Source organism: Spinacia oleracea, chromosome 2 (assembly GCF_020520425.1).
Source record: "Spinacia oleracea cultivar Varoflay chromosome 2, BTI_SOV_V1, whole genome shotgun sequence".
Classification (NCBI taxonomy): domain Eukaryota; kingdom Viridiplantae; phylum Streptophyta; class Magnoliopsida; order Caryophyllales; family Amaranthaceae; genus Spinacia; species Spinacia oleracea.
This window is the reverse complement of record NC_079488.1, coordinates 95,592,855-95,737,033: the sequence shown is the minus strand read 5'-3', so window position 1 is coordinate 95,737,033 and position 144,179 is coordinate 95,592,855. Positions and strand designations below refer to the sequence as shown.

General features: G+C 36.8%; 9 protein-coding genes and 4 long non-coding RNA genes across 18 annotated transcripts; 7 read left to right on the top strand and 6 right to left on the bottom strand.

The window, feature by feature from the left end:
* Positions 1-31,930: 31,930 nt before the first annotated feature.
* Positions 31,931-35,218, bottom strand: LOC130467653 (uncharacterized). The gene is made up of 3 exons (XM_056836226.1): positions 33,431-35,218; positions 32,972-33,320; positions 31,931-32,788 (listed from the first exon to the last, which is right to left on the bottom strand). The coding sequence occupies exons 1-3, from the start codon at positions 35,216-35,218 to the stop codon at positions 32,103-32,105; spliced, it is 2,823 nt and encodes a 940-aa protein (XP_056692204.1). The 3' UTR covers positions 31,931-32,102.
* Positions 35,219-35,237: 19 nt separating this feature from the next.
* On the bottom strand, positions 35,238-37,357 carry LOC130468026 (uncharacterized). Its single transcript, XR_008928315.1, has 2 exons — positions 35,659-37,357; positions 35,238-35,435 (listed from the first exon to the last, which is right to left on the bottom strand). It is a non-coding gene; the product is annotated as an uncharacterized lncRNA (long non-coding RNA).
* Positions 37,358-37,494: 137 nt separating this feature from the next.
* LOC110803846 (uncharacterized) lies at positions 37,495-38,908 on the top strand. Its single transcript, XM_022009383.2, has 2 exons — positions 37,495-37,736; positions 38,018-38,908. Exons 1-2 carry the CDS (start codon positions 37,722-37,724, stop codon positions 38,603-38,605), a joined length of 603 nt encoding a protein of 200 aa, XP_021865075.2. The 5' UTR covers positions 37,495-37,721; the 3' UTR covers positions 38,606-38,908.
* Positions 38,909-39,040: 132 nt separating this feature from the next.
* Positions 39,041-48,943, top strand: LOC110803834 (uncharacterized). 2 transcript variants are annotated; one of them, XM_056837388.1, is made up of 4 exons: positions 39,041-48,084; positions 48,217-48,298; positions 48,389-48,550; positions 48,631-48,943. In XM_056837388.1, exons 1-4 carry the CDS (start codon positions 47,857-47,859, stop codon positions 48,687-48,689), a joined length of 531 nt encoding a protein of 176 aa, XP_056693366.1. In that variant the 5' UTR covers positions 39,041-47,856; the 3' UTR covers positions 48,690-48,943. The 2 variants fall into 2 exon arrangements, with proteins under 2 accessions (XP_056693366.1, XP_056693365.1); XM_056837387.1 differs by having other exon boundaries at positions 48,622-48,943.
* Positions 48,944-49,062: 119 nt separating this feature from the next.
* LOC110803833 (uncharacterized) lies at positions 49,063-56,659 on the bottom strand. 2 transcript variants are annotated; one of them, XM_022009361.2, is made up of 5 exons: positions 56,400-56,659; positions 52,627-52,899; positions 50,725-50,785; positions 50,073-50,174; positions 49,063-49,864 (listed from the first exon to the last, which is right to left on the bottom strand). In XM_022009361.2, exons 2-5 carry the CDS (start codon positions 52,879-52,881, stop codon positions 49,272-49,274), a joined length of 1,011 nt encoding a protein of 336 aa, XP_021865053.1. In that variant the 5' UTR covers positions 52,882-52,899; positions 56,400-56,659; the 3' UTR covers positions 49,063-49,271. The 2 variants fall into 2 exon arrangements, with proteins under 2 accessions (XP_021865053.1, XP_021865055.1); XM_022009363.2 differs by having other exon boundaries at positions 52,627-52,870; positions 56,400-56,658.
* LOC130467652 (uncharacterized) lies at positions 55,068-55,990 on the top strand. The gene is made up of 2 exons (XM_056836225.1): positions 55,068-55,401; positions 55,449-55,990. The coding sequence occupies exons 1-2, from the start codon at positions 55,068-55,070 to the stop codon at positions 55,988-55,990; spliced, it is 876 nt and encodes a 291-aa protein (XP_056692203.1).
* A 1,211-nt stretch (positions 56,660-57,870) lies between the features above and the next one.
* LOC130467106 (uncharacterized) lies at positions 57,871-61,998 on the top strand. The gene is made up of 3 exons (XM_056835563.1): positions 57,871-59,008; positions 59,400-59,463; positions 60,797-61,998. The coding sequence occupies exon 3, from the start codon at positions 60,798-60,800 to the stop codon at positions 61,971-61,973; it is 1,176 nt and encodes a 391-aa protein (XP_056691541.1). The 5' UTR covers positions 57,871-59,008; positions 59,400-59,463; position 60,797; the 3' UTR covers positions 61,974-61,998.
* Positions 61,999-63,792: 1,794 nt separating this feature from the next.
* On the top strand, positions 63,793-66,537 carry LOC130467105 (uncharacterized). Its single transcript, XR_008927271.1, has 3 exons — positions 63,793-64,947; positions 65,339-65,402; positions 66,266-66,537. It is a non-coding gene; the product is annotated as an uncharacterized lncRNA (long non-coding RNA).
* A 3,598-nt stretch (positions 66,538-70,135) lies between these two features.
* Positions 70,136-79,237, bottom strand: LOC110803838 (bifunctional riboflavin kinase/FMN phosphatase-like). Of its 4 annotated transcripts, XM_022009373.2 has the most exons (12): positions 78,872-79,237; positions 77,819-77,936; positions 74,916-75,102; positions 74,051-74,181; positions 73,846-73,915; positions 73,533-73,598; positions 72,516-72,670; positions 72,332-72,427; positions 71,629-71,780; positions 71,444-71,527; positions 71,198-71,351; positions 70,136-70,722 (listed from the first exon to the last, which is right to left on the bottom strand). In XM_022009373.2, the coding sequence occupies exons 2-11, from the start codon at positions 77,904-77,906 to the stop codon at positions 71,232-71,234; spliced, it is 1,149 nt and encodes a 382-aa protein (XP_021865065.1). In that variant the 5' UTR covers positions 77,907-77,936; positions 78,872-79,237; the 3' UTR covers positions 70,136-70,722; positions 71,198-71,231. The 4 variants fall into 4 exon arrangements, with proteins under 4 accessions (XP_021865065.1, XP_021865068.1, XP_056693363.1 ...); XM_022009376.2 differs by lacking the exon at positions 74,916-75,102 and having other exon boundaries at positions 74,051-74,155; XM_056837385.1 differs by lacking the exon at positions 77,819-77,936.
* Positions 79,238-81,080: 1,843 nt separating this feature from the next.
* LOC130467104 (uncharacterized) lies at positions 81,081-83,415 on the bottom strand. The gene is made up of 4 exons (XR_008927270.1): positions 83,240-83,415; positions 82,906-83,147; positions 82,328-82,391; positions 81,081-81,302 (listed from the first exon to the last, which is right to left on the bottom strand). It is a non-coding gene; the product is annotated as an uncharacterized lncRNA (long non-coding RNA).
* A 4,665-nt stretch (positions 83,416-88,080) lies between these two features.
* Positions 88,081-90,394, bottom strand: LOC130467103 (uncharacterized). The gene is made up of 4 exons (XR_008927269.1): positions 90,240-90,394; positions 89,906-90,147; positions 89,328-89,391; positions 88,081-88,302 (listed from the first exon to the last, which is right to left on the bottom strand). It is a non-coding gene; the product is annotated as an uncharacterized lncRNA (long non-coding RNA).
* Positions 90,395-104,706: 14,312 nt separating this feature from the next.
* On the top strand, positions 104,707-135,369 carry LOC110803825 (guanine nucleotide exchange factor SPIKE 1). Its single transcript, XM_022009354.2, has 32 exons — positions 104,707-104,969; positions 105,094-105,175; positions 105,261-105,320; positions 105,771-105,933; positions 106,020-106,108; positions 106,540-106,649; positions 106,758-106,813; positions 107,225-107,322; positions 107,517-107,654; positions 111,124-111,435; positions 111,622-111,903; positions 112,783-112,950; positions 113,032-113,223; positions 113,360-113,403; positions 115,915-115,984; positions 120,181-120,342; positions 121,995-122,102; positions 123,716-123,753; positions 124,883-125,027; positions 125,951-126,077; positions 127,088-127,281; positions 127,720-127,850; positions 129,200-129,275; positions 129,415-129,525; positions 130,113-130,295; positions 130,409-130,546; positions 130,743-130,913; positions 131,077-131,424; positions 131,540-131,872; positions 131,961-132,146; positions 132,679-133,653; positions 134,921-135,369. The coding sequence occupies exons 2-32, from the start codon at positions 105,170-105,172 to the stop codon at positions 135,173-135,175; spliced, it is 5,469 nt and encodes a 1,822-aa protein (XP_021865046.1). The 5' UTR covers positions 104,707-104,969; positions 105,094-105,169; the 3' UTR covers positions 135,176-135,369.
* A 2,247-nt stretch (positions 135,370-137,616) lies between these two features.
* On the top strand, positions 137,617-143,305 carry LOC110803848 (protein PIN-LIKES 1). The gene is made up of 10 exons (XM_056836224.1): positions 137,617-137,794; positions 138,271-138,350; positions 138,458-138,582; positions 139,034-139,155; positions 140,181-140,357; positions 140,452-140,544; positions 140,634-140,680; positions 140,800-140,852; positions 141,351-141,536; positions 142,728-143,305. Exons 1-10 carry the CDS (start codon positions 137,660-137,662, stop codon positions 142,853-142,855), a joined length of 1,146 nt encoding a protein of 381 aa, XP_056692202.1. The 5' UTR covers positions 137,617-137,659; the 3' UTR covers positions 142,856-143,305.
* The last annotated feature ends 874 nt before the right edge of the window (positions 143,306-144,179 follow it).

Here is a 144,179-nt window from a genome sequence, read left to right as displayed (position 1 = left end):
TACCATTTTATTTTATTACTAGTCATGTGTTGTCTTTACAATTTTCGGTAACGTAATCATTATTTGTCATCATAATCTTTTGTTACATTATCAGTCATAATCATTAAATCTTTTGATATCCAGATTTGCTACGTAACATTACGGTGTCATTACAATATCTCTTATGATACGTGATCAAAATGGATCCTAGATGATCATGCAATTTTAAATACGCAACTATGTGTTGTCATTACATTATATGTTCTGATACGTGCATAATCAAAATGGATTCTAGATGATTATACAATCTCGAAATATTTAAAAATTATATAATTACTATGCACTTATCCCTATAAAAACCTCACCTTAGGTCTCAAGTTTTTCATCCAACTCAGTTACCTAACTATTACTTCATTCTCGAAGTGCCTTGGAAGAAAGTGAAGTTGGAGAACGTAGAAAATGTCAAATCCAAAAGAGTGACATGGAATAAAAGAAGAGGGAAAGGCATAACACTTTGATATACATAAGTATCATGTATGATAAAGATACTACTCTCCGCGCCCTCAACTACGAGCTTTTCGTTTTAAGACTCAGTAATGGTCTTCACTTAAGCCAAAACACAAGCAAGATACTCTCTAACTTTAAGAGAAAGCCGGAAATACTTCTCCTATTAAAATACAAAAACTTTGTATTCCACCTTACCATTAACTTCTTACACACAAAAAGCTTTCTTTCATTCTTAAAATGACAAGAAAGAAGGTGGAACTAGTAAATATCCTCAACAAATAATCTTGATAGGAGCATCACAGACGCAAAAAGAGGACAAGGATCAATAAAGATCCGTCATCATCCCTGGGCAAGATGACCAGATCTCGTCGCCAGGCCTTCGTCGGAGAAAGAAGTAAGAAGGATCATATCCAATTATTACAAAAAGTCAAAGATAGAACAATTTTATTGCTTTGATTCTCTCCTTTAGTAGTGGCATAAATTTTGTTTGTAGAATTACGGTTAGAACTTAAATGCAATACAAATTGTTTAATGGTATTATTAGTAGCGTATACAATTTTATTGCTTTTATTCTCTCCTTTAGTAGTGGCATAAATTTTGTTTGTAGAATTACGGTTAGAACTTAAAAGCAATACAAATTGTTTAATGGTTTTAGTAGTAGCGTATAAATCTCTTGTACAATAAACCTCTAGCTATAAAGCATCGTAGTATGTATAAGAGAAAAAAGGAATGAAATATTTAGGTAGTAAAAAATTAGGGAACAAAATAATAATAATAATAATAATAATAATAATAATAATAATAATAATAATAATAATAATAATAATAATAATAATAATAATAATAATAATAAGGAAGCTAGGGAGAGATTTCTGTCTGAGAAAGGGAGAGATCTCCGTCCTGCAGACCTTCTTGTCTACTCTTGGGACAAAGGGAAGAATGTATGCTTAGATGTCACAGGGATCTCTCCATTCACCGGGCCAGCCTATCAAAATAGTTTCAAAGCACAAAAAGAATGCAACTCTCTCAACCATCCCAAGCTACATGATTTCGATCGTATTTTGATCTACCAACCTGCTAAATTAATCTACTCCCCAACAATGCAAGTGCAAATGATGGATCATCATAGGGTCATGATAGGCTGTCGTACACCCGTCAAAAATAAAATCCTAACGAAACCTCCTAACAATGTAGTAGGGTAAGCAGGGTCGAATCCACAGAGAGATGGCTATTTAAATCTAGCTTCCAAGGTATGGCGAAACTAACAATGTCACGAAATTTAGGATTCAATGTTTAAACTAAAATAAATAGAAAAATAAACTAAAAGATCTAGGGCAACGGTTCACCATGTTCATAGTTCAGAATCAATCAAAACATCATCAACAACTCAAATATTCAAATTATCTAGAGCACAAGTTAATCCTACGGTCGGGTCTTAACACTCTCAATTCAACATATGCAGTACGATCGCTAACATAATCAGAATTGCTAGTTGTAGGTAAGCCTCTAAAATTCGATCTTTCGATTCTAAATCCTATTAGCATGATTTAATCAAACAATTGATCAGATTGCAAAGATTAACAATATAAACCTAATCAACTAGAAATATCAATGAATAATCAAACCATCAACAATAATAATAAGGATTCATAATATAAACATGGATTCCCAAACCCTAGCAAAGAAACTACTCAATCATGAAACGAACAATGAAAATCAAATCTAAGAATGAAAACATAATTAAAAGCAATAAATAAAATAAAAACGAAAATCAATAATACCTCAAAGAATTACATTAACGGAGTTTGTAGAAAAACTATGGTTCATGAAAAAGAAAAGAGAGAAAAAAAACGTGAGAGAGGAGTTCCAAGAGAATTCAAACCTAAAGGAAATAAAAGCATGAGCGAAATAAAGCAATCCTTTCAAGTATTTATATGCTTCCTAAATTCTAAACAAAATAGGAAAAGATAACAATTACATAAGCTAAGATTTAATTGGACGATCACCAAGACGAAAGCATGAACCCGCGTGTGGAAGTAGTTGGGCGGAGAAACCAGCGGGCCCGCTGGTGGGTCGCTGGTTTTCGCGCCCAAGGGGAAGATTGGGCCATCGTTTTGGGCTTCGGGCGAATCGGATAGTCGAGCCATCTTGTTTATGTCATAACTCTTGTTCTACAATGCCTATAAGGACGTGTGACCTGTCTTTGGAAAGCTCTTGAAGTCTACTTTCTAGGCCAATAAAAATCGCCTCATTCCGACATGTAGAACTTGAGATATCATCAAAAGAGTGAACGCTTGTCCGTTTTGATGCTTAGAAAAATAGCGTTTAGCTTCGTTATTGACTCAAAATTATCCCTAGAGATATGCAATGATCCTCGAGTCAACATTCCATCCGTTCATCATCCAAATCAACTCATAACACTCCGAAAGCATCCAAATGACCGTAAAATCACCTGAAACATTAAGAAAACACAAACGGGGCGTAATAGAGTACGATAACGATAACTTATGCAAATGTGATCCTAAATGCAACTAAAATGATATAAATGCCTAATAATGCAACCTAAATGCGCCTAAAATACCCTATACAAATATGACTCATCACCTCTCGAACACGAGTTCCCCACAGCAATCCCCTTTGATTACTGTGCTCCTCTTTCTCTCTCTGACTTAACTCTAAGTCGCTCCTTTTCTCTTTGACTTAACTCTAAGTCGCTCTGTTTCTCTTTAACTTAACTCTAAGTCAATTAAGGATCACTCATCCCTTAAACCCAAAATACAATTTGATATAAAACTCTAGTACGTAATAAAGCTCAAAGTAATAAGGAACTCAAGGGACACTCTTTTGAAAACTGATTCTCTTTTAAAACGTTTAAGCTCTTAAGATATATTTTGCAAAGATCAGTTGTGTGTTTTGAAAAGCTAAAACTCTTCTCCTTTTATAGGAGAGTTTTACTTAGGGTTGGGTACCCATGTTCTCCTCAACTACCCACTAACAGTTACTGTTCAGTAACATGGGCATAGTTGGAGAGAAACAGGGGAGACCAAATCAAAACACAAAATGCACGTTTAAACAGAAATACGTGGGAGAGTTTTAAGGAACATGGAAAATCTTTTACTTGAGAAACAAGGAGAATAAATCAGAATCCTATGTTTACATTTATTAATTAAATTCATTTTATTTATTAAAAAGATTTTCCAAGTTAAAACTCTTTTATAATTACAGTTAATATATTTCATTTAAAACGTACCAAAATACTATGTCCCTTTCATTCCAAATTACGTTTAAACTTTATTAAATACTTACATAAATCCTAAAACATAAACTCATATGTTGTAGTCTTCATGTTGCACCTTTAGAAGCTTCACTCGAAGACTTCCCAATTTGTTCCTTCTCTGGAACATCGAGGATCCACATAATATATGAGGATCTCGCCTTAGGAACTCGCCTAAGGATCTCGCCTTGCTTAATGATTATTTCTTCAATGTAGTGTCTGACATGGATCAATTACTTGCTTATATTCCACGTTGCTTAGTTTATCCAACTCAGGATCTCCTTAACTTAGCATTATCCCTCTAAGGATCTCGGAACCTATTATGCAACATAACTTAATCAATTGTCAGGAGTTTGCTTTGTCATCATCAAAACTTTAGGGTCAACAATATTCCCCCTTTTTGGTGATGACAACAAAAGCAAACTTTCACTAAGTGTAACAATAATCAATTAGCCTAAAATATAAAGCAATAAATTAAATAAGGTATTTTTATAAAAAATAATCTAAACTTCCTAAATGAAATTAAGAAAAATTGAAATTAATTTTAATAAACGAAATTAAATTAAAACGGAAAACAAAATTTTAAAAACTTACATCGAGAAGAGAGTAGTGAGACGGAGTCAAGTGATCAATTTAAGTTAAGTTTGCATTCATTTCCCCCTGTTGGCATTAACAAAAAGTAGAAAAATACAGTACTAATATATACCGATTATAGCGCCCTCCGATCAACGGTTGGCAAACTAAGTTAGCCTCAAAGTTAAGTTCCAACGTAAGAAATTCGAATATAAAACATAATAATTAACAAGCCAAGTTTTTAGAGATACGATCTTTTAGGAGTTCCACAGAAATAAAAGAATAAAAAATCGTATGTTTCCCAACAGAGGGTGACATACCAAAAAAAATAAAAAATAAAATAAAGAGTTCCAAAAAAAATCAAAAGCATAATGTGACACAGCTAGGATTAGGGAGGATGGTTTGAGTTGTAGCAAGTTTAGGTTGGTCCTTTCTCGACTTCATATCGATCCATACCCTGTCTCAATTTCTATTGCTGCCTGTAATTCTCCTACTTTCTTATCATTATTCTCATTAGCATAAGATATATCAACAAACAACAGAGAACATTTCACCTTGGAACCACTTTGTTAACCCTGTCATACTCTTTTTTTTTCGGTATAACAACGGCATCCCTTTAAAATAATACATAACCCATAAATCCTCAATATTAATTGTAAACTCCGTCACCAATTTTGCATCAACAACCGAAGGAACACGGAATGATGTAAGTTCCCCCTTAGAATAATCCGTCTTTCTTTTCTAGGTTTTTCTTTTTTTTTTCTTTTTTTTTTCGGATTTTCTCAAGACCCCCACCACCCGACCGCCGCAGCCTCTTCGCGGGTCGGTGGTGGGCTGCCTCAGCCTTTTCGGCCAACTGAACTGAAGGAGAGGGGGATGTGAGGTCGTTCGTCGTGTTTGGGCTTGGCGGGGGGTGAGCAGAGGGGTCGGGTTGGTGCGCGAACTGGGCGGAGCGAGTGTTGGTGTTCACGGTCGGATTGGTGTGTAGGGGAATGAGCGTTGGTTTGTCGGAGTCGGACGGCGGGTTAGGGTGGATGGCGGTTGGCGAGGACGGTGGCCATGGAGTCGGACGGCTGGGAGGTGGGGCCGCCGTCGTTGGTTGTTGTGGAGGGTTAGAGAAGTTCGTGGCTTGGTTTGAAGGTGAGGGAGGCGCAGAGCGGTTCGGTTGTTGTGGTGTCAGTGGTCGGTCGGTCGGCCGGGTTGGGTCCGGTCGCCGAGCCGCTGCCGCCGGCAGTTGCTTGAGGCTGGCCGCCGCTCGTGGTGGCTAGGGTTTCAGATTGGGGATTTTTAATTTCTAGGGTTTTGTGGTGTTTGAATTTTGGGGGGTTTTATTTTTGGGTTCCTTGTGTTTTGAAGTGGTGAAATTTGAAATTGTGGTGGCCTTGAGTATATTCATAGGTGTGATCCATTAGCTTTTAATTTTGGAAAAAATAAAATTTAATGGAATAAATGAAAATTATGGATATATAAAAGAAAATGAAAAAAAAAAATAATTTGTGGAAAAAAAAATAAAAGATAGGAAAAAATTGTAACATAAAAAATATATCTATGATCCTTATATTTTAGTGGAACTGTTTGAATTACGTATCTCATATTACTGACTAATTAAATACACATTTTAATTCTAAATTTTTGGTTGTTCCTTAACGATGGTAAACTTCAGTTATGCTTTACGCACATGTATTTATAATGGTATACAGTAGTAATGCATAAATCTAAAAAAGTCATACCTCATGAGGATCTGTCAGCTTACTTATCTTATTTTGATCATCCCGAGTTCCATTCTCATTTTCTCATGCTTCTCTCTACTTAAAGGTTTAGTCATAATATCTGCAATTTGATTCTCAGTTTGACAAAAGTCCAACTTGATTAAACCTTTTTCAACAGTATCCTTAAGAAAGTGATGCCTAATATGAATATGCTTAACCCGAGAATGATGTACCGGATCCTTAGAAATGCATATTGCACTAGTGTTATCACAATAAATAGGAACACAATCATATATGATCCCAAAATCCCTTAACTGTTGCTTTATCCACAGTATTTGAGAGCAACATGCAACAGCTGCTACATATTCAGCTTCTGCTGTGGATAAGGCAACGGTATTCTGTTTTTTGGAACCCCAAGAAACCATGCAAGATCCTAGGAATTGAACCATACCTGATGTGCTCTTTCGGTTTACTAAATCACCTGCATAATCTGCATCCGCATATCCTTTTAAATCGAAAGTTCCACTTGTTGGATAAAACAGACATAGATCGTATGTTCCTTTGAGGTATCTGAATATCCTCTTCACTGCAGTCATGTGGGACTCCTTTGGGTTTGATTGGAATCTTGCACATAACCCAACACTGAATGATATGTCTGGTCTGCTTGCAGTTAGGTATAGCAGAGATCCAATCATTCCCCTGTACGTCGTTTGATTCACACTTTTTCCTGTGGGATCCTCATCTAGTCTTGTGGCTGTTCCCATGGGAGTGTGATTTGTTTTCACTGAATCTAGTTCGTACTTTTTGAGAAGTTCCTTTACATACTTTTGTTGACGGATCATAATTCCTTCCTTAGTTTGTTTGATTTGCAAACCAAGAAATAAATTGAGTTCCCCCATCATACTCATTTCAAACTCACTGCACATTAAATTAGCAAAATCCTTGCACAAATTTTCGTTAGTAGCACCAAATAATATATCATCGACATAAATTTGTACAACTAATAAGTCAGATCCTTTTGATTTTAAAAATAGAGTTTTATCAATTCTTCCTCGTTTAAAATCATTTTGTAAAAGAAACTTTGATAATCTCTCGTACCACGATCTAGGAGCTTGCTTTAATCCATAAAGAGCTTTGTCAAGCTTATAGATGTGGTTCGGAAATTTGGGATTCTCAAAACCAGGGGGTTGTTCCACATAGACGTCTTCCTCAAGAAAACCATTTAAGAAAGCACATTTGACATCCATCTGATACAACTTGAATCCCATAAAGGCTGCAAAAGCAATTAGAATACGAATAGCCTCTAATCTAGCAACAGGAGCAAAGGTTTCTTCAAAATCAATACCTTCCTGTTGATTGTAGCCCTTGACTACTAACCTTGCCTTGTTCCTGATGATTGTTGTATGTTCATCGAGCTTGTTCCTGAACACCCACTTTAATCCAATGACCTTCTGATTCTTTGGTCTGGGTTCCAGATGCCATACCTTGTTCCTTTGGAACTCATTTAACTCATCTTGCATGGCAGTGATCCAATCAGCATCTTCCAAAGCTTCGGTGTGGTTCCTTGGCTCGATTGTGGAGAGGAACGCATGAAAAGCACAGAAGTTCCTTAGTTGAGACCTTGTTTGAGTTCCTTTCCTAATATCACTGATAATCAGATCCATTGGGTGAGAACTTTGATGTTTCCAGGGCTTAGGTTGAAATTGTGCCACTGGAACATCTAAGGTCTCCTCAGTTCCTTCTGTTTCCTGAGATCCTTGTTCCTCTGCATCAGAGGTTTCTTGATCTTCTTCCGGTTCCTCAGAATCATCATTTTCTGGTTCCTCAGGATTAGCATTTTCTGGTTCCTCATGATCAACATTTTCTGGTTCCTCAGGATCAGGGGCTCTTCTTCCAGGAATTTCTTGGTTAGTAGCAGTTTCTTGTGTTTGTGGATCTGCTATTCCATTTTGCTGTCTTCCAGGAGAGATTTCCTCATCATAATATGTAAAACGAGTTAATCCAATTTCGAAATCTTCCTGTTCCTGAATTTCATCAACATTGTTAGCTTCATCAAATATTATATGTACACTCTCTTCAATACACATCGACCTTTTATTATAAACTCTGTATGCTTTACTGTTTAAGGCGTATCCTAGGAACACGGCCTCATCACTTCTTTCATCGAATTTCCCTAAGTTCCTTTTGCCATTGTTGTGAACAAAACATTTACACCCAAAGGTTCTAAAGTAAGAGATATTGGGTTTGATTCCTTTTAATAGCTCATAGGGAGTCTTGTTTAAAATGGTCCTGATCATTACTCTATTAACAATATAACAAGATGTGTTTACTGCTTCAGCCCAGAAGTTCCTTGGTAAGGAACTGGCAATTAACATGGTTCTAGCCATGTCTTCCAAGGTTCTGTTTTTTCTTTCAACGACTCCATTTTGTTGTGTAGTCCTAGGTGCAGAAAAGTTGTGATCCATACCTTGTTCCTTGCAGTATTCATCAAACTTGTGATTCTCAAATTCAGTTCCATGATCTGACCTTATATGTATTAGCCGACGTCTTGTGGATCTTTGTATTCTCTTAGCAAAAGCAACAAATTCATTAAACGTTTCATCTTTACTTGCTAAGAAAATAACCCAGGTAAAACGAGAATAATCGTCAACAATAACCAAGACATAACGTTTTCCACTTCTACTTTGAATTCTCATAGGTCCACACAAATCCATATGGATGAGTTCCAATGGTTTGGTTGTGCTGACCATTTTCTTAGGCTTGAAAGAGCTCCTGACATGCTTTCCTTTGGCACATGCTTCACAAACTTTGTCTTTAAGGAACTTGATGGAAGGCAGACCTCTCACTAGTTCCTTTGATCTCAGTTTGTCAAGCAATGAAAAGCTAGCATGTCCGAATCTCTTGTGCCATAGAAGTGGATCCTCCTCAATAACACTAAGACAAGTTAAGTTGTACCTTGGAACTTTGTTGAGATCCACAGTATATGTGTTCCATTTGCGAATTCCTTCCAAAATAACTTCCTTACTGTTATTGTTAATAATTCGACAACTTTCTGAAGTAAAGCTTACCGAGTTTCCTTTGTCACAGAATTGTGAAATACTAAGAAGACTGTGCATTAAACCTTCTACCAGGAACACATTATCAATTGAATGGGAACTTGACCTTCCTACTTTTCCAATGGCGATGATTTCACCTTTCTTGTTGTCTCCAAAGGTCACAGTTCCTCCGTTGTAGGCCTCTAGTGAGAGAAATTTGGTTTATCTCCTGTCATGTGCTTGGAACACCCGCTATCAAGATACCACGAGTTGTTCCCCCTCACTAGGACCTGCAATATTTTCAATTGTTAGATACAGGAACTCGGGTTTCCTCGAGTTCCTTTTCTACTAAAGGATCAGCTTTTTTAATCCATATCTTCTTGACAATGTTCTGGTTTTATTAAACAGTTCCTTCTTTTTGGAACACTCAGTCACAACATGATCACCAGTACCACAAAAGGAACAAACTTTGATACTAGGCAGTTCCACATAATTTTTCTTTTTACCATTGTTCCTTTTATAGTAAAAACCTAGGCCTTCAGTTCTCTTAGATTGAGCCTTCTCAATCCACTTAGGAGTGATTCTAGGAGCTTGTTTATGTGCATTAGCTAAGGCTAGTTCCTTGATTAATTTCTCCTTTTTTTCCTTTACTGTGACCAACTCACTGTTTCAATTTTCCAAATCAACATTAAAGACCCCCATGCTAATCTCGGTGGACTTGCTAGGATCTAGGCTTAAATTAAACAGTTTATATTGATTGAGTTCCACTTTGAGAAGAATGTTTTCATTTTTGACTCTCTCAAAGGAGTTTTGAAGAGCAGTGTTTCTATCAAGCAAGTCAAAGAACCTAACCTGTACATCAGATCTAACATTATTAAGGTAGGTCATGTGTCCCTTGGTGAGTTCCAAGGCTTTGTCACTTTGAGCCTTTATTGTTAGGTTATGATACATATGACAATTCATAAATCATGCGGAAAAACCATAAACCCAGGAAAACATATTATTTACACATAATCATTTAGCATAGATTAGATGCATACTCTTTGTTGCGTGCCTTCCCTAGCTGCGCCCGAACCGAACAAGAACAAGTCTTTAGGACTCCAAGTGTCGTCCCTCCGTAGATAGTCCACAGCACGTCCGGATCCGCCTTAAGATTGACCAACTAGAATCGCCCTTAAGGTACTATTATTTTCGGCACTTTATAGGCAAATGTGTGACTGAATTTTTCTCTCAAAAACTCACTTTGAATACTTTGAAACTTGTGTTATAAATTGTGAGCCCTAGCCTCATATTTATAGCGGTATGGAAAGGGAATCGAAATCCTATTCAGATACAAATTAATTAAACCTAGAATCCTACAAGAACTCTAATTTTAATTAATTTATCAAATAGAATTAGGAATTTAATCATTAACCGAACTCTGCATGTTTTAGGAAACGTGCACGAACACAAACACTTGCACACACACGCACGGCAGCCACGATGGGCCCCATGCGTGCGCGCGAGCAGCAGCCCACTCAGCGCCCGCGCGCGCTGTGCGCTGCGCGTGCTGTGCGCGCTGCGCGCTGCGCGCAGCCTGCTGGGCCTGGCCTTGCGCTGGGCCTGGCGTGGCTGTTTGTGCGGCGCGCTTGGCTTGCTGGGCGATGGCCTGGCTTCGTGCTGGGCCTCGTCCGGCAGGCCTCGTCCGATGCTTATTCGTACGATGCGCTTCCGATTAAATTTTCCGATTCCGGAATTCATTTCCGATACGAACAATATTTAAGATTTCCGATTCCGGAATTAATTTCCGTTTCGAACAAATATTTAATATTTCCGTTTCCGGAATTATTTTCCGATTCCGGTAATATTTCCGATTCTGACAATATTTCCGTTTCCGGCAATATTTCCGATTCTGGCAATATTTCCATTTCCGATAATATTTTCCGACACGTACCATGTTTCCGTTTCCGGCAACATCTACGACTTGGATAATATTTATATTTCCGATACGATCCATATTTCCGTTTCCGGCAATATCATCGTTTCCGGAGTATTCATTCCTTGCCTGTGACGATCTTAGCTCCCACTGAAACCAAGATCCGTCGGTTCCGAATATTCATAGATGGAGTATTTAATGCTATTAAATACTTGATCCGTTTACGTACTATTTGTGTGACCCTACGGGTTCAGTCAAGAGTAAGCTGTGGATTAATATCATTAATTCCACTTGAACTGAAGCGGCCTCTAGCTAGGCATTCAGCTCACTTGATCTCACTGAATTATTAACTTGTTAATTAATACTGAACCGCATTTATTAGACTTATCATAGAATGCATACTTGGACCAAGGGCATTATTTCCTTCAGTCTCCCACTTGTCCTTAGGGACAAGTGTGCATTTCCTAATTCCTTTGTCGCTCGATGCTTGCTCTTGAACATAAGGTAAGAGTTGTCATCCTTATTATGTCCAGAGGTGTTCCTCGGTTTCAGAGTTCAACTGATCAAATAAACAGATAATCATAGCCTATGATTCATCCGAGCACGGCCATGCATTTCACAGTTTCTAGCTCTCCGAGTGGCCTTGTACAACTTTTAAGCATCTCATCCCGATTTATGGGAGGACAATCCCAATCTTGCGATCTTGAGATTAGACTTCGTTTGATAGGTGATTACCTGAGCGTTGCCTTTATAGCCTCCTTTTACGGTGCGACGGTTGGTCAACGTCAAAGCAACCAGTTCTCAAACAAGTAATCTTCAAATCACTCAGGTATTGAGGATTTAGTGTCTAATAATTTAATGAAATTTACTTATGACAGACTTTCATCTCTTACAGTAAAGTTTCATAGGTCTCGTCCGATACTAGTCTTCCCAAAGTAAGTATCTATGCAAATGATTATGACATTGCCATGTCCACATAGTTCAAGAAACAGAACTACTAGTCATCTTGCATTCTAATCGTCTAACGTTTTCTATGCGTCCAATTTTATAGAAAACTCCGATTAGGGACCATTTTCAACCTTTGACATTCAAGTTCACTTGATAGACATTTCTTAGTCACAGGACTGGTCCTGACAGTCTATCTTGAATATATCGTCAAATTGAAGGGACTCATCATTTAATAAACCACAAATTAAATGGAAAAATGAATTCTTTTCATTTATTGTGAATGATTAACCAATAATGTTTTACAAAGATTTAAACTCTAAAACTTTAAAACATTAAACAGAGACATCAAAGCCATTCTCCAATATGCTTGATTCCTATAGCTGCAGTGTGCGAGTTGTGCTTCGCCTGCGGCAGAGGTTTAGTTAATGGATCTGATATGTTGTCATCAGTTCCAATTTTGCTTATCTCGACTTCTTTTCTTTCAACGAACTCTCGTAGAAGGTGAAATCTACGAAGTACATGCTTGACTCTCTGGTGGTGTCTAGGCTCTTTTGCCTGTGCAATAGCTCCGTTATTATCACAATACAGGGCTATTGGTCCTTTAATGGAGGGGACTACACCAAGTTCTCCTATGAACTTCCTTAGCCATATAGCTTCCTTTGCTGCTTCATGTGCAGCAATGTACTCCGCTTCAGTTGTAGAATCCGCAATGGTGCTTTGCTTAGCACTTTTCCAGCTTACTGCTCCTCCGTTGAGGCAGAAGACAAACCCAGACTGTGATCTGAAATCATCTTTGTCGGTTTGGAAACTTGCGTCCGTATAGCCTTTAACAATTAATTCATCATCTCCACCATAGACCAGGAAGTCATCTTTGCGCCTTTTCAGGTACTTCAGAATATTCTTGGCAGCAGTCCAATGCGCCTCTCCTGGGTCTGACTGGTATCTGCTCGTAGCACTGAGTGCGTACGCAACATCCGGGCGTGTACATATCATAGCATACATTATTGAACCAATCAATGATGCATATGGAATCCCATTCATTCGTCTACGCTCATCAAGTGTTTTTGGGCACTGAGTCTTGCTTAGAGTCATTCCATGAGACATGGGTAGGTAGCCTCGCTTGGAGTCCGCCATCTTGAACCTATCAAGCACCTTATTGATATAAGTGCTTTGACTAAGTCCAATCATCTTTTTAGATCTATCTCTGTAAATCTTGATGCCCAATATGTACTGTGCTTCTCCTAGATCCTTCATCGAAAAACATTTCCCAAGCCAAATCTTGACAGAGTTCAACATAGGAATGTCATTTCCGATAAGCAATATGTCGTCGACATATAATACTAGGAAAGCAATTTTGCTCCCACTGACCTTCTTGTATACACAAGATTCGTCCGCGTTCTTGATGAAACCAAAGTCACTGACTGCTTCATCAAAACGTATATTCCAGCTCCTGGATGCCTGCTTCAATCCGTAGATTGACTTCTTTAGCTTGCATACCTTTTTAGCATTCCTTGGATCCTCAAAACCTTCAGGCTGTGTCATAAACACAGTTTCTGTTAAAACGCCGTTTAAGAAAGCAGTTTTGACATCCATCTGCCATATTTCGTAATCGTAATATGCAGCGATTGCTAACATTATTCGAATAGACTTTAGCATTGCAACTGGTGAAAAGGTTTCATCGTAATCCACACCGTGGACTTGCCTGTAACCTTTTGCAACCAATCTAGCTTTGAAAACTTCAAGTTTCCCATCCTTGTCCTTTTTCAGTTTGAAAACCCATTTGCTTCCAATGGCTTGGTAGCCATCTGGCAAATCGACCAAATCCCATACTTGGTTTTCAGACATGGAGTCTAATTCAGATTGCATGGCTTCTTGCCATTGCTTGGAGCTAGGGCTCGTCATAGCTTGCTTGTAAGTCGCAGGTTCATCACTTTCAAGTAATAGAACGTCATAGCTCTCGTTCGTCAAAATACCTAAGTACCTTTCCGGTTGAGATCTATATCTTTGCGATCTACGCGGGGTAACATTTCTAGATTGACCATGATTCTCACCAGATTCTTCTAAAGATCTCTGAGTTTCATCCTGAATGTCATCTTGAGCATTCTCTAGAGTTTGTTGTTCGACTCGAATTTCTTCGAGGTCTACTTTTCTCCCACTTGTCATTTTGGAAATGTGATCCTTCTCCAAAAAGACACCATCTCGAGCAACAAACACTTTGTTCTCAGATGTATTGTAGAAGTAATACCCCTTTGTTTCCTTTGGATAGCCCACAAGGATACATTTGTCAGATTTTGGATGAAGTTTGTCTGAAATTAATCGTTTGACGTATACTTCACATCCCCAAATCTTAAGAAAAGACACATTTGGAGGCTTTCCAAACCATAATTCGTATGGAGTCTTTTCGACAGCTTTAGACGGAGCTCTATTTATAGTGAGTGCAGCTGTATTTAGTGCATGTCCCCAAAATTCTAATGGAAGTTCGGCCTGACCCATCATTGACCTGACCATGTCTAGCAAGGTTCTGTTCCTCCGTTCTGACACACCGTTCCATTGTGGTGTTCCAGGAGGAGTCAATTCTGATAGAATTCCACATTCTTTCAGATGGTCATCAAATTCATAGCTCAGATATTCACCGCCTCTATCAGACCGCAGTGCCTTAATCTTCTTGCCTAATTGATTCTCTACTTCACTCTGAAATTCCTTGAATTTGTCAAAGGATTCAGACTTATGCTTCATTAGGTAGACATAACCATACCTACTGAAGTCATCAGTGAAAGTGATAAAGTAGCTGAAACCACCTCTAGCATTTGTACTCATTGGTCCACATACATCTGTATGGATTAAACCCAATAGTTCATTTGCTCTTTCTCCAACTTTAGAGAAAGGTTGCTTTGTTATTTTGCCAAGTAAACATGATTCGCATTTACCATAATCCTCTAAGTCAAATGGTTCTAGAATTCCTTCTCTTTGAAGTCTTTCTAAGCGTTTCAAGTTTATATGGCCTAATCGACAATGCCACAGATAGGTGAGATCTGAATCATCCTTTTTGGCCTTTTTGGTATTTATGTTATATACTTGTTTGTCGTGATCTAATAAATAAAGTCCATTGACTAATCTAGCAGATCCATAAAACATCTCTTTAAAATAAAACGAACAACTATTGTCTTTTATTATAAAGGAAAATCCCTTAGCATCTAAGCAAGAAACTGAAATGATGTTTTTAGTAAGACTTGGAACATGGAAACATTCTTCCAGTTCCAAAACTAGCCCGGAGGGCAACGACAAATAGTAAGTTCCTACAGCTAATGCAGCAATCCGTGCTCCATTTCCCACTCGTAGGTCGACTTCACCCTTGCTTAACTTTCTACTTCTTCTTAGTCCCTGTGGATTGGAACATAAGTGTGAGCCACAACCTGTATCTAATACCCAAGAAGTTGAATTAGCAAGTATACAGTCTATAACGAAAATACCTGAAGATGGAACGACTGTTCCGTTCTTCTGATCTTCCTTTAGCTTCAAGCAATCTCTCTTCCAATGCCCCTTCTTCTTGCAGTAGAAGCATTCGGATTCAGAAGTGGGTTGACTGACCTTTCTCTTTGCAGATTTGGCACCAGTTTGCTTAGTTGGGCTGGCTTTGTTGCCACCTTTCTTAGCATTCCTCTTCTTTCCAGATTTCTTGAACTTGCCCCCACGCACCATAAGCACATCCTGCTTATCACTTTTGAGCGTCTTTTCAGCGGTCTTCAGCATACCGTGAAGCTCAGTGAGCGTTTTGTCCAGACTATTCATACTGTAGTTCAGTTTGAACTGATCATACCCGCTATGAAGAGAATGGAGGATGGTGTCTATAGCCATTTCCTGAGAAAATTGCTGATCCAGCCGACTCATATTCTCAATGAGTCCAATCATTTTGAGAACATGTGGACTTACGGGCTCGCCTTTCTTAAGCTTGGTCTCAAGAATTTGCCTATGAGTCTCGAATCTTTCGACTCGAGCCAGATCTTGGAACATGTTCTTCAACTCACTAATGATTGTGAAAGCATCTGAGTTGATGAACGTTTTCTGCAGATCCGCACTCATGGTGGCGAGCATTAGACATTTCACATCCTTGTTGGCATCAATCCAACGATTGAGGGCTGCCTGAGTGACCCCGTCGCCTGCAGCTTCGGGCATCGCCTCATCTAGGACATACTCCTTTTCTTCCTGCATAAGAACTATTTGCAAGTTCCTTTGCCAGTCAAGGAAGTTTTTCCCGTTCAACTTCTCCTTTTCGAGAATTGATCGAATGTTGAATGAATTGTTGTTTGCCATATTAAAAACTACAATTGAAAAGAATAAACAAATAAATAACCATTCACAGTTTCTTTTAATAAACTTAAATTCTAGCATACATGCATAATTCAATGTTTATTAAGCATTTTATTCAAATTATGTGTTCCGGCAGGTGTGAATAAAATGATTCCAAGATCCTAAAATCATTGAAGAACTAAGCACAGTTTGTCGACTTAATCCTAGAACATCTTAGGTAAGCAAAAGCCTTTTGCTAATAGTCTAGAAACTATTCTTGGTTGATAGGTACGTCTAAGAACTTATTAGGTAAACCTATCGAATTTGCCACGACATAAAAGGACTCCTTACTTATATCGTTGAGTTTCACCAAAACTAACATGTACTCACAATTATTTGTGTACCTTGCCCCTTTAGGACCAATAAGTAACACCTCGCTGAGCGAAAACTATTACTAGATTGATGTAAAGGATATCCAAGCAAGTGTATATTTTGGCATGGCACCTTTTAACTCAATTTTTAAGTTTGGAACTTAAGGCTCTTACTATGTTGGTTAGATTTTAAGTGAACTAAAATCCTTAATCATGCAACATAATCAAGCTTTTGATCTCATGCATTTTAAGACATATTTAAAACAATAAATAACTTAAAACATGCATAAGATATTTGTGATCTAGTATGGCCCGACTTCATCTTGAAGCTTTGACTTCAAAGTCCGTCTTGAAAATCTCCGTGGGAGGCACCATTTTCTTCAAATAGGATAAGCTATAACTAATTACAACTATTTGATGGTTCGCAGACCATATTTGAATTGAAAAATAACTTTGGTACTTTAGACCAATTACATTCAAATTAATGGTACGCAGACCATATTTTCTATCCTATTTGGCCATACTAGTCACTTCATAACCTGCAAAACAGTACATATACAATATATACCATTCACCCATTCATTATCATGAATGGCCCACATAGCTGGTTAGTAAAACACATTATGCATCACGTAAACATTTGCTGCAATTAATCAAGGGCACCAATAATCTACCAATTATTCAGTCCTTATTAATTCTAATCAAGTTGTTTTAACCTTAAGGATTTGTAGACCTAATCAAGAGTTTATGACTAAAAAGCGCTCCCACTTAAACCAATAAATTCATATGCTTTACCAATTTTAAACATAAAAATGTATTTCTAGTCTAACCGGAAACATACAAATTTAATTAAAATTTAAAGCTCATATAAATTTATAATTGAATCCAAAAAGTTTAATTTAATTTCAGTCGTATTTAAATTAATTCATGATTTTAATTTTAGTAAAATAATTAGAATAAATAACATTTATTATAATTATAATATTCAAAATTAAAATCCAAGAAAATAATTTAAATTATTAATTTTAAAATTAATTAAAATTACGTGAACTGAAATTTTCAAATTAAACATTCAAAACGATCTAATCGTAACGCAAACACCCTACGCGTTGCACGCCCATGGGCCGCACGCACACAGCCATTGCTGGCCATGTGCGCGCAGCCCATGCGCTCGTCGCATAGCTGCTGCATCCCTATCGCAAGCCTCCGCACGCATTGGTGCTCGCTGCGCGCGCCAGCGCTTATCTCACGCGGGCTATCGCTCGCAGTGCGCGCGCGACATCGCTCGCTGTGCGCGCGAGCAATGCTAGGCGCAGCGCTCGTGGCACGCGAGCTTGCGCTCGCTGCGCGCGAGGCTGCGCGCTCTTGTGCTAGGCAGCGCGCGTTGTGGCGCAGCTCGCTTGCTGCCCACACGCGACTGCCTTGGCTCGCCCTACGCCCATGCCCATTCGTCCATTGGTCGTGGCACACGACACAAGGCAGGGCTGCTGCCTTGTGCTCGTGCACTACGCCCTTGCTCATTGCATTCGTGCCGCACGGGCGACGAGCTCCCTTGCTCGTCGTCGCATGCCCGCATTATACAACACCCCTTAAGGGTAACACGAAGCGTCCATTGCTTCGTGCGTGCAAGTTATATGATCGAATCGCATAAAAATTTAAAATTTATATTTAAAATTAATGACAAATTAATAAATAATATTAATTTCATAATCTTAGGGCGAAAAATCGAAAATTTATTATCCAATTGATTTCCGATTGTTATGGATTCAAGTCTAGGTCATAAAAATTTAAAATTTATCGTAAATTTACAATTTTTATGGTGGTTTTTAATCATAGGTTTCTAATTAAATTACAATTAATTATGAAAATCAAATTAATTCTAAATTATTCTAATTTTCAACAAATTAATCATAATTAATAATTAGATTGCATAATTAACAAGACTAGGCATTCAAACTTGTTAAACATATGCAGTAGGTCAATCAAAAATTCAAGATTTATCAACAAGAATCGCAAATATTTAATTTAACATCTTAAATTTACGAAATTTTGCATTCGAAAAACTAAAACCTTCGAAAAGTCATAGTTAGGCTTCGAATTTGAGAATTCTGGGTTCGGCAGAAAAATACTATTTTTGTCAAAATTTTAGAATGCCTTTTACATGCGGAATTGACACAAAAATCACTCAATTCGGATGAGTAACGAAGAAACTGCCGAAAAACTGCGTACGTATAATTAAATAAACGCAATTTGCAATTAATTAACAATTACGAAAATTAATCACCCCTTTTAATTCTTGCAAATTTGTAATATTTAACCATGTTCATGCAATTTAGATTATGAAAATAATAAGGGGCTCGTGATACCACTGTTAGGTTATGATACATATGACAATTCATAAATCATGCGGAAAAACCATAAACCCAGGAAAACATATTATTTACACATAATCATTTAGCATAGATTAGATGCATACTCTTTGTTGCGTGCCTTCCCTAGCTGCGCCCGAACCGAACAAGAACAAGTCTTTAGGACTCCAAGTGTCGTCCCTCCGTAGATAGTCCACAGCACGTCCGGATCCGCCTTAAGATTGACCAACTAGAATCGCCCTTAAGGTACTATTATTTTCGGCACTTTATAGGCAAATGTGTGACTGAATTTTTCTCTCAAAAACTCACTTTGAATACTTTGAAACTTGTGTTATAAATTGTGAGCCCTAGCCTCATATTTATAGCGGTATGGAAAGGGAATCGAAATCCTATTCAGATACAAATTAATTAAACCTAGAATCCTACAAGAACTCTAATTTTAATTAATTTATCAAATAGAATTAGGAATTTAATCATTAACCGAACTCTGCATGTTTTAGGAAACGTGCACGAACACAAACACTTGCACACACACGCACGGCAGCCACGATGGGCCCCATGCGTGCGCGCGAGCAGCAGCCCACTCAGCGCCCGCGCGCGCTGCGCGCTGCGCGTGCTGTGCGCGCTGTGCGCTGCGCGTGCTGTGCGCGCTGTGCGCGCTGCGCGCTGCGCGCTGCGCGCAGCCTGCTGGGCCTGGCCTTGCGCTGGGCCTGGCGTGGCTGTTTGTGCGGCGCGCTTGGCTTGCTGGGCGATGGCCTGGCTTCGTGCTGGGCCTCGTCCGGCAGGCCTCGTCCGATGCTTATTCGTACGATGCGCTTCCGATTAAATTTTCCGATTCCGGAATTCATTTCCGATACGAACAATATTTAAGATTTCCGATTCCGGAATTAATTTCCGTTTCGAACAAATATTTAATATTTCCGTTTCCGGAATTATTTTCCGATTCCGGTAATATTTCCGATTCTGACAATATTTCCGTTTCCGGCAATATTTCCGATTCTGGCAATATTTCCATTTCCGATAATATTTTCCGACACGTACCATGTTTCCGTTTCCGGCAACATCTACGACTTGGATAATATTTATATTTCCGATACGATCCATATTTCCGTTTCCGGCAATATCATCGTTTCCGGAGTATTCATTCCTTGCCTGTGACGATCTTAGCTCCCACTGAAACCAAGATCCGTCGGTTCCGAATATTCATAGATGGAGTATTTAATGCTATTAAATACTTGATCCGTTTACGTACTATTTGTGTGACCCTACGGGTTCAGTCAAGAGTAAGCTGTGGATTAATATCATTAATTCCACTTGAACTGAAGCGGCCTCTAGCTAGGCATTCAGCTCACTTGATCTCACTGAATTATTAACTTGTTAATTAATACTGAACCGCATTTATTAGACTTATCATAGAATGCATACTTGGACCAAGGGCATTATTTCCTTCATTTATTACACTAAGCTTTTTACAGTTATCTAGAGTTTCTATCAACAATTCCACTAACTTATTTTTAGACAGAGATTGAAGAGTTGAGGAACTTACTTCTCTTGATGGGTCTTGGGTTGTTCCATCAATCTTTGCCATAAGACAAAGGTTTGCTGTTTCTTCATTTGGTTGATCCTCATCTTCTTCCGAGTCAGTAGCATCTCCCCAAGATGCGATCATAGCCTTCTTGAAGTTGGGTTTGGCAAAGGTTGATTTGTTGAGTCTTTCCTTGGACAGATCCTTTCCCTTGCCTTTCCCTTTTTTATTTTCCCACTGAGGGCAGTCTTTGATTAGATGGTCTGATTCTCCGCACTTGAAACATCCTTGGTCAGGCTTGGAACCGCTTGGTTTTCTCATTGAGTTCCTTCCTCTTAGATTTCCAGGTTTAGAGTTCCTGTAAAATCTTTTCATTCTCCTGACCAACATGGCAGCTTCTTCTTCATCAGGATCTGAGTCCTCCTGTTCCTCAACCTTAAGAGCAAGGCCTCGGTTCTTGGGATTCTCAGGAACAGCTGCTCCTAGATGTAATTCGTGCGTCATCAGGGATCCCGCCAATTGTTCAATGTTGAATTTGGTGAAATCCTTTGTTTCGAACAATGCCGTGACCTTGGTTCTCCATCTATCATCATGTGGCATGCTCCTTAGGATCTTCCTAACCTGTTCATCAGAGGGAATAATTCTTCCAAGAGAAACTAGTTCATTAGTAATGTTAGTGAAACGAGTAAACATTTCCTGTATTGTTTCTCTTGGTTGTATTTCGAAACGTTCATACTTAGACATTAATAAATCAATTTTTGAAAGTTTAACCTCATTAGTTCCTTCATGAGTTATTTGAAGGAGATCCCAAATTTGCTTTGCGCTCTTGCACCCCATAACTCTGTTATGTTCGTGAGGTCCAAGGCCGCAATGCAAGATTTTCACAGCCATTGCGTTGATTTCAAATTTCACAAAATATTCCTTAGTAAATTCAGACATGGGTTTAGGAACTACCTCATTTTGAGCATTGGTCATTGTTACCTCGAAATCACCGACTTCTATGACTCGCCAGACTTGATAGTTCTTTGCCTTGATATAGATCTCCATCCTGTTCTTCCAATAGGTGTAGAATTTCCCGTTGAACATTGGAGGTCTTTGAGTGGAATATCCTTCCTCGAGTTTCTCGTAAGCGTTCATACTTTCTAGGAACTTTTTCTCAATAGGGTTTCCTGTATTTTTGTGAGATCCTGCTCTGATACCAACTGATAGTTCAGTAGGAACACTTGACTCTGAGTTATCGCTTTTGCTTTCTCCACCTTTGGAGAACTAGGGTGTGATGCCCTCGAGTTCATGGCTAGGGTCTCACGGATAGCTCAGAGTAACACGGCTGCTGCTAACATTCGTTCTTTTCTTTTTCATCGTTTGTGTTTTGCTTTGAATAAGGGTGTTGGAGCCCAATTAGTGGCTACGCTCCCATCCAACTTTGTGTAATCGCTTCTTCATAATAATAATAATAATAATAATAATAATAATAATAATAATAATAATAATAATAATAATAATAAGAAGGATGAAATTCTAACCTTAATTAGTTTTGGAGAATATATTTAATTTCTTAATATAATCCTCCAATGATTACTTAACCTATGCACTAGGTGCATAGGTTAAAAAACAGTTTTAATAATAATAATAACCTTCCTCGTAATCCAAAGGTCGATGATGGTGCATGTGATAGTTCAGTAGGAACACTTGACAAGAGGGGGGGGGGGTGAATTGTTTCTTGGGAACTTGGGTAAGTTTCTTGCGGAATTTAAACAATAAAGAGACTGAGAACAATGAGCGAAGAAAGATATAAAACGGATGAACCTTCTTGACCCTAATCAAGAAGAACCTCACTACTCTTTTGTATTAATGCAATAACTCTATTACAAATACACTCTTTAACTCGAGTTCCTCTCGAACACGAGTTCCCCACAGCAATCCCCTTTGATTACTGTGCTCCTCTTTCTCTCTCTGACTTAACTCTAAGTCGCTCCTTTTCTCTTTGACTTAACTCTAAGTCGCTCTGTTTCTCTTTGACTTAACTCTAAGTCAATTAAGGATCACTCAACCCTTAAACCCAAAATACAATTTGATATAAAACTCTAGTACGTAATGAAGCTCAAAGTAATAAGGAACTCAAGGGACACTCTTTTGAAAACTGATTCTCTTTTAAAACGTTTAAGCTCTTAAGATATATTTTGCAAAGATCAGTTGTGTGTTTTGAAAAGCTAAAACTCTTCTCCTTTTATAGGAGAGTTTTACTTAGGGTTGGGTACCCATGTTCTCCTCAACTACCCACTAACAGTTACTGTTCAGTAACATGGGCATAGTTGGAGAGAAACAGGGGAGACCAAATCAAAACACAAAATGCACGTTTAAACAGAAATACGTGGGAGAGTTTTAAGGAACATGGAAAATCTTTTACTTGAGAAACAAGGAGAATAAATCAGAATCCTATATTTACATTTAGTAATTAAATTCATTTTATTTATTAAAAAGATTTTCCAAGTTAAAACTCTTTTATAATTACAGTTAATATATTTCATTTAAAACGTACCAAAATACTATGTCCCTTTCATTCCAAATTACGTTTAAACTTTATTAAATACTTACATAAATCCTAAAACATAAACTCATATGTTGTAGTCTTCATGTTGCACCTTTAGAAGCTTCACTCGAAGACTTCCCAATTTGTTCCTTCTCTGGAACATCGAGGATCCACATAATATATGAGGATCTCGCCTTAGGAACTCGCCTAAGGATCTCGCCTTGCTTAATGATTATTTCTTCAATGTAGTGTCTGACATGGATCAATTACTTGCTTATATTCCACGTTGCTTAGTTTATCCAACTCAGGATCTCCTTAACTTAGCATTATCCCTCTAAGGATCTCGGAACCTATTATGCAACATAACTTAATCAATTGTCAGGAGTTTGCTTTGTCATCATCAAAACTTTAGGATCAACAGCATGGTTATACAAAGATTATAATCAAAATTTGGGGTGAAGAATATTGTTAATTATGGTTAGAATTTGAACCTCCATAATATACGTAGTTTGATCTTGTCCTTTAAATTCATATGATTGAGTCTTTTCCAGACCCACACTTTCTTTCTTTTTTTGGTTTTATTGTTAGATCTGATATAAGCATGGTATTTTATTTATTTAACCTTCAAAATTATGTATTACATTGTAATCTAGTAGGTTTACGGAGAAATTATTTTTAAAATATTTTAAAATGAGAGAAACGAATGTTGTGCCTCATTACTTTAAACACTCTCTTTATTAAGCCGTCTCATATTACTCACAACATTTCTATAAAAATAAAATGATTCACATTATTTTTCATTGTACATTTCACTTATTTTGGACCACTTTATAGTGGCCCGTTTGGTTCAGATAGCACTTTTTCGTTGAGAAAACTTCGTAGCTCCTTTTTTAAGAAACTTACTCTTTAGATTATTTGATTGATATTCTATAAATATATTTTCATGTATAAGGGCCAGTGTGATAAAATCAATTAAGTTGTATACATGTAATAACAAGGGACATCCCCCAGGTACACATACTTGTTAAAACCTATAATACAACTAAATTATATATCCTATATATACTAATATATTAAAAGGCGTTTTGGAAAACGTCTATGTGTCAAGTAGTACTCTTCCATTTGCGTCACATCATTCACTCACCAAGTGGTATGTCATGTCATGGATAACCAAAAATCAATACAACGAGGTTCGAACTCTAGAACTCATGTCTGAATGATAATTCTCATTACCATCTTAGCCAACCACCAATTGTGGTTTATTTCTTCACATTAATTTATAAATAAATGTTAACATGAAGTCTAAACCAACTAAATTTTAATTTGATTTTTTATTTTCTATGGAATATTTTGAAAAAAATAAAAATAAATAATTAGGACAACTATGAAGAAACATAATGTCATGAATCTCATAAACATCAACTATATAAATATCTTGCATGGCTGCTTATATCTAATTTGGTATTATTAATTTGAAGCACTTAGTTCCACTAGAAAACAAATTATACAATTGTAAGATGATCTAATTGAAAAATTACTTGACATGATAAATGACGTAGTGTGTCTGTGTAGTTGACAAACTTAATTGATGTTTTTCACTTTAAGGTATACATGCATTTCGTCAAATATTGAGCTCAAGAAAAATCTAAAATATTACGGAGTAACTATTCAATGTAGCGATCGGGGCATCGCCCGGGCCACACACTAGTTATATATCTAAATGCGGTCCCCCACCCCCACCCACCATTTTTTTTTTATAAAAAAAACTTATATATAATATTAAATACTTAAATATATCACTAAATGTTCATTTCCCCAGTGGTTATTTTTGGTTTATTAACTCATGTGGACTCTTTGGTCAAGGACTTGAATCCTTAATACTACTTCCTCCGTTCCACAATAGATGCATCATTTCTCATTGCACGTATGCCAACGCGCTTATTTGAACATTAATATCTCTAAATGCGTATAAGCATAAATTATAAAAAGTTGATATTTGGAATCCTTGCATTAATACGAATTTAACAAGATCTCACTTGATTATGTTTTTTCTTACACAATAGTGAAAAACAGGTTGTCAAAGTTTATTGATAAATAGTGCGCAAATGAGAAATGATGCATCTATTATGGAACAGAGGAAGTACAATATAACTATGCCCTTTCTCTTTTTTTTCTCTCCCCCCCAAACATTAAATTTCTAGCTCCGCCATTGCATACATATCTTTTGATAACTTTTCTCTATACTTATTCATTTGTCAAGCTGAAAAAACATAAACACCAAATACAAGGAGAAAGCTTTTAGAGTAGAGAGGCAACTAGACCTGTCAAACGGGTCGGTCGGGTCGGGTTGTAAAAAATTATTTTCGGGTTCGGGTTAGATCGGGTTGGTCACTTTCGGGTTCGGGTTTAATGCTTGTTCAAGACCCAGAACTTTCGGGTTCGGGTCGACCCAACGGGTTGAGAGATTTTAAAACGCGCATTATATTTCCATTAATTTAGGTGATAAATATACAAAATATGGGCAAAAATTAACAAAAATCCTACACAAGTTTATATTTAGTCAAATTCAACCATAAAATGGCGTATAATTCAAATTAAAATCATATTACACACAATAACAGTAAAAAACAACATGTTTATTATGCTTAAATTTTCTCATAATCTCATTTATTACTATAAATACAACGATTTTCAATCGGTCGGGTCCAAAACGGGTTCGGTCGGGTTTTGACCCATTAGTTTTCGGGTTGCTCGGGTTCGGATAAAATCGGGTTACGGGTCACAAATCTTGTTCAGGACCCAGCATTTTCGGGTCGGGTCGATTTTTGACAGGTCTAGAGGCAACCCTTCTAGGAAGGCTCCCCTAACTAGAGAGAACAACAAAACAAAACTAAATCAACCAATTAGCTACCTTAAATAGCTTGTTTATATTGATAATTCTAATACAAACCATGTATTGTATTTGTCTAACAAGACCCTAACAGTTTGTATATTCTTCTTGAAAACTTTATTGTTTCTCTCTTTCCACATATGGTTAATAGAAATAACTAGAGCCATTATTTAGAGTTGGTTCGTAGCATTGTTTTGTTGAACTCACTATTAATTCTTTGCATTTCCTGTACCAATTTTCCGGTTTTCATAAACAACCTATCCAGATCAGAATCTTTCCCCATAATGCATCACTAACAAAAAAAATCAAAGATTAAATGATTCAACGTTTCACCAACACTACCATACAAGCCACATAAATATGAACATTGCACTCTAAATTTAGCCAATCTATCACATGCAGACAGTCTTCCTAGAATAGCAAGCCAACAAATAAAGATGCAATTTGGTGGTGCAGGAGTATTACATAGGATTTTCCTCCAAGGAACTCGATTGTTAACGCCTTTTATCTCCTTATAAATCTGTTTTATCACAAAAGTATCATTGTTCAAGTAATTATTGTGAGTGCATACTTCTTCCATTGCATACATATCACTTTCTTTCCTAGCTCTCTCCCTTTTTCCCTTATCGATATTTCCACTCATTTCCTCCCCCAAATGTTATCCTTCTATGTATTTGATACTTTCAAACAATTACTTTATTGAGTTTGATCTCCTAATTTCACTTCAAAAATTTCTATCAACTTAAAATCCATCATCTAAAAAAAATATTTTAAAATTTCCCTCTAATTCCCTCTTCTACGAAATTAGTTCCCTCTTTTACAAAATTAAAACAAAATATATATTTTATTGCTTATACTCCCTCCATCCCGAAATACAAATTATAAACACAATGCTTGTTATTTTTAAAACAATGTCGTCATAATTTTCTTATAAACACTGGTTCTTGTAAAGTTCCTTCTTAACCTAGCATTGACAAGACGTGATTTACTATATATCCCTAATAAAAGATCGAAATTACAAAAATTTAACCATGAAGATTGAGTTAACTCACTGCAAATTACACGAACAAATTTTATTCACCAATCTATTGTGACACGATCGTGCAAGACGAATTGTTTCATTCTACTTTATGGATTCATTAATTCACAATCAAAATTATAAATTGCATGACACGATTCATTCCGCGTAAGTAACACTTTGACATCCAAAAATATACGTTTGAATCTTAAGATTGCCCAAACGAAAAACAATTAACTCAATTATGTTTATCAAATCCATCTTAAATAATGAAAAGAAAACATCACTAGCTATAGTAACTTAAACCAATATATAAACCGTACACACATATCAATCAATTAATGAATGAATGCATGCATGAAGAAATTATGCAAAATGTAGCGGCTGTGAACTGCCTATGACATGGAAACACGTAGGATGATTAATACATTATGACAGTTGGCGAAACGTTATTGGCCACGAAGCACCACAAATTAGGTGTAAATTGTGTTAAGATGCGATTGGTGGGACCTAAACACCGTCCATTGTTGAGGAAGATCATAAAAGAGAAACAACTTTTGGAAGAGGGGTATTTGCCGTTTGCCCAAACAAGGAATAAAGGAGGTGTAAAATGGGATGTGAGTGTGTGACAATAATAATAAAACATTAAACATGGCTTTTAGTACACTTATCAAGACAGTTTTTATCAGCCAATGCACATAACATAAACGTACGAAGTCTTCAGTATGTGTTTAGTATTTTGGGATCTACAAATTTCTTTTTTTCTTTTTTTTAAGGTAAGATAAAATGTCCTATTAAGTCGTAATCTCATACGATTAACATTCTTGAATTAGCATGTTAGACACATTTGAAAGTGAAAGATGGTAAGGGAAATCCTCCCTTAAAGTGTTCTAGTGGGGATTGAACCTCCAACCTTTTAGTTGAAAGGTGAAATCATTTCTACTGGACTAAGACATTACTTGATATTTTCTTTTCTTACTTGCATAAGTTGCATAAGTTGCATAACCATTTTTTTTTTTTTAAATCTTTCGTATTTTATTTATTAAGTGGTGCAATTTAATCGATATGGGTTTTAATGAAGCTGGATTAATTTTATTAAACAAATAAACAAGTTGTTTCTGTGAAACCTCGGGGACATTTAATGAAAACAACCGTTATAAATATTACAAGAGATAATATCTAACTTGTGATCACCCACATTTAAAATTCAATATGCCATTTTATGTTTTCTCTAACCACATTTACGTATTATTAAGCGATCTCATTTCCCAACTTCAGAAACATTTCAAATATAGAGTTATATAAACAAAGGATTTTACTGAAAATATTTTTTTTGGTTCTACTACGAGGAGTTCCCACCGCCTTCGGCGAGGTAATCTCCCGTGGGAGTTTGCATGGGTACCTCGATGGGCAGCATCCCTCCCAGTTGAGATTTTTTCCATTTTCAAGGCTCGAACCCGAGATCTTGGTTAAGGAGCAAGAGACCCTTAACCACTCATGCCAACCTCAATTGGTTGCACTCCTCGATCGACACCGGCACGCATGATTTTACTGAAAATATGATTAAATTGAAACCACTGTCATAGAATTGACTCCATGATAAATTTCGATGGGCCAAATACAAGTCTATCTTCGGCAAAAGTCATACAATATGCGAGTATAAACTAACAAGATTTCATAATAAAACCAGTTAGGTGATAGTGGAGTAGTCCATCAATCTCATAGGTTAGTCATTCACCATCTCGTTCATGTGGGAAAATTAATCTCAACTCACATACTACCTCTGTTTCATAAAGTTCTTTACAGTTACTATTTGCAGGAATTCCAATGCTATATTTAACTACTACTCCAATATATATAATTTCGTATGTGAAAAAAGTTATAAAAAATTGATATTCTGAAAATACATATTGGGGTCAATCTAACAAGATCTTACATATAACGTTTTGATGTATATAATAGTAGAATTTACGGTCAAAGTTTTCATACTTTGAACAATTTTCCAAAGCGTAAAGAACTTTCAGAAACAGAGGCAGTATGAGTTATTCTTATCAACACTCGACTACGGTGATTAAAGTAGCTAGTAGCCAGTCCTAAGTAGGCATGAATGCATGATCACCAACATGCCTCCCATCCATCAAAGGCCAAAGAAATTATGGGAGAAAAGTGGGCCAGAGATCGAAGGGCCTTTCGGTGATTGATTAGTTATATCCCAATGACAGGATACGTCCATCTTCAAGAAAATCAAAATATACACATTTTTCTTTTGAAAATATGGGTTTATAGTACCTTAATATAGTGTCGTTTTATGTTTTTTCTAATCAAATTTCAGCAACTGATTTCAATTCATCATCATTTTTGGACTTTAACATAACATTAATTAATATTGGTTTTTATTGTTCCTTTTTTTATTTTATTTTATGATCTATGTTACTATTGAAACGATCAAAGGCATCTTCCTTGCTTGAATACTTCGTATATTCTAGGAAAATATATATGTACTCTGTATAAAAGCAACATACTTTATTTTCTTTTTATACGAATGTGATGCAAAAATAATACAAATTACGAACACATGATGCGAGGTTTGAACTGTAGTCTATTGCACACAACTACACAAGCCCTAAATAGTATCTTTGCCACCAGTTTAGACCTTATTGGTGATTGGTGACGTGATTCATATATTCTTAGCTCTACGCAATTTAAAGCAATCTCTTGGATCCGCCTTTAGAGAAATAAAATCTTGGGTTACACTACATTATTCTAAGTGTAACAACCATGCATATCTCATTAGTCCCTAAGTTTGACATTTGATATAAAACTGGGAGTCTGGGATTTTAGGAAAGAAAGAACATGAGTGAATCATAGTGAGGTTACCCTTAAGAGAGACTGCACAAAGCACACCATCACACACCTCCAAACATATATAGAATCGATAATTAAGCTTTGTAAAACACAAATAAGCCAAGACTTTTCGTGGTTTTGCATAACCACCTTAGAAGATGATCACTCTCAAATCAACACGTACTATTCGCAAATTACAATATAATAACAGGCCGCTTTTTAGATTTCGACCCTGTCCGGCGCGCAAAAATAGAGGTAGTAGATAACTTTTAACGCTTGAGTAATGGGTAGATGTCAGAGTAGTATGCAGTAGTGAATTTATAGCGGATAACGGTTGACTGTCAAAGTACTCCCTCCGTATTTATTTAAGAGATACACTTGGCCGAGCACGAGTATTAAGAAGAAGAATTGAATGAAATAAAATAATAAAGCAAGTGGGGTTGAGTAGATATTTTAATAATTAAAAAAGTGGGGACCATGTCATTTTGGTGGGTGGGAGGTGGGGTGGATTTATGAAATTAATTGTTTAATAGGATGGTGGGTCATAAGGTAAATTAGATGTATTATTTAATTAGATGGTGGGGTTGATAAGTTACTAAAATGGCAAGTGTATTTCTTAAATAAATACGGCCGGAAAAGACAAGTGTATCCCTTAAATAAATACGGAGGGAGTACGTAGTTGTTGATTATATTACTGTTCAGTAAAAATAGCGGGTGAGATCGTAAAATAAAACATCATATATATATAGCTCAAGCGCTAGTATCATTTGATGAAATGTTTTCCGCTACCTTTGAACACTACTCACTTTGATTTTTTTTTTTTTTTTAAATGCATAACTTGCTTGGGTATATAGGTTTAGCAGGCCCATGCAATTTTATTACGTAGTATTAAAGTGTACACATTGACAAATATATAATTTATTTATTAAAGAAAAACAACAATGTGCAATGGACCATGATAGTGATATTATGTGAGAGATGAGGATTTTTTTAACGGATTTTTCACCAAATGCCCCTGAGGTTTACTTTAATGCACCAAATACCCCTAAACTTTCCAAAATGCACCAAACACCCCTGACGTATGCAATAATATCATTAAATGCCCTTTTGTCTGACGGACGTTAACCCTCCGTTATGCAGTTAGTTCGTTAAAACATAATGCACCGAATACCCCTGAGGTTTGGTAAAAAGCACCAAATACCCCTGAGGTTTGGTAATTTTTTTTCCAAAAACTAGCCGTTGAATTTGAATAATATAGCCGTTGCAGTCACCCATACACTAATTTCCCTTATATATACCATACCCAACAACAACACCACACTGCCCTAAACCCCAATCCCCCCCAACTGCACAAACAGTCCACCCCAAACCCCCACCTGCACAACCAGAACACTGCAACAGGAGCACCAACAACAAGCAGAACCCTGCAACACCAGCAGCAGCAACAGCAAGAACAAACAACAACAGCAGCAGCAGCAACAGCAAGAATAACAAGACAGCAGAGCAACAAGAACAAACACCAATAGCAGCAGCAGCAAGGACTTCAACACAGCACAACACCAGCAGCAAGAACAACACAGCAACAACAAGAATAGACAACACCAGCAGCAAGAACAACACAACACAACAACAACAATAACAAACAACAGAAGCAGCAACAACAGAAGCATCAACAACAGAAGCAGCAACAACAGAGCAGCAAGAACAACAACACAGCATGAGTTCTTGTTCCAATACATCATCATCCAATCTGTTTTCATACATACTTGTTCCAAACAAATGTTGTCCTATTTGTTCCAAAAAATGTGCAATAAAAAGCTCCGAGACATCCAAAAATCCACAGAGGCTATATTACAAGTGTGATCCTTGTAACCATTTTATGTGGTGCAAAGGAAGTGTTCTACACCAAAATCAACAACACCAACAGCAACAGAGCAATATAGAGTATGAGGGAACATCGGAAGACAACGACAATATAAGTGACGAACTGAAGAAACTGAAGAAAAGAGTGAAAGAGCTCAAAAAATTCCAAGCTGCAGCAATTAAAATAGGAATTGTAATGTTTTTGTGTCTAATGTTTGTAGTAAAGAAGTAATCAAGACAAACAATGATGGTTGAAATGGCACGAGCACATGAATTTCATTTATCAATAATATGCAAGTCTTTGAACTCGTAACTGAAATAGTTTGTTTCCAAAATAAACCGAACATCAAGTTGTGGGTAGCTTTACAAAAAAATGCCAAAATGTGCCACAACCTAAGTTGTTTTTCAAAATAAACCTAAGCTTTAAAACAGAAATACTAAACTGAATCCTAAGCTTACTTCTAGTTATGCAGCTTTGGACTTCTTGCTGCTCGATGCATTAGATGTTGGAGCCTTCCTCTTCCTAGCACCAGATGTTGATGCACCAGCAGAACCAGCAGCAGCTGCAGCAGATTCTTTCCTCTGTTTTGCAGTGGAACCTCCTTTACAGGTTCTTGAGTTATGCCCAATTTGCTTGCATTTCCCACACTTGACAGTGGTGTTTCTTTTCCCCCTCTTCTTCTCATGAGCACCTCTTCTTCTCTGCTTGGCTGGTCTGCCAGCTGCCCTTCTCATTAGTGGGGGAAGAATCCTAGGTAGCTCAAATGTAGGCCACTGTGTTGAGTCAGGCATGGGGTGAATATGCTCTGAGTATGTGAGCTTATAGGCTGCCCCTTTGAAGTAAGGAGAAACAAAATCTGTAGGATTGAGTCTTTGATGGTATATTACCCTAATAGCATGCTTGCAAGGTATACCACACCCTTGCCATTTCCCACAACCACAAACTCTAGCAGCAAGCCTAATAGGGAACTTCACATGACCATCTAAAACCTCAAATTCACCCCCCCCAGCATTAGTTGCATAACAGAACCTCGAGTCAGCACTCCTCTCTTCAAGCTCCTTAGTAGCATATGGCGTCAATTGATCGGGTCCAATGTCAACAGCTTTATCAAATCTGGCCCCGATCTTCGTCATGCACCAAGACCTTATTTCTAACATAACAGAATACAATAATTGGCATCACACATTTTAATGCAAAATAAATACCCGACTCGGAAACTTGAACACATACCCGACTCGGACACTTGAACACAAACCCGACTCGGACACTTGAATACAAACCTAAATAAATAAGTTCCAATGACACAAAAATAGGATAAAATGTAAAGGATTACCTTCAAGAAGTGACAAAACAGGAAGATCCCTAAAGGGTTTGGTACACGCGTTGAAGGATTCCACAAAGTTGGTGGTGTTGTGATCACAAGTGACCCCAACATCAAACTTGTGTCTGGACCACTGTTCAGGCACTTTGTCAAGATATCCCACTGCTTCTGGGATGAGTTTGCCAATCTTTTCCATGGCTTTGTTGAAGACATATGGATTGTATGCATCAGCAGCAACCCAGAACAAGTCATGGAAGGCTGTGCCACTGTATCCAGCTTGTCTGCAGTTGGTATACAGATGCTGAGCACAGACCCTCCTGACTGCTTTGGGGAAAACATCATACAAAGCAGATTCTACTCCCTGCATAACACAATTCCAAGTTTCAATAACTAGGGAAGTGAACCAGAAAACTGAAAAAAATATAAACAATACTACAAATAATAAAAACCAAGAAAGGGAGGAGTAATTACCCTCATTCTGTCACTAATAAAAGTCCAGTCATCCCTCTGGCACCCATGTTGAACAAACAAAGCCTTCAAACTTCTGAAAAAATAGGACCATGTGTCCATACTCTCCGTACTCACAATGCTATAGGCTAATGGAAAAATCTCATTATTCCCATCGATAGCAACTGCAGTGAGGAGAATTCCCTTATAGTATCCACTCAAATGTGCACCATCAATGCCTATGATAGGCCTACAACCTCTTAAGAAACCCCTAACTTGTGCAGCAAAGGAGAAAAAGCAAGCCTTGAAACGGGGTGTCACGTTACCAGAATCTGCAGTCCAAGTGACCAAGGCATAACTCCCAGGATTGGTAGATTTGATCATTTCAGCATAGGATGGTAAAAGGGCATATGACTCATCAAAACCTCCATAAATTTGCTGCCTCCCGAGGCTTCTCACCTTGTACATCAACCTCTGTTTCACTTGTACCCTATAAATCCCCAATGCCTTTCTTTGAAGTGTCTTAATTGGGATTTCTGGATTTGCTTCAATGTCATGAAGTAGTTTGGTGCATAGCCACTGAGATGTCACCATGGGATTCTCCTCAAGTCTCCCACAAGACTTGTGCTCACTGACAAGAGTTTTAATGGCCCAACTGACCCCATCCAACAACACACAGGCATGGATCCTCCAATTGCATGACTCAACCAGACACATTGCAGTGAATCTGGTTGTATCAGCCTTTTCAACACTCACAGCAAATCCCTCTTGAATACAGAAGTCTCTGAAGACCTCCATGAAGTGTGTCTTGCTTTGGAATATCATCCATGGTTGCAACTTGATAGTCCCCCATGGCATGCTTCCCACAACTTTCCCATTTGCATACAAATTATCCAGCTTATTACTCCCATCTAAATGATCCTCAAAACTTCTCTCAGAAATTACCTCCTTAAGAACATCTTGTTCTTCATCTTCTTCAATTTCTTCGTCAATGAAATCGTCGGAGTTGAAACCAGTTTCACTATCACTCTCACTCTCCTCAAAATTTTCATCATCACTCTCATCATCCCATTGCTCCTCTTCCTCCACATTGTATGCAGTGGGTTTCCTCACCCTTGAACCAGCAGGCCTTCCCCCCCTCTTCTTAGGAACAAACTCACCCGTCTTCTTAGCATGACTTCTGGAAATTCTGAAACCCCTCCCTTTGTTTAACTCAGCCCTGTTAGGAGGGGGTGTCTGATCTGGCTGGTGTTCTGTTTGATGTTGTTGCTGCTGTTCTGTGGGTTGGTGTTGTTGTTGTTCTGTTTGTTGTTGTTGTTGATGTTCTGTTTGTTGTTGTTGCTGATGTTGTGGTGGTGATGGATTATTTGGTGGTGGTGAGGGACTTCTTGGTGGTGGTGATGGATTATTTGGTGGTGGTGAGGGCTCTCTTGGTGGTGGTGAAGGCTCTTTTTGTGTATTTGGTGGTTGGGAACCTCCCGGGGAAAAGCAGTCAGCATGTTGTGAGCTGTAAACACGTACGTACTCTACGCTTAAATCCTCAACATCATACACAGGCACCTCAACTGCCACTGTGTTTGCCAATTGCTCCTCCAAATCCCTTTGAATCTCAGCCTCCCTTTCTAACCTTCTCCTTTCCTCTTTCCTCTCCCTCTCAAACTCCTCAGCTTTCCTTCTAAGTTCTGCAGCCTTCCTTTCCTTCCTATCCTTCCTTTTCTTAACTGCAGTCCTAAATTGGATTGAAGTTTCCTTCTCATTTGCCTTCTCTATCCATATTTCCACAGTATCTGTGCGCTTAAATAAACCCCACATGCCCATCAAACCAACATCATTCAACAATTCTACTCTTTTATTCGTACTAGGATTAACATAAAACAATCTAAATAAATCGGGAATCAGAACATCTTGCTTAATAGAATCATCAAACAAGTCATCAACCAAATCCATGTAGTTCGTTTCATCAGTATCTTGTACCCTCACATCAAAATTCCGATCATTATAATGACATAACAACCAAATTGCGACCATCCTATACAAACAATAAACACAACACAAAAATTCAAATTAATGAACTAAATCATTAGGCAAAACAACAAAGCACAACCAGACACTATGTTTTACCATTAACACCCCAAAATTCAAGTTAACCCATCTCATGGAAAAATCACGATTTTAGCAAAACCCTAACCCTAATCAAAGCAAAATTCGCAAAAAATAGCACCAAGAACAAGAAACGAATTGAGTGAACTAACCTTGACACAATTTTGATGAAGTTGAAGCCACAAATTCCAGTCCTTTGCTCTCCTTGCACCCACTTTTGTAGGACTCGCGAAAACTGCAGATTTTTGGACCAAATTGTCGATCTTTTCGTGGGGATTTACTTCGACTAACTATTGCGAGTTGTTTTACACAAATCCCAGCAAATTTCGATCTTTCTCTCTCTTTGGTTTGGTACTCAAGTGCTCTCTAATGGTGTAAGAGAACAGAGAGAAATGTCGAGGAAGAAGTTGGGAAGTTAGGTTTTGAATTTGTTTTTTTTTTTTTTTTCTTTTTTGATATGGCGCCAGAAAGGACAAGTAAGGGCAACAAGGTAAAAACATGGTAACGGAGGGTTAACGTCCGTCAGACAAAAGGGCATTTAATGATATTATTGCATACGTCAGGGGTGTTTGGTGCATTTTGGAAAGTTTAGGGGTATTTGGTGCATTAAAGTAAACCTTAGGGGCATTTGGTGAAAAATCCGTTTTTTTAATTATTTAAGTGGGAACCATACGAGAGAAAAAAAATGATAATGTTTTTTTGACAACGACTTAGCTTAACATGCATACATTAAAGAAAAGGTTTACATATTACATTACATGAGCTCTATAAGCTTTTACCCACATTTACAAGGAACTTTAAAAACTACAAAGATAGTAGTCGCCTTGTTTGTCGGCTCTTGATTGTTGGCGCCGTCTTGCACACCCCATTCTATTCTCCACCTGGAATGTGGCTTGAGCATGTGAGCACTAAGTAGAGCCCTTTTAAACCTATACAACTTAAAAGACGAAGAAAAAAAATACAAAAGGACCAAAATATCACGAGACGTTTGAAATGACCTTGTGAGCACAAACTCACAAACCCAATGAGCAACCAAAGGTGTCTCGATATCCTTTTGAATGGATACTCTATGACTCCCCCCATCTAACCAAGAGAGAATCAACCCACTGAACACCCCAAATTTGCATTTGGGGAGTTGTCTTCGTATATAGAATTTTGAATGTAAGGAGATCACAACTCCTCACAAATCTAAACAAGACAACCAATACTCGTGGCCACCCTACGATCCTTACTCCTAAAAGCTTCTTCGCTAAACCAAAACTACGTACAGTCCCTGCGTTAAGCCACCACAGACAACCAATTATTGACCAACCACATAACCACAGGGAAGTAAACGACTTTACTATCCTAACTTACCAACCCATAATCACAAGGAAGTAAATGACTTTACTATCATACCTTACAAAAAAACCAACTACAAAACTAAAACACACATTATTGATGACCTCTTGAAAACTAAAACAACTAAGCATTAGCACACAAAAAATTAACCACCAAGCCAACATCGAAGGGAAGAAACCTTAAGCAAGCCACAAACCAACGGTGACAAAGCCTAAGATTCGCCGAAGCAACTAATTAATACCAAAGCAGACACCCTAATCAAAACTTTTACCTTTACCCTAAGGATCGGCGTAGTCCGGAACTATAAGATGCTAATTTTACTTTTCTCTTAATATTTGTGTAAATAGTAACCGCAAAGATTTTTATGAAACAGAGGTAGTATGAAGAATTAGAGACAAGGTAAATTTCAAAGGTGATTTTGTTAACATGCCACAAAATTCTAATTCTATAACAAAACATAACAAATGATAATTAGAAACTAAAAAATTAATTAATGAGACAAAGTATATTAGGCAGACCATCTAACAAAAAAACCAACTCTTAATACACTCGTACAGTCATACATGCTGCTACGCACCAAGCAAACATGCTAATTTTACCTTAAATTCAGAGCTATCAATTGATTGAAGTCATTCTTCAAATTAAGTTCTCCCACTAGACAACTTTATATAATATAATTTAATTAATTAATTTGGTTGTACCCAAAAACAAAATAGGTCATGACCAACCCTATAAATACCCCTCCCAATTGAACAGCTACCTCATCACCTTTCTTAGCTTACTTGACTTATTTGCTTTCAATTCTTTTAGCATTCTTTTTCTTGTTTTCTTTTCTTACACTCAGCACCTTACCGCTTCTCCTTTGATAGCCATCATGGCCACTGTTGAGGTATCATAATTTAATTTTTTTATTTAATCTAATTAAGGTTCTAGCAATTGTCATATTATAAAATTTCATGAATTGTTCATAATGACGATCTCCTACGACAGATTCATGTTAGGCGACCCCAAAACATTTTGGGACTGAGGCTTTGTTGTTGTTGTTGTAGGATTGCAAACATTTAATCTTGTTAATAGGATTCACGGTGCATGATTACGCTAGCTCCTTTTGTAGATTTTGTTCATAGACACTAACAGACAGCAACTAATTGTTGACTTGGTGTGGTGTAGGTTGCGTCAGCTCAGAGTGCACTGCAAGAGGAGAAGAAAGTGGAGGAAGTTGTAATAACTTCAGCACCTCATCAAGTAGAAGAGAAGGCTGCTGAGAAAGACGACCAACCCAAGGTTGAAGCCGTGGAAGAGAAACAACCAGAGCTACAGGAATCAGTACAAGGAGAAAAGGGTCCAGAGCAAGAAGAGGCGAAAATTGAAGACGAGCAGAAACCAGTACCAGCAGCAGCAGAAGCTGAAAATGGTTCAGTAAAGGAGCAACCTGAAGCGGAAAACACTGCAGTTGAAGGCAAGGATGGTGATGATCAAGCATTCGAAGAGGCAAAAGAAGTACTGGAACAGCTGGAGTTAGAGGACAACAAGTCATCTATTATTCCCGTAGAGGAGTCCTCAAAGGTGGCTCCAGAACCAGTAGGGGAGGAAACTGAAAAGGAAACACAAGTCATTCAGACTCAAGTGGTTAAGGAGGATGACGCTGGAGAAGCCAAGAACCCCGTCCAGGAGCAGGAGCAGGAGCAGGGTCAAGTGAAGGTTGCAGCACCTGATGCAGAGGCTCCTGTTGCTGTCATTCAGACTGTTACTGCATGATTTTGAAAGAAATCTTAAATCCCACAGGGTTTTTGATCAAGTAATGTCGTCCTAAGAATCTACGATTACGCCAATTTCCCTTTATTTGTGTGTTTATGTTACTCTTAAGTTGGTCAGCTAAATTTAGAGTGAATATATGTTATCATTTCGATCTCAGCTACCTCATTTTGGTGCACAAAATAAGGATGTAACCAACTTATATAAGCCTTTTCTAATTCTATCTTCATCCAACATCACCCAAAGCTGGTTGGCTGGCTGTCAGATCAATAAATTAAATATTGTGCTTTCTTTTCTTCTACCAAATCATCTAAGAATCTGGTTATAAAAATTAATATCTATTCTCACGGTAATGCTACTTCACTCTTGTACGGAATACTCCCGTGGCCCAAATTAAATACAAGAATGGCTTATTATAAAGTATGGGCCCAAAGTGCAATAGGAACAAGGCCCAAATCAAATGACCTAACATTCCTCAAACCCCTATAAATACACATTTATGGGGGAAGGTAAAGCTCTAAACACTCTATCTCCTATCTCACTTCTTTATCTCAAAATCAGTATACTAATGTTGGGCGTCGGAGGCCCGGATTCGGGGAGCCTCCCTCGGGTTCGGGTTCACCTTGCAGGCACTCATCTCCAAGCTCAAGATCTGAAAGTTCGACCACACCACCGATTCCGATACCGGAACACCCATCATCAACACTCAAGTACTCACAGCAACACACGACCAGCAAGACCTCTCCAACCGTTCCCAAATCTTACCGGAACAATTGGCGCTAAAAGGAGGGGCATAATAACATACCATTATGTCCTGAATCTCCGAGAAAGTGGAGACATACCACATTACCGAACTCTACGGTAAAAAATCACTATCACTGTGAAAGAAACCATGGACATTTGTCCACCATAAACCCACAAATACATGATAAGCACCCTAAAGTAAAAAACTAAGCATATATCTTCCCAACCGTATTAAATAATCACATATCTCCAGATCCAAAAAGAATAGTGATATAATTAAAGATGAAAACCACTACTTGGCGGAGAAAACAGTGAAAATAGCAGATTAGCAAGAATGAGCCAGATGATAGAATCAATGTTTGTCGAGTGCGATTCCAAGAGTTGAGACATTAATGGAGGTTATTGTCAATATCACTAATATTGCGATTGTCAGGGCCTCTCATCCAATATTTGATTGGAATTTCTTATGGGAATTTTGTCTGGCCATGGAGCATCACTAATGGAACACTGGTATCCTTGTCAATAATGATTGGAAATTGTTAGTTGTTTAATTGCTGATTGGAGTTTGCCAATCGGAATTTGCACCAATAGCATTTAATTGCTGAGTGAATTTGCACCGGTAGGGTGGTACCGATTTGATTTGCATTGTTGGTTAAATGCTGATTGAAATCCACACCGTAATTGATGATTGGAATTTGCACCGTTAGCATCATCATCGGTGCCGGGATCATTTTCCTTACCGGCATCGACATTAACATGTCGAAGTGTGGAGCTCTAACAACAATGTCGGGTTGCCGATTTAGAGCTGCGGAGTTGCTCTGAGAACGGCACCGATAACATCATTTCCGGCGCTATCAGAGCTAAGCTTTTCTCTCTCTTCTTTTATGTGAAATTAAAAGAACCTTTAAATCTCACTCAATGACCATCATACATGTAGCAAGATGCTTGCCCATTTTACTAAAAATGACCATCATACATGTGCATAGTTTCATATCAGCTTCAAAATGTCATACCAGCACTTGAGGCTAAATGTTTGTAGTATTGTTATTTTCCATAGTGTCTGAATGTGGATTTCAGTTTGAATTTTTATAGTATCTGGATGTGGTGGCCTGGTTGATTTTATTGTATTAGTTGATTTGCTGACTCGTGAAATATGCTTCACTGGTAATTCTTTTGATATGCTAGACTGCGATTTAAGTGTCATACCAGCCCGGTCATTCTCTGTCAGTATACACACTTAGTCTGAACATCTCTGTCAGCATGAAATTCTTGCCAGCCTACAGGGCTATCAGTATGCTTACAATCGGTGTTTATTAACTTAGTGTTACCTGCAGTCACTTGATTTCCTACCCGCCTATTAATTTAGTGATTTGAAAAGTCACGCAATCTTAATCCTTCTGTATACCGTTTGAATTGTTGTCCGTATGCATCTTTTAATTTGCTGCCAGTGTATTCCAACATGGGTAATATGTTTTCACTAGTCATTTTGGTTCGCTGGTCGTTTTGGTCTGTTGTTTGAAGTTTCTTATACCAGCTAGCTTATTGATATGAGTACAATTTGTTGTCAGCTAGCCTGTCTTGGTGGAGATACTCTCAGTCAGAATGATTATTTTGTGTCATTAGTGTCATACCAGCCCAGTCACACCTCTTACCAGCTAGTCGTAGTAACTTGCTATCAGTACGCTATCAGCCTATTAATTTAGTGATTTGTTACCAGCCTATTGTGGTAAGTTATGGCATGTTTGATGGTTAAGATTGAACTTTGTTGGTATCACCTCCAACCTGCAACATGTATTACCAGCCAACAATGCTACTAGTATTTCACACTGGTGTTTATTAATTTATTGTTACCAACAGTGTTATGAATTCAGCAGGCAGACCATGTTGGTCCAAAGTTCATACATACCCATGCCATATGATTTACTGTCGGCTCGCTATCTGCATAACATACTAAGTGTTGTTAATTCACAAGTCTACACAAGTATGTATCGTTCACCATGACGGTGTCATTGCTACCAGCAGCCCCCTAAAGTACTCCCAGCCTAGCCACTTCATTTGCTACCAGCCTAGGTTGAAAGCTCATATCAGCCATACCTTTTAATGGTATACTTTCCGTTGACAAGTTTCAATGTGAGTAATTTGTGAAGTCATTTTATGACGGTTTTATTGGAAGGGAATTGGTTGTACCATTTTTTATGTGCTAGAGGCTCATACCATTTTTTATGCGCTAGATGTTTATAACATTTTCCTATATAGCCAATAGTCTGGACAGTTGTGAACCTCCAACCCTGTCATTCGCTACTAGCATGTTCAACTCCCTATGTTTTTAGGTGATGCCAATCAAGACTTAAAAGCTTCAAATAGTCATAATTCTTAAATACAAAATCGAGTTATGGATAATGATTTTCTGTCTATCTATTGTTCTCTCCCTGCTACCTGCATAGTAATGCCTGGACCTAAAGTAATGGTGACCACCTATACAATGTGATTTCTTAAGCTATGAAAGTTTCCTATCAATGCACAATTGTCAGCACCCCGTGGCATGACTCTATAGTCTATACCTTGTCAATAACGGTATAAGCCTAGCTATTCAAATCAATACTATTGTAACTTTGTAAGCCCTATGTCAGTTAAGGCTGATTTCTCAGTTGACTCCGAAAGTGCAGTTAAGCACCTTGTATTGCTAGCTATAAGACGTTGGACAGTCGGAGAAAAATAGAACTATTTCTAAATTACAAAACTGAACTACTGGTGTTGTTTCTCATCTGTTTCGTATGTGAATTTCTTTACCGGGCAAATTTCAAGTGTTTAAGAGCTCCAATTGTTTTGTATTCCCAAATCTTTAAGAGCTCCAACTGTTTTGTATTCCCAGGTGTTTGTTGAGTGTGTATGGTTCACCATTTATTATCCATGTCTAGCGGCCTACTATTCTACCAGCTGCGTAGTCACCTCTCTATGTGAAGAGCATGTCCTGTAAACTCGCGCTTGCTCTTAGTGTACGATGTCATACCAGCCTACCAACCTAGTCGTCCCAACAATTGTCTAATTTATATTTTAAACCGGTTGAGTCGGAAGCAGACTACGGGAGATTTGTTTTGAACGAGCGTTTTGGAAGTTAAGTGTTATTTATACCACTTTATTTGCTTCCGGCTAGTACCAGTAGCATTACGTAAAAGTTAAGGTCTAGCAGAAGTGTCAATCGCAATGTCCTTGTCATACCATAAGTATTGTTGAAGTCAGACTTAGTTTATATTTCAAAGAAGGATTGTTCATGCTTCCCAGGTGCTGGTTGAAAGTCATGAGAGGATTCAGTGTTGGCAGGAGCTTCTCGTAGTATAATCGTAGGTAATAACTCCTACCATCAGGTTTATTGCATGAGTGTTTTGAAAAATAAAATAAAATAAAACAATATTCTTACCATATAATTTGCTAACGGCATACTCCTAGCTGGACTCGCAAATGTGTTGTTTCCTGTTGGTACAGCCATTCTTACTTTAAGCAAACCATGTGTTCGATTAATCATGCACATATCTCCACTCCATAACCCAAAAATTGTCAAATATGCTATGATTGCTACATCCTAGATCGAATGGATCGAATGTTGTCTGCATATTGTATGTGTTATCACGTGGCCCTAGAGAGTGACTTGCGGACTCTAATTGCTAGCATATTTATGTAGAACTTTATGTTTTGCATTCTCTTTATGTTTAACTCAAGGGTCGCAGCCCATAGAAGTTAGAAGTTATTACTGTGATATATTGCGTTGTGTCGTACCATGAGGATACGTTTCTAATATTGTGTCATGTGGTGTTACTAGAGGATAGTAGTAGTATATAGGCTAGTCTGCAACTCGGCGCTAAGGTCAAGAGCTGCCTCCTTATTTCAGTTCTTTGTCAAGACTTTGGTGTTAGTAGACTAGTAGTAAGATTTGGAAAATTGAATCCACTCGGTGAACGTGAGTCCAAGTTTTTTACACAAACGGAAACATAATACATTCATTCACACCTACTTTGTAGCTGAGTATATTTAAAATATCATTGCAAGTCAATTCCATTGAAAGCGAAAAGTTACTAGTTTCAGTCTTTACATAATTTGTTATGACAATATGTGTGCATAAATTGCCACAAGTCTCAACCTGCTGCCAGTCAGCCTTACACCGTTTGAAAGTGCTACCAGCTAGTTTACTGTCGGTCATGTTTGTTTGCTGTCGTACTACTTTTGTCGCCTACTTTGATATGATGTCAGTAACTCAGTCATAGTGTAGTGCAGTCAGCAGTGTGCACCTCTATTCTTACCAGTGTCATTTTCTATCAGCAGGCCCTGTTACCATCTTACTAGCACTTGGCGGCACTCGTTTGTACCTGTGTGCAGTAGTTTCCCTCCATTCCTCCATTACCAGTCTTGCTGCAGGAATAATAGTGACCGTCTTATTTGCTTAAAATTATGGATTTTCTCTTACCATAAGTTGTTGTCAGCCACCATCATGTCATTAGTGTCATGTTTTTTCAAATAGAGCAGAGTTATAAATTAAAGTTGGAGTATTCTCGCGTAGAGGGCATATTATCTGTTTGATTTTGCCAAAGGTGATCTCCAATTCGTAGCATGTGTCGGGTTATTTTAGAAATTATCGTAGGTTTCTAGACCAGGTTGAACTCTTTGCAGTCCAAGTAAACTTAAATTATGGGATTCTCAAACGGCTAAGAGTAGTATGTTACTAGCTTGTTGGTTGGTTCGTCTTAAGGATGGAATGAATTTTTTCTTGAGTTTATAAGATTGTCATTATCTCTTATGGTGTATTATTTTGGACCTAGAATAATAAGTGACCGCCTATGCGTGTTTTAGGTTAACTTTCATATCGGTGCACAATCGTCGGCATTTTGTAGCCACAACCTGACCTTGTCAATGCCGGTAAAAGTATAGTAGTATGGCAACCTTGTACCATTTAAGTTGGACTTTCTTGTTTGAAGTTTCTTATACCCTGTATAAATTCCATGTTTGGTAAAGCTCAAATAAGTCAAGCAATCCTAATCCTAATCCAGCCCACTTTGAAAATATTATGGTCTTATTAATTTTGAGAAGTAACACTACCCGTTAAATTTGCTACCAGTTGCGTAATATTTCGCACTCTGTATGACTTTACGTGGAAGCATGTTAAGAGTAATTGCGTAATAATGTGATGTATTCTCGTTTCCTGTTAGAGTATCATGTGTTCAATTAATCCCAATCGACGTTCCCAGGAGGTATAATTTTATCATTTTGGTCAATATATAGAAGAACTATGGACAAGGGTATGCACCAACTGGTTGTTTAATATCCCTTTTGAATTTTGTTTAATTTTTATGTGAGTGCTATGGCTATATGTGAAAGTCTTAAGTAGCATTTTGGAAAAGTGTACATTTTGTGTTATAAGTGTTAGTTAAAGAAGCATAATGCATTTGCACGTGTATGATGGTCAATCATTATTAAGAATCCCATGGGGAAGTCAATTTGCTTGATAGCAAAAAGTGGACGAGTTCAGTTTATGTGTAATTTGTTTGTTGTGTGGATAGGTGCTTAATCCTACCATTGCTTCACAACTCCGAGGGAGAATATGAATAAAAGTCCTGATATAGGAGCTTCATCACTTATGGGCGTAAGGAGAAAAACAGGGTTATCATCTTCTCGGTGGCAAACGTAAGCTGGCAGAGAAGGTATGTATCATTTCATTGCCTATATCATGGACCAATTAAAGTATCGTTGTCAGTATTTGGTTGAAAGCTAGCCACACCACATCGGCTGAAGATATGATTTAAAACCCTTAAAACAAGTTAGCAAGACAACATCAGCTTGCTGACTTGGGAATATATAATCAAACCCTTAAAGTAGGTCGGTAAGGCTACCATTAGCTTACTAACTCGGGGTAATGTATAAGCAACACCGATTCATACCCTTAAAGTAGGTCGGTAAGGCTACCGTCAGCTTACGACTCGGGGTGATACGAATCAAGCCCTTAAAGTAGGTCGGTAAGGCTACCATTAGCTTACTGACTCGGGGTAATGTATAAGCAAAACCGATTCAAACCCTTAAAGTAGGTCGGTAAGGCTACCATCAGCTTACGACTCGGGGTGATACGAATCAAACCCTTAAAGTAGGTCGGTAAGGCTACCATTAGCTTACTGACTCGGGGTAATGTATAAGCAACATCGATTCAAACCCTTAAAGTAGGTCGGTAAGGCTACCATCAGCTTACGACTCGGGGTGATACGAATCAAACCCTTAAAGTAGGTCGGTAAGGCTACCATTAGCTTACTGACTCGGGGTAATGTATAAGCAACATCGATTCAAACCCTTAAAGTAGGTCGGTAAGGCTACCATCAGCTTACGACTCGGGGTGATACGAATCAAACCCTTAAAGTAGGTCGGTAAGGCTACCATTAGCTTACTGACTCGGGGTAATGTATAAGCAACATCGATTCAAACCCTTAAAGTAGGTCGGTAAGGCTACCATCAGTTTACGGACTCGGGGTGATACGAATCAAGCCCTTAAAGTAGGTCAGGCAAGGCTTTCAGAGCTTGTCGACTCGGGGAAAATAGGCCCTTACTAGTTGAGCAAGGCTTCCATCTAGCTTGCCGATTAGGAGTTGCTGATTGGGCAATGCTTCTCATCAGCTTGCCGATCGGAGGTTTACAATATCATCACTTCAATCGAGTAAGGATCTCATCCAAGCTTGTCGGTTAAAGGTTTATAATAATTTCTTGCTAAATCGTGCAAGGCTTGATTAGCTTACAGACTGAAAATTTGTAAAACCTCACTTAGCAATCGAAAAGTCAGCCTAAAAAATCAAGGGGGCTAGTCATCCTAAAAAATCAAGGGGGCTAGTCATCCTAAAATATCAAGGGGGCTAGTCATCCTAAAAAATCAAGGGGGCTAGTCATCCTAAAATATCAAGGGGGCTAGTCAGCCTAAAAATCAAGTCGGGCTAGTCAGCCTAAAAAATCAATGGGGCTAGTCATCCTAAAAAATCAAGGGGGTTAGTCATCCTAAAAAAAAAGCAAGGGGGCTAGTCAGCCTAAAAATCAAGTCGGGCTAGTTAGCTTAAAAAATCAAAGGGGCTAGTCCTAAAAAAATCAAGGGGCTAGTTAGCCTAAAAAATCAAGGGGGCTAGTCATCCTAAAAAAAAATCAAAGGGGCTAGTCAGCCTAAAAATCAAGTCGGGCTAGTTAGCTTAAAAAATCAAAGGGGCTAGTCCTAAAAAAATCAAGGGGCTAGTTAGCCTAAAAAATCAAGGGGGCTAGTCATCCTAAAAAAAAAAAAATCAAAGGAGCTAGTCAGCCTAAAAATCAAGTCGGGCTAGTTAGCCTAAAAAATCAAGGGGGCTAGTCATCCTAAAAAAAAATCAAAGGGGCTAGTCAGCCTAAAAATCAAGTCGGGCTAGTCAGCCTAAAAAATCGAGGGGGTTAGCCTAAAAATCAAGTTGGCATGAGCAAACAAAGTAAGTTATTGTTTTTATCTGCATATTTTCGCCTAATGAGCAGGTCGCGTCAATTATGAAGGGGCTAGTCAAATACCAATACATAATCGAAGCACCAACCCATTCTTCAAAAACCTACAGATAAAGGGGCTAGTTGTATGGGGTAATTACTTTTTCAGAGCAAGCACATCAGTCTAGACGGATGTACTCACTCTGATGGGGCTAGTTGTACGGGATACTCCCGTGGCCCAAATTAAATACAAGAATGGCTTATTATAAAGTATGGGCCCAAAGTGCAATAGGAACAAGGCCCAAATCAAATGACCTAACATTCCTCAAACCCCTATAAATACACATTTATGGGGGAAGGTAAAGCTCTGAACACTCTATCTCCTATCTCACTTCTTTATCTCAAAATCAGTATACTAATGTTGGGCGTCGGAGGCCCGGATTCGGGGAGCCTCCCTCGGGTTCGGGTTCACCTTGCAGGCACTCATCTCCAAGCTCAAGATCTGAAAGTTCGACCACACCACCGATTCCGATACCGGAACACCCATCATCAACACTCAAGTACTCACAGCAACACACGACCAGCAAGACCTCTCCAACCGTTCCCAAATCTTACCGGAACAACTCTAAATTATATAAGTATTTTTATTACCATTCATTATCATTTGGTATCATTATATTGGATGGGAATACAAATTTATGAAAAAAAACAACAAATTTGATATAAAGTTTCATTACCGTGTTATTTTTCTTGCCAAATAACAAGTAGATTTATTCCCATTCCCACCATTTTATTGGCTAGCAAACAGGTGAAGTATTAACTAACCTATTGTATATTTTGGTGCAAAGAGAGTTAAAAAAAAGTTTATGATGACAAACTAACGAGTAGACAAGATTCAACCTCAAGTCTCTAATTCCATCCCAGAATTTTAATCTACTTGAGACAAAGACAGTTGATATTCGAATTTAGTGACCCGTTGTAGAAGGTAGGTCCTCCACTGTTGACCACTAGTGAGTGGAGTATTTAATAAGAAGCTTACCCCGTATTTTATGAATTCACTAAAAAAAATGGCGACCGGGCTTCCAAGCAATCCGACATTAACGGCCTCAGGCAGGGGTAGAGATGAAATTTATGTGGCAACGACGGCACTGAGAGCGAGCAAGGGACCTGCTCAGATACTTATGTCTGCTGCCTATTCTCTCAACTTATGGCATCTTCAGCATTTCATGCTCATCATCAAACCTTCCATCACTCCTACATCTCCTTCCACCTTCCAGGTTATTTTTGGAATAAATATTTGATGGTAATCTTAGACATGCATGATGAACTTGTCCTTAATCCTTAATCCTTAATCCTTAATCCTTAATCCTTAATCCTTAATCCTGTAGGAATGGGTTTTTGTTGTGCAGGGTATAGTGTTTGATTTTCAGCCTCAGGATCCTGAAAACATATATGTGGCTCTGGCTGCTTTGACTGGTAGACCTATCCCAGGTGAGCCTACATTTCCCTTGCTCAACATCAACATATACAGTCCGCATCAATGTGTCAACATAATTTAGTTTAAGAATACTGAGTGATCAGGTACTATTCTGGTAAGAAAAATTAGCAAACTGCCCAAGAAAAGATGTTGGTACATAGGCCAATCCAAGTTCCCAAATGCTGTAGAAGCCGCTTATACATTCAACAGCACCTGGGAAACCGACTTACGCATTGGCGACCATGATTGTCGTCACTATACCAATGGTAAATCATCTTATCTGAACAAATTAAATGGCTTTACCTTTCTGAAATAACATATTCTGGTCTCTTGTTAGGACTCGCAGAAATGTTGACTGGGGAGAAAAACATACTGGGGCACCTTCAACAAGGAACTAATCGTTAAACAAATCATCAAACATACTTGAACGTGCAAATTGAGCAGTGAGGCCGTGGGCGGTGGGTCTAGTACCCTGAACCCGAAATGTAATGTTCAAGCCTTCATTTTTTGGTAACTTTCGGCAAGTGTAAATGTAGCTTAGTAATCTTTACCTTGTTAATTTCATGCGAATGTATGTAATTCCAGCAACTCTTCTAAAGTGTAACCTACATAACCTTGATTGTATAATTTACAGTCATCTTGTTTGTCATCAGATAAAATTTGGCAGCAGCTAAAAAAGTAGAACGAACCAACGAACCAACCTTCAAGGTTGACACTGCAGAATGGTATTAAACTTCTGCTCAAAATGTTAACTTAGATAGCATGGAGAAATGCAGGATCAACATCAACAACAGCAATAAGCAAACATCTCCAGAATGTTCAAACTAGATACAAGTCCGTACCATAACCTATAAGGCATTGAACCTGTTAGCATTACGCCATTAATCACCAGACACAACTGCATTAAAATCCCACAAAAACTATCAAGTCCCTCAGTCAAGAACCAACAGTAATCTTCGAACCAACAGTGATTCAAATAGTAGTAATCTACAAAGAAAGTAATGCTTCCACCTTTGCAACAGGATCTTCCTCCTTTTTAGGGGTTGGGCTTCTATTAGCCTCGTCATACAAGTCATGCTTCCACTTCTCAACCCGACCGCCACTCGAATGATAACCTTTTCTTCCACCAAAATTCTCCCTTCCAATGAATTTCCCATTATTACTAACACCATTAAACCTGTCCCTGGAAGGAAAACCAGTATTTTCTACTCGTCCTCGGTTCGAAAACGACCTCTCCCTTAAATATGCTCGATCATGCTCATTCCTTTCCAACGGGCGACGATCATGAGCTTTTTGTTCCCACCTTGCAGTCCCCCCAGTAGGATGGGAAACCTTACTACGTTCAGGAACAACAGCATTATCCACATCCTCAGACTTCACTGGAAGTTTCTCTTCTCGAAATGGACGTCTTTTTTTACTAGGTTGTGCATCACCCTCCGCTTCTATGAATGTATCATGTCGCCAGACCTGACTGTCACCACCTTCAGCTCCGGATTTTCCCTCCCTCACCTTTGGATCAGAAGGTCCTGATCTATGTGATGCTCGGTCTTCGCCTCTGGAATCTATCCACCATCCACGTTCTACGTAAAACACAGAATAGAAAAGAAGTTAACAAACAAATTCAAATGTATAACTGTATAACAAAAATGACAGAAGTTGAGAAAAGAATAACTACATATTCAATTTGTAGTGTTTAGTAGGGGGGATATATAGGACTGTTTCCGTTTCACTAAGGATCAGTGATAAGCAGTAGATCCTACTGATATTAAAGAAATTGTCAAAACTTACTATCTTCTGCTCGAGATTTTCCCTCCCTTACTTTTGGATCAGAAGGTGCTGATCTATGTGCTGCTCGGTCTTCGCCTCTTGAATCTTTCCACCATCCACGTTCTACGTAAAACATAGAATAAAGAAAGTTAACCAACAAATTTAAATGCATAACAAAAGTGATAAAATGTTGAGAAAATAATAACTCAATACCGAATTCATAATGATTAGTAGGGGACATGTAGGACTATGTCCGATTAGCTAAGGATCAGCGATAAGCAGTAGATCCTAATGATATTAAAGATATTGCCAAAAGTTACTACCAAAAATTCTACACCAAAACACGAGGCAGTAATGGTGTAAATCTTACAGTCAAAACAGAAGACTGGAGAGAGGACACAAAATACTATACCAATTAATCTCACGTTCCTCATTTTATAATCTAGCCTGGTCGCGCCCATGAATTTCCCTATGGACATATGACAATATCCTTGGTGCTAAGTTAAAGAGTTTATCGTAGCTTAATTACCATGCTATGAGAAACCAAGTAGTACATTGTCAGAGAGACTCATATAACCTCAAAACTAAGAATATTTTGAAATGGAAAGGTATCAAAATTGCAACTACAATCAAAAGATAAATGAGAAAAGCATCCAAAAGTCAAGAAACCCACCAGATGTCGACCTGCGTCCAGAGCGGCTGCCATCTCGGGCGGCAGTACGACGGTCATCATGCTGTTACAAGACATGAAGAGGCAAGCCTAATATAGTTACACTTACACAGGAGCACTGAAAGTCATGGGACGAACAAGTATCCTGCTAGTTCAGCCCAGTAAATGGATTTGCAAACACTGAATAACCACCAAGTGACCAAACTCATAGATATGCCTATTTGAACAAATAGCACATTCAGAATAAGGAAGTCGTTTTCATATCCATGCACATATCTATGGCTGAGAAATATTGATATTTTCACTCATAAAATACAAGAGGGAAAGTAAAGCAATTCCTAGACTTCGTAACTTGTGCAAGCACACATTTAAAACACATGCGCACACACTGACACACATGTACACACACTAGCCAATACAAGCTAAATGAGTTGGAACGTGGAAAGAAATTTAGCGGCAAATTCCAAGATATCCCTTGACTGGACATACAGTGATCAAAACACAAGCAACACCTATCTTCCTGAAAACACTCGATTTACAACAGAGTTCACCACTTCAACCCAATGGAAACTTTAAAAAAAAATGAAGAGTTCAATCCATTGGAAACCTAAAGACTGCAAGCATAGTCTTTCACAAGAATAGAAGATACTTTATAGGAGAGAAAGAATGCCTGTTTCCTGATAATAGTGCAGATCGCATATAGTTTCCTTAATCTGCAGTACTCTACACCATTTTCCAGCATTAAAACAAACAAATAATAACGAATCCAGAAGTATTCAGTTAAAAGAGAATAGCAAGAATTAGGGAACAATTCTGAGAGGGGAAGAATAAGAATTATTCTGTTGATGGTCTAACAAAATGATAAAGGATGCCAGATCCTTTATTAATATCATAACTTGGAAGAATGCGATTTAACCTTCTCATGGTGCACAAACATAAGTTAGGCTCTGTTTGGTTCAACTAAATTTGACTTAACTGAACTTATTTTTGCAGAAAAGAACTTATGTCTGTTAAATTGTATTAAAAAAAATTATTTTTGCTAAATTTATTTTAAATTATTTTCGCTGAGATAAGTCAACCTAAGTAAAAATAAGTTGAAACAAACAAACCCTTAGTGTACAAAACATAAGAAAAGAAAATATTACCACTTTAGTTTTGACAAAAGTCATAAGTTACGGTACAAACAGGTGTATACAGAAATTACACATACAAAGACATATAAATAAAGGAAGGAGTGGAGACTATTTTTGATTACAGAGCTGGCCTGAGCTTGTGTTTTCTTTCCTATGTTGAGGTTTTTTATTCTTTAATTTTTTTTTTAATTTACATGCTATTTTGAAATATACTTATTTTACTTATTCATTTATTTTAAACTTTACTTATTTTTATTATCTCTTACAATATTTCTTCTATAATATATATACATTTTTCTCTTATCTTACTTTCATTAATTCCACTTTCTCTTCCTTGTTTTTTTGACGATCTCCTACGACGATTCATGTTAGCCGACCCCAAATCATGTTGGGACTAAGGCTTTGTTGTTGTTGTTGTTGTTGTTGTTGTTGTTGTTGTTGTTGTATCTACTTATCTGTTAGTTTTTGTGTATAATCTCTGCTACTTTCTTAGTAGCAAAAATATTCTTTTGGTTATAAAATCATTTCATTTAATTGCCCAAAAAAGGACAGAAACGTAACAGAAGCATAATAGCGCACGAATGTTCAAGGATATATGAACACAGGCCTCAGAGAAGTAATGGAAATCCTTTAACCCAAACGCTGGAAATTCAGAGCACAAAAGATGGACTGAAGAGATGAACTATACATATGAAATCATTGCAGAAATAAATGATAGCAATAGAAAATCTGAAAATTGAAGTAATTAAACAGAAATTTATTTCAGAAAAACCTGATGATAAGATCGACGAGGGACTGCTGTTGTATTTGAATGACCGGTTCTTTCACCTTTTCCATTATTCTTGCTATCCAACATGGAGCTTGCACCTTTAACCTCTTGCTTAGAGTCAGAAGCTGGCAAGCTCTCAAGAGCTAAAGCATCTTGAAGTTGATGCATGTGCTTTTTATCTCCATCCTTATCCCCTACTTCTGATTTTAGTCTGCTGGGACTTCTCTCCCTAGGTACTTTACCTTTACTATCGGACATTTTGACTTAAAAACCAATCTGAATAAAACTCAACTAGCTATTAGTTTCACAGCTAGAGAATTAGACAATATCATTCTGATGGTAAACAAGTTAAAGTCAAAATATACAGAAATTGACAAGTTATTTTGATCAGTGGTGAATTCTCAAACCTCACAACAAAAAGAATAGGAGAAAAAAGAAATACGCATATATATACATAAGCTAGAGGCATTCTAGAACATAATACTTGTGCAATAAAGAATCAGCATGAAACTGTCATAAAAACTGCGGAGTTAAGCAACCTTTCCAATGATCATGGAGGGTGTTGCCCAAAATCATCTAATCAGGATACATTAACTTTAGGAACTTTTATGAGAGTAACATATTCATAGTCATCAAGTTACATATTCCCCAAGTAGGAGACAGTACCATATCTAAGTGCCAGTCATGATGTTTCTTACCAAGCACACTGAAATTTATAAGATCAAACAAAAGGAATGACAAAAAACAAATGACAAAAATTTACTTTGTCATAAGTGAAGATCTTTTTTCCAAGTATCTATACATAAAATGGCTAAAATCGACTTTGTTGTATGCAGCTTATAAGATACATTAGAATATAGATATTCGATCTAAACCCTAAACTCCCAAGAAACTAGATTTACAGTCAGTGTTTAAAAAAGCGCGCTTTAGCGCTCAAGTGCGAAGCTCTAGGGAAAAGCGCTTAATTAGGTCCGAGAGAAGCCCTTGTGATTAATCATTTACCTCGACCCTTCAATTCTACCTTGACATCTCAAGTATCTCGATCTACAATTCTACATAATTTTAGAACAATATACAGTATGGAGGGGGAGGGAGAAGCGAGAAGAAATTCGTGTTATACATGATCTACTTAGGCTTTATACAAGAATTTCAACCTAAACTAGCAAAATAGACAATCCAAAATCCAGGCATATGTATGTGTAATGTGAAAAGATAAACGTAGTCTTTTAGAAATGAAAATATGTTTCACGAATGATGTTCGGCACCCGTGTCCAATTCCAGGACAGGTCTCTCTGTCCTTAGTTTGAATATTGTCATGACTAACACTATGATATCTACCCAATGCCGCCCCCCATACCCGTGTCGACAGGATCTCTAACGCCCATACCCATGTCGACAGGATCTCTAACGCCCATACCCATGTCTAAATTGCATACAGGATCTCTAATGTTCAGCGAATAAATAAGACCAGTAAAGAGAAGGTTCCTCGGGCAAAAAAAAAAAACTTTTGAAAAATAAAATATAAGTCAAAGAGCATTCCTTTTTAACCCATAAGGAAACGCTTTTCTTTCAATCAATTGCAAGTTTTCAACCCTTAACTAATCCCACTTTGAGGTTTCATACTGATGCTTTAGCTTTGCACTTTGAGGTTTCTTTGTAGCCTTCAATCAATTGCACTTTGAGGTTTCTTTGTGATAGGATTGATAGTTTGTGTCTTCGTTTCTGGTGGAGGTCTTCTGTTGGGTCGCGGGGTATGACTTTGGTTCCTTCTTCGGCCCTCCATCGTCCTAAGGGTATGGGAGGTTTGGGTATTCGTAGTATTGGTCCTTTTAATCAGGCGTTGCTAGCCAAATCTGCTTGGCGTATTGTTCATCATCCTCAGCTCCTAATTTCCCGCTTGTTCAAGGCTCGCTATCCTACGGTATCTATTCGCAATGCTTCTCCTAGGGTAACTCGGCCTTCTTGGGGTTCGGAGCATCTCTCAGGGTTTCCAAGTGTTTCCAAGTGTTGAATGATGGCATTGCCTGGAAGTCGGGTGCTAACTCGACCATTCGTGGAAGTCGGGTGCTAACTCGACCATTCGTATTACTCAGGATGTCTAGGTCTCCAATAAGCTGATTTCTTTCAAAGATTCTCTTGTTGGGTTGGATTGTCCAACTCATGTTTCCTCTCTTATTGATCTGCGTTCTTACGCGTGGGATGCAGCTGTGGTCCGTCATCTTTTCTCGGAGACCACGGCCAACAACATTATGGCTCTTGAACGGCCACGTCTTCTGAGGAGGACGATGTGCTGGAAAGGTTTATTCTCAGTTAGGTCGGCGTATGCTATGATTCTCCGCTCTGGTCCCAGTGTTGCTTCTACTTTGCCTGATCCTCCCGACTTCTAGTGGAAACATTTCTGGGGCCTCGCTATTCTTCCAAAGTTTAAAATTTTCTTATGGAAAATGTTGCATGGCGGTCTTCTGTTGGGTGGGAAACTTAGGCTTCGTGGCATGGATGTGGACCCGTCTTGCTCTTTGTGTCATATGGAGCAGGAGGTGCCTTCTCATTTATTTAGGGATTGTTCCGTGCTTGCCAATTTTTGGAATAACGGTGTTGTGGCTCCTTTGTGGCCTTCCTCTTCTCCTGGTTCCTTTGCCAATTGGTGTGCTTGTTTTGTGAGGACTCTGTCCAGGTCTTCCTCCTCTAACCGCCTTCTGGACGCTTTTGTTTCCTCTCTCTGGGGAATTTGGATTGTTAGGAATGATATGTGTTTCCGTTACGCGCCTTGGGATCCAGGTGCGCTTCTGGTTATTCGCAGGGGTGGATGGATCGTTGTTCTGCAGTTCGTGACCTCCGTCACCATTGTGAATCTCATGCCCCAGTTCATACATTAGCTTTGGCATCTTCGGCCATTTCTCATCCTCATTCCTTGGGTAGGTTTGATATTCGCCCTGCCATTGATATTTGTATTATTTTGGATGGGGCTTGGATGCCCGTTTCAAATCAGGCTGGGGTGGGTTGGATTCTTCGGGATCCGGTGTCTTTAGCTACCTTAGGAGGAGGTGCTCAGGCTTGCGTGCTTGGTTGTGCGCTTCAGGCTGAGTTGTTAGCTTGTTTATATGTGGTTCGTATGGCTTCTAGGCGGGGTTATATGCGGATTCTTCTCTACTCTGATTCCGCTATTCTTGTTTGCCTTGTCTTTTCTAAATGTATTGCTCCAATGGTTGTGTTGTGGTTGGTGAAAGACCTTCGTTCTCTACTTTCTGGGTTCCGTGGGTTTTCTGTGGGGTTTTCTGTGCTGAAAGTCTCTCATTCTATGATTCGGCCTGCTCATGACCTGGCGGCTTCAGCTCATAGGCGTCAGCTTCTTCGGCATCGGTTTTAGTTTTTGTTTTGTTTGCTTGTTTGTAGTCCTTTTGTCAAAAAAATAAAAAAGACCCTTAACTAATCCCAAAAATTGGTCACAGAAAATATTTTAGGCCCTTGAAACTTTTACCAATTCTAAATTTGTGGTACCAAAATCGAAAGTCTGAACCCTAATACAAAACATAAGAAACCCATAAAAGGGGTTTCCAAAATTCAGGCAATGCAGCTCAGTAACAAGCTAAATTCGAGTAGTTTATATCCAGCTAGTACTAATTTTGAATGTTCATTCTATAACCCTGTCAAAATCACAAGCATAGAACACTTAATATACACATTCAATCGGCATTCAAGTACAAACGAATGTAGTAGATTAAAGCAAATTAATTTTGAAGAATAGAATGAAATAATACAGGGATTACGATGGAAACCTGGATCAAAGAGGACGAGGGAAGATTCTTAAAGAAGAACGATGATCAAGATTGAAATCAGAAACGGAATCGGGATCGGAAACGCAATCGGAATTTGTTGTTGAAATATTTGACGACAAATTAGGGCTTGAGGTGGTCACTGGTTAGGCGTCAGTTTCAGAGTCTGAGCTCGGGCGTCGAGAGAGTGGAGGATGTTGGGAAGAATATGGACGGACATGAGACCTTCGACCTGGTATATGCAGTATATTATATTATTATGGGGGCATGTTCGGCAAAATTAGCGATATCCAATAGCACTTAACGGTTGAATAACGGAGAGAAGTTACTCTAGAGTACTCCCTCCGTATTTATTTAAGAAATACACTTGCCTTTTTCGGCCGTATTTATTTAAGAGATACACTTGCCATTTTTAGTAACTTATCAACCCCACCATCTAATTAAATAATACATCTAATATACTCTATCACCCACCATCCTATTAAACAAATAATTTCATAAACCCACCCCATCCTCCACCCACCAAAATGACATGGTCCCCACATGTTTAATTATTAAAATATCTATCCAACCCCATTTGCTTTATTATTTTATTTCATTCAATTATTCTTCTTAATACTCGTGTCCGGCCAAGTGTATCTTTTAAAAAAATACGGAGGGAGTAGCATATAACAGTGAACATTAGTAACTGGCGGTCAGTTGTCAAAGTATCGGGCAACTAGTACAAGTATTTGGTAAAAGTAGTTGTTGGTATGATAAAATTATAAACTTTTGTGAAACTTTTATATAAGGCGGCCTTACACAAAAGACCCCTCTTGGTGTCGTATAAGTTAAGTAATGGAATCAATTAGGTAAGCACTAGAACCAATTAGTTAAACAATGAAACTAATTAGTTACACACTGAAACTAATTAGTTACACACTGAAAATAATTAGTTAAGCAATGCAATTAATTAGTTAAGCAGTGAAAATTTGTCTTTCCGATAAGACGGTCTTACACAAACGTTGTCGTTATAAAAAACAATAAAAGTTATATACTTCACAAAAGTTAAGTAGTGAAGTATATTGTTTGAAACTTTACCATAAATTTATCAAACAGTACCCGCTATCTTTATACGCTACTAATTTTAACATTTCACAAAAGTTATCCAACAGATATCTCTACAGCTAACCGCTTGTAGGAGTTCATTTTTTACGCCCCTACCCGACTACCCCACTATCCCATGAGGCCTTATCTTCTTAGGACGCCTTTTGAAGGGCGAATTTTCTTAAGGGAATTTAGACTTTTTTGCTAGTGGATCGGCGAATGGGCCAAAGTAGAGAGTCTCCAGTGGATCTTAGATCCATAAATCTTTATATTGAATTCGAAAGGGATATTTAGGGACAAATCGTTTAGGGTATATGTAATACCCCGAATTTTTAAAGCTTGATTAATTATGCTAAATTATTTTTCTTTAGCTTAAAACCGTTTTAAATCTTAATTTCAAACTTTATTTTAATTAACGAAGTTTTATTGCGATTAAGTTTTTAATATCGTTACACGATTTATTTATTTTTCAGATTTTATAATTTAATTATTTACGAGCTTAAACTACCTTTTTAAATCTTGTTTATTTCGAATTTTTGATAATTTCGGAACGTTTTTATTTTATTCGAAAATTAAATGTATTTTATTGTTATCGATATTTTACAAAAATTATTTGAAAATCTGATTTTAATTAAACATTCCTATTTATATCAATTCCTAAATATAGCAAAGAAATTTTCAGAAATTTTTCCTAATTAAGTAAAATTACCAAAATGCCCCTAAGGAACAAATTGGCATCTTTCTTGCTCCTTCCTTGCTATTCACGTACAAACAACAACATACAAACAACAACAAGAATGAAGGAATTCCTTCATTCCTCTCTACCCACAATTCAGTCTACATTCACTTGCTTAATCCCCAAGTATTTTAGCTTCTTCTTCACTCTACTTTCAGCCATATATGTTCCATTCTTTTTCAACCAAAAATCAGTTACCAAAAAAAAAAAACTGAAAATCAACTCCTTTGTTTTCTTTGATTCCAACCACCACCACCGCCGGTGGCTGCCGCCACTGCAACCCACCACCACCACCATTATCCTCCTCGACTCCTCCACCACCCACTGTCCGTCACCACCGCAACCACCTAGAACCACCACCGCACCACCGTCCCTGCTTCCCCTCTCTCTCGCAACTCCCCTGCCTCCCCCTCTTTTCTCTTCGCTGTACCACACCCGCAACCACCAGCGTCGCACCACCACTCCCAGCAATCCTCTCCACTATGTGAACCTACCTCCGTCCCCAATAACCGTCGCGCCGCCGCCCAGAACCAAACATAAATACTCCCCTGTAATTCCCGTGTTTTGCGCAACCTCACCCCCTTCCTCGTTGTTTCTCCGCCGTGAACCACCCACCCCCACCGGCGCGGTTCCGCGCTGATGCGCCGCCCATAAATCCGGCCGCCACCCAACCTCCTTCTTCCTTCCCCTCTCCTCCCTCGTGCCCCTCCCCTGTTTCCCCTGCTTCGTGCCCCTGTTTCCCAAAGGAACGAGTTCCAGTATTGGAACTTTGTTCCTTGTATTACTCAAAGTAAGCCCACATCTCATTTGGCCCAATATCAATTGAATTTATTTGGTTTCTTTACTCACTAATGATGATGTTTTATGAAAATAAATGGTTACTTAAGCATTGAAATTAAATAAAATGGATTTTTAAATTATGATTTTTAAAAAAAATATATATATTTTGACGGAAATGTTGATGTAAATAATATTTTCGTTAATTTATGGAATTTAAATAATGTAAATCGATTTATGATATATATATATTTGATTAAAATGTCGATTAATAATATTTTCATTAAATTATGAAATTATATTTCTATTTAAGAATTCATTATTTATAAACTTATATTTATAAAATATCGATTTTAAATTATTTGTCAATTTAATACTAATTCAATAATTCGATATTTTGAAAGAAATTGGACTCGGTGCTCAGGAAGGACGATCCATCAGACAGGAAGTATAAAAACTACGGTTGAGGTAACGGTTATTGCTAGTACCCGCATTCCCTTCGAAATGTATTTATGAATGATGTTATGAATGATGTTATGAATGATTGATGTTTTATAATGATGTTTTATGAATTGCGGGATTACAAGTATGATTTGATTGAATTGTTTTACGATAATGCAGCTTTATGCAAAGTATTGATTGAATGAATTATTATTATTCCTGAAAGAAATGATTTTATGAAATAACGAGATTTAATGGTTTATTGAACCACCCTGATTGATTGAGATTTTCCTGATTAATGTTCGATTAAAAGAAATGTAAACATGATAAATAAAAGTGTAAGAACTGGTCAAGTTCCCCTGATATGGAGCCCATGCTCCCCCTGATAAGAAGCACTGGCTTCCCCTGATATGGAACCAAGGTTCCCCCTGATAAGAAGCACTGGCTTCCCCTGATATGGAACCAAGGTTCCCCCTGATAAGAAGCACTGGCTTCCCCTGATATGGAACCAAGGTTCCCCCTGAAATGAAGCACTGGCTTCCCCTGTTATGGAGTATTGACTCCCCCTATTATGAAGCACTGGCTTCCCCTGTTCGTAGGAGACGTCCTACCATGTTTTCCTGTAAAGTCCTGACGACCAGAATAATACTGTTAAATTGAAAAAGGTTAATGAAATAATGTTCCTGAAATGATGTTTCTGAAATGACGTTTCTAAAATTATGTTTCTGAAATGATGTCTTCGAAAAGATGCTTCTGAAATGATGATTTATTAAATGTTTTACTATATTCTATTCTCCCTGTGTTATTAATAAAATGAATTGAAATGATGTTACGATGCTAGGGTAACTTGTTACTGAGTCTTCGGCTCACCGTTTTGTTTTCCGTTTTAGGTACTGTTGGGGACCACGGAAACGAGTAGTGGCTAGGATTTCACTATGTTCACCTAAGTTACTGTTAAGTTGTAACAAGTTTAAGTAAAGATTCGAGATTAAGTTATGTACTTTGATTAAGGAATTGAGAAGGATGATTATGTGAATTTTGGAGTTTAATAGCTTATGATTGATAGTTGCCTTGTAATTCCCAAGAGGGAGTTACGGCGGGTAATGTCCCGACCGAATTAGGTTAATTCCGCTGCTAATTATGATTAAATAATTGAATTAGAGGTATGGGCGTTACAGTTTGGTATTCAGAGCCAAGGTTCTGGACCATAAGTGCTAAACCTTACGGGTGAGTGCTAAGTTTTAAAGAATAAAAGAATATGTTAAAATCATGTTAAGTTAAAATGAAATGAGTGTGAGTGTAGGAACGGGCTGAAAAGGGATTATTTTTCTATGTTTTCCTGATTGAGCACGTTATGCAGAATGTCGACTATCGAGGTGACTAACGATATTAACGATGGAGCTCACAACGAGCACAACGTCCATGTCAACGATGACACTATCTACGAGGATGTTGCCCATGATGATCCCTATGACGATCAACCTATCGAAGATCACAAAGAAAGGATGGAACGATTAGAAACCGTTAGCACGATGTTAGCTGAATTAATCAAAGATACTCAGAAACAGAAATCGACGAATGCGAACGAAAATGCGTCAATGTTCAAGAAGTTTTCATCCCTGAACCCACCATCTTATGATGGCAAGCCCGACCCTGTAGAATTCGAGGATTGGATTAACCGCATAGATCAGTTGTTTGAAACCTTGCAATGTCCTAAGGAATGGAGAGTCGATTTCGCCGTGTTTTACTTAACGGGTCAAGCAAGTTTATGGTGGAAAGTTAATAAGGAAAGGAAGAATGAGCCTAGATTTGGTTGGACCGAACTGCAAAAGTTACTGAGAGATAAGTTTTATCCACCATCTTTGAGGAAACAAAAGGAAGACGAGTTTCTACACTTGCAACAAGGAACAATGAGTGTTATGGAATATGCAAACAAGTTCATGGAATTGTCAAGATTTGCACCGGAGCTGGTATCAACAGAGCAATCCAGGATGAACCGTTTTGAGCGAGGTCTTCATTTGAAATACCAAGATAGATTGGCAACTCAAAGGTTTACTTCCTATCAAGATATGGTTGATATTGCAGTTAATGTTGAACGAGTTGTATTACTTCGAGAAGCACAAAATGTTGGTGATAAAAGGAAGAATGATAATCAAAACCATGGAGGAGCTAAAAGGCCAAACCAAGGAAACCATAATCATAGAAGGAACGATAGTAGAGACCAAGGTTATAACGATAGAGCAACTCGTAAGGTATGGTGTGCTAAGTGTGGAAAGAGAAACCATACCGAAAGTGAATGTCGTGCAGGAACAAAGACATGTTATCGATGTGGAGGAAAAGATCATTTTGTCAGAGACTGCCCTAAACCACCTCCCACAGATACTGGAAGAGCAACCTCGACCAATCATGAACGAAACAACAACAATGCGAGGGTTAATCATGATCCACCTCGACCACCAATATCTGGAAAAGCTTACATGATTAGAGCTGATAAGGAAGAAGAAGATGACGCCAACGCTGATACTATTTCAATTTAGTTCTTATGTACGTTTGAACCTAAGTTTCCTGTTTTAGATTTGAATCATGTCATAGATCTTTTATCAAGGACGTGTTATGAAATGTTTAAGAATCACTGATGTCCTCAAGGAAGTTTATGAAAGAATTAATAAAAGCATGATTTTGTGGATATGAATTGTTTTAAGGAACTTTTATGTTTATGAATTATTTAAGGTTGATTGTTAGAGTACCGAAAGAGCATGAGTTTGTATTTAAGGTTGAATGATAGAGTAAACAGGAGTATGAGTTTATATTTCATAAATGGAAAATCATCACCTAACTCAAGGTTATTAAAGGTTCAAAGCATTTAAGTTATGACTTATGGGTTATTTCCCCGCACCCTTCATAATGATTGTTTGTGGTTGTAAGTACCTAAGTGTATTTTCATATATGTTAAGGAAGCCTAGCTAGAATATTAAAAAGTTATGCAAAAATATTATGTGATCGAGACCAAACATGATTTATGGTGATCGAAAAGATGAAACTAAGCTTACATAAAGTTTGGGGATCTTACCAATGTAAGTTATCGAGAATTAGTCTGTCTATGAGGTTGATGATATCAATGAATGTTATGAAGTTCGAAAAGAATTATGATTGAGGAATGCAATGGAGTGAAGAAAAGAAATCGACAAAATGACATGTCTGTAAAACCAGGTAGTCTAAACTAAGTTTCTGGAAGCTAGATTGTTTATGATAAAGGCATGCTTGATGGCTTAGCATTATCCGCCAAATCCGAGGTTTGTAGACTTAAAATACTAAAGGATAAAGCGAAGTCGTATATTTACGATGTATTTCCTGTCACGTGAATGGACTCGAATCCCTGCAACGAACGTAGTCAACAAAGTCGTTTGACGTAGAAGAAAAGATTGGAAATCGAAATCGAAACGAATCGAATCGAATAACGAAAGTCAACGATAAGTTTCCTGCAACAAAGAAGCCCAATGGCAAATGAAAGTGAAATGTCTCTAATTGTTCGCCCATAAACGATATGATGTATGAATGACTATGTTTTCTATGGTCAACCATGCTCGTGTGTTAGATTAAATGATTATGAATGTTATGCTTATGTTGAATATGAAAATTTTCAGTTTATGAATTAAGCCCTTATGATATGGATTATGTTTATGCTGACATGATTGTACTGGTGATCTAATTATTATTCATGGAAGCCGCCTCCGATGGAAGTTCTCCTGAGCTCAGAGTACGAGATTGATATAATAAATGACTTTTACTAATTATTTGATTATTGAAATTGGTAGATAAATATTATCTTCATTACATATACGTATATTTTCAGAATTTTAATTTTGCATTAAAAAGTTACTATTTTCGGTAAAAAAATATTTCAAACAAGATATCACAAAGTAAAATGCATGGGAGCGTAGTTTATGCTAACAAGTTTGCCCCTTTTATGTTCTTTGCTCCTCGATCCTATTTTATGAAGTAAAGTGGAGATACTAAAGATGATGGCGGAATGTAATTGGCCTTAATGACGATTAAGGATTAATATATAATTTTGCCCCTTTTGTACTCTTTACTCTTCGATTCTAGGTCCCGAGTTGAAGCGGAGTCCTAAAAAGATGATGGCGGAATGAAGGCTAGACATTGTCGGGATTTAAATTGTGAGATCTTGGTTTTAAAATAAAACATCATACTTTTATTCGAGCGTTTTCAACTTTCAACAAACATTTTATAAATCTAATTTTCAAGTTTCGAGGACGAAACTTTTTCTAAGGGGGTAAGAATGTAATACCCCGAATTTTTAAAGCTTGATTAATTATGCTAAATTGTTTTTCTTTAGCTTAAAACCGTTTTAAATCTTAATTTCAAACTTTATTTTAATTAACGAAGTTTTATTGCGATTAAGTTTTTAATATCGTTACACGATTTATTTATTTTTCAGATTTTATAATTTAATTATTTACGAGCTTAAACTACCTTTTTAAATCTTGTTTATTTCGAATTTTTGATAATTTCGGAACGTTTTTATTTTATTCGAAAATTAAATGTATTTTATTGTTATCGATATTTTACAAAAATTATTTGAAAATCTGATTTTAATTAAACATTCCTATTTATATCAATTCCTAAATATAGCAAAGAAATTTTCAGAAATTTTTCCTAATTAAGTAAAATTACCAAAATGCCCCTAAGGAACAAATTGGCATCTTTCTTGCTCCTTCCTTGCTATTCACGTACAAACAACAACATACAAACAACAACAAGAATGAAGGAATTCCTTCATTCCTCTCTACCCACAATTCAGTCTACATTCACTTGCTTAATCCCCAAGTATTTTAGCTTCTTCTTCACTCTACTTTCAGCCATATATGTTCCATTCTTTTTCAACCAAAAATCAGTTACCAAAAAAAAAAACTGAAAATCAACTCCTTTGTTTTCTTTGATTCCAACCACCACCACCGCCGGTGGCTGCCGCCACTGCAACCCACCACCACCACCATTATCCTCCTCGACTCCTCCACCACCCACTGTCCGTCACCACCGCAACCACCTAGAACCACCACCGCACCACCGTCCCTGCTTCCCCTCTCTCTCGCAACTCCCCTGCCTCCCCCTCTTTTCTCTTCGCTGTACCACACCCGCAACCACCAGCGTCGCACCACCACTCCCAGCAATCCTCTCCACTATGTGAACCTACCTCCGTCCCCAATAACCGTCGCGCCGCCGCCCAGAACCAAACATAAATACTCCCCTGTAATTCCCGTGTTTTGCGCAACCTCACCCCCTTCCTCGTTGTTTCTCCGCCGTGAACCACCCACCCCCACCGGCGCGGTTCCGCGCTGATGCGCCGCCCATAAATCCGGCCGCCACCCAACCTCCTTCTTCCTTCCCCTCTCCTCCCTCGTGCCCCTCCCCTGTTTCCCCTGCTTCGTGCCCCTGTTTCCCAAAGGAACGAGTTCCAGTATTGGAACTTTGTTCCTTGTATTACTCAAAGTAAGCCCACATCTCATTTGGCCCAATATCAATTGAATTTATTTGGTTTCTTTACTCACTAATGATGATGTTTTATGAAAATAAATGGTTACTTAAGCATTGAAATTAAATAAAATGGATTTTTAAATTATGATTTTTAAAAAAAATATATATATTTTGACGGAAATGTTGATGTAAATAATATTTTCGTTAATTTATGGAATTTAAATAATGTAAATCGATTTATGATATATATATATTTGATTAAAATGTCGATTAATAATATTTTCATTAAATTATGAAATTATATTTCTATTTAAGAATTCATTATTTATAAACTTATATTTATAAAATATCGATTTTAAATTATTTGTCAATTTAATACTAATTCAATAATTCGATATTTTGAAAGAAATTGGACTCGGTGCTCAGGAAGGACGATCCATCAGACAGGAAGTATAAAAACTACGGTTGAGGTAACGGTTATTGCTAGTACCCGCATTCCCTTCGAAATGTATTTATGAATGATGTTATGAATGATGTTATGAATGATTGATGTTTTATAATGATGTTTTATGAATTGCGGGATTACAAGTATGATTTGATTGAATTGTTTTACGATAATGCAGCTTTATGCAAAGTATTGATTGAATGAATTATTATTATTCCTGAAAGAAATGATTTTATGAAATAACGAGATTTAATGGTTTATTGAACCACCCTGATTGATTGAGATTTTCCTGATTAATGTTCGATTAAAAGAAATGTAAACATGATAAATAAAAGTGTAAGAACTGGTCAAGTTCCCCTGATATGGAGCCCATGCTCCCCCTGATAAGAAGCACTGGCTTCCCCTGATATGGAACCAAGGTTCCCCCTGATAAGAAGCACTGGCTTCCCCTGATATGGAACCAAGGTTCCCCCTGATAAGAAGCACTGGCTTCCCCTGATATGGAACCAAGGTTCCCCCTGAAATGAAGCACTGGCTTCCCCTGTTATGGAGTATTGACTCCCCCTGTTATGAAGCACTGGCTTCCCCTGTTCGTAGGAGACGTCCTACCATGTTTTCCTGTAAAGTCCTGACGACCAGAATAATACTGTTAAAAGGAAAAAGGTTAATGAAATAATGTTCCTGAAATGATGTTTCTGAAATGACGTTTCTAAAATTATGTTTCTGAAATGATGTCTTCGAAAAGATGCTTCTGAAATGATGATTTATTAAATGTTTTACTATATTCTATTCTCCCTGTGTGATTAATAAAATGAATTGAAATGATGTTACGATGCTAGGGTAACTTGTTACTGAGTCTTCGGCTCACCGTTTTGTTTTCCGTTTTAGGTACTACTGGGGACCACGGAAACGAGTAGTGGCGAGGATTTCACTATGTTCACCTAAGTTACTGTTAAGTTGTAACAAGTTTAAGTAAAGATTCGAGATTAAGTTATGTACTTTGATTAAGGAATTGAGAAGGATGATTATGTGAATTTTGGAGTTTAATAGCTTATGATTGATAGTTGCCTTGTAATTCCCAAGAGGGAGTTACGGCGGGTAATGTCCCGACCGAATTAGGTTAATTCCGCTGCTAATTATGATTAAATAATTGAATTAGAGGTCTGGGCGTTACAGTATATCCACATAAAAGCTCATGTCAAATTCCAAGAGAACTTCAATCTAATATAATCATGATCAACCAAATATGGATATGAGGACAAGGTATGGGTCGATATTGTATCTACACACCAACTTTCAGTCTCTACTCCGATCCGCGTCATAATTGGGTAATGCAACAACATAACCTACAAACGTAATTAAAGTCTTAATATTAAAGAACTAAGTTGGTTCAATTAACATACAAACCAATTATGGTGATCAATTTAATTTATTATTCAATTAAAAAAACCTAGAAACAAAATTAAAAACTTATCTTATTAATCGTGATACCTTTAACAAGTCTTTAATTAGCAAAACAATGATGATAATGCACATAAAGAATGATGCAACATGATAATATAACAAGATAAAATGAATTATATTGCATCCTCGCAAAATAAAGTTCAGTACATATTATTCACAGTAAAAAAAAGAGTAGTTAAGAAGCATATAAACGATTTGCATAATTTAATTATAGCGCCAAAAAATAAAATGAGTTAGAAATGAACAATTAATATAAACAATGCAAATCGTGCATAATCAATCTATATATCTATATCTATATATGTATCTGTATCTATATTAATTAATTAATATTTTTAAAAAGATTGATATCATGATGCCACGTGTTCCCTCTCCTCTTGCATTTTTTTTAATTTTTTCTTTATACCAGCATACCTTTCCTCTCCCCTTATAAATTCAATTTTATTAAATAATCGTGTATTTAATTACATTCTTATTTTTAGTAGCTCATATTCCAAAGGATAAATTATTTTTTACTACCTAAAATTTGTTTTTACCACCTAAAAAAAATAAAACTTGTATTTTATCACCTAAAAAAAGTGTAAAGGTTGTTTTTTTACCACATAAATCAAACTTTTCTTATGCTTTGCTATCTTCTGTTTTGACAAGGCTTTTACAAACCCAAAAAACGAGTCACAGTATATTAGAATCACATACATTTTCAATGGGCATTGGAATATGACCATGAACTATCAAGGCTTGAATTCACTATCAGATGAAGGATCAGTGCTTAAACTGTAAGATTAGTGCTTAAAACTGTAAGATTAGAAACTGAAGTATCAGAATTCGGAAAAAGTGTTGGGTTTGTAAAAGTCTTGTCAAAGTAGAAGCAAAGCAGAAGAAAAGTAGAAGCAAAGCAAGGGAAAAGTTTGGTTTAGGTGGTAAAAAATAACTTTTACACTTTTTTGAGGTGGCAAAATAGAAGTTTTATTTTTTTAGGTGGTAAAAAAAAATCAATTTTTGTAGGTGGTAAAAAATAATTTGTCCTATTCCAAATCCAATTAAATAAGTTATATTTAACTCCAAAGTCCAAACCTATCATCTACCGTTGTTTCAATGTTTTTATTTCTCATTCTTTATCTTTTTTTACCTGTGCAGAAAATTTTGAACCATTTTTTAAAATTAAGAGTGATCTCGTGCATTGCACGAGTTAAAAACTAATATTATTAAATATCCAAGACAAGTCATACCATCTCTCCATGAGTTTTGGCAAGTGATACGACATCATCGCGCCATGTCATACGCACATAATTGTTTATTGTGTCCTCAAAAAATATTGCTACTCATCCTTGAACCCATGACCTCTCATGTTTGACAGGCTAAATCGCACTCCTATCAAAGATAAACATAACGTTCACCAACTAAAATATAGTAACGGAAGTAGGGATCGTATCACAGGGAAACTGGCGTTCTTTCTACTATTAAAAACAAGGTCTAGACTATTTGAAACAGGAAAATGGTTGAGTTTGAATAATTAAACTACAACAATAAATTAAACAATGGGAAAACCAATAATAAAAAGCCTAGGGTATAGGTTCACCAATGAACAATAATTTGGGATGATAAACGATCACTAATAGTCAACATTGTAATTGATCAGACTAGCATGCTCTCTCGAATCGATACTAGTCATAGACTTGAGATTAACAGGCTCTCGCAATTTATTAAACCCAATCCTACCTATTGAAACAAGCCTAAACATCAAATTTCATCCCTTGAATCTTAACTTGATATTGTTACACTAATACAATTAAACCTACGCAAATCTAATCGCATAGTAAATTAAACCAATCAATAGGAAATCAACCAACAATGTCTAACAATTAACAATAACAATCATCCCTTCATATTAATTCATGGATTTCCAAAACCCTAGATTAAGACTAGTCACACATGCTAAACATAAATAAAACAAGATATTAATAAAAAAAATTAATTCAATTAGAATAATAAGACAAGGAACGAAATAATACCAAAATTATGAGCGAGGAATTAAATAAAAGCTTCGAACTTTGATTGAAATAATAAAATTGTTTGGAACAAGTTTGAGAGAATAAAACTAAGCAAAATAAAACTAAGTGCTGGAAATTAGATAATAAGATGATAAGATCTAAATACAAAAACATTAGATAATAAGATGATAAGATCTAAATACAAAAACTAAGGGCTTATATTTATAGTCTTGCCCAAAAACAAAGTAAAAAAACGGAAATAAACTTAAGAATCCACGCCCAAAGTTGTCGTCGCCCGACCGGGCGAACACCTCGTAACCCGCCTGACGGGCAGCCAATCGCCCAATCGGGCAGCCATTAGCCCGATCGGGCGCGCGTACAAACTGCACAATCCCTTATCTTTAAAATGCCATATCTCCTTCGTTATAAGTCGAAATCAGGCGAGTGACCAGCAGTTGCAAAGCTCTTGAAGTCTAGAATCAAATCCAATTAGAATCACTGTATTTGAATTTGTAGAACTTGAGTTATGATTAAAATAGTGGACTATATTCATTTTTCTACTTCTTTCTTATTCACTTTGCTTCAAAATCTTCCAACTTAATGCTTGTGCTCTCTAAAGTACATCACCTCTTGTAGTGGTTCAATTGAGTAGAAAATGTATTTAAATATGCTAATTTCTACAATGATAAACCTGAAACTACAAACACACTACAAGGAGCACATTAGTACTAAAAATGGCTCTGAGTAGCTCATTTGAGATCAAAAAGTACTAAAGGACGAGAGTAAAAACACTATAAAATATGAACATATCAATGTTAATCAAAGTTTTATCCAGCACTCTAACGATACAACTTATGACTATAAAACAATTAAAAAAGAGAAAATTTGTTCTTTTGAATGTATAAAAATTCAATGTCAAAGTTATGTATTTGAGTAACAATTTATGATAACAACTTTTTCCTTAATTTTTATTCATTTACTAATCAAATCACATATCTTTTCTAGAAATTTATTTAGATCAAATATAAAACCATGAAATTAACAGAGAAATGAATAGCAAAAACAATGATGCGCTTTCTTTTAGCTAATTAATTTATGTTTTTTTTTCCACTCAAATATATTCCAACTTTGTAACTCAATATACAATTGTAACTTAACAAACTTTTTAAGTTATAAGTAAAGTAGTACAAAAAATAAAGTTTTACACAAATTACTCAAAAATTTAGTTCACTAATTGTTGATTAAGTAATTTTATTCTTGGCATCAAAAAAAAAAAAAAGTAATTTTATTCTTAAACTGCATATATAATAAAATTCATAATTCGTATTATTCTCAAACTGCATATATAAATAAATTTATATGTGACCAAATCGAAGATTCTCTACATGTTATTCGTGACTGCCAGGTAGCCAGGGAGGTGTGGGACATTTTTCAGCTTGCTCCTGGTCTAAACTCTAATGCAAGGGAACACTAAGTTGTGGGTTAAAGTCAATATGCAAAGTCAAGAGAAAATAGTAGGTCTAGCATGGAAAATCTTTTTTCCTTTTTTGTGTTTTGGAATCTGAAAACAAAGGATGAAAGGGATGAACTGATCTTTAACAAAGTCTCAAGCCAAGATCCCCATACTCTTATTCTCAAAGCAAAAAACTTGGCCCTAGAATTTGTTGCCTCAATGCCAAACCCAGTAACAAAGTAAGCAACCAATGCCCAGTTGCCAAAACTCCACTGTAAACTGCGAGTTTGTCCATGTATGTTGATGCCTCCTTTGTCAACTCCATGTGAGTAGCCAGTGTTGCAGGTTACAGTCGAAGTCGAAATCATGCAGGGACATGGCTGATGGGCTTTCATAGAGTAACCTTTACCTACTCCCTCACGCCTCTCCAAGCGGAGCTGAAAAGCATACTTGAAGGATTAATGTGTGCAAAGAGAGAAAGCTATGACAATATTGTCATACTAAGTGACTACCAACAAGCTGTGGATCTACTTCAAATGGAAAATATTGAAACTGACATATACTATGATTGGTTAATACAATGCAGGGAGTTACGCCGGTGATTCCAAGAGGTTAGAATCGAATACATACCGAGACAGAGAAACCAAGTGGCTGATTGTTTAGCTAAGACGGCACGACACCAACAACTTAAAGTCATAATTTTTTACAATGTAACAAACAATCTGTAACATATATTGCTAAATGTTCTCCTAGTCATAATTGATAATTCCTGTACCAACAACATTATATACGCTCCTGAAAAGCATGTTCATTTAGAGATAACAAGAATTTTAACATGTTAAGGAAACAACAAGGAAAGGATAGGACAAGCCAAGATAATAGGCAATAAAGCCGAGAGCTCAAGGATCGTACTTATGAGTGGCTACTGCAAGTGGTTTTCAACAAGCTATTTAAAATAAGGGTCATCTTTGTATTTTGAGTAACCGGGAAGATCAAGAGCGCTCTCTGCTATTCTCCCATCCTCGTGAATTTTTGCAATAAGACTTTCCAAAGAAGGAAAATTGGCCTGTAAAAATATTGAAGTCGAAAATGTCTTGAATATAGTATACATTATAGTGTGGAGAGAGGATAGTGGAAGTTTACAAATATAAACAATACCTCAGGTCGTATATAACCAACAACAACGAGACGTAATTCTTCTCCATAAAAGTCATCTTCAAACTCATGAAGCAGCCAAGGTTCCTTCAAAAAAACAAAAAGAACATACAGATTAAATCTTAAATACGTAACAGTAGAAGTTAAGCAAAATGTGTACACCTCCAGAAATTTCATGTTCCACTCACTATTGTCTTTTCTGGATTATTGAAGTAAGGATTCCAGCCAATGCTCATAACCATCTTGTAAATTCCTCGTTTGGAAACTCCCGCCCAACCAAAGTATACACCAGATGGATATTCAGAGAGAAGACTTGAGTAGCTGTCAGTGGACAAATTAGCTACAAAAGATTGAAGAAATTATCAGAACATAGATTCTGAAATTGTCGAGGGAAGATATACAACAGAAATAATATTCAATATACCAAATCCAATTTAGTGTGATGTAACAGTAATGTGTGAGAGAAAGTCATTATTGAAGTCAAATTCAAATAGTTCATTCAGTTGTATCTTGTACTTCGTATGATGTAACAATGATGTAAAATCTTTAGTATGGCTCAACAATCCCGAAACCAGTTTGAATTGAAGTTTAGATTTATTCAAATGTTCAATATCCTCCTATTGGCTCAACAATCCCGAAACCAGTTTGAATTGAAGTTTAGATTTATTCAAATGTTCAATATCCTCCTATTCATACGAAGTATTTTAGGTTTAAACTCAAAAGCAATTATCCAAATCCCTATTTCTCAAGTAGTTAATTAGTTATAAACAAACAGAGAAATAGAGTATCCCTCGATAGTCGACCTAGGATGTTAAATACATTAATCATTATAGTAAAGAATTATATGGATATTGCAGAAATTTCATCTAACAAGCAATTATTAAAACACACCTGTAGGGATGCCAAGAACCTTTGACCCACGGCCAAATCCCTTAATGACAGGACCACCAATGTTCCAAGGTTCTATAGGAAGAGTTCCATCAATCCCTGTACAGATTCAGTGAAAATTCAGTGACGTATACTGCAAAACAGGGAACCATCTCTGATATGAAGTTTTTAATTCAAGGCAACTTACAATCTTCAAATGGAGGCAAGCTCCATTGCTCTGGACGTAAATCAAAAAGAGAATTAATGACTTCATCCGCCATTGTGTAGAGATGCGATTGTTTTGGCAGTGACGGTACAGCAATCACTTTCATTCCAGCAGCCTTGCCCGCAGTAACACCGGGTCTAAATCAGACAGAAAAATCAAACTTGTTACATTTTATTCCAAGTGTCTACGTATGACAAAATGCAACATATGATACAGATCTAACTAAGAAAAATCGCCCAGGAAAAAAAAGGAGGAATCCAATTAAAAATGACTATTTAAGTGTTCCAAATTAAAGTTAGTTTACATAAGTTTAAAAACATGTTGCAATATCAAGAACCTCTTTGTGTCATCCAAATACGGGGTTAATCCAAAAAACATGTTGCAATATCATAAACCTCTTTGTAGAACCAAGCTGGGTGTCAGCTAAACTAAGGCTAATGCCACAGGCTTAGCACAAGAAAGTATGCAGAGAAAAAAGGGGGAACTAGTGATGGTAGTATAATTGTATAAACAAGGTTAAAGAGTGGTCCATGTAAGTACCAAGTCATGGAATTTCAGAGGTATCAAATATCTTCTAAGCATAGTGGATCAAGATAATTAGATAAGGTTAGAAATAATCATGTACTAACTAGGAAAATTTTGCCGAGGCTCCCCATAATAAGAATTACAACCATTTTTAACTTATAAGTTGCTGCTGATTTTTGAGAATTGGACATCCACTTTTATATCTACAGACCTAAATTGTAAAAATAACTTGCAAGCAGGCAATGGATAGCTACCTTTAACCATCACAGACCCCCAGAGTCGCAACAAACTACGGCTTTCTAGAAATAAACACGAATCGGTTAATCATTGTTATTTACGTCCAGAGAAGTTTCCTAATAATTATAACACGACATCAACCCTTTTAATTTCTCATGTCGAAAAGTAATTTCGCAGTCTCGTAGAATTATGTGCAACTTTAAGTTGAGCATCTCTGACAACCTTTACTACACTCACATAGAATCTTCAATCACGAGGCAACTGGAAGGTTGGACGTTCAGCCTTTTGGCTGCTTCAAGGAACCTTGCCACATGAAAATACAAAGCATGCATATTAGAAAAAGTACACTGCTTAACTAGATTAAAAAAAAAAAAAAAAAAAACAAGTTACTGGCCAGCTCCTCAGAAAGCCACAACAGCCGTCATGTAAATGCAAATAATTGAACCCTTCATTGCATGATGCAAGGGGGAAAAAGAGAGATAATAAAAGTTCGCACGTATAGAAATATGATAAAACACTTTGGCAAAACAAAATTGTTCTTGTAACTCACAAATCAGGAGATGGCTTTCCAGCCTTAACCTCATCTCCACCAATTACAACAGAAAATGAATCTTTCCAGCCTACAAAAGGAAAAATGAGTAAGCATATAATGATGAATGAATAAGTAAATACATAAACATTGAAGGAAAAGATTCTGCTCATCTTCGAAAACAATGCCAATAGTAAAAAGGAAAAGCCTTAAAAGTGTTATGTACCCTGATGATAGGATAATTTCTTCTCAATGAAAGGTCTTGGAGAGTTTGAGGCCAAGGCGATTGGTATTCCATGACCATGCAAATGATTAATCAACCGGTTGGCCCCTGGAAGAGGTTTGATGTTGTTCAAGCTACAGTAGAAATTGCAATAACATGTTCAAGCAGCAATGAATACTCAAGAAGGAAAATCTTATTTACAGATCGAAGATATGCTTATTCTACATAAAAAGAAACAGCTAAACTTTCTTAAAGCTATTCAAGCGAGAAGCGCAGACACTTTGCTCCAGTAGAAAATGATCGAAGTAAATAAGTAAACAATTAAGTACACAACAATAGCACAATTTAAATGCCAGACCTCCAAGGAAAGCGAAGGCTGAGACAGAACAAGTTTCAACTTTAAATTGAACAAAATTTTCTACAAATGCCCTCGTCCTAAATAGGAGTTTACTAATATGACCAAATCATAACCAGAATGGTTAGGAAAAAGAAATGAACATTCAGACAGAAGGACAATTATTCAATAAGAACATAAAACATATATTGACAAATGACGAAATGGAACCAACAACTGTCTAGATAGCTTCCGTAATTGATGTGAGATCAGCAATCACTATGTACGGAAGAAAACACAAAAATGATATAGAGAAAAGGGAACTATATATTTCCTTCAAATCTTTAGAAAGCAACATTACTGCTTGATGTGCCATAATAGGCCTAAAAAGATGTTCATGCTTTATATATGAATTTCACTTAATACTTGCTAACACATTAATAACAAGAAAACAAAATGATAGCAACATCAACGTCCCTTGACTAGTGATCCTAATAGATATTGCAGGAAGAAGACAGGTAGAAGTTTCATTACTGATCAGAGAACATTGGGGTGAATTCTTTTACAAATTCCTCTGCCGTGCAAGGCAGTTCATAAGCTTCTACAACAGCAGCAGATGCTTCCAAGGGGGTCTTTCCAACTATCCTAAGAGTCTCTCTCCCATCCCACAGCTTTCCATACTTAACCAAGAAACTCTTCATGACATCAGTTATTACTCCATCTGTAATAAAATTGAAACTTAATCATCATTTAATCACCTAGCAGTGTTTCAAAAGGCATGACACACAATAATACAATGGGGTCCTAGAGCCTAGGCATAAGTTCAGAGGCGGTTCCAAGCACCTCCTCAAAGCAAGGGCCTTAGGCACAACGTTTGTAATTTGGAACCACATACTACAAGAATAAGAACTAAAAACATGAAACTCATTGAAATGCATTATAACATTTTATAATAGTAATAAACATCACCAAGTTTCTCAATTTTAACAATATATAGAACGAACTAAAATAAATAAATTAAACAGGTTTGCTTCTTATCCTCAAGCACCTCTAGGCTCTCAAGAGTCTCAACAGTCAACACACTAGAGGTGAGCATCCACCAAGCCTTGTCCCTCATGTGTATTTACCTTTCTAAACTGCCAGAATAAAGGATCTAGTAGAGAAGCATAAATGTAATTCCAATTTCTGCATCCGCAAATAAAATCTTAACACGTCACAAATTTTATTTTCTTTCTTTTCTTATCAATTTTTAGTTGAATGAAGCCACATTTTATCATTTTAAGTGCCTGATACAGTAGACCTGTCTGTTGTCACTCAGATGCAGTCCAAAATCCAAGATAACTGTTCTTTGGCTTTGGATGATTATAGACCAAGTTAAAATGGTAATTAGTAAATTGCCTACAGTTTTAGTTAGGATCAAGTACTACCTTCTCCCAACTCCCAAATTAGTTGCCACGAACACTTTTCAACAGACTGTAATGAATCAAGTGTAAGGGAAGGGCATAATAGGTAGTGAGTGATATTAGGTAAAAGACAAATTAGATAGGTGTAATAGAATGGTTATAAATAAGGCACATTAGGTTATGGGAGGGATGTGGAGAATATGGTAAAGTTTAGGCTTTGGAGAGTGGTGACCTCAAGTCACTAAATATGGAGATTGGTGACCTCAAGTCACTAAATCCGGAGATTGGTGGCCTCAAGTCACTAAATCCGGAGATTGGTGGCCTCAAGTCAGTACTTTTGTATCCCCTTTTGTGTTCTTCAACCATCAAGCAAATTAATATAATTTATGCCATTAATTTTCTGTCAAAAATAGTGTGTGATGGTCTGTTCGTCACACAGACTCCCAAAGACACACTTTGGACCATAATCTTTAATTGCGTACAAAAGAGATACTTCCTCCGTTTTTTTTACTTGCACCATTTGGGTCGGGCGCAAAGATTAAGAAAAGTTGTACATATCAAAATTGTCCATATGATAACAAACAAAAGAGAGGGGAAATGTTAGGTAACAATGGTAAATATGAAATGTGAGTAAGGATTAAGTGAGTATTTAGTGTGTGAACACACCAAAAAACACGTGAGAACATACCATAAAAGGAAACGGTGCAACTAATATGCAACTTACACAAAAGGAAAATGGTGAAGTAAAAAAAAAGGAGGAAGTATATAAGAAGTTGACGGTTTTAAATACACACTGAGATGAACCTAACAAGTACAATACCCACATGCTTATACATTTTCTTATATATTGGAAAAATATGGTAAAAGTTTGAGAAGTTTGACCTCGAGAAAACATTTGTGGCGAGCTGGAGACTAATTAGGAGGGAGTAGCAAATAGTGTTTTCCTATAAGATTGAGTGTTCATTAAAGAAAGAACTCTCTTCATTACAAAAATATGGCCCCCATACCTTCAAGTATTTCAATCTCCTTACCCGCACCATTGCAGAAACATCGATGTTTATGACTTTGAGTGCTAGGTACAATGAACAACAAAAAACAAAAACCCTCTTATCATGGTCCTAAAAACTACTGCGAGTCTTTAGCACCTTAAACAAAACAAGTACAGATGAAAAACGAACATAACCAACACTACTAAATGATCACAAATTTGGCATCGTAAAAGAAAGGCTTAAACTGATTTTTCAAGGGCCATCGATACTGAAATGAACGTCTCTTATGTAAACTATTTCATTGGCAGACAGCCAAAGGCCACAATCCGTCCATCTCACAGTCTCACCAACAACTTTAATAGGTGGGAGTCCGCAATCAAAACGCTCAAATCTAAGAGCAATGCAAAGTATCTTCAAAAGATCACTTCAATATTTCTCATTCGTTCTCTCTCCTCGTGATACTATCTAAGACAAAAAGTAAATAAATAAATAAAACAATTCAACAATATTTGAAGAGAGTAGCAACATGTAAGACAAAGAAGTTCAGCTGCAACATGCAAATCATTTGGGTTCTTAGGGGAAAGAGTCTTCCATGGGTCTTTCCAAGTTTCCATATGAAACCCGAGGGAGGAGGAGGGGAGCTCTACAAACTCCGTGGAAATGCAGTGTGATCCATATTTACATGAGGAAATCCACAAAGGAGCGCATGATATTCCATAGTTCTATGGAAATGAGCACATAACAAGTTCAGCATCAAGATTTAAAAGCACAACATAAATTGTACCTCTCGAATAAAATGTGAAACTTTATTTCCCTGTTTCAGGGTATGACATTTTGCGGGGAGGGGGATGTATGCTCATAGAATATCAATCTGTTAAGCACCGTTCCATGCTAACCGGTTAACCCCATATTTTAGTTGCATGAGCGCGGTGACAAAAATTGTTGATTTGTGATATCCACACATAAAATGTTCATATCATTCAGAAAAGTATTTAAACCCCCCAAATGACAAACAGGAAAGATAAAACATTTAAGGAAAGCACACCTGTATTAAGAAGTGTGCCATCCAAATCAAGTATCACAGAGGAAACTAATTTCTTAACAGGACTAGCTATTGACATCTTGCTGATCATATGAAGCTGTTACACCTTTGTATTTTATATCTGCAAGAAAAAACATCAGCTCTCACTTACTCGAGTATTACAAGAATTAATCATGTCAGTACAAACTGCATAACTATCAAGTACAACGCAAAATAGAAACACAATATCATATTCATCGTCTAACAAAAAGAGCTAAAGTTTGAAACATCATGTTGCTTTCCAGAAAGTAAAAAAGAGAAAGAAATTGATGATATTTCATATTAATAGTGAAACAATCAAGCTGAAGGTACAATGCGGAGTAGTAGACTATTGGCATGAGCAAGAAATTTAAGCACCAAGTAGAGAGACAAAACCACAAAACATTTGGTGATTTTCTACTCGGGGTATGAACCTTGAGCGAATTTTCAACTACTCCGTATAGAAGACAAAAAATGTTGAATCATCTTTTTGATGATTTGTTTAGATATTATTCATCTTCAAATTACAATAAAATTTTAAACTACTAGGAAACTACCACTTGTTTTGTACGATTATATTCATAAACTTTAACTCAAAAACAATTTAAATTTAAGAGAGAACTTTTAAACAATCTCATGAAATCCTACAACTCAATTCAGCCTCTAATTTTAGTTACCGTTTACCAAACTGGCCAATAGATCTATGTTCGGAGTGCAATTGCCGATCTAGACATCTCATACTTAACTCCAATTGAGAATCAATACCTTAGCAAATTTTCTAGATGGGATTGAACTTTTCAATTTTCATATCACCAAATAGTAGGATTACATTAGTTACAGGAATATGTGACTAGAAACGGATGATTTCAGAAGATTTTCGGGGTAAATAATAATTTCCTAACACAATATGATGATTTCCATTATATATGACAACAATTAGCAATCAATATCCAACAAAATATTCCAATCCAAAGCAAGCGTAATTCTTTCCAAAACAAAATCAATTTCAATAGAAAAGAGAGCAAAATTAACACTTACGATGATGATCAATGCAAATAGAAGACCAAAGAAGTCTTAAAATGGCTCCTTCAATGACTTGCAATCTCCAATTTGAAGCCAATCCTTTGCACTCAAAAACTCCCAATTGGATTTGTCGCATGCATGGGGTTTGAGAAAGTAAGAAAAAGCAGTAAAGAGGGGAAATTATTAGAGGATTGATGGTCGGGTTGTTGAGGTGGAATATCCGGTGTTTGGCGGTGCTGCAGGTGGCCGACGGTAGGGATAGTGGCAGTGGTGACGGGAAGTGAGAAAAAGTGAGAGTGGTAACTTGCGAGGTGGGGATGTGGAACAAAAGCAAAACCAGGTGACGTTTTGTGTAAAATGTGGTATCAGTGTACTTTGATTTTTGACACCATTTGTGAAATTCAATTTCATTATCATTTGTTATTTATACATAAAGAAAATATAGTCATGTGTGATATTGTTTGATCCGTCTCGATATTTACTTTTTGAATATTAATTTTTTATAAATTTTACAAATACAAAATTAGAGATATTAACTAGTATAGTACCCGTGCCGTCGTGCGATGCACGGTTTACCGTCTAAATATTAAATTTGCACAAATTTAAACAATAGTTATAAACAATTACTATAAAAAAAATAGAGCTTAATTATAGATATTCTTCTAATTATATTATGATAGATAGATTTGTTACTCCATTTATTGTGTTATTTACTAAAAATTAAAATGAATTAGGTACGTAGATAAAAATATCTTCATATCCGTTTATTACCTGTGTCAAACAAAAAATGATTCTCATTCATCCTTTACTTCGATAGTCATATCCACTTAACACTCGCCCCACCATCTACCTCATTACTCACTCAATTAACACGTAACCCCATCATATATTATCTCAAGTGGGGAAGATCATTCTCATCAACAGTATCATAGTTGTCATGGCTTCTCATGTTTTAAGTGTTTATTTGCTTCCAACACGTAACCTGAAGAAAATCACCTCTCTTTTTTACTTGGTTCTTTTGGAGCTCCTTATTGGAAAAGAAGCATTTCTACTGGGTTAGGAGGCCGATCCTAGAGAAGCACAAGAATGAAGGAGGTATCAGCCTTTGCAATATTCATCATCTCAATACTGCTCTGGTTTATAAACAAGCTTGGAGATTACAAAGTAATCCACAACTGCTTGTATCCAAAGTTGTAACACCCCGACAATTCTCTCTTTTCTAAAACAACATTTTAATATAAAACATAGAGAATTATCAAGGCATTATCGCCCGTGTGAAAACGTAACGCCTTATTCAGAATTTTGCAGCGGAAAACATAAAACTAACTTTAGGTTTATAAGTAATCGATTACAGGTTTAATCCCAAAAATCATCCAACAAAAATAAGGAAATATAAATAGTACGACAAGTTTAAAGTCCCAATTAACAAACCCAAGTTAACTTAGCAAATCAAAACTAAATACAAGCTCTCTATTCCCGATCCCAATGATGCAACATCTTCAAACCTGCAGATGGACAATGCTTATTGATCCTTAGAGACTGCTCACCAAAGATTGGGTCATCACAGGATCAATAAGGCATAGCCATGATCAACATGCACAAGCAAAAGCACGTAATCAGCAAAGCTGAGTACTACATACTAAATCAATAATAATCCTAACATGATTCTATTAAACGAACAATCCTAACATGGTACTAAATAAAACATAAGCAAGGATAATCAAGATATATTGACTTGAAGACTATATTTGACTGAACTAGACCTTTGTATCATTAACCTTATTTTAATTGAAATAGTCAATGGACTGAGTTGTCTACTAGAAACTTCTTCTTCTTCACTAAGGAAGACGAGGTACGGGCGCGACTCCGTAAACCCCAATGACCTGCGATATCGAGGGACTTTCAAATAAAAATAGAACCGGTGATCAATCCGGCCCCAGAAAAAGCCATAGGCTACCCATGACCCCAACTCCTGATTGTCCGTCACTTTAGACGTGCACAGTCTAAAGCTATTGCTACTCATTTTCACTTTACATGACTTAACTTTTAATACTTGGTTATGACTCATCAAACATAAATATTATATTCAACAAGTAAACTGTAACACCCCGACAATTCTCTCTTTTCTAAAATAACCTTTTAATATAAAACGTAGAGAATTATCAAGGCATTATCGCCCGTGTGAAAACGTAACGGCTTATTCAGAATTTTGCAGCGGAAAACATAAAACTAACTTTAGGTTTATAAATAATCGATTACAGGTTTAGTCCCAAAAATCAACCAACGAAAATAAGGAAATGTAAATAGTACGACAAGTTTAAAGTCCAATTAAACAAACCCAAGTCAACTTAGCAAATCAAAACTAAATACAAGCTCTCTATTCCCGATCCCAATGATGCAACATCTTCAAACCTGCAGATGGACAATGCTTATTGATCCTTAGAGACTGCTCACCAAAGATTGGGTCATCACAGGATCAATAAGGCATAGCCATGATCAACATGCACAAGCAAAAGCACGTAATCAGCAAAGCTGAGTACTACATACTAAATCAATAATAATCCTAACATGATTCTATTAAACGAACAACCCTAACATGATACTAATGAATACAAACAAAGGCAGACAAAACATGATAGTTTGACGACCATACTTGACCAGACTAGACTAGGCTAGACTTTTAGCAATAATATTATTTTAGTTGAAATAGACAATGGACCGAGTTGTCCGTCCAACAGTCTTCACTAAGGAAGACGAGGTGCGGGCGCGACTCCGTAACCTCACTGACCTGCGATATCGAGGAACATTTGAATAAAAATAGGACACGGTGATCAATCCGGTCCCAGAAAAGGCCATGGGCTACCACCATGAACCCCAACTCCTGTTTGTCCGTCACTTTAGACGTGCACAGTCTAAAGCTATTGCTACCCAGTTTCACTTTACATGATTTACAAATTGAGACTCTGTTATGACTCAACAATCACATAAGGCATACAATCCACATTCGTTCACAACTGTTTTTATCTTAGAATTAAGTACGTGATCATAAAGGCATCAATCAAGACTCATTCCAATTTACCCAACCTTTCCTTTAACCATGATCAACCCTGTATATGGGTATAAAGTTTCAACTTACTAAACAAGGTCCTCGGCCCTCATAAAGTAGTGAAAAGCTAAAAAGGGAACAACAATCAACTGATCTGAATCAACATATACAAAGTAATCTAGTGTTCCCAATCAAACATGTTTGCATCAATCATCCATACTAACATGTTATAATTCTCTTAATGCAATATAGGTTCAATACGTCCATCCAACAGTATTAAACATGCAATTTCAACCTGACTAGGTTCGTCGATAATATCAACATCACCAAATTCAACAATAATATCAACATAGCCAAGTTCAACAACAAATTCAACATGGTTTCAACAATTAGCACACATTCCAAGCACACAGGTATGTACGTACCTTGCATAAACAACTAATAGGCCACTTTAACACTTTCAAAAGTCGCCTAAAGAGAATTCTCCGCCTAAAACAACCAACAAGGATTCCCAATCAATTTCTAATCATTCACAACTATAATAAAGCATTCTAAATACATCCTAAACATATTTAGAACCTTCCCCAATATCCAAACTTGAATATTTGATTTCCTAACATCATAATTATTAAATTACTGATTGAAATTCGTTGAAAACTCTTCGCAAACATCATACTTTAAATTTTCAGCAATATGAAATCGTTTAAAGCTTTCCGAAAACCAAATTATCATGCTTAGAACATAAAACTAATAACTTTAATAATTCAAACCATTCTATCATGATTTTAAAACTATTAAAACCTTAAAAATTCATGTTTTAATAATTAAAATCCTTATTTTAATTCAATTATATAATCTGAAATTAAAATTATTAATTGTGAAAAACATAAAATATAAAATTCATCATTAACCCATAAAAACTATAACTTAATTCAAGGAAAACATGAATTATATTAATAAAACGTAATTAAAACATTAATTAGTTTAGGGTTTAAGAATTAACCAAATCAAGAGGGAGAGAGGAGGCTGGCCGGCGGAGCACAGGCGGCGCTGCACAAGGCGCTGGTCGCGGGGGACGGGCGACGCGGCTGGAGCCTGGTGGTGGTGATTACGGTGGTCGCACTCTATCGTGCTTGGCTGCCGTCGTGAGAATAAAGAGACAAGAAAGAGGATGATAGAAAACGTTGGTCGGCGAGCTGGGCGGTGCAACAGCAGTGCACGGTGGCAGTGATGGTGCGGTGGTGACTGCCCGGAGAAGAAAAGAAGAACCAGTAAGTTAGGAGAGGGAACACGAAAAAGAGAAAGAAGAACGGACGAGAGGAGAAGGAAGGAGTTACCGAGTGGAGGAGAGCGGCGGCGTGACAACGACGACGGCCAGGCGGTGCCTGGTGCGGCGGCTGACGAAGGAGGAGGCTTGAGAGTAATTTTTTTTTTTTTTTTTTACAGGTTCACGTGAATGGCAAGAAGAAGGGTTTTGTGTATTTGGTTTTGAGTTTCACGTGAAGTTGGAAGGGAAGGGAGGAGAAATTTTGGGCTTACTTGTTTTGGGCTTTGTCAACTTGGGCTAGGAATAGAATTGAGTTTGTTTGAATCCAAAACGGTTAGGATTGCTTTCTAAATTCAATCGAACGTGTTTCCGTAAAATGAATTCTTTTCATTGAAAAGTTCTAAAACTATTTTGATTTCATAAATCGTTAAAAATATTTAAAATGTAACCAACTAAAATAAACATACGTTAATTATATATTTATTATTAAAATTCGTAAATTCTATTAAAATATAAATAACTATACGTTAAAATATATTAATAAAATCTATAAATTTACGGGGAATTACAATCTACCCCTCTTAAAAGAAGTTTCGTCCCGAAACTTGACACGAAAATTCACCCATTTCTCAAAGGTTTTCAACTTATTCTTACTGGAGAAGTACTATGTGCCACTCTTGTGCACTCTTTTGCCAACTAAAAGTTACTTGTAATATTCAAGAACACATTTTCTTATGCGGAGAATCTATTTACTTGCATCAACATGTATAAGTTGCTAAAAATAAGCATAAAATGCATAAAAATACCATAAAAATAGGTAAAAAGCGCGAATTTCTATCGCATTCTACCCCCTTAAAGAAAACGAGTTACGCCCTCGTAACTCATCTCAGGGAATGACTTTTATTCAACGAATTCTGCCCTAATACTATATTTTCACTCAAATCATTCCAGCAAGTAGAACTTCTTCACTTCTTTCCCATACAATGTCTCAACATGTGACATCTTACTGCTCGCATGGTAACTATTGATGTGCGAAAATTCAATCAAATCTAGATGATCTCTCAATTTCTCTTTAAAGCCAATAGTACACTTCTCGACATATCTCCCATGGTTTGGTTAGCGCTCTCAGGCTGACCATCGGTTGCAGGGTGGAAAGCAGTATCATTTTCAATGTTGTCCCAAGATCCAACTGGACCTTTTTCCCCAATTTCAGACTTTTATGGTCGGTAAGGATCTCAAATGTTTTCCCCTAAAGGTAATGTCTCTAAACCTCAAAGCGAACATAATAGCAGCTAGTTATAGGTCATGAGTAGGTTAATTAGCTTCATAAGGTTTCAACTAACACGACAACGAGTGCGGAAGTCAAACATTCTTTTAAACTCTTGAAAGCTACTTCACATTTCTCACTCCATTTGAATTTCGATTCCTTTTTCAACAAGTTGGTCACTAGTTTTTCTTTCTTCGAAAAGTCTTTCACAACCTCCTATAATAGTCATCTAGGCTTAGAAAAATTCAAATATCGGACACGTTCTTTGGAGTAGGTCACTCACTCACAGCTTGAATCTTAGCAGGATCTACAGAAACTCCTTCTGCTCAACTTTTCCTTTTTACCGAACCTCATTACGCCTTTAATAGATGTATAACTTTTGGCTTAACTCTTAGATCTTACACCAATTCATGTGTTTCCTCCCATCTTTTCAATACAACAATGATTTCTAACGATCCTGGACCACTGGAATCTTCTCTTAAATTTATTTCCTTACGTAACATAGTTCTCAATCAATTTAGTCCTTCACTTTTCCGTCGGTGTCACTTATACACATATGACTTCAAGATTTGTATACTTCATTTAATAAAACTAGATTCTTTCTAAGCGTCTCCAAGTAATTCTCAAGTGTTTGTCATGCTCTTTTTCATTCCTTGAACAAATTGGGATATCATCAATAACATAATAACGAACTTAATTCGGAATTCGTAGAAAATCTCATTCGTCAAATCCATAATTAATGCAGGTGCATTGGTTAACCCAAAAGACGTTACTCTAAACCCTTAATGACAATAACGAATCCTAATGAGGTCTTAAGTATATTCTTATCAGCTACTCTCAATCGGTGTTACTTTAAACCCAAATCAGTCTCCGAGAACACACTCGCCCAATTAAATTGGTCCAATATGTCATCTATTCTAGGCAAGGGATACTTGTTCTTGATGGTGTTTAGCTCCCTAAAATCGATGCATAATTCCATACTCTTATCTTTCTCCTTAACAAACAACACATGAGCTCCCCACGGTGATGTACTAGGCTCTAAAATAACCCTTATCGAACAACTCTTGCAATTGTGTCTTCAATTCGTTCGTTTCAGGAAGTGTCATTTTATATGGTGCTTTGGATATAGGTGTCGTTCCAAGATTTAACTCTATAATGAACTCAAGGGCTCTAGTAGGTGACATACTCGCAATTCCACTCGTAGACACATCAATGAATCCAATCACAATGGGAACATCCTCGATTTTCACTCCAACTTCTTTACTCACCTCTAACACACTACAGAAAAAATAGTTCACACTCTCTATTCATCAATTTCGTCACTTGCATTACAGAAATCACTAAAGGTTCTTGGACTTCTAAAAACATCCACATGAGGTCAACCTTCCCATAGGGTTTCCTTAAACTTACTTTCAGAATTTCACAATCTACCTTAGCCTTGTAAAAAACTTGGCCAATCCATTTCCAGAATTGCATCTAGGTTTCCCATTAAACTCTATCAAGTCAGAAAGAAAACGCAATCTTTTATCTTCAAAGGAAAGTTCTTAAATAACTTGGTACACCTTAAGGTTACACCAGTAGGTATACTAACAGGTAAATCAATCACCTCAAAATCTACCAACTTCAGACTCTTAATACGAGATGACGAAACAAAAGAATAAGCTTTCCCCGAATCAAATAACTTTCTAACTAGCACGGAGTTAATAGAAAAGTAACAGAAACTAAGTCAGCAGGTCGTTGAGCTTCATTTCGACTTATCACATGCAGTTTACCGGGCCTTGTGATGGTTGTTATTGCACATGTTACAGTGATACACTCTCTCAGATTGGTTCCTATTGTTGTGGTTATTTCCCTGGTTGTTCCTTCCTTGAAAATTTCTATTTCTATTTCCATTCCCATTGATATTCTTATTCATATTCCTCTTGAAATTCCCTTGGTTTTCCCCAACATTAAACTCTTTTCTTTTCTCCCCATAAACATTTTTCTTGTCCCTTTTGGACTACAGGCCATAAATATGAGCAGCTCTCCCATACACAATATCTAAAGACATAGAGGTTTCCCCACCTAATCCTAAGGTGGTCATGCTATAAGTCTGCATAGTATTCAGCTATGGTCGTGCTCCCCATACTAAGGTTTATGAATTCTTAAACTTTTTGCTTTCTCATAAAAGGTAGGGTAAAACTTTCCCTTAAGGCAGTAATAATTGAATCCTAATTGAATCTCTCAGCAGCGCTAAGCCTAACTCTATTCTCTCTCCACCATAAATCGGCTTCATCTTTCAAATACATGACAACTTGACCCACTCTCATATTCTCAGGACAGTTCACAACCCCAAACGATTTCTCAAACTCTCCAACCCGGTTTTCTAAAAAGGTAGGGTCGGCTTTTCCGCCAAGAGGCGAATAACAGCAGCTAGGTCATTATTGTTGATCATCCTAGAGCGCAACTTGGAAGTAATATGGAATTCTCAAAACGAAAAGAATACTTTAACTTTTATTACTAACTCTATAGAGGTTTAATACATCCTTGAAAAGAATAAAGAATAACTTAAACTCCTATTGCTTTAACTTTAAATTGTTGTAGCTTTGCTACTTATTCTCCAAAACATTTAAGAACAAACTAACTATCACAACTTCAAATGTTTAAGGCATCTTGTCTATCTGTTCTTTCCTTGGAAATTTGTGAAGTGAAATCTAGATCCTCAGTATTCGTCGATCTTCTCAAAGGATCTTATGTTGGTGTACTTGGAAAGAAGCGTTTTATTCATGAAACAAACAACTTAAGATCTTACTAACGATTTCCCAAGCAAAGCATAATCAGAATTCAATAAAACAATAAGTTTGGTGGAATCAAACAATTTCTATGCACATTTACATGCAACAGTTAAACATTTAACACATGCACATAGCAATTAATTCTTATGCTAGCAATTAACTACTAATGCACATATAATTCTATCCTATATGCCCTTTCCTATATTACCCATCTCTCATAATAAATCATAATAGGTCAAACATTGAAGAATTTAAAGAATAAAACAAGAACGATTAAAAAAAAAAAAAAAATTATTAAACGAATAAATAATAAACGAATATTTTTTTTATTTATTTTTTTAAACGAATAAATAATAAGAAATTTTTATTAAACGAATAAATATTTATTAAACGAATAAATATTAAACGAATAAATATATTTAAGGAATAAGATTTTTATTTTATTTTTTTTGAATATATTTAATTTAATTTCAAAAATAAAGAAAAACGTACTTAATTCACATAAACGAAAAGTTTCGAATAAATAAGTTAATTCCGAACTTAAATAAGAAATGTTAATATACTTTCGAACAAAATAAAATGAAGTTGGTCCCCAAAAAAAAAGTACGCATTTTTTTAATGATATAATAAGTAGAAGCTCAATTCTAGGAAATTCGTTTTAGGAAAAATAGCTAGTTTAGGCGCCTAAAAATTTAAAAAGTAAACACGAAAAATCAATAAAACCTATAGCTCTAAAATACCACTTTGTAACACCCCGACAATTCTCTCTTTTCTAAAATAACCTTTTAATATAAAACGTAGAGAATTATCAAGGCATTATCGCCCGTGTGAAAACGTAACGGCTTATTCAGAATTTTGCAGCGGAAAACATAAAACTAACTTTAGGTTTATAAATAATCGATTACAGGTTTAGTCCCAAAAATCAACCAACGAAAATAAGGAAATGTAAATAGTACGACAAGTTTAAAGTCCAATTAAACAAACCCAAGTCAACTTAGCAAATCAAAACTAAATACAAGCTCTCTATTCCCGATCCCAATGATGCAACATCTTCAAACCTGCAGATGGACAATGCTTATTGATCCTTAGAGACTGCTCACCAAAGATTGGGTCATCACAGGATCAATAAGGCATAGCCATGATCAACATGCACAAGCAAAAGCACGTAATCAGCAAAGCTGAGTACTACATACTAAATCAATAATAATCCTAACATGATTCTATTAAACGAACAACCCTAACATGATACTAATGAATACAAACAAAGGCAGACAAAACATGATAGTTTGACGACCATACTTGACCAGACTAGACTAGGCTAGACTTTTAGCAATAATATTATTTTAGTTGAAATAGACAATGGACCGAGTTGTCCGTCCAACAGTCTTCACTAAGGAAGACGAGGTGCGGGCGCGACTCCGTAACCTCACTGACCTGCGATATCGAGGAACATTTGAATAAAAATAGGACACGGTGATCAATCCGGTCCCAGAAAAGGCCATGGGCTACCACCATGAACCCCAACTCCTGTTTGTCCGTCACTTTAGACGTGCACAGTCTAAAGCTATTGCTACCCAGTTTCACTTTACATGATTTACAAATTGAGACTCTGTTATGACTCAACAATCACATAAGGCATACAATCCACATTCGTTCACAACTGTTTTTATCTTAGAATTAAGTACGTGATCATAAAGGCATCAATCAAGACTCATTCCAATTTACCCAACCTTTCCTTTAACCATGATCAACCCTGTATATGGGTATAAAGTTTCAACTTACTAAACAAGGTCCTCGGCCCTCATAAAGTAGTGAAAAGCTAAAAAGGGAACAACAATCAACTGATCTGAATCAACATATACAAAGTAATCTAGTGTTCCCAATCAAACATGTTTGCATCAATCATCCATACTAACATGTTATAATTCTCTTAATGCAATATAGGTTCAATACGTCCATCCAACAGTATTAAACATGCAATTTCAACCTGACTAGGTTCGTCGATAATATCAACATCACCAAATTCAACAATAATATCAACATAGCCAAGTTCAACAACAAATTCAACATGGTTTCAACAATTAGCACACATTTCAAGCACACAGGTATGTACGTACCTTGCATAAACAACTAATAGGCCACTTTAACACTTTCAAAAGTCGCCTAAAGAGAATTCTCCGCCTAAAACAACCAACAAGGATTCCCAATCAATTTCTAATCATTCACAACTATAATAAAGCATTCTAAATACATCCTAAACATATTTAGAACCTTCCCCAATATCCAAACTTGAATATTTGATTTCCTAACATCATAATTATTAAATTACTGATTGAAATTCGTTGAAAACTCTTCGCAAACATCATACTTTAAATTTTCAGCAATATGAAATCGTTTAAAGCTTTCCGAAAACCAAATTATCATGCTTAGAACATAAAACAAATAACTTTAATAATTCAAACCATTCTATCATGATTTTAAAACTATTAAAACCTTAAAAATTCATGTTTTAATAATTAAAATCCTTATTTTAATTCAATTATATAATCTGAAATTAAAATTATTAATTGTGAAAAACATAAAATATAAAATTCATCATTAACCCATAAAAACTATAACTTAATTCAAGGAAAACATGAATTATATTAATAAAACGTAATTAAAACATTAATTAATTTAGGGTTTAAGAATTAACCAAATCAAGAGGGAGAGAGGAGGCTGGCCGGCGGAGCACAGGCGGCGCTGCACAAGGCGCTGGTCGCGGGGGACGGGCGACGCGGCTGGAGCCTGGTGGTGGTGATTACGGTGGTCGCACTCTATCGTGCTTGGCTGCCGTCGTGAGAATAAAGAGACAAGAAAGAGGATGATAGAAAATGTTGGTCGGCGAGCTGGGCGGTGCAACAGCAGTGCACGGTGGCAGTGATGGTGCGGTGGTGACTGCCCGGAGAAGAAAAGAAGAACCAGTAAGTTAGGAGAGGGAACACGAAAAAGAGAAAGAAGAACGGACGAGAGGAGAAGGAAGGAGTTACCGAGTGGAGGAGAGAGGCGGCGTGACAACGACGACGGCCAGGCGGTGCCTGGTGCGGCGGCTGACGAAGGAGGAGGCTCGAGAGTAATTTTTTTTTTTTTTTTTTTACAGGTTCACGTGAATGGCAAGAAGAAGGGTTTTGTGTATTTGGTTTTGAGTTTCACGTGAAGTTGGAAGGGAAGGGAGGAGAAATTTTAGGCTTACTTGTTTTGGGCTTTGTCAACTTGGGCTAGGAATAGAATTGAGTTTGTTTGAATCCAAAACGGTTAGGATTGCTTTCTAAATTCAATCGAACGTGTTTCCGTAAAACGAATTCTTTTCATTGAAAAGTTCTAAAACTATTTTGATTTCATAAATCGTTAAAAATATTTAAAATGTAACCAACTAAAATAAACATACGTTAATTATATATTTATTATTAAAATTCGTAAATTCTATTAAAATATAAATAACTATACGTTAAAATATATTAATAAAATCTATAAATTTACGGGGAATTACATAAACACAACTTCTTTTATCTTTGAATTAAACCAGTGATCACAACATTCAACCAAGAGCCTATTCCAACTATTTTAATCCTTCCTTTATCCATATTTAAAAACCTTTATTAGGTATAAGGTTCAACTACCAAACAAGGTCCTCGGCCCTTATAAAGTAGTGAAAATCTAAAGAGGAACAACGATCAATAAAGATCTAAACCCATATTAAATACTATAAAGTTCCCCAAAACCAACATGCTTGCATCAATATTCCATGCTAACATGATTCAATTCTTATAAATAAAGTTCTATGCTAAACGCATTAATTCAACGACATTGAACATGAAACTCCAACATAAACAAGTTCATAAATATATTCATCATATTCTCAATACAACACACATCCAAGCACACAGGTATGTACGTACCTTGTGTAAACAAACTGATAGGCCACTTTAACGAATTCAAAAGTCGCCAACAAAGAATTCTCCGCCTAAAATAATCAAGAAACGTAACCAAATCAATTCCTAATAATTTACAGCAACACTAACGTACTCTAAACACATCCTAAACACATTTAGAACATTCCCCAATACCGAAACTTAATTAATTAACTTCCTAGAATAGTGATTAATTCCCTAACGATCCCTAATTATCATAAACTCCAATAAACGTTCCTTTTTAAATTTCCAGCAATATAAAATAATTCAAAACTTGCTCAAAATATATTCAACATCCTTAAAATCATAAAAATAATAACTTTAATAGGTACAATCATTCTATTATGATTTTAAACATAATAAAACCTTAAAATTCATGCTTTAATAGTTTAAAATACTTATTTAACCAATTTAATAAATCTGGAAATTAAATTTGTTACTTAAACATAATATAAAATCTGAAAATATACTTTAATCGTAATAACTTGTAATTTATATTCAATAAACACGAATTAAATCACTAAACTAATTTAAAACCCTAACTTACATATTAATCAACCAAAGCTGAAATTAATTAATTTACAATATCAATATCAAATCTGAAAATTATAATTTAACTATAAAGATTAATAATTTAATTTCAATAACATAAATTCAAATCAATAAACTTAATTAAAAGGTTTAAATAACTTAGGGTTTAAGAAATAACCAATGAAGAGGGGAAGGAGTTCTGGCCGGCGGCAGGGCGCGACAGCGACGGTACTGGGCGGTGGCGTCGGTCGGGTCAGGTGATGCGCACGGTGGTTGGGGCTGGCTTGCGCAAGGAGTACCGACGAGCAGAAACGAAAGGAGAGGGGAGGAAGGTCTAGGCTGGCCGGCGGGACAGCAAGGCAACGCGGCGGTTAGAACGGCGGCGCGTCGATGAAAGCTGGGCGGCAACGCTGCGGTGGCTGCCGGTTCAGACACAACAGCAAAAGTGAGAACGAATCTAAGGATTAAAGAAAAACGAGGAAAGAAGGAGGAGGAAAGGACGAAGAAGAAGGAGGAGAGGCCTTACCGGCGGCAACGGTGATGGTGGTCCGGCGGCTGGAGCAACGAACGTGAAGGAGGAGGAGGATTGGGGTTTCACGTGAGTGCAAGGGGAGAGGATGAGGGTTTTTTTATTTTTACGTGAACTTGTTTGGGTGAGGGTTTGAATGTTGGATTTTGTTTAATTCCACGAATTAAAGGTGGAGAGGGAGTATGGGTTTCTTGTTTGGGCTTGCAACAATGGGCTAGAAATAGGATTTGGCTTTTCTAATTCGAATCCAAAACTGAATAGGATCGTTTTCTAAATTCAACGAGTTTTCCTAATTCAAATTCTTTTCAACATAAAATTCTAAAATTATTTTTGATTGCACAAACCGTTAAAATCTTTAGAATATATTTAAATGAAATTAAATACACATTAAATATATAAATATAATAAAGTTTAAAAATCGTTAAATATTTAGAACGTACTTAAAATAAAATAAATATACATTAATTATATATTTATTACTTAAAATTCATAAATTCTATTTAAATATAAATAATATACGTTAAAATATATTAATAAAATTTATAAATTTACAGGGGATTACAAAAGTGCTAGTGGGGAAATACTCCTCCACTCCCATTGATAGAGTAAGGGGAAATAGTCCAATCAACCAAGCCTCGTGGGGGTTCCGTAGCCTTATGCGTGCGGCGACACGAATGAAAGAAGATACTCGTATGCATGTTGGTAATGGGAACAACACCAACATACTTGGAGACGTGTGGGCTTCTTCAATAAGGATCACGAAAAAATCGGGTATAGTGACCAATCATTCTATGATTTCCGACCTCATAACCAATGAAGGGAGATGGAACACAAGCCTAATTTGGTCATTGTTTGACAATACTACAGCCCGACATATTCTAGCGGTCCACCTGGGCAAATGCATGGATGAAGATGTCCCATGTGGAATAACTCGCGGACTCGGTCTTTCTCAACAAAGTTAGGCTTTAAAATCCCCCAACAGGAAGAAAACGGGGTTGGTAATAATAGCACTTGCTGGAAAATATTTTGGAAGCAAAAGATAATACCGTCCTGGTTGTTGTTGTTTGGATGGAAGCCAATCAATAAGGCTTTGCCTTCGTGTACCGACCTCAAACGACGAGGCATGTAAATTGATGATAAGTGTAAACTTTGTGTCAATGGAGTTGAAGGAAATAATGCCCTTGGTCCAAGTATGCATTCTATGTTAAGTCTAATAAATGCGGTTCAGTATTAATTAACAAGTTAATAATTCAGTGAGATCAAGTGAGCTGAATGCCTAGCTAGAGGCCGCTTCAGTTCAAGTGGAATTAATGATATTAATCCACAGCTTACTCTTGACTGAACCCGTAGGGTCACACAAATAGTACGTAAACGGATCAAGTATTTAATGGCATTAAATACTCCATCTATGAATATTCGGAACCGACGGATCTTGGTTTCAGTGGGAGCTAAGATCGTCACAGGCAAGAAATGAATACTCCGGAAACGATGATATTGCCGGAAACGGAAATATGGATCGTATCGGAAATATGAATATTATCCAAGTCGTAGATGTTGCCGGAAACGGAAACATGGTACGTATCGGAAAATATTATTGGAAATGGAAATATTACCAGAATCGGAAATATTGCCGGAAACGGAAATATTGTCAGAATCGGAAATATTGCCGGAATCGGAAAATAATTCCGGAAACGGAAATATTAAATATTTGTTCGAAACGGAAATTAATTCCGGAATCGGAAATATTAAATATTGTTCGTATCGGAAATAGATTCCGGAAATGGAAATTTAATCGGAAGCGTATCGTACGAATTAGCATCGGACGAGGCCTGCCGGACGAAGGCCCAGCACGAAGCCAGGCCGTCGCCCAGCAAGCACGCACGCCACAAGCCCAGCGCGCGCCAAGGCCACGGATGCGTGGGCCTTGCTGCGTGGGCTGCAGCTCGCACGCATGGGCAGTCCTTGTGGCTGCCGTGTGTGTGTGAGTTTGTGCTCATGCGTGATTCCTGAATCTGCAAGAGTCAGTGTATGATTAAATGTCTATTCCTAATTGGATAAATTAATTAAATAGAATTCATGTAGGATTCTAATTTCAATTAATTCGTATCCTACTAGGATTACGATTCCTTTTCCATAACTCTATAAATAAAGGCCTAGGGGTCATAATTCATACACAAGTTTCAAAGTATTCAAAAGTGAGTTTTTTGAGAGAAAATCAAACACACATCTTGCTCAAAAGTGCCGAAATTTTCTAGTACCTTAAGGGCGATTCTAGTTGGTCAATCTTAAGGCGGATCCGGACGTGCTGTGGACTATCTACGGAGGGACGACACTTGGAGTCCTAAAAGACTTGTTCTTGTTCGGTTCGGGCGCAGCTAGGGAGGGCACGCAACAAAGAGTATGCATCTAATTATGCTATATGATTATGTGTAAATAATATGTTTCCTGGGTTAATGGTTGTTTCCGCATGATCTATGTAAATGTCATATGTATCATAACCTAACAGTGGTATCACGAGCCCCTTATTATTTTCATAATCTAAATTGCATGAACATGGTTAAATATTACAAATTTGCAAGAATTAAAAGGGGTGATTAATTTTCGTAATTGTTAATTAATTGCAAATTGCGTTTATTTAATTATATGTACGCAGTTTTTCGGCAGTTTCTTCATTACTCATCCGAATTGAGTGATTTTTGTGTCAATTCCGCATGTAAAAGGCATTCTAAAATTTTGACAAAAATAGTATTTTTCTGCCGAACCCAGAATTCTCAAATTCGAAGCCTAACTATGACTTTTCGAAGGTTTTAGTTTTTCGGATGCAAAATTTCGTAAATTTAAGATGTTAAATTAAATATTTGCGATTCCTGTTGATAAATCTTGAATTTTTGATTGACCTACTGCATATGTTTAACAAGTTTGAATGCCTAGTCTTGATAATTATGCAATCTAATTTGTAATTATGATTAATTTGTTGAAAATTAGAATAATTTAGAATTAATTTGATTTTCATAATTAATTGTAATTTAATTAGAAACCTATGATTAAAAACCACCATAAAAATTGTAAATTTACGATAAATTTTAAATTTTTATGACCTAGACTTGAATCCATAACAATCGGAAATCAATTGGATAATAAATTTTCGATTTTTCGCCCTAAAATTATGAAATTAATAATATTTATTAATTTGTCATTAATTTTAAATATAAATTTTAAATTTTTATGCGATTCGTTCAAATAACTTGCACGCACGAAGCAATGGACGCTTCGTGTTACCCTTAAGGGGTGTTGTATAATGCGGGCATGCGACGACGAGCAAGGGAGCTCGTCGCCCGTGCGGCACGAATGCAATGAGCAAGGGCGTAGTGCACGAGCGCAAGGCAGCAGCCCTGCCTTGTGTCGTGTGCCACGAGCAATGAACGTATGGGCATGGGCGAGGGGCAAGCCAAGGAAGTCGCGTGTGGGCAGCAAGCGAGCTGCGCCACAACGCGCGCTGCCTCGCACAAGTGCGCGCAGCCTCGCGCGCAGCGAGCGCAAGCTCGCGTGCCACGAGCGCTGCGCACAGCATCACTCGCGCGCACAGCGCGCGATGTCGCCCGCCCAGCGAGCGATGTCGCGCACCAGCGAGCGATGGCTCGCGCGCGCGCAGCGAGCGATCTCGCGCGCCAGCGAGCGATCTCGCGCCCCAGCGAGCGATGGCTCGCGCGCGCAGCGAGCGAGCTTGCGCGCCCAGCGAGCGATCTCGCGCGCCAGCGAGCGATGTCGCGCGCGCGCGCTGCGAGCGATAGCTCGCGTGCGATGGGCGCTATGCGGAGGCTTGCGTTGGGACAGCGGCAGCTATGCTACGAGCGCATGGGCTGCGCGCACATGGCCAGCAATGGCTGTGTGCGTACGGCCCATGGGCGTGCAACGCGTAGGGTGTTTGCGTTTCGATTAGATCGTTTTGAATGTTTAATTTGAAAATTTCAGTTCACGTAATTTTAATTAATTTTAAAATTAATAATTTGAATTAATTTCTTGGATTTTAATTTTGAATATTATAATTATAATAAATGGAATTTATTCTAATTATTTTACTAAAATTAAAATCATGAATTAATTTAAATGCGACTGAAATTAAATTAAATTTTGGATTCAATTATAAATTTATATGAGCTTTAAATTTTAATTAAATTTGTATGTTTCCGGTTAGACTAGAAATACAATTTTATGTTTAAAATTAGTAAAGCATATGAATTTATTGGTTTGAGTGGGAGCGTTTTTAGTCATAAACTCTTGATTAGGTCTACAAATCCTTAAGGTTAAAACAACTCGATTAGAATTAATAAGGACTGAATAATTGGTAGATTATTGGTGCCCTTGATTAATTGCTGCAAATGTTTACGTGATGCATAATGTGTTTTACTAACCAGCTATGTGGGCCATTCATGATAATGAATGGGTGAATGGTATATATTGTATATGTACTGTTTTGCAGGTTATGAAGTGACTAGTATGGCCCAAATAGGATAGAAAATATGGTCTGCGTACCATTAATTTGAATGTAATTGGTCTAAAGTACCAAAGTTATTTTTCAATTCAAATATGGTCTGCGAACCATCAAATAGTTGTAATTAGTTATAGCTTATCCTATTTGAAGAAAATGGTGCCTCCCACGGAGATTTTCAAGACGGACTTTGAAGTCAAAGCTTCAAGATGAAGTCGGGCCATACTAGATCACAAATATCTTATGCATGTTTTAAGTTATTTATTGCTTTAAATATGTCTTAAAATGCATGAGATCAAAAGCTTGATTATGTTGCATGATTAAGGATTTTAGTTCACTTAAAATCTAACCAACATAGTAAGAGCCTTAAGTTCCAAACTTAAAAATTGAGTTAAAAGGTGCCATGCCAAAATATACACTTGCTTGGATATCCTTTACATCAATCTAGTAATAGTTTTCGCTCAGCGAGGTGTTACTTATTGGTCCTAAAGGGGCAAGGTACACAAATAATTGTGAGTACATGTTAGTTTTGGTGAAACTCAACGATATAAGTAAGGAGTCCTTTTATGTCGTGGCAAATTCGATAGGTTTACCTAATAAGTTCTTAGACGTACCTATCAACCAAGAATAGTTTCTAGACTATTAGCAAAAGGCTTTTGCTTACCTAAGATGTTCTAGGATTAAGTCGACAAACTGTGCTTAGTTCTTCAATGATTTTAGGATCTTGGAATCATTTTATTCACACCTGCCGGAACACATAACTTGAATAAAATGCTTAATAAACATTGAATTATGCATGTATGCTAGAATTTAAGTTTATTAAGAGAAACTGTGAATGGTTATTTATTTGTTTATTCTTTTCAATTGTAGTTTTAATATGGCAAACAACAATTCATTCAACATTCGATCAATTCTCGAAAAGGAGAAGTTGAACGGGAAAAACTTCCTTGACTGGCAAAGGAACTTGCAAATAGTTCTTATGCAGGAAGAAAAGGAGTATGTCCTAGATGAGGCGATGCCCGAAGCTCCTGGCGACGGGGTCACTCAGGCTGCCCTCAATCGTTGGATTGATGCCAACAAGGATGTGAAATGTCTAATGCTCGCCACCATGAGTGCGGATCTGCAGAAAACGTTCATCAACTCAGATGCTTTCACAATCATCAGTGAGTTGAAGAACATGTTCCAAGATCTGGCTCGAGTCGAAAGATTCGAGACTCATAGGCAAATTCTTGAGACCAAGCTTAAGAAAGGCGAGCCCGTAAGTCCACATGTTCTCAAAATGATTGGACTCATTGAGAATATGAGTCGGCTGGATCAGCAATTTTCTCAGGAAATGGCTATAGACACCATCCTCCATTCTCTTCATAGCGGGTATGATCAGTTCAAACTGAACTACAGTATGAATAGTCTGGACAAAACGCTCACTGAGCTTCACGGTATGCTGAAGACCGCTGAAAAGACGCTCAAAAGTGATAAGCAGGATGTGCTTATGGTGCGTGGGGGCAAGTTCAAGAAATCTGGAAAGAAGAGGAATGCTAAGAAAGGTGGCAACAAGGCCAGCCCAACTAAGCAAACTGGCGCCAAATCTGCAAAGAGGAAGGTCAGTCAACCCACTTCTGAATCCGAATGCTTCTACTGCAAGAAGAAGGGGCATTGGAAGAGAGATTGCTTGAAGCTAAAGGAAGATCAGAAGAACGGAACAGTCGTTCCATCTTCAGGTATTTTCGTTATAGACTGTATACTTGCTAATTCAACTTCTTGGGTATTAGATACAGGTTGTGGCTCACACTTATGTTCCAATCCACAGGGACTAAGAAGAAGTAGAAAGTTAAGCAAGGGTGAAGTCGACCTACGAGTGGGAAATGGAGCACGGATTGCTGCATTAGCCGTAGGAACTTACTATTTGTCGTTGCCCTCCGGGCTAGTTTTGGAACTGGAAGAATGTTTCCATGTTCCAAGTCTTACCAAAAACATCGTTTCAGTTTCTTGCTTAGATGCTAAGGGATTTTCCTTTATAATAAAAGACAATAGTTGTTCGTTTTATTTTAAAGAGATGTTTTATGGATCTGCTAGATTAGTCAATGGACTTTATTTATTAGATCACGACAAACAAGTATATAACATAAATACCAAAAAGGCCAAAAAGGATGATTCAGATCTCACCTATCTGTGGCATTGTCGATTAGGCCATATAAACTTGAAACGCTTAGAAAGACTTCAAAGGGAAGGAATTCTAGAACCATTTGACTTAGAGGATTATGGTAAATGCGAATCATGTTTACTTGGCAAAATGACAAAGCAACCTTTTTCTAAAGTTGGAGAAAGAGCAAATGAACTATTGGGTTTAATCCATACAGATGTATGTGGACCAATGAGTACAAATGCTAGAGGTGGTTTCAGCTACTTTATCACTTTCACTGATGACTTCAGTAGGTATGGTTATGTCTACCTAATGAAGCATAAGTCTGAATCCTTTGACAAATTCAAGGAATTTCAGAGTGAAGTAGAGAATCAATTAGGCAAGAAGATCAAGGCACTGCGGTCTGATAGAGGCGGTGAATATCTGAGCTATGAATTTGATGACCATCTGAAAGAATGTGGAATTCTATCAGAATTGACTCCTCCTGGAACACCACAATGGAACGGTGTGTCAGAACGGAGGAACAGAACCTTGCTAGACATGGTCAGGTCAATGATGGGTCAGGCCGAACTTCCATTAGAATTTTGGGGACATGCACTAAATACAGCTGCACTCACTATAAACAGAGCTCCGTCTAAAGCTGTCGAAAAGACTCCATACGAATTATGGTTTGGAAAACCTCCAAATGTGTCTTTTCTTAAGATTTGGGGATGTGAAGTATACGTCAAACGATTAATTTCAGACAAACTTCATCCAAAATCTGACAAATGTATCCTTGTGGGCTATCCAAAGGAAACAAAGGGGTATTACTTCTACAATACATCTGAGAACAAAGTGTTTGTTGCTCGAGATGGTGTCTTTTTGGAGAAGGATCACATTTCCAAAATGACAAGTGGGAGAAAAGTAGACCTCGAAGAAATTCGAGTCGAACAACAAACTCTAGAGAATGCTCAAGATGACATTCAGGATGAAACTCAGAGATCTTTAGAAGAATCTGGTGAGAATCATGGTCAATCTAGAAATGTTACCCCGCGTAGATCGCAAAGATATAGATCTCAACCGGAAAGGTACTTAGGTATTTTGACGAACGAGAGCTATGACGTTCTATTACTTGAAAGTGATGAACCTGCGACTTACAAGCAAGCTATGACGAGCCCTAGCTCCAAGCAGTGGCAAGAAGCCATGCAATCTGAATTAGACTCCATGTCTGAAAACCAAGTATGGGATTTGGTCGATTTGCCAGATGGCTACCAAGCCATTGGAAGCAAATGGGTTTTCAAACTGAAAAAGGACAAGGATGGGAAACTTGAAGTTTTCAAAGCTAGATTGGTTGCAAAAGGTTACAGGCAAGTCCACGGTGTGGATTACGATGAAACCTTTTCACCAGTTGCAATGCTAAAGTCTATTCGAATAATGTTAGCAATCGCTGCATATTACGATTACGAAATATGGCAGATGGATGTCAAAACTGCTTTCTTAAACGGCGTTTTAACAGAAACTGTGTTTATGACACAGCCTGAAGGTTTTGAGGATCCAAAGAATGCTAAAAAGGTATGCAAGCTAAAGAAGTCAATCTACGAATTGAAGCAGGCATCCAGGAGCTGGAATATACGTTTTGATGAAGCAGTCAGTGACTTTGGTTTCATCAAGAACGCGGACGAATCTTGTGTATACAAGAAGGTCAGTGGGAGCAAAATTGCTTTCCTAGTATTATATGTCGACGACATATTGCTTATCGGAAATGACGTTCCTATGTTGAACTCTGTCAAGATTTGGCTTGGGAAATGTTTTTCGATGAAGGATCTAGGAGAAGCACAGTACATATTGGGCATCAAGATTTACAGAGATAGATCTAAAAAGATGATTGGACTTAGTCAAAGCACTTATATCAATAAGGTGCTTGATAGGTTCAAGATGGCAGACTCCAAGCGAGGCTACCTACCCATGTCTCATGGAATGACTCTAAGCAAGACTCAGTGCCCAAAAACACTTGATGAGCGTAGACGAATGAGTGGGATTCCATATGCATCGTTGATTGGTTCAATAATGTATGCTATGATATGTACACGCCCGGATGTTGCGTACGCACTCAGTGCTACGAGCAGATACCAGTCAGACCCAGGAGAGGCGCATTGGACTGCTGCCAAGAACATTCTGAAGTACCTGAAAAGGCACAAGGATGACTTCCTGGTCTATGGTGGAGATGATGAATTAATTGTTAAAGGCTATACGGACGCAAGTTTCCAAACCGACAAAGATGATTTCAGATCACAGTCTGGGTTTGTCTTCTGCCTCAACGGAGGAGCAGTAAGCTGGAAAAGTGCTAAGCAAAGCACCATTGCGGATTCTACAACTGAAGCGGAGTACATTGCTGCACATGAAGCAGCAAAGGAAGCTATATGGCTAAGGAAGTTCATAGGAGAACTTGGTGTAGTCCCCTCCATTAAAGGACCAATAGCCCTGTATTGTGATAATAACGGAGCTATTGCACAGGCAAAAGAGCCTAGACACCACCAGAGAGTCAAGCATGTACTTCGTAGATTTCACCTTCTACGAGAGTTCGTTGAAAGAAAAGAAGTCGAGATAAGCAAAATTGGAACTGATGACAACATATCAGATCCATTAACTAAACCTCTGCCGCAAGCGAAGCACAACTCGCACACTGCAGCTATGGGAATCAAGCATATTGGAGAATGGCTTTGATGTCTCAGTTTAATGTTTTAAAGTTTTAGAGTTTAAATCTTTGTAAAACATTATTGGTTAATCATTCACAATAAATGAAAGGAATTCATTTTTCCATTTAATTCGTGGTTTATTAAATGATGAGTCCCTTCAACTTGACGATATATTCAAGATAGACTGTCAGGACCAGTCCTGTGACTAAGAAATGTCTATCAAGTGAACTTGAATGTCAAAGGTTGAAAATGGTCCCTAATCGGAGTTTTCTATAAAATTGGACGCATAGAAAACGTTAGACGATTAGAATGCAAGATGACTAGTAGTTCTGTTTCTTGAACTATGTGGACATGGCAATGTCATAATCATTTGCATAGATACTTACTTTGGGAAGACTAGTATCGGACAAGACCTATGAAACTTTACTGTAAGAGATGAAAGTCTGTCATAAGTAAATTTCATTAAATTATTAGACACTAAATCCTCAATACCTGAGTGATTTGAGATTACTTGTTTGAGAACTGGTTGCTTTGACGTTGACCAACCGTCGCACCGTAAAAGGAGGCTATAAAGGCAACGCTCAGGTAATCACCTATCAAACGAAGTCTAATCTCAAGATCGCAAGATTGGGATTGTCCTCCCATAAATCGGGATGAGATGCTTAAAAGTTGTACAAGGCCACTCGGAGAGCTAGAAACTGTGAAATGCATGGCCGTGCTCGGATGAATCATAGGCTATGATTATCTGTTTATTTGATCAGTTGAACTCTGAAACCGAGGAACACCTCTGGACATAATAAGGATGACAACTCTTACCTTATGTTCAAGAGCAAGCATCGAGCGACAAAGGAATTAGGAAATGCACACTTGTCCCTAAGGACAAGTGGGAGACTGAAGGAAATAATGCCCTTGGTCCAAGTATGCATTCTATGTTAAGTCTAATAAATGCGGTTCAGTATTAATTAACAAGTTAATAATTCAGTGAGATCAAGTGAGCTGAATGCCTAGCTAGAGGCCGCTTCAGTTCAAGTGGAATTAATGATATTAATCCACAGCTTACTCTTGACTGAACCCGTAGGGTCACACAAATAGTACGTAAACGGATCAAGTATTTAATGGCATTAAATACTCCATCTATGAATATTCGGAACCGACGGATCTTGGTTTCAGTGGGAGCTAAGATCGTCACAGGCAAGAAATGAATACTCCGGAAACGATGATATTGCCGGAAACGGAAATATGGATCGTATCGGAAATATGAATATTATCCAAGTCGTAGATGTTGCCGGAAACGGAAACATGGTACGTATCGGAAAATATTATTGGAAATGGAAATATTACCAGAATCGGAAATATTGCCGGAAACGGAAATATTGTCAGAATCGGAAATATTGCCGGAATCGGAAAATAATTCCGGAAACGGAAATATTAAATATTTGTTCGAAACGGAAATTAATTCCGGAATCGGAAATATTAAATATTGTTCGTATCGGAAATAGATTCCGGAAATGGAAATTTAATCGGAAGCGTATCGTACGAATTAGCATCGGACGAGGCCTGCCGGACGAAGGCCCAGCACGAAGCCAGGCCGTCGCCCAGCAAGCACGCACGCCACAAGCCCAGCGCGCGCCAAGGCCACGGATGCGTGGGCCTTGCTGCGTGGGCTGCAGCTCGCACGCATGGGCAGTCCTTGTGGCTGCCGTGTGTGTGTGAGTTTGTGCTCATGCGTGATTCCTGAATCTGCAAGAGTCAGTGTATGATTAAATGTCTATTCCTAATTGGATAAATTAATTAAATAGAATTCATGTAGGATTCTAATTTCAATTAATTCGTATCCTACTAGGATTACGATTCCTTTTCCATAACTCTATAAATAAAGGCCTAGGGGTCATAATTCATACACAAGTTTCAAAGTATTCAAAAGTGAGTTTTTTGAGAGAAAATCAAACACACATCTTGCTCAAAAGTGCCGAAATTTTCTAGTACCTTAAGGGCGATTCTAGTTGGTCAATCTTAAGGCGGATACGGACGTGCTGTGGACTATCTACGGAGGGACGACACTTGGAGTCCTAAAAGACTTGTTCTTGTTCGGTTCGGGCGCAGCTAGGGAGGGCACGCAACAAAGAGTATGCATCTAATTATGCTATATGATTATGTGTAAATAATATGTTTCCTGGGTTAATGGTTGTTTCCGCATGATCTATGTAAATGTCATATGTATCATAACCTAACAGGAGTAGCGTTCCTTCTGTTCAGGGATTGTGAAGTTGTACAAAGAATTTGGGCTCTGGCCACTTGGGGTTGAGGGAAAGTCAAGCTAGATGCCCGATCGAGAAATGGGTAAAGGACTACTTAAGACTATTTTGGAAGAGTGATGATGACATTCAAAGAAAAGTTCAACTATTCTTCTCTCAGTTTATGGAGTATTTGGGTTCACATGAACGAGGTAGTTATTAGAAATATGAGCCCCAACCCGTCCTCTATCCTAACCATTATGGAAGAAAGTATGAGGAGATGTGAGACGATAGTGGCTCATCGTCAAAGTGGGATCACAAGCCTGACAAGCGCAAACATAACTCCTATTTTTTGGTCAACATGCGTACATCAAGGCCCAACAACAATCTCTCTCTTAACTGATGGGGCTTTGAAATTGGGTCGTGCATGTATGAAGGCTAGGTGGCGTGCGGGAGTGAGATGGCGTGGTATCGAAAATGGAGTGGTACTACTTGAAGGGAGCAACCCAATTATGGCTACAACCCCACTTCAAATAAAAGCCTTAGCAATCCTTATGGCCTTAAAGGAAGTATCACACTCTTACTCAAGAATTGAAGTCCTCACTCATAATGAGAATATTGTTCGCGCAATTTGTGATCCAAGCATGACAAGTAGGAGATTCAAAGCATCGTGAAGGATATCCTTGGTGTAGTTTGTTTGCTTAATTAATTTTGTATTTCTAAAGTTCCTAGGTGTATTGTGACTAAAGCTCATGATCTAGCCCTAAAAGCTAGAAGAGGAGCTTAGTTGTTTCTCTTTGTTATAGTTTTGCCAAAAAAAAAAGAGAGATAAAAATACGATGTGACATAGTCTTGTCCAAGATTTTAAGTATTTTTATTATTGCACTAACCGTATTCTAATGAACCGATTGTAGAGTAAAATTTTTCCTACTCTTAATCTAGACTAGATAGTCTAATGAGTGAAATCCAAAAATGAGTTGTTTATTAATGAGTGAAATCCAAGTTTTACACTACTTCGAAGTGAAGTAGAAAGGAAAAATTAAAGAAATGAGTGAAATCCCAGTGGCAGCTGTATCTCCTTCCTCCAACAAAAGCAGAATGTTGTAGTTGTATCACCACCACTCTAGTCGGCGGCGCCTCTGCCAACCACCTCCCTCTAGTCGGCGGCGCCTTTGCCAACCACCTCTCCTTCTCTGCTGCTGCTATTCTCGGTATTTATCTACAAGTATTTTGTTACATTGTATCGATCTTTCTGTTGATTTTATTTGTATTTGTATTGATTCAAAAATGTGCTCCACTGATGTAACAATGGCTTTTCTCGGTAATTATCTACAGGATAATACGAATTTCACAACACCAAAACAAAGCTAACAGAAGCTATTGATAGAGTTTGAATCAAGCAAACACGATAATGAAGGTAATTCAACACGAATAGAAAACCTAAAGCTGCTTTTACTGTACAAAGAATTCATTTTACTTAATTTTGAACGAATTGGAAGCAGATGAAGCTGGTGTTTCCTCCTCATAGGATCTTCTCTTCGCGAGCTAGTGGTGTTGCTGAGGTTAGATTTCCTTGATTAGATCTAATTTATATCTCTCAGTTTAGTTCAATTTTGATTAGCTCTTGTTGTGGGCATAAATGCCTAAGAATTTTCTCATTTTCATTGTCGTTAGTAGTCACTGGAAGTGGGTTTCTTCTAGCTGAAGTATTTTGAGTTTGTTGATGCATTAATCTCTACTATTCTATATTGTTGAAACTGCTTAGTTTGTTAATGCATTAATTTGTCACCAATGTGAATTTTATCCTTCTGTTCATTTGGTATTTCTTAGAGTTGTATGTTTATCAAATTACAAATGGGGAGGGTGGATTTGAACATGTGACCTTGTACATAACCACTAAGCCAAGACCTCATTGGTCATTTTACTTTTTATTTTGTGATTTGTGAATTGGTTTTGCTATTTAGGACTGCAGCCCATGAACTTGTCTGTTTTTGATCTTTATTCTTTTTCAGCTTGACGAGGACGTGGAACAGTGGCCTCATCTGCATGAACTTGTCCAATGCTACAGAGCTGATTGGGTTAAAGATGAAAATAAGTATGGACATTATGAGAGCATTGGTCCAACTACATTTCAAAATCAGATATATGAAGGGCCTGACACCGACATTGAAACAGGTGAATATATTAAAGGTATTGCTACTTTAGCCATCATGCAACATATATTTTGTTATCTAATCTTTTGTCATGTGGTATTTGTTCAGAGATGCATCTTGCTGAGGCCAGACAAATTGAAAATGAAGATGTTACTGATGAAGAATTACCAAGCACATCCGGAAGGCCGTTTGGAGAGGTTTCTTCTCTGACTTAAATGTCTAAATCTTCCAGGCTTCAACTGGTCAAAGTTGCTTGTATATATCTTGTGCTAATCGATATACTACTTCTGTTTCTAAATAGTTGCACCATTTTTACTTTTAGCACTATTCACTTATTTTACGTTGACCATAATTTTCTACTAACAAATGAAAGCAAATATCATTATGTAAAAGGTTATTGGGTTTGTCTAAATGTATAATTTAAATATATCAACTTTTTTAATTTTACTAATGCATAATTATAACTTATAAGTGTGGATTGTCAAAGTTATGCGTTGGCAAATGTGAAAGTCAAAGTGGTGCAACTATTTTGAAACGAATGTTATTTTTTTTAATTCGTATTGGTTTCTTGAAAATTTCATAGAAATGTATTCTGACCTGCCGTTTCCCATGTCTGGTGTTTGTTTAGCATCTTGGTTTCTCCCCGTTGCCTGCTTATGAACCAGCATTTGACTGGGAGAGTGAGAGGTCTATGGTATTTGGTCAAAGACTTCCAGAAACTCAAGTACAATATGGAAGGTTGACAAATTTTACCTTCCTTTTTTTTCGCCCCTCATATGTATTTTTTAGCTGTTTCAGTATTACCTGTGTCCAATGTTGATTGATTTGTTATATTGTGTTCCTCAGTGGATTGAAGATCTCTGTCAAAGTTCTGTCCCTTTTGTTTCAAGCTGGATTAGCTGGTTAGTGTCTACTCTTTATTCAGGTTTTATGGACTTTGGTAACCATTGCGGTAGACACTTTGTTTTGTCTATGAAACAAAAGTTACAATTTCTTAATCCCACAAACAAATATTGCCATTGATCCCCCACTTAACCTAAAAGTAATTGGTTGTGTGTCTGATTCCCTTGTTAAAAGAATTTCATGGTAAGAAAGGAAAAGTAATTTTTATAAGAAAGAATTTGGAAGTTCTAATTGCACAATCCAAAAGATTTTTTTTTGTTGAAACCAACTTTATTTTCATACATCTTTTATTCAAAAATATCTAGCAAACATCTTGTATAATTGTCTTGTATGAAGTATATTATTATCCCATCTTTTTAACTTTTGGACTTCATGATTTTAGATTGACATAGAATATGTTACCTCTGCAGAACCATTCTATGGTACTATTTGCTTATACAACAAAGAGAAAAAAGAAAAGTTATCAGAAGACTTCATTTTTCAGGTGCTCCCTACAGAAATGGAAAATGTAAGTTGTGGAAGAGTAATCTTGTATTACCACTTCAGCCATGTCTAGCTCCTAGAATTAATGTCATTTCAAATTCTGAAAGTGGAACGAAAAGGGACTTTTGTTGTCTATTGACTCTATACCCTTCTAGAAGTCCCTTTTTATTAAGTATTGTTGGATACTTACAACCTTCTTTTTTATCCACCTGTTTGCAGTCTGGGATTTCAAATGAATCTCGAGCAATATTCTACTTAGATGCTCCTTCAGCATCAGTTTGCTTGTTGATCCAGCTAGAGAAGCCTGCCACTGAAGAAGGAGGCATCACTTCCTCTGTCTACTCCCGAAAAGAACCAGTATGTATTCCGTTTATTTCAAGCTTTGTATTTCTAATTTGACTCGGTCAATAAGTATTTCTTTGTGATGCCTGCGTCTTGTGGACATTGTATGTCTGAGACTTTGAGTAGTAGGAGTTGGCAAAAGAAAGACAAGGAAAGGAGAATATGGCTGCTTGTTCATTATATTGTTCCTCCACACTTTGCGTATTCTTTAAGTTGAATCTGTAGACTTTTCCTTGATAAAGCTTCAATAAAGATAGAGAAGAATATTCAATATTCCCTTGATGAGAATAAATGATGGCATTTGTCTGTAACCACCTGTTCTTGTCTTTTCCATTAAGGATAGTTGCCTCATCTTATCATTCCCTAAACAATGCTTATTTTGGCCTTTTTTATGTGGTGCAAATAGTTTAGTTTGGAGAATTGCAAAACAAGTCTGATTTTTGCTGAAACGGTCACCATGAAACAAGTTGTGGTGCTATTGGATCTATTAAAGTGTTTATAAACTTTTTGAAATTTATATTCTCCCTCCGTCTAAGCTCAATGATAGCATTAGTGTGTGGCACGAAGGTTAACAAGGGAGAAAAATCCGAGAGTGGTTTATAAAATTATAAACTTAGGATTGAGATCAAATTCCTTTTTAAGTTGGATGGTGGTTAGAGAGAGCCTTTGAGGAGCAGGAGGGGAGGTAAGACCAGCCGTTTTCTTTGGCATTTTATCAAGATTGTTGAGATGTAATTAAGTTCGACAGTTGCACAAGTCCTAGCTTTTTTGGAGAAGTTTCATGAGACAGGTGTTATTGGGAGTGTATGAACTCCAATTTAACTCCTCTGGTTCCTGAGAAGGATTGTTCTATTAAGGTGAAGGATTTCCATCTGGTTGATTACGATGCTTATAAAAATTGTCACAAAAGGGTTTGCCTATCGGCTATGGGATATGCTTTTTTATACCATTTCTCAATCACAAAATGCTTTTAAATTTAAGATGCGACTCGTGTGGCTAATGAGGTGGTAGATGGAGCTCGTGAAAGAGGAGTACAAGGGTTGGTTTTCAAGGTAAGACTTTGAGAAGGCTTATGGGTTATGGGTGTATAGGGGTTTCTTAGATTTCGTGTTGGAGAAGAAGGCTTTTGGAGATCGGTGGAGAGATTGGATCAATGGTGATTTTCTCACACAAATTTGTTGATTTTTGGTAAATTATTCTCCTAAGGAGTGGTTTACTTCATGTTAGGGTTCGCGACAAGGGGATCCCATGTCTCCATTCCTTTTAGTCATTGTTGTTGTTGTGCTGGGTAGGACGTTTGAAAGAGGTTGATTAAGGGTTTTAAGGTGGAATGAGAGCCGGTGCAGGTTGCCCACTTACATTAGGTGGACGAAACTATTCTGTTTTTAGCAGTAGATCGTTAAAGTTTAAGAAGGTGCTTATATCTTGCATATCATTGGGTTAATTTCAGGGTTGGAGATTAACCTTTCTAATTGTGGTGTAGTTGGTATTAATCTTGATTGGGATATTCTTGGGGAGTATGCAGTCTTGGTGGGGGTGTGAGGTCCAGAATTAGTCGTTTTTGGGCTTGCCCCTTGGTGGTAAGCTAAGCCGGAGACATTCTGGGAACCTGTTATCTCGAATTTCTAGTAGATTAGGTGGTTGGAAGAGGGTATATTTTTCTGTTGGAGGGAGAATCATGTTGTTACATTCATGTTTATCTAGCATTCCTCTTTTCTACCTCTCATTTTTCAAGATCCCAGTTGGGGTTGCCGATAAGATGGAGAGTTCTTTTAGGTGTCTTTTGTGGTGCTGAGCTGGTGGTGAGAGAAACAACCATCTTGTGAAGTGGGATTTATTGTGTTGATCGAAAGTAGGAGGGTTATTGGAAGGCTGGTGATAAGAAATCTCCCTCTCTCTTGCCAATGCCCAAGCCAAACTTGGAACCATTTTCAATGCATTTTCTTTTTCCAATTCCATCCTTGATTAAAGAATACGAAACTTAATGGAAGGTGACTTAAAGGAGAAAGAGAAAGCATGGGAATTGTGGATACATTGAAATCGATGATACTTATATGGTGGATGAATTAAAGGAGATGATGAGAATGGAAAATAATGAAGGAGGAGGGAGGGGGGAGAAAAGTAAAGAGTAAGTTTCGAATGTAGTGTTTCATACTTGAACTTCATACCGTTTGTGGTGATTAGAAACAGAAGGATATTAGTGATTAATGAAAAGAAGGTGGTTATAAGTTATAACATGCTTCAACACATACCTAACTCTCTTTATGCTTTTTGTTCTTTTCAGAATCGGTTTTAATTTTTAACGTGGACCCACTTTTTGAACGAAGTCTAGTTCCGTTCTTTCGTTTTCCTCTTCCCTAGCTTTAAGGCTTATACTATTCTACCAGCGGGATGGTCGTCAGTGAATGATAGATTGACTTGGCTGAAAGCAAGGGCTTATACTTTGGATGTGGTACTGAAGACTAGCAGGTCTTGTTAGAACTCAGGCCAACGAGATAGGTTATAGATAGAGGTCGGAAAATAAAAAGAAACTCCATTAGAAATTCACCTTGAAAAAAATGGGAATTCTCCTTCTCAATCCTACAGTCTCTCCATATTTGCTGCTAATACAGGTCTATAAGAATTCGAGGATATTATACCACATTCAAACAAGATTATAAAACAGGGGGGCCAAAATACTATTAGCCCTGGACAAAAAGGGAAAAAGTTAGGAAAGCACTTATTATTTTTTAATTTTTTTGAGGGAGGAAGCACTTATGATAATATTACTAATCAAAGTTGTGTTATTTGCGGAACACGATGGACAGAGGGTAAATTTGAACATGATTAAATGTGTGCATGTATAAGAAATTATCAAATTGTTCAAGTCTTGGAGAGTTATTCTGCGCTCATTTAGTTGTGTGATTTCCCAGTTGGAGGACAATATTCATTTGCTCATCTAGTTGACATTTGGGTGATTTGTCACAATATTGACCCGTTTAAACTTTCGTAACTTCATCATCGTAATGCATATCAACTACGACTCATACTCATAAAAGTCCATTCCGAACAGCTCCATAACTACCCTGCTCGTCTTTTTTGTGTGCGTATAACTTCTCCTGGAACTTAAGTCTTTTAATTAAGGCTCTCATGTATCAAGGCATCTAGTTTGTTAATGGAATGACTACACTTTTGCAGCTAACATCTCTCTTTGTACAAATTTGCTCCTAAATTTTTTCTGTCTTGTCTTTAACTGCTTCATTAAAAATATGAACCTCTCCCTTTGGTTTTTGCATGTATGTTCTTAATTTATTTATTTGTGATGGTTAATCTGTAGTATCGTGGTCAGTTTTCTGATCCACGTCTTCAACTTGATTTGCGAGCTTTATTTAATTGATTTTCTTGTTAGGTGTTTGGTTGTCTTATAAATACCTTTTTCGTAATATAATATTAGAGTAAAATCTTCTTAGAATTTGAAAACTATAAATTCCTTTCAACTTTGCAGATACAGCTGAGTGAGAGAGAGAGGCAGAAATTGCAGGTCTGGTCTCGAATCATGCCTTTCAGAGAGTCATTTGCTTGGGCTATGGTACCATTATTTGACCACAGCATCGCTGGAACCTCTGGTGGAACTGCTTCTCCCAGTAGCCCTCTGGCACCAAGTGTTTCTGGTTCCAGTTTCCACGAGGGCGTATCAGAGTCTACTGCGAAGATCACTTTAGATGGGAAGATGGGTTATTTGAGTGGGAGCTCAATCGTTGTTGAAATATCAAACTTGAACAAAGTCAAAGAGAGCTACACAGAGGATTCTCTGCAGGTCTGTAGAGTTTAATTTCATTTTTGTCGTCTGATGTTCCCAATAGTTATCCTGTTGCTTTCTTAAATAGTGGCCTTTTTGTGAATTCAGCGATTTGTTTCCTGTTCAGCTTATAGTATAAGCTCTCTCCGCCTGGATACTTTTTTTGACTTGTGTTTATTCAAAATTACATCTTTTTTCTTTTAGGACCCCAAAAGAAAGATCCACAAGCCTGTTAGAGGCATGTTGAGACTGGAGATTGAGAAGCTTCACGCTGGGCATCTTGACTTTGAAAACATCTCAGAGAGTGGCAGTATGGCTAATGAATCCTTTGATATGGGGGAGGGTATTCATGGTTTATCACAGGTTCCAGGTAATGATGTGGATAGGTGTCAGAGCACCAGATCAAAACAATGTTTTGCCGATGGAAACGAATCTGCTCGAAATGGGTTAAAAGCCCATGAGAACCAGGATTTCCAGACAGATGAAGTAAGTATGCCATTATCATCATCTGAAGTGAGTTGTAATTGTATTACTCTGTTGATGCCACTGCTGTTATAAACTTTCTGTGCCATTACAATGTACTAGACAGGGTTTTGTGGGACTTCGTCTTTGTCATATAGGGTAGGTTTGACCAAAACCCATTTTCTTCACTTGAAGCAGGGACTTCTCTCAAAATCTGGTTCGACTAAACCTCTTCTTGAGTCTGGTCAAACCCTTGAAAACCTCTAACGAGCCAAAGCTTCAAGGCCACTTCTTCATTCCAATGCTCCTTTGGACCGTCGTTGACTCCCGTTGACTTCACCTGTTCGTTCTTGGTCTCCGACGCATCATTCGATCCAATTCACATGCTTTCCTTACACATGAACATACTCGTTAAAAGCAAAAGCTTGCAAAAAGGGCGAAAGTAAGAAGGAAAGGGATAAAAACGAGCAAAGATCAACTAGGCATGGAATAGGCAAAGGAGGCTAAAACAAGTTAAAAGGTAGACGACTAAGTAAAATAAAAGAGAAAATGACTAAAATACTACCTCGTTGTGTCACTCATGACTCATCATTATCCGAACAATCCCTTTGTGCTTATTCTGCGGATCAACCTAATGAGAATAATAATGAGAATAATATTTAGTACTAGCAACTGATTTGTTTTCGAAGTCGTCTATTCAGTTTGTTGGACTAATTTTTCATAAAGGAATGAGCCTTAATATGCTGAATGGATCTATGCTATTATTTTTTGTTGTTTGTTTGTTTTTTTGATTATGTTCCATTTTATTATTACCTTAATATATGAATTCTGGAATAGAAATCGTAGATGTTGGGAGTGTAAAGATAAGCTAACCCTCAATTGCGCATTTAATGCAAATTGCAGTTCCATGCCTTTGACTTCCGTGCAACTACGAGGAATGAGCCTTTCTTGCAGCTTTTCCACTGTCTCTATGTGTATCCTTTGACTGTTAGTCTGAGTCGAAAAAGGAATCTATTCATACGAATAGAACTTCGGAAGGATGATACTGATATTCGCCGACAGCCTTTGGAGGTAACTAGCTACAGTAAGATCATACTGTTAATTGTCTCTCGGTATTTTTCTTCATTAAGCTTACTTGTCATTGGTTTCTAGGCAACATACCCTAGGGAGCCTGGCGCATCACTGGAGAAGTGGGCTCATACACAAGTTGCTGTTGGTGCAAGGGTGGGTTGCTATCATGACGAAATTAAAGTCTCTTTACCACCTATGTGGACTCCACTGCATCATCTTCTGTTCACCTTCTTCCATGTCGACCTTCAAACCAAATTGGAAGCTCCGAAACCGGTAACCTCTTAGTTTCCTCTATATTTTTCGGCATGTTTTCCACTCCAAAGTTGGTTGTGTCTGTTTTTTTTTCCATGTCTTTTCTTCTTCCGGTGTTTTTGTGCCTGAATTGGAACCGTCCAATTTTTTTTTGTAGGTTGTGATTGGCTATGCTGCACTTCCACTGTCTACATATGCTCAGTAAGAACTTGGTCTTTCGTAATAGATCCTTGTCTATTGAAATTTGCAAAACTTTGACAGCGTCGTAAGGCTCTTTATGCCGTTTTGTTTCGTAGTTTTTCTATTTCAATCTATGTTACTGACTCGTGTCGGACATGAGTACGTGTCCAAGCTCCAAGTGTTCTACTTGGCGGTTTTGTCAAAAATTTCCATGATCTTAGCCCAAAATGAAGTGTCCAAGTTTCCTACCCATGTCAGACAGTCACACAGGTACCAAAGGTAAAATGAAGAGTCCGAGTAACATAGTTTTCAAGCAGTCAAGGGAAGATCTCTCCTGCTTTCATGGACACAAACTTGCTATTAGTATCATAGGCCATGTTATGTGGAAATATATGTGGCAAGCAAAAATAAACGTTCTCTTAGACAACAAATTTCACTGTGACGATAAGAAAGTAGAAAGAGGGAGGACCAGCAATCTGCCAGAAATTAATTAAGAATAAAACAATACTTATTGTTTTTTACTACTACTGAAAGGTGAAAGTTTGGGAAAGCATGGGTGCATTAGTTGCTACTTGATAGTTGGGTGATGAACATTCTCTATAAATCAATCTTTGTAATCACTACTGAGCCATCCCTAGCTTGTTGCTTATGAAAATTACATGTAAAAGTAAATGCATGTATGTCATATTTAGAGAACTTCTTGACACAAATTGTTCTTGAAAACTACGGATCTTTTAACCTGTACATTATTCTCTGTATTTGTCTGATATTTTCTTACCTAAACTAGCTGGACTGATGCGTGCTATGTACACATTATCCAACTAACAAATGAATTTATTATTGATACTTATACTAATAAATATAAATATGATTCACCCTAATTTTCAAATGCTTATGAATAGGCTGGGTGTTTTTCATTCTCTCCTTCTCGAACATTCTCCTACGATTTTTTTCTTGGGCAGTGACTGGAATTGGCGTGGTTTCTAGGTTTGGAGGAGGGAAATGGGGATCGCTGATGGTGTGAAGGGTTTGGTGGTTTAAGGTGGGACTGAGAGTATGGAATGGTTTGGTGTGGGTGGATGGTTTGTGTGAGGACAAGCTGAAATCGCCATTTAAGGTGGGCGATGGGGTGTACTTGTGGTGTTGGGAGGGTTGTGTGTGTGTTGATGTGTTTATGTTGGTTGTTGGACTGGACGTCCTAGTTGATTTTTTGGGGGGAAAGAGCTGGGTGGCTGTGGTGACTGAGGCTTATTGGTATATGGTTTATGTGGAAAAAAACGAAGGGAAGTTTTCTTGGCGGCATTAGCCTATGTGTGGTGTTGGTTGCGCTGCTAGTTTTGGTCGGTGGTGATGTGTTGGTAGAACTGCGGAGTAGAGAGAAGGAAGCGGCTTGGGTGGGGATTGGGTATGATAAAGGGGTCAAGGGAAGGCTTAAGGTAAATTGGGTTTCAGGGTGGCTTTGTGAATGTAAAAAGAGATAAGGGTTTCTTATAGTATTCTAAGTTGTGGTGGTTCTGTGAACACCCTTCACATTGTGTTTAGTGCACAGAACCTACTTCCTCTGGTTTTTATTTAGATGCAACACTGTCGTTTTCATGCTTGTCGCTGCATAACTTCAACCTTTAAATCTTTAATTGTCAATAAGTAAAAGTTTCAAAGTTTGGTATTATGAAAATATACTTTAGATAGATCTAACACGATCTCCATGACTCATAGAAAGTACATATCACCAAAAATATTGAAAGTAGAGCGTGTGAATAGTGTAAACATGAAAATGATGCATCTAAAAAGATGGGGGAAGTAATGTTTATGCCCCGAATGATCAAAGGAATATAAACTCCAACAAAATTACAAGCATTGTAAGCTATTTTAATTAATCAAGTACACCGAGTGTAAATTAACAGAGGAGCTTTAAACAATAAATTTATGCAAAGACAATATGACAGTAGAAGGATTTCTAATATGGGTCTTAGGTGAATTAGGCAGATAACTGTATATCTATGTTCATTACTTATTCTCCCTTTATTCCTTATTGTTCAACTCATTTATGGTGGACTCTTGTTTTTAGGAAAATTTGAAAAAGGTGAGTTATGTAAGAATAAGGTGAATATAGTACGAGATACAATTAAAAGGTGGGTGAGTGTAAGAAAAGGTGGATAAAGTAAGAGAGAGTAAGTGGAAGATGTGAATACTGTGGGGAATGAGCGTAGCATGGTAAAAGGTGTTTGCCAAAATAGAATATAGTAGAAGTGAGTAGAACATTATCTATCACCCCTGAACGGAAAGCGAGTAGAACATTAAGCAATGCAAGGAGTCAAGGACTAGGGAGTACATTCTTTTTTCTAGGGGGTGGGGGGGGGGGGGGGGGGGGGGAGGATGCAGTGAAACTGAGCTGGCTATAATTGAACGAGAACAGTATTACTTTTTTTTTTGCAAACAATGCGTCTATTTTACCTATTCTCCAATTTCCAGAAATCCCGTATCAGTCTTTTTTCAGAAAATCTAAAATTATTGTTTAACTTGTTAACTCAGGTCAAGATCTGAAATTTCACTGCCGATCATGAGAGAACTTATTCCACATTATCTTCAAGATGCGGGGAAGGTATATATTCAGCATGTTAAATTTTTTCTTCCTGTAAGCAACTTGCATCGCTAAAGTTGATGGTAATTTGTATATTGTATAAGATTTCATAAGCTAAATTTACAGGTGGTTTAATTCAAAAATGAACAATGAATGAGCCGAGTATTTAAAATATAAGTTAATTTCCACCTGACCCTATTCATTCCTTACTTGGCTGCATAAGCCCTGTACAGTTCATTTGACTTTGATTAGTGTAGCATCCCTTGAAGGATCAAGTTTTCAAGTTGAAACATTTGAACTTTGTATGTTTAATTTGTTGTGGACTTGTTTCTTGATGCAAGGGGTTGGGGATTAAATTTGCTTTATGATACTTTGTTCCATGTGGCATCTTTCTGGTTATTCAATATGAGACGTGATTGAGATACTTGTCTAGCTGTTTTTCATTTTCATTTTTATTGGTTTGTTGGGAAATGTATTCTAGTTGTGATCAATTAGCAAGAAAAACAAGTCAACCTCATTGATCGGGCACACGACATCTGCATTCATCAATTTCTTTCTTTAGTCTGCATTCTGAAAATTGTGTTGATCGTAAAAATTAACATTTCACATTCTCATTGTTTCGGAGAGATAATCTGTGACGAGCCGCAGGACATGCCCTATATTTAGGTAAATGTTCGGTGGTTGTCAATGTTCTATTTGAGATACCCCTAATGTCACGGTCCGAATGTTTTGACACCGGATCCGTGCGGCGCCCTCTTGCCTATTGGCGGCAAGGAGGCAAGCCTTGTGCGGAATGAGTGTCTTGTGACTCGTAGGGGCACGAGTAAGCGTCTGATTCTGAAGGGCACTCTTGCCTATTGGCGACAAGAGCGAGGGTCGAGGGTCGAACGGGGCGCTTGTGTGCGCACAACAGGCACAAACGGGACCGTCTACGAGAGTGTATCTGTTTTGAGGGAGACTTTGTTGGGTCTTAAAAGCTTAAAAGCATGCGACAACACAATATCTATAAAGGCTAGCAACAACACATGAATTAAGCAAAGGCAACTTCTGATGAGAGGTATTGGTTCATACCCCTCATAGAGGTTTATTTTGAATTAGCTAAAACTTGTCAGTGAACACTGGAATTACAGTAACATAATAATTCTCCCTAAAGCCTAGAAAACTATTAGAAAGATCCTAGAAAGCAATAGAAAGGAGAAATACAAGTAAAGGAAGGTTGGATTCTAACACCTAAGCACCCCCACTAAGTTAGTCATGGGGTGTTTGTTAGATGGGAATATGGGATTGGGGATTACTAAGGAGTTTAAATCCCAGGTTTGTATTATGGGAAGGGGAATAAAAGGGATCATGGTTGGAAATAACGGGGGTCGATTCCATGATTTAGTTTCCTAGGGAGCTTAGTTTTAAAAAGTGCGACTTGGGTGCGCCTAGGCTCAAGGCAGGTGCCTAGCCATCGCTCAAGGCACAGGCGCCTAGCCATCGCTCAAGGCACATGCGCCCTACAAAAAGGTGCCCATGATAAAGCTCAGGCAACCATGCAATTTCTACTTTTCACGTTTGCTAATACATATTTTATACTCCCTTCGTCCCTAAAAAAGTGCCCCATATCCAAAATTCACTTTATTAAGAATTAGGTATACTCGAAAGCAAATGGGTAGGTAAGTTTGTCTTTTAGTTAGATTAAATATAATGTGTGAGGAGAGACATGTGGGGACCACAAACCAAATAAGGTATGGGGCAAACAAATAGGGATATCCATTTATAGTATATAGGGCAATCTTTTAGGGACGAAGGGGGTATAATTTTTATCTAGTTACATAATATTATTACAAAGTTTTAATATTCTTAAATTACTCATTGGAATCATACAAGAGCCCACACGAATATGTTTTAGTTTCAATTGTAAATAGTGTCAAAATTATGAAGTGGAACATATTATGGAACTGAGGGAGTATTATTTAGGGTTTTTTCTTATCGACCTGTAAATTTTTATTATTTAGTTTTATATTAGGAATGGAGTTTTTTGTTTCCTTTATGAAATGTATCGTGTTTCATAAGTGATGCACTGACCTTGATCTTATTCAGGATTGATTAAGAATTTAAGATTATTTATTGAATACCTTATTGATTGAGTGTATTGTGTATCGCTTACTTTTGTTATAGGGTCAAGTAACCAAGTTTCATATCTTAGGTTTAAAATCCACATCACGACTTGAGTTAAGCAAGGGGAATTCTAATTCTTAAGGTCCAGCCAAAATAGGATTTTCAGTTTAAACTTTACATTCAGAATAATTTAGAGGCTATTTACATGGTAACTTATAATATTGAACAAAAATCAAAGAACAATGAGTTGAATATCAGACTGTAAGAGGTCTTTCAAAAAAGTTAGATTGGGAGTGACCGAAAAAGTGTTTTAAGAGGGAACTTCGGAAAACTCAAATCGTATTTTATACATTTCCATTTCCAACTGTTTTCCCCGAAGGTCCTAGCACTCCTTTGTTTTTCGGTCTTGACTTGGGATGTTAATCAGCGCTAAGTCGCAACCTGATTGAAGTCTTCGAACTCAACTTGATCGAAACTCATTCAAAGCTTTACTCGATTTGAGACCATAACGAGTGCTAAATTAGCACTCGTGGAAAGAGTGTTAGGCCCTGTTCTTTTTGGTTGAATTTCAGAAAAATTTAATTCAATTCAGTTCGATTAAGTTCAATTCAATTCAGCTTGTTATTGTTATTGTTAGGAAAAATTAATATTAATAATCCCAACTTTAATGATCTTCTCATTTTAACCTGAACTATACTTTAATCTAGAATAATCCTATCTATAACATTACCCTTCTCATAACAGTTCAGCCTTACCAGTTACCTTTAAAATCGGTAATTTACAATTTTTAGTCGTTTTAGCATTCTTGTTTTAATTTCTTCCCTCACTCGCCATAACTAAAGCCCCCTGCAATTTCTGCAAACATCACCATGGCCATTGAACCAACCTGCCCTCTATACCCTCCTATTTCACATGCTCTGGAATCCAATTCCTATGTCAAACATTTTTTTTTCCCAACTCGTTAGCTTTAACATTTTCCACTTCCCACCAATTACTTTTAATGAAATTCGTGAAATTTGATTGTTTCTACAACTGGTTAGCGACTGTTGGAGCTAATGGGAAACCTTGCTATTCACATTCTCTTCCCTAAATCTTTTTCTATTGTTGTGAAATTTGCGTTTTTTTTTCTTTTCAAAATAGGTATTTATTGGATGATTATTGGAAATTAGTCAATAATGAACATGTACTGGTATAATTATTGCAGGAGCAAGTTGTTAGAAGTTGCAATTTGATTAGGAATCAAGATGGTTAATTGGATCTACATATTACGGAGTACAATTTACACACTAAAGTTTAAAGTTGAATAATTCACGTCATGCTGCCGTGTGCAAAATCTAACAATTCAAAGTCGGATAATTACTACAGACTAATTATTTATAGGAAAAACCGAAAAAGAATGCGGAATGAAGGAGAAACAATACATCCATGGAAGAAGGACGGATCAAATAAGAAAGAAATAAGAAGGAAGAAGAAGAAAGGGGAGAGCCGGAAAGGTCAACATTAAATGAAATGACCGGATGTTGTAGGTTGCTAAATGTGGAAGACTGTTTTAAGAAGACTTCCTATAAAATTAGGATTATTCAGGTTAAAGTGTAGTTCGGATTAAGATGAGAAGACCAATAATAGTTCGGATTATTTTTGTTAATTTTTCCTTAAACATCATTCATAATATTTTTGAATGATGAGTTTTTCCTATCTTGCATTGCAATATATAGATCTCCCGTCTTTTAACGCCCTAATATTCAGCCACGTAGCAGAAATATAAATAAATGAAAATACAACACTTTTGATGGTTTGATGAAACGTAATGAAACATTTTTTTGATGGTTTGATGAAACCTGTTGATGTGTGATATATATGGTACCGATAGATGTCTTGTTGAATTCAGAAAATCCAGTTTATCAGCTTGATTACTGTGCCCATTTTGCATCTTTGATGTTCTATGAGGCTATGATTGCCTGATTTTCTGTCCGCGGATCACTAAGTGGTTAATATTTCTTCTATGCTTGAGTAGTCTTAATCTGTGGATAATTTTCTATTCTGTTGTTTCTGTAATCATTGCTGATCTAGTCTCTTGTATGATCTGATATATCTATATTTACATTGCCATTTAGGAGAGGCTTGACTATCTGGAGGATGGGAAGAATGCCTTCAGATTGCGATTGAGATTATGTTCTTCCTTGTATCCTGCAAATGAACGCATTAGGGATTTCTTTCTCGAGTATGATAGGCACATCCTTCGAACAAGCCCTCCTTGGGGATCTGAGCTTCTTGAGGTAATTGCCTGCATTCATTATTACCCCTCGGCCTCCTTTAAAAGTAAGACCTAGGACTATTGTACAAGCATGCAATCTCTCTTAAAATAAGACCCAGGACTATGGTACAAACATGCAATCGGTTAGAATCCAACCTTCCTTTACTTGTATTTTGTTTATCTATTGCTTTCTAGGATCTTTCTAATAGTTTTTTAGGCTTTAGATAGAATTATGATGTTACTGTCAATCCAATGTTCACCGGTAGTTTGTAGCTAATTCAAAATAAACCTCTATGAGGGGTATGAATGAATGAATTCCTACTTCTCACCAATCTTTTCATCGCTTTATTACTTGTGTTTTGTTGAAGGCCTTTATAGATATTGTGCCGCCACTCGCTCTAAAGCATCCCAAATCCCACAAAGTCCCGCAATCAGATAAATTCTAGTTGTTGGTCCCGCTTGTGCCTGCTGTACGCACACAAGCGCCCCGATCGACCCTCGTCTCTCGGTCTTGTCGCCAATAGGCAAGAGCGCCCATTTTGAATAAGACGCTTGCTCGTGTCCCTACGAGACACTCATTCTGCACAAGGCTTGCATCCTTGCCGCCAAAAGGCAAGAGTGCGCCGCATGGATCCGATGTCAAAACATTCGGACCGTGACACAGTCACTCCCTTGTGATTACTTGCATTTTTCGTCGAGCTAGTTTCTAGGAACTTTACCCTAATTTGTTTGGACCTTTATTATGCTCTCTGCATCTCATATTATTTTATTTAGTAGGTTAGGCAAAATATTTTAAGAAAAATTAAGGAAAGTGTGGCATGGAAAGAGAAAAGAAAGAGAATGTGTGGGGTTAGAAATAAAAAGTATGGAACAATTTATTTGAAAAGGGATGTGCAAAAAATTCTAGACATCCATCTCAAGGAAGTATGCAATATAGTTTGGGATAGAGGGAGTAATAAACTTCCCTTTGTATAAGAAGAACTTAGAGTCAATTGAATAAAGCACATTGGTCTGTTCTCTTCACCTTAAAATAATAATAATAATAATAATAATAAAACGAAGTATTCTGCAAAATTAGTTCTGATTAGTTTTATTCAGTAAAAAATCTAAAATCTGTTGTTTTGAAGAGAAAAAAATCAAGTAGAACAAATGTAAAAGTCCATCAGAAAAGTAAGAGTCAATCAGTAAAAATAGGTTTCAGTCAGTAAGGCTCAGTTACATTAAGTAAATACCAGTTCTAACTTTTTGATTAATAAAAATAATTTAAGTTCTGAAAAAGTTGAAGAGATAAGAATGTAGAGGAAATGGACTTTGAGTGGGATGAACAATATTTTCTCAACTGCTAGAGTATGGTTTCAAAATCTTATTTTCTTTATCCTGTTGAGGGGTCCTAAATCTTTATTCCTTAGGCTGTGAGGAAGTGTCATCTTTAGTTAGATATGGTGGCATAGTCCTTATTCACCTTTTTTTACATTCACCTTTTTCTTAAGTGGTGCTTACATTCACCTTTTTTTTAACCTCAATTTTGTTCTTGTGGCACATAGGAACTTTTGTTACTCTTTTTTATCTCCCAGTTTCATGCTTTTTTGGGTGATTTTCACCTCTAATATTTCTACTACTACCATATTTTAACACCATTAATTGAGCAATTCTTACTACTCTTCTTCCGTGCAGGCTATTAACAGTTTCAAGAATGTGGATTCCACTGCCTTGCTTCAGTTTCTTCATCCAATACTAAATATGCTTCTCCATTTGATTGGGAATGGTGGAGAAACTCTTCAGGTGCTCCTGCAAATTCGCTTCTATTTTAATTTTGTTTTTAATTTTCTGTCCTCGTGTTTTATCAAGTTTGTTGACTGCATCTGTGGAATTGACAATGGGTTTTTTTTAATTCCAGTCTTAGAAACTTCCTGTTTGTTGATATCTTTATCAAAATTATTTTGTGTATATTATGGGTATTGAAGTGCTTTCAAACACATAATCGAGCATTGTACAGATATTTATCATCATTTGTTTCATGTTTAGGATTCAAGGGAAAACTGCACTATGTCCTGTTACTTTGTTTCTCTCTCTTCAGTTCTGTTGCAGTGATATATAAGCTGGCACCTTCATTTTTTCTGCCAAAATATATTTAATCATGTAGTTAAGAAGCCCTTATGCCAAAATGGTTGCTGTTTCCAATTCTGTTGTTTTCTCATATCTCTCAGACATCGACTTCCTGACGACTCCTTGTCTTCTTGATGATACATGGATGTTTGATGAAGAGGGCATAACATCACGTTGATATAAGAACATCACCAAACTCTGACCTCCAGCCTCTCATGAACCTGCATTGTGCATTTATTTTCTGTTTGATACCTTGACATCCGGCTTTTCCATATTGAATATGAAAATCTTCTATCAAGTTCCTCGTATTTTGTGAGATGGGTATGTTTTCTTAGGTTTTCTTCAGAGTGGGCGTGCTAGGTCATTATGTATGTTTTGGGATTAGACAAGGAAAACATTTGGGATATCTACTAAATACTTCGTATTATAATAAAGGAGGGATAAAAACAGAAATAGGTTTTGCATAGTACATAAAGAGGCTAGGTTGAAAAGGAGGAATAGTATGATTTTGGATTGGTTTTGTTCAGTCAATAATCACAGCATTAGCTATCAGATTTCAATAGTAGTGTACCATGCAAAATCTCTGGTCTATCAGATGATCTACTTCGTCTAAATAAAATTTTAGAGTCAGTTCCAAGCTGTGAGTGGCTATGATACTAGTGAAGTTATACAAGAATTTGATGTCAATGATCTCCTAGATTCTACCTCTTTTGTTCTTAAATAAAAGTTTCAAGAAGTAGAGGATCCTTCTGAAGTGTCAAACAGAAATGCCAAAATTTTGACTAGAATATAACTTTAGAAAAAGCTTTGTTGTCCTGTGCTTCAATCAAGGATTTGTTTAAAGGTCTCTGATTTCATATACTCCCTCAGTTCACAATAAGTGCAACAATGTCTTTTGCACTTAGTTTAATGTATTTGTTTGTTTTGATTTGTTTAATTCAACAAGTGGGTACTTTATTCATGTATAGAGAGTGGAGAAATTAAAACAAAAGGTAGTGGGGTGAGTGGGAGGAATGAGAAATAATAAAAGAATAGAAGTGTAAGTGGAAGGAGAGAGAGAATAAAATATTAGTTAAAGTTGTAAAAAAGGAAAGTGTTACACTTATTCCGAAAAGAAAGAGGATAGTGTTGCACTTATTCTGAAACGAAGGAGTATTGACTATGGGGGTTAAGTTTAGAACTAGCGGTGTTGTTCAATGTTTCAATCAAGGATTTGTTTTAGAAGTTCTCTGATGTCTTATATTATCCATCATTTTTTAATTTTGTTATGTTTTAACCTTTTCGTGCAGGTTGCTGCCTTTAGAGCTATGGTTAATATCTTGACTCGGTATAATCCTCTATCATGCCTGAGAAGTTCTAGAAGTATGATCCATGATGTGCACATTGTTCTATCTGTTTCTTGATGGGCCATCAGAACTTTTGCAATATTGTAGTGAGCTAATGGTAAATGGACTCGTTTACGATAAATGGGTTCATTACCTACAGAGTTTTTTATTTGAATTTATCAATAAAATTCAGAACAAGAACAAAAGGGATAACTGTAGAGATAACATTCACGTTCGTGATGTTACTAGATGTTCCTCATGACTCATCACTTAAAGGGAATAGGGAAGTCATAGACCTTTGCTGTTTGATGGGGGGAAGGGAAAGATTGAGCATTATCCAGTTAAACAAGGTTATCTTGGAGATATACTTCCTCTGTTTTCTTTTACTTGCTACACACTTCTTTAGTACACTTTTGAAGGAAGAGATTAGAGAATAAAGATGGTAAGTGGACAAATTGATCAATAAAAACTATTATTATCGTAAAGAGGAAAGTGTTATGTTTTTATGGTTTAACTTTATTTAATTAAATTGGCCGATTACCTTCTCCAATCACTCCCTTAAAAAGTGTCCCAAAGAGGTGTTTTGCAAGTATTAATAAACAGAGGAAATACATGCCCTATTATTTAGGTTAGAAATTAATAAAGGACATGTATATCTGTTGGGATAATCATTTATTTGTTATATCAACTGATTTTGGGTCTTTACGTCAGTTCCTTGGATTAGTCATGTTGTTTCTAAGGGGTTAAATACAGACATTTTTGCAGTTTCATTGCTTGATTTGACACTTTTTCCTTCTTAATGGCATTTGCTGCTTCCAGTGGCTTTTTTTCCCCCTTTTTCTAAAAGGATTTCTTGTCTTCTTCCCTTTGCTCGTCTCCTATGAAATTGTGTGGAAAAATGAATCACGAAATAACCAGGAAAAAACAATAACACATTTGCTTCTGTCACAAATAGCAATTATGGGGAATAATCAATTTGCATAGAGGCATTAACGTTATTTCCTTTTTTTATTTCTAAGGCTCATTTAATTTGAGTTTCACATCACTTTTAGTTGACTTTGGTTTTGTTGGATACGGATTGGACTCCTCATCACTTTACTGAGTAGAGAAAGCATTCTATTGTTCACCCAGAGTCCAGCAAGAATCGGCAGATGATGCAGAGAGAAATCGTTTTCTAATTAGCTATGTTGATTATGCTTTTGATGACTTTGGTGGTCGTCAATTGCCAGTTTATTCTGGTCTTTCTACTGTGTGGGGAAGCTTAGCACGTAGTAAGGTACAGTTTCCTTTCAATTATTTTCATGTATGAAACCGGTGAGAATAGGAAGGTGAACAAATGTGTAGTGCAACTTTTTTTATCCAACTATTCCTTGAATTATACTATTGTTGGTGGTCAATCTAGTCATATAATTTTCCCATCCACAGGAATATTTCAAATGAGGAATGGTTAAGATCTTATCAATCAATTTGAATGACACTAAGAAAATGTTGATGGCTAATAAGTTGAAATAGTTTGCTAAAGTCCAAATCTTAACCACACATTCTCTCAGAGATGTGTGTTGTTTGTTGTTGATGGTGTCAAGAGTATGTTCAAGCAATTAGTAAAAATTAGATGAAGATGATTCTAGATGTTTAATGTTAGCATGAGTTAGGCATAGCTTTTATGTTTGCCATGTGGGTTTTAAAGTGTTTTTGGGACTTTATACTTGCGGAACGGGGTTGGTTAGAAACTAAGATTTACATGGTTCCGTGAGAAGTGATGACGTTGAGAAAAGAATAAATGTTATAACGAAACCTTTTATACTACTCCCTCCGTTCTTGAATGTTAGTCCCCTTTCCTTATTGAGTTGTTCTTTTTTATTAGCCCCTTTTGGAATATTTCCTTATTTGTTCAACATTTATCCCCTTTATATACCCTTATAAGTATCCAAATGGCCCCCTTGTTTACTCTCAAGTAAACCTTTATCCGCATTAAACCCCTTAATTATTTCCCTCTCCTACTCACATGGGTTATATTCTATTGAAATTCATGTGACAATTGTACTTTTGTTGGATTGTCTTAGATTCCAAAAGGGATTAACATTTAAGAACGTAGGGAGTATAATTGTCTATTTTTCTTGCAATTGAATACCTTTCATCACTTACATTAATTGTAGTAAGACATTCCTGCTAATATGACTATACCTTTTATGTCTATAGGCAAAAGGCTACCGCGTGGGACCGGTATATGATGATGTCTTGGCAATGTCTTGGTTTTTCCTTGAGCTTATTGTGAAGTCAATGGCTTTGGAACAAATACGACTTCTAAATCATACCCTTCCCTCAGGTAGTTTATCTGTAGCTATTCATACGTTTGTCTTACACTCTTACATTTGCATAGCTATTTCATGCGTTTGTCTTACACTCTTACATTTGCATTGACTGTTTTATTTGCATGGAAATATTTTGGTAGAATTCTTTATCATTTTTTTTTTTTTGGTTACAAGAGAAAGGATCAATTTGTTATTTTCGCCTTAGTTTTCGCAAGTGCGCACAAGTTGCGCCAGACAATATCAGGCGTGAGCAAAATCCATGTAGGAAGTCAAGGCAGAGCGAATTTCAAGAGGCAGGCTGAGGCGTGCGCTTTCATGTGCTTTTTCCTAGGCGCTAAACGAGAAACGCGCAAGCGTTTCGGTGTGAGGTGTGCTGGTTTCTTTTCATAGGAAGAAAGAATGAATGTTTTAAAAGAAAGGCCATGCGCTTAATGATTCTTTGGTATCCCCTTATTTTGGTAATCAAATAGGTTCATTATACGGAGTATTTCCTTACAAATTTACGAGGGCATTCAAGTCCAAGAAAATACTGTAGGACTAGAGCAACTTAATAGCTGTATGATGCTAGATATACTTATGATTTCTTCCCTTAATATCGAAGGTGAAGGGAAAACGGATAGTTGTATGGAGGCATTAGAGTACCATCTTGTAAAATTTGGTTGACTAATATGGTTGGTTTCCTGTCTTGCTTCCTCAATGGGTAGTTTGAAACAAAAACGTAGATTAAGGAAGCTCTGGTAGTAGAAGTGGGCCGAAAAGCAGTATTAATGTATTGTGGAATTCATTAATTCACCTAGGTAATTCTATCACAAACTCATTAGTCACTATGGTTCATCTAATTTATGATCTTTGAACAAAATGAGTCATATAATAAGTACAGGAGAACTATAAGTTAGGATTGTTCAGAAATTTCTTGAATTATTTTTAATTTTAAACATGCTTTTCCCGTGTAAAATCCTATATGTGTGCTGGATCAGAAAGTCGTACCAATAAACTAAGGTAAGCATTTTGTTTGATGGTACAGGTGAAGATGTTCCACCAATGCAATTGAAAGAAGGTGTTTTCAGGTGCATTATGCAGCTCTATGATTGTCTAATCACTGAAGTACATGAGCGATGCAAAAAAGGGTTGAGCTTAGCAAAGCGTTTGAATAGTTGCTTGGCCTTCTTTTGCTATGACCTATTGTCTATTATTGAGCCTCGGCAAGTTTTCGAGTTGGTATGCTTCTTTCCTCATGTATTTTACTTAGCCTTGTTCCATGCTCTTGAATAGAATATGATTAATAAAAGGAATAAAAGTTGTCATCAATAGAGGAAAAACATTTCAGAACGAAGAAGTGCAGTAGTTCCCCCCAAAGTGTAAGAAAGAAAATACTAAATTACCAATCATGTAGAATTTCCTTTCACGGCGATCTTGCAAGAGCCACGGCCCACGGGGGCATAAAATGTATGTGAGGCCAATGACACAGGTGTTAGTGCAAGCACACAGTTGTACAAAACACACACACACAACCACACATACACGGACTTGTAAATATTATTTCACATGTCATGGAGTTCTGATGACTTGTGCCATGGTCAAGTTGTGGCATGATCTCAATTTTGGAAGGTGGATTGCTGTTACTACTTATCTGACTTGTTGTCCTTCTTTTTACAGGCATCCTTGTATCTTGATAAGTTTTCAGGGTTGTGTCAATCTGTTCTTCATGACTGTAAGCTTACCTATTTACAGATCATATGCGATCATGATCTTTTTGTCGAAATGCCAGGACGGGACCCGTCAGATAGGTAATCATGATCACCTCCCTTGCACAATTCTGGTTTCCTATTATTCGTCATTACTCCAGTCTTCAAGCTTCACCTTCTCAAAGCTTATTTGTTGGACATGATAGTCAATGTTCTATTTATTCATCTAATTATTTCTGAAAGTTTTCAATTTTGTAATTCCTTTATTCTACAAGATATCATATTTTTAGAAACTTTCTGCACATGGATGTACAGTTCATGACCTGGTATTGGCCATAATTTACAAGAACATTCTGTAGTCTTAGTAAGAGGGGGAAGGGTTAAGGATTTACCCGGTGTGAGATATCACATTGTTCGAGGAACCCTAGATGTTGTCGGAGTAAAGGATCGTCAACAAGGGCGTTCTAGTGCGTTGTAGATTCTTATCCAAGACTTGTATCATTTGATGATGCCATGTGAATCGCTAGAATCATGTAAAGTGTATGGCTAACCCAGTAACGAAAGTTTCGTAAGGGGACTGGAGCAGGTTACCATGAGACAAAAGATCTTCAAAATCTAGAATTTTTGTTTTTCTCCGAATTTTTTTCATTATATATATATATATATATATATATATATATATATATATAATATTTTTTCTTTAGCATTTCAAACCATAATATCCTGTAGTTTTTTATTATTCATATCAGTATCAAACATGGAAGATAAGAAGACAAAGAAAAAGTCGCTGTAGGGGCTGACTGACCTTTGAACGAAAAGAGAGTAGTTCAAATTTATTGATCGTGTTGCCTTGCAACATAAACGATCATTAACTTTTTCTTTTCCCCTTCCCTAAAATATTTATATTCATTTCTTACTCTGTTTTCATTTATTGAACTGTTTAGAATCATTTCTTTCGAAATTGTTACCATGTGCTGATTTCCATAAACTAAAATTCAGACACGAATAAATTTTTTCCATTCCCTCAAATAAAAAATCACGTGTGTAGTCCACTACTTGAGCAAAGTAGTTCTAACATTTTTTAACATGTGAATGGAAGCACTTGTCTTACAGTAGATGAGTAGAAATCTATGATTTAAGATCTTTACGTCCAAAGAGTTGAAATGGAGAATTATTTTGGCCTTTGTGAGCCTTAGGAAAAGGGGGGGTCTCGGTTTAGGCAATTTGGAGTCCAAGAACATCTCCTTAGTCTGCTGCAATTTCAAGGATGCAAAAAATGGAATATAAAGCAAGATAAAATGTCTGCTGCCTCAGCCTATAAATTTGTTTATTGATTTTAACTACAATTGGTGACTGATTGAACTTCGTGTCTATTCATTGTTGAAGTTGTATTTGTAGTAATAGTTTCGGTGGTAATTTGATCTGGGTTTGGTCACTTGATTTATATGCAGGAACTATCTTGCATCTGTGCTGATACAGGAGCTTTTCCTCACCTTAGATCACGATGATCTGTCACTGAAGGCTAAAGTAAGTTCACCTATAGTGTTCTGTTGTCGTTGCCTCTTTTCAGCTTACTTTGCGTTGAACAACTCGCTTACTCTTAACTTGTTCTGGTTAGACTGTACTTATTTCAAGTAAATCATGTTACTCATAATTTTAACTGTAGGGAGCTAGAATCTTAGTGGTTCTCATGTGCAAACATGAATTTGATTCTCGCTACCAGAAGCCCGAAGATAAACTATATATAGCACAACTCTACTTTCCGCTGATCAGCCAGGTACGCAACTTTAGTTCTTTTGAGTTTTGACACAACTCTGAGTTGCATGCACAACTGTTTAGTATTAACATTGAGGAAAAACTTCCGTTTCCTTGTCTTTTTTGTCAGCATTGACTTGGATGGTCCCTCAAGTGTGTGAAATGTCTTAATTTTCTTTATTCACCCGCAGTTAACTGCACTTAATAGCCCTGAATCTGAACTTATAGGTCTTGAACTTAACTTATGATTTATTTTTGTAGTGAACTGACCTTGGACAGTCCTTATCCCCACTAAAATTACGAAATTTATATATTTTTTCCCTGAAATAAGTGAAAATAAAAGGAGGCCAACATAGCCGTCTAGAAACATTTTGTGATAACTTGATTGGATTCCCTAAAAGCCTTGGAGCAAATTGGCGGACTCTGTTTTATTTTTGACATGAAAAATGATACATCAGTCTGTTACTCTTCTTGTAAAAAGTTATATATTTGATACACATAATTTTCTTTGTGAATTGCCTGGAATTTATACCAAAGTTTAAGATGTGTAGTGCTTGTTTTTTTTTTACTTGATATCCAGCAATGCTAATTATCAGATAATTTGTGCAGATACTTGATGAAATGCCTGTATTTTACAATCTCGGTGCTGCTGAAAAGCGTGAAATATTGATTGTTGTTTTACAAATTGTACGGAATCTGGATGATGCATCTCTGGTAAAAGCCTGGCAGCAGAGCATTGCAAGAACCAGATTATTTTTCAAAGTTATAGAGGAAAGCTTAATCCTTTTTGAGGTTTCCTTCAACTCTTTAAGACTTACATTGTCATTGTAACATCTATTGTGTGGTGTACTTTTTATATCGCTCGAAGTTGCTTTTACTTTTTATCCTCATGATTATTTTTGCAGCATAAAAAACCAGCAGATGGTATGATCATTGGAAATAGTTCTCGAAGTATCGTGGCGGATGGAACTGCGTCCCCTAAGTACTCAGACAGGCTGTCTCCAGCCATCAACAACTATCTCTCTGAGGCATCACGACAAGAGGTAAGGCTTAAAACTTTTTGAATGTTGTAAATCTGAAGATGTTAAAGCTTTTCTCTTGTTACTGTGAGGCTATTTTAAACTTGGACCCAGCAAAGACTTTTTAGTTTAATATTCTAATGTTTCTTAAACAACTTTATGATCTCTCTTTCCTTTCCTTTTTTTTTTCTCCTTTTGGGTATTGGTGAAAACACTGCAGCCTCATAGAACGCCAGAGAATTATTTGTGGCAGAGAGTAAACTCTCAATTAAGTTCTCCAAGCCAACCCTATTCCTTGAGAGAAGCTCTTGCTCAAGCACAGTCCTCCAGGATAGGAACTTCTGCCCAAGCACTGAGGGAATCATTGCATCCAATGCTGAGACAGAAGCTGGTGTGTGCTCTGACATTGATACAGTTTTTTCATGACAACATTTCATATTTGATAAAGCTTACCAAATTCAGCAATCAGATATTTACCTGGAGATCTGGCCTGCAATTTGTTCTCTCTTGTCTGGTAATGGTTTTGTATGGGTAATATTGTTGTTTCTCTTCAGGAACTTTGGGAGGAGAATTTGTGTGCTTCTGTTAGTCTTCAAGTTCTTGAAATTATTGAGAAGTTCTCTAAAACCGCTGCAGCACATGGAATTGCAACAGATTACGGGAAACTTGATTGCATCACTTCCATATTCACAAGTTTCTTCTCAAGGAATCAGCCACTTGATTTCTGGAAAGCTCTTCTGCTGGTGTTTAACAGTATATTGAGCTCCCATGGATCAACACTAATGTCACGTGAAAATGACCGTTTTCTTAAACAAATTGCATTCCATCTTCTTCGTCTTGCTGTCTATAGAAATGAAAACATCCGAAAAAGGGCAGTAGTGGGGCTTCAGATTCTCGTAAGGGTATGATTCAATCCCCATTACATATGATCCCTTGCTGCTTCTATCTCTGTTCTCTTTATACTAAAATTGTTTACTCTGCAGTAACAACTAACAAGTAATATTTTCCTTTTCGCAGAGCTCTTTCTGTCACTTCATGCAGACTACGAGGCTTAGAGTCATGTTAACCATTACATTGTCAGAGTTAATGTCGGATGTACAAACTACTCTGATGAAGCCTGATGGAAGTCTTGAAGAGAGTGGTGAAGAACAGAGACTCCGTCAATCCTTGGAGGAAATGGCAGATGAAGTGAAAAGCCCTAGTTTGCTGAGGGATTGTGGTCTTCCCGAGTCTGCATTGACAGCTATTCCAGAAAGGTCTACTGAGAACAGGTGGTCCTGGTCAGAAGTTAAACATCTCTCTGACAATCTAACTCTGGCTCTCGATGCAAGCCTGGAACACGCACTTCTGGTAAGATTTACCCTCTGTTACAGCTGCTTTTACTGAGGAAACAATTTGACACCTGAAATTGTTGTACTTTTTGCCGTTTCCTTGCCAGGGCCCTGTAATGAATATTGATAGATATGCTGCTGCAGAAAGCTTTTACAAACTTGCAGTAGCATTCGCTCCAGTTCCAGATCTTCACATAATGTGGCTACTGCATCTATGTGATGCACATCAGGAAATGCAATCCTGGGCTGAAGCAGCAGAGTGTGCAGTTGCTGTTGCAGGTGTTGTTATGCAGGTATTCATCTGAATTGATTTGAAAGCCTAATTCAAATGTATACTAAAGTGCATTCTTCATTTCTTCGTTTACGAACACGTTTGTAGTGTTAAATTGTGAACTTCCTCCTATTCATATCCTTGAATGATCTGGCAACTTGAGTGCTCTTGTATGCATATTTATCTTTTTCTACTTGTTAATGGAACCATGCTTGTTTAAGTATCTTTTATGTGCAATATGTATGATGTATCACATTTGCTTATTATTTCAAGTCCTTTATAAATCCAATCTATGCATGTTGTAGGTTGTTGCAAGTTTAATATAGGTTGCACACTACATTTATGGCCCTCCATTGGACACTATACTTTTTGCAAATGTGAAGCCTGTCAGACACTTTGATGAGTTTAGGTCCTTTATGCAACTAAGTGGCTGGGTTTTATTTGTAAAAGCAATGTGCTCCAAGAAGAAACCAAACTGTGGCCTTTTTAATGTGTTGTGAAACATTGATATGGGTTTACATTGTTTGCATAAGTGAATGACACATTTTTTGCAGGCCCTAGTTAGTAGAAATGATGGTGTATGGAGCAAAGAGCATGTTGCTGCTCTGCGTAAAATATGTCCTATGGTCAACATTGAGATCAGTTCTGAGACAGCTGCTGCTGAGGTGGAGGGATATGGTGCTTCAAAGCTTACTGTTGATTCTGCTGTGAAATACCTGCAGCTTGCAAACAAGCTGTTTTCTCAAGCAGAGCTATATCACTTCTGTGCTAGCATTCTAGAATTGGTGATTCCAGTATATAAAAGCAGAAGGGCATATGGACAGCTTGCCAAATGCCACACAATGCTGACTAGTATTTATGAATCTATCCTTGAACAAGAAGCAAGCCCAATTCCCTTTGCTGATGCTACATATTATAGGGTAGGCTTTTATGGTGAGAAATTTGGAAAGCTGGATAAAAAAGAGTATGTATATAGAGAGCCCCGTGATGTAAGGCTTGGTGACATCATGGAAAAGCTTAGCCATACATATGAAGCCAGGATGGATGGTAATCACAGGCTTCATATTATTCAAGATTCTAGACAAGTAAAGGCGGATGAATTGCAGCCCGGTGTCTGTTACTTGCAGATTACTGCTGTTGATCCTGTTATGGAAGATGAAGACCTAGGAAGTAGGAGGGAGAGGATATTCTCCCTTTCCACTGGAAGCGTGCGTGCTCGTGTTTTTGATCGGTTTTTGTTTGATACACCCTTTACTAAAAACGGGAAGACACAAGGTGGATTAGAGGACCAGTGGAAACGGCGAACTGTTCTTCAAACCGAAGGCTCATTTCCTGCTCTTGTTAACAGGCTTTTGGTTATAAAATCTGAATCTATGGAGTTCTCACCTGTCGAAAATGCGATTGGAATGATTGAAACACGGACAGCTGCACTTCGAAATGAGCTTGAAGAACCTCGAAGCTCTGAAGGGGACCAGTTGCCACGTCTACAGAGCCTACAAAGAATACTGCAAGGCAGTGTGGCCGTTCAAGTGAGTAGCATGATTTCTTTGCCCTTTTTTAAAATTCATATGATCACTTGTGTAGTTGTGTGTGATGCTTTACAATTATGCCCTTGATCTAGTTGCGACAGGTATGTGATTTAAAGTGTTTCAGTTCGTTATAATGCTTTAATGCGTCAACGAAATAAATACGCTAATTCGTAAATGTTTCATTTTCGTTCAATGACAGTATGGCAAGGTTGAATACTGGCACGTGGTTGCCTCCAACATTTGAAATGGAGTTTGTATTATTGAGATTCTTCATGCTGCATATTCGTGATTTCTCCACTTGTACAGTCTTTTATAGTCTTTGAAGACCTAACGTAGTTCTTGTTCTATGGAGGGAATAAAGGCATTAATGATATTGGATATGGATTAGAGTTCGGATTCAGGAAGAACTCTATAACTAGAAATGAGAGGGACCCAATCTAGAGTTAAATTAGATGGATAGGTGAAACTTCGAGTCTCAAATTAATGAGAACCAAAACTCAAAACTCTGAATTTACTCATGAATCGGAAACTCTAGTTGGATTTAGCACACAAGCTTAATACAGTGTTTTTTTTTATCATTCATGTCTCCCCTGTAAGTACAACCCTCAGTCTATATTCATAATCATACGTAAAGTCCCCTTGCTCCATACTGTAACTACCCTTGAGAATTAATGAATAAACTAAATCAGCCCAATAGTTAACCCCACAATTTGGAACCCATTAGGACCAACACAATTAAACTAAACAACATATGTTTAAATAAAATCATGAATATATAAAATGAATAGCATCAGAGGGAGTGTCCTGATCCGTATCAGAATGGGGGTTCTATGCCTATATATGTGGGTTCCAATTCTATACATAGAACTTGGGATGAAATGAGTGGAACCCATTAGGACCAACACAATTAAACTAAACAACATATGTTTAAATAAAATCATGAATATATAAAATGAATAGCATCAGAGGGAGTGTCCTGATCCGTATCAGAATGGGGGTTCTATGCCTATATATGTGGGTTCCAATTCTATACATAGAACTTGGGATGAAATGAGTGGAAGGTTTCACCTATTAATGATAGTTGAGGTGTTAAACCTTCCATCCACATACACTAAAGAAAAGAAGGAAATATAGAGAATGAATGTAAAACAGAAGGAAGTGAAAGAACCTAACAGCACTTTTCAGTTTTCACTGACCCAGATGTATGAATATTTGTAATGTGTATGGTACTCTGATGAATCCTAATAATGGAAATTATTTGTTGCAGGTGAACAGTGGAGTGTTGAGTGTGTGTACTGCTTTTCTCTCAGGTGAACCTGCAACTAGGCTTCGTTCACAGGAGCTACAGCAACTCATTGCCGCACTCCTTGAATTTATGGCTGTTTGTAAGAGGGCAATTAGAGTACACTTCAGGTTGATTGGAGAGGAAGACCAGGAATTCCACACACAGCTTGTAAATGGATTTCAATCTCTTACAGCTGAGTTATCTCACTACATTCCCGCCATTCTATCAGAGCTCTAACAGTCTTGTTCATCGTTTGTTGTGTTCATATATGAATATGTAATCCTCCTTTTTGTTTCTTGCCATATGTAGATGTTTTCATTTTCCAATTTGTTTAACATCATCTGTAAAATAATTCTCTCTCGATAGCACCAGTACAGTGCAATAGTTTCCCCAACACTAACGTCAATAGTCAAAAGCTTTTTCCGGTGTCATGAATCTTGTTTTCTCTACCATATTATACTTGTTTTTGATGGTATATTGAAATTTCTAGAGATTTTTCTTGTTCTAGATACGGTTTAAATGAAGTTGGATTTTAAGTATATTTCTTGTTAGTTGTTACAAGTTTGTTCTCTTGCCTCTTGGGTTGTGTTGGGCTGGCAAGCTCGCCTTAACTCAGACGTTACCCATTAGCATGATAGTGTCCGCTTTAGGGTTAGCCACCCCTAAAAGTTCTCATACTAATAGATATGGGTGGATATTTTTATTCAAGGCTTCTTCCTTTTTTTAAATAATGTGGGACTTACGTATGTGAATATGTGTTGCTTGTGGACTGAAAATGACGAAAGGTTAAAGAAGTCAAGACTTAAACGTATCTTTGATTTACCATTTTGTCAATAAGTTTCATTTAGCCCTATTAGCCAACGAAATTGCTGTGCAGTTTCGCATAAAAGATTTTCCTATTAGGCGACATATATACTTGTTGTCTACATGCTGCTACCTATAACAATCTTAACTAATTTAATTTGTTCCTCTTTGATATGTCTCTTACAGATATATAACGTTCTTAAGTTTACAGGTCGTTTTATTTACATGATTTTTACTTGGTTTATATTTATTACTCCGTAAAATTTAGGGCTCCGTTCTATTGAACTTATTTTGTCTGAACTTATATTATCTGAACTTATTTTATTTGAAAAAATTTAATTTGTGTGTGAAAGTGTCTGAATTTTTTATATTTTATTGTACTTAATTGAACTTATTTTGTCTGAAATAAGTCAAAGTAGAACGGAACAAAGCCTATACTTATCTTATCTAAAACTTATGTAGTAGTAGAACTTTTAAAATTTACTTTAGCTAAAAATAGTAGTTGGATAATTTGTATAATAATATTACTTATTTTTCTTAAACTTATCTTATCTTATCTGAACTTATCATTAAAAGAATGTAAATAAATGATGTCGATCGTAATAATCCAATGGGAAAAGTAGATGACTGAACACCTCTTGTATTTATGCGTTCACAATTTGTAGCTTAGTGCTATACCCCGGTTGTAAATGCGTGGTAACGTACTTCGTATATATCAAACGTACTCGTTACAGGATACTTTTGTATTCTTATAAGATATTCTTTCTAAACTATGGTAACGACGACAGATGTTTCTTAATTAGAAAGCATACAATGGATTATTTATAGCAGTATATGACCAGCTTGATGATACCCAATTTGGGCGTAAGTTCCGCACACATATTTTTTTTAAAGGTAAGATGAAAGACCCTATTGATCTTCACGTTCATTGGTTTTGATCCCATAACCTTAAAGTTATGATGCAAAACTTTTACCACTAGGTCAACTCTTGCTTGATAATTACGCACACAAGTACATGATGATTATAGCGCCCAAATAAAGTATACGTAAAAAAATAAAATACATGAAGAAAATATAACATAGCGGCAGACATCATGTTTTTGTTACATTATGTAGGATATTTTTTTGTTACATTACGTAGTAGCTATGTTCTTTTGTTGCACATTGAGCATGGTTTATTGTACGCATATATCAAGCTATCGTGCACATGTCTTCCAACCATTGCGATTGGAGAGGGTGATGCTGCGACGATGAGTTTCCCGAGGAAGTAATTGGAGAAATCCTCTTTCCTACTAATGATAGACCAAAGATCGACACCTTAGTATACACATAATACATTTGGACATTTTTTAGGTACAACCAGTTGTACCGTGTGTATGGTACAACTAAATATATACTTCCTCCGTTCTTTTTTAAATGACACAATTATTTAGGCACGTTTGCCAACGCACGATTTCAAATACTAATATCTTTAGTTATGGATAAAAAATTTTATAAAAATTTGATATTAAAATAATATTTATTGATACGAATCTAATAAGACCCCACAAGACTATATTTTTTCTTAAGTATAAATCACAAAATGAAGTCAAAAGAGCTTGTACAAATAGTGTTCATAATCCAATTGTGTCATTTAAATAAGAACAGAGAAAGTATGTATGTATCTATATCAGCACATCGTCAAAAAAGTAATTGATCGAGTATCCCTAGTTGTTTCTTTTGTCAATTACTTATATGTCAATTGTACAAATATAAGGAACACAACAAAAGATATTAAAAAAAGAAATCTCAAATATTGTTTTTTTCTCTCTCTATATATATATATATATATACCTAAGTACGTAGTACAATGTCTAGGCAAGTTAGTAATTAAATTTGAGCAAGTAAATTAAGTTTCGAAAAGTAGCAGAAATAAAAATGAGTGCAATAAATCTATTTATAATGGCTTCAATGCCAATAGTGAAGGTACTTTTGCTCGCTGCCACTGGTACCTTTCTTGCTTTAGACAGTGTTGATATCTTGGGTGAGAATGCTCGCCACCATTTAAACAAAGTGAGTATATATTTTTCATTAGAAAATATTCCCTCTGTCTCGAAATTATAGTCATATTTTCTAAATTGGGCGTCTTCTAATTTTAGCTATTAAGGTTCCCACTTTCTAATTTTAGCTATTAAGGTTCCCACTTTCTCATGTACTATATTAATTAAAAATGTATTGAAAACTCCACCCATGTACTATATTCCATTTTCCTATATACTATATTCTCTTTCACATGTATTTTATTTCACTTTTCCATACAACTCAATTATCATTTGTACTTTATTTCACTTTTTCATGTATTATATTCCATTTTTCTTAAAACCCGTGTTTTTTGTCTAACGGGACTATAATTATGGGACGGAGGGAGTAGCAAATAGCAATGCGCACTTTTTGTTCAAATATTTGGTCTAACGAATAAGAACACGTCATGTTGTCTTTAATTTGCATGAATTTAATTACCTATAATTGTTTTTGGTGTTTGTGTTTAGGTTGTGTTTTACGTATTCAGTCCAGCGCTTGTTGCTAGCAACTTGGCTAAGGCACTTACCTTTGAAACATTTCTTACATTGTGAGTAATTCGATCTTAATTATAATTTGTTGTACGTTGGCCTAATTCAATTGGATTGTTTAATTAGTTTGCAAAATTAACAATTTGGTCTTGGTTTTAATTTAAAGATGGTTTATGCCAATAAACATCTTCACTACGTTTCTAATTGGGTCAATACTTGGGTGGATACTTGTCAAAGTTACAAAACCTCCAAGGCATCTCAAGGGTCTTATAATAGGAGCATGTTCATCAGGTAATCTTAATTTCTCCCATTAATATATAAATTTAATTCCATTAATATATACTCCCTCCGTCTCTTTTTGTTTTTTACGTTTGGCATTTTTCACGCGTTTTAACGAATAATAAATTTGGATTGAAATCCCTCAATTTTTTTATTTAAACGAGATAAATTACGTTTATTTATAATGTTTTCACTTTCATCAAAATTCTGATATTGGGAAATGAGATAATTTTAATTTTTCCAATGGAAAAGTGTGAGAGATTAAATGACTCAATGAATTTGATTGGTTAAAATAATGGTTGGACACAAATTTTGATAGAATACTAAGTTATTTATGTGATAATATAAAAGGAAATGTAAAGAACATTTTGAAATACCAAAAAGGAAAACGTAAAAAACAAAAAGAGACGGAGGGAGTACTTGATTATTTCCCTAATTTTCAATGTTTGTTTAATATATATAGGTAACTTGGGGAAACTACCCATTATCATCGTCCCAGCAATGTGTATAGAAAAAGGCAGCCCCTTTGGAGATGTTGATACTTGCCACTCATATGCTTTGGCTTACGCTTCACTTTCCATGGCGGTAATTATTACGTACTCCCATCCTATATACTACGGAGTACATCCGTTTTTAAATTATCTTTACGCTTACTATTTAAACCCTAATCAAGAAACTTTGGTGAGCATGACATGGCCGGTGGAGGTAACAATTGTGGAGGAAATGAATGACTATTAGTTGACCAACAATATAAGTGGATGGAAAATAATACGGAGTACTTCGTAGTAAAGTATTATAAGTGAGTAACTTATGTAGGACTCTCATAATAAAATATTGCAAGTTATATGTGGTGGTGTGTCAAATGAGGGTGTAAATGTAAATTTTATATGTAAAAAATGGTATAAAGTAGAGTGTAAAGAAGTTCTGAGAATAACGGAAAGCGTAAAGAACTTTCGAAAATAACGGAAAGCGTAAAGAACTTTTAGAAACAGACGTACTCCCTCCGTCCCTTAATACTCGCACCGTTTTGACTGGACACGCTTGCCAATGCACAACTTTGACCATCAATATCTTTAACTACATATTGTAAAAATTTATAAAAATATAATACTTTGAAAATATATATTAAGATGAAGCCAACAATATATTATATACTAACATTTGTTTTCATATACTAGAAATAAAGTAGGATCAAAGTGAATTTTGTGAATAGTGCAAAAAGTCAAAATGGTGCGAGTATTAAGGGACAGAGGGAGTAATATATAAGAACGTACTTGTTCATTATTCTTAAGTTGCAAAATACTTGTTTGAAAATAAATGAGTGGTTCATAGACAATTGTACCCTAGATATGGACAAAAAGAATTCAACTTACTAAATACAGAAAATGGCCTATTAGGTAATCAAGGACACCCTTGATCGAATATAAGTACGTATGGTGTACTCGTAAGTTTTAAAATGGAGGTGGTGGGTATAAGTAGAATTGATTTAACATTCATTATATATAAAATAATGAAATTTAATTAGTTTGGAATCTCATACGAATTGAAGTAAAAAAAAAAAAAAAAAAATCGAAAACTAATTATGGCGATATTATGTGGATGTATTTCAGCTGAGTTCAATGTTTTTGTGGTCATATACTTACAACATCATCCGGATATTTTCAAAGGAGAATGTACAAGTAGAAGCCAAATGCTCTCAAGTTATTATTGATGAGACATTATTTGTGAACAATACAGAATTCCTACTTACTTCTGTTGATTATTCTCTAATGAACCCTGACAACCAGGTTATTCCTTAATCCTTATATTTTAAAGGGTTATTTTTTAATTATGCATGATATTTTCTTGTCTAATAAATGATGGATATATAATTATTGGCAGATTTCAATGTCATCAAAGTTTAAAGAATTGGTAATTACATTCTCAAAAAAGATCAACCTGAAGCCACTATTGGCACCATCAACTATTGGCGTGGTACGTTATCTCTTATTATTATTCGATCTTTATCTTTACAATAAGCACGTACTCCGTACTAAATTAGACAATATAATGCGTACGTACGTACTGATGCTCCTCTCCACGTCGTTGAAGATTCAGCTTATATGTTAGGGTATGATCAACCATCAATCCCTAGTCTTATTTTTTATGTATATATGCTCCGTACGTTTTTGCTTATTTTTAACAACGAAAATGATAAAGGCTGCATATATATGTTTGGGCTTAATACAGGGGTGCAGCCATCCCAACCATCACGTTAATACTCGGAGCTAATCTTCTTCTAGGTACGTACTTATTAAACCTAGCTAGCTCGATAAATATAAATATATATGACATATGACATATGACATATGACATGAGATCGAAACCACACAGTTTGATAAATTAAATGGGTGATGATAAAGGTCGCAAGTTGCGACAACTAAATTAATGTTGTCGCAATCTTACATGTCAGAGTTTAATTGGTACATAGAGGCGCCACGTAGGCTATATGTTATCAGAATACTTTTACTACCAATGCAATATTTTTACTATGAAAATATGTAAATAAGATAGTCGATATAAAATAAGAAACAAATTAGAATATTAAGATTTTCCTACATTTTTTTTGTAACATATATAATAGGTTATATAAATTTAATATTTTAGTTTCCAATTTAAATCATGACACATAAGCATGTCATGTCATCATTGTGACACAACTTAAATGTCGCATGTTGCGATCTTTATCATTTTCGAAATTAAATTGGATATATTTTTATTTTTTTTAATTATTTTTGCAGGTTTAAAGGGATCACAAATTCAGTTTAGAATTGTGGTTGGCATAGCAGTGATTCGTTACATGTTGCTTCCATTAGTCGGCATTGTTATAATAAAGGGAGCCATTCGTGTTGGTATTCTACAATTCAATCCCTTATTTCAATTTGTTCTACTGCTTCAATATGCAGTTCCTCCTGCAATGAACATAAGTAAGTAATTTTATTACATACTACATTCCATTCTTCTTACATTCTTTCATCTACTTTATCACCATCACCATATCATTACCTACTGTTTAATGTTAATGATGCGTCATAAGTGGGTACGACTCACGTGACTCATGCACTATGGATTAATTGTTTCAAGGTGGGTTGTGTGCATGTATGTGTACGTTAATTAGACCTGTTTTACACTTTTACTAGGTAGTGGTCTGCCAAACTTCTAAGTTAGCTTCTAAGTTTCAAAAGTAGAACTAGGCCAAACACTTTGGAGCCGGGGTTTTTGGTTAGAGGAGGTTCGAGAGAAAAAGAGTTTTTTGGAGTGAATTAGAGGTTTGACCTTTAGAAAAAACTAATTGAAAGTGTTTGGTTATGAGAGATTTGGAAGAGAGTTTTAAGGTGGAAAAACTAATTTTAAAAAGCTCAACATAGGAGCTTTTGTCATTACAAAGTTTGAGAAAATGAATGTAAAATGACTAGTTAGTCATACTATTGCCTAAACTTACAACCAGTACCAATCTTGGTACCTTATATTATTTCCCTCCTAAAAACGTTACTCAAGCTTCCTTCTTCATTTCACCCTATTTACTAGACTCTTTTGTTGTAATAAATTTTAAATTAGTACTTTAAAGCACCCGAAAGCTATTGCAATATAATTATGCTTGTAATATCTTTAGCAATATTTTGTATTTGAATAAAGAATTTATGTTATTTAAATTTTTATATTAAGAATAATTTTTTAAAATAAATATGTTTTATGTATTCAATGTTTAATTAAAAAAAATAAAGAGAAAATAATTAACGCAATATATATTAAAATATTTGTCTACTATTAATAAGAAACAAAGTAACCAATAACAAAGTATGGCAATGTCCTTAATGGTCATTTTACATATTAAATAGCTAACAACCAACAACGTAAATAATTTACCAAACATTTTTACACAAACAACTAACTCAACCAGCTAGTCAAACTATTAATATAAACAACCAACTGCTAACAGATAGTCAAGCCAGCTAAGAACTAAACGTTCTTAACCAAATATGACCTATATTTTAATAAAGTATTTCTATTTCTTGAGAAACTAAAAGCTCCAAATTGGAGAAATATCTAATATTTATGTGTTATGTCATCATATGTTTGTTAGTTTGTTACTAAACGTGAATTGTGGTGTTTGACAGGTACAATAACACAACTGTTTGGAAGTGGTCAAAGTGAATATTCGGTAATATTGTTGTGGACGTATGGTCTAGCAGCGGTTTCACTCACTCTTTGGTCCACTATCTTTTTGTGGCTCGTCTCTTCTTAATTCTTACTCTTCCTTCCTATTTTTGTGGCAGTCTCAACTTTTTTTTTTGTTTTTTTTTTTCTGGTTCTACTACGAGGAGTTCTCACCGCCTTTGGCGAGTGGACTAATCTCTCGCGGGAGTTTGTATGGGTACCTCGATGGGCAGTATCCCTCCCAGTTGAGATTTTTTCCATTCCCAAGGCTCGAATCCGAGACCTTGGTTAAGGAGCAAGAGGCCCTTAACCACTCATGCCAACCTCAATTGGTTCAACTTTATTTTTGTTCAATGCTATATATAATATATGTTCCCATCATATGTATATAGTCATATACGGAATACGGTACATGTACAACTCATATAAGTATACGCCGTTCTACGAGTATAACTTTTGTTTGACTACATAGCCATTTACAGTGTGGTCATATGATATATCCATATAAAAATTAAAACGATATTTACTATGATTATTAATCATCATGATTATTCACAACAAATCCCTATTCTTTTTTTCTTTTTTTTATTAAACACATTTATGGTGTGGTCATATGATACACTAGTCTTATATACACCCGATGCGTGCAAAAACATTAAAATTATCTTGTTACGACTAACATATTCCATCAAAAAATCCAAATCTCAGTACTATTAAACATATAAAAGAGTGGGTATCACTTTCTTCTTTTGCTTGCAATGTACTTGCTTAACCACATGCACTTGCAACACATAACCAACTGTATAAGAATGTTCGGCATTAAAATCTCCAGTTGGTGGAGGTAGCTAGTACCCATGAAAATGTTTTGTTTTCGAAGCATGAGAATACTATTTCCATGACGCGATTGCGTCCAGTAGGCTGCATGAACGTTAAAAACATATTCAGATGTAAAAACAACATGATCTAGTTAATTCAGAAGTTTATGTAATCAGAGTATTATATTGAAAGTTGTTGAATTAGTGACTTTATTTCAGTAGCTAAGCAACCTAAAAAGTATTGTGCAAGGTCATGTAAGATTGTCTCTATCAAATTACCACTTTTATCAAATATGGTAAGTCGAAGCAGTAACCTATAAAACGAAATAAAAAAGAATTAATTTAGATCTTTTCCCATATATGATGTGAGTCTAAGTATAAAATAAATAATTAGATAGTTATCTTGGAATAGTTAAAGCATTGATGAGATTGCAAGATTGACACTTTTGAAGTCATTGAAAAATGATAACCTTTTTGAGGCAATGATTGCATGCTTCATATATGACGTTATCAACATAACCAACACGACATGCATATGCAACAACTCGGCAATATTGTACCTACAAAAGAAACAAAGTTAGACAATTACTCTATCCG

Coding starts and splice junctions, on each gene's coding strand:
- LOC130467106 (XM_056835563.1), top strand. CDS start 60,798: ATGTCGACTATCGAGGTGACTAACGATATTAACGATGGAGCTCACAAC.
- LOC110803838 (XM_056837385.1), bottom strand. CDS start 78,992: ATGCGACAAATCCAATTGGGAGTTTTTGAGTGCAAAGGATTGGCTTCA. Junction 74,182..74,915: donor ACCCCAATGTTCTCTGATCA/GTAATGAAACTT, acceptor TTTCTACTGTAG/CTTGAACAACATCAAACCTC. Junction 73,599..73,845: donor GGAAAGCCATCTCCTGATTT/GTGAGTTACAAG, acceptor TCATGTGGCAAG/GTTCCTTGAAGCAGCCAAAA.
- LOC110803848 (XM_056836224.1), top strand. CDS start 137,660: ATGAGTGCAATAAATCTATTTATAATGGCTTCAATGCCAATAGTGAAG. Junction 138,583..139,033: donor AATAGGAGCATGTTCATCAG/GTAATCTTAATT, acceptor TAATATATATAG/GTAACTTGGGGAAACTACCC. Junction 140,545..140,633: donor CACCATCAACTATTGGCGTG/GTACGTTATCTC, acceptor GCGTACGTACGT/ACTGATGCTCCTCTCCACGT.
- LOC110803833 (XM_022009361.2), bottom strand. CDS start 52,881: ATGTCCGATAGTAAAGGTAAAGTACCTAGGGAGAGAAGTCCCAGCAGA. Junction 50,786..52,626: donor CTCGTCGATCTTATCATCAG/GTTTTTCTGAAA, acceptor GTCTTGTAACAG/CATGATGACCGTCGTACTGC. Junction 50,175..50,724: donor TGGACGCAGGTCGACATCTG/GTGGGTTTCTTG, acceptor TGTTTTACGTAG/AACGTGGATGGTGGAAAGAT.
- LOC130467652 (XM_056836225.1), top strand. CDS start 55,068: ATGTTGCATGGCGGTCTTCTGTTGGGTGGGAAACTTAGGCTTCGTGGC. Junction 55,402..55,448: donor TTACGCGCCTTGGGATCCAG/GTGCGCTTCTGG, acceptor GTTGTTCTGCAG/TTCGTGACCTCCGTCACCAT.
- LOC110803834 (XM_056837387.1), top strand. CDS start 47,857: ATGAATTCACTAAAAAAAATGGCGACCGGGCTTCCAAGCAATCCGACA. Junction 48,085..48,216: donor CATCTCCTTCCACCTTCCAG/GTTATTTTTGGA, acceptor TTTGTTGTGCAG/GGTATAGTGTTTGATTTTCA. Junction 48,551..48,621: donor TTGTCGTCACTATACCAATG/GTAAATCATCTT, acceptor GTCTCTTGTTAG/GACTCGCAGAAATGTTGACT.
- LOC130467653 (XM_056836226.1), bottom strand. CDS start 35,218: ATGTGGGGTTTATTTAAGCGCACAGATACTGTGGAAATATGGATAGAG. Junction 33,321..33,430: donor TTATTAGTGACAGAATGAGG/GTAATTACTCCT, acceptor TGTGTTATGCAG/GGAGTAGAATCTGCTTTGTA. Junction 32,789..32,971: donor TGTTTTGTCACTTCTTGAAG/GTAATCCTTTAC, acceptor CTGTTATGTTAG/AAATAAGGTCTTGGTGCATG.
- LOC110803825 (XM_022009354.2), top strand. Junction 123,754..124,882: donor ATGGTTAATATCTTGACTCG/GTATAATCCTCT, acceptor TTGTTCACCCAG/AGTCCAGCAAGAATCGGCAG. Junction 127,282..127,719: donor CTCGGCAAGTTTTCGAGTTG/GTATGCTTCTTT, acceptor TTCTTTTTACAG/GCATCCTTGTATCTTGATAA.